The sequence below is a fragment of the Mesoplodon mirus genome (assembly GCF_964341445.2).
Source record: "Mesoplodon mirus genome assembly, chromosome: 4".
Classification (NCBI taxonomy): domain Eukaryota; kingdom Metazoa; phylum Chordata; class Mammalia; order Artiodactyla; family Ziphiidae; genus Mesoplodon; species Mesoplodon mirus.
In genome coordinates this window covers 82,417,651-82,561,829 of record NC_138979.1, presented here as the reverse complement: position 1 = coordinate 82,561,829, position 144,179 = coordinate 82,417,651, and the positions used below count along the sequence as shown (strand labels likewise).

Genomic DNA, 144,179 nt, shown 5'->3' with positions numbered 1-144,179 from the left:
TTGTTGAATTGGGTCTGGGCTCTATTTGTTGAATACTGAACGCTAGTGCCTCTGGGGAGATGTTAGGCCCTCAGGTTCTTAGAGCAGAGTAAATGCTTTGAGAATCCCAGCTGCAGGCCGTGGTGGTGCTTGTTTGTTTCCAAACCTGTCAGTGTTGAATCAGGACCACGAGCAATAAGAGATGAGAGGAACCACTGAGGCACCCAGGTTTCAGGGCCCAGGTGGGGCGATAGGTAAGCCAGGTAATGGAGCAGAGGCCCAGTCGAAGTTTCTGGACATTCACCATGGGGATGAGGGCTTGGCAGGTTACTCTGGGCTAAAGGCTATTAATTTCAAGCCTACTTGCTGATGGGGAAGCAGCTTTAAACTGCAAAGGAGGAAAACTTTTCTTTTCCTCTACCCATTTTAGGTTCATTGGCTGGGGTCCTGTCAATTAGACTGACAAAAGACAGATTAACAAGAGAAACAAACTGAAGTTTAGTAACATGTGCAGAGCACATATACATGGGAACCCTCAGAGATGAGAAACTCCAAGGGGTGGTTATAACTTGGGCTTCTATAGCAGTTCAACAAAAGAACAATACATTTTTAGAGAAGTGACAGGACAAAGGAAAAGGACTTTCAGTTTCAAGGGTGGCAAATCGTGGAAAGGCAAATATATGGGGGAGACTAATGGAAGTTAAGGGCTAGTTAGGAAGACTTGTTATGTAGGGTCCCCTGATCCTGCCTCTGTGCTCATAAGGGTCTAGAATTTGTCCTTCCTGGTAGAGAGGAGAGGGGGTCACCTTTACACATTTACGTCTTGCTTTCAGGGGAGGGCAGAGAGCTTTTCTTATATCTGCTTCTCAGTTGTCTTCAGCTCAAAATAATTAGTATGCCAAAGTGATATATTCTTCTACCCTTCAGAACACATTGCTGTCAGGACGGTGTAGCAGCTGGATGGCTAAGTTTGCTTCTCTCTGACTGGGAACTAGCTGGAGCTACGTCTGCAGGCCAAGGGGCTTCAGATGGGTGGCCTATCCAGAGAGGCAAGCTCTGACAGCTCAGAGTCTGGCTTTCTTCTTAACTATCTGTCATCACTCGTTAAGATTTTCCATATTTCTATATCTAAGGTGTATTAAAAAATCCAGGAAGTGCCTTGATCCTACACAAGTTCAAGCCTCTCTCCTGTTGCTTATGTTCTATTTGATCATTTACCAAGAGGAAAGGTTTCTGCTGAGGGAATCAGATGCCTTACTTCTGTGTCTGGTCTTTGTGGCCCATTTCACTGGGATCCAGACAGAACTGCTCTGCCCAAATCAAGCTTTTGACCTTAGAAATGCTATTTCTCCAGCAGGATTGATAGGAATGGTAAGGGACAGAGAGTTTTGGGATATTTACTGAGCCATATGGCCTTGAAATCTGTTCACATATAATTAGAAGAAAGGCAAATGCCAGCCCCTGTTGATTACTTTTTGAACACACTTGCCTGGGGGTTAAGGAAGGAAACTTCAGGGGTGTCGACAAGGGCCACTGGGTAGCTGTTGGAAGCTCTAACATGTCAACACAGGCTTTCACGTGGCCCGTGGTGCTAGCCCACCAATCAGCAAAGACCGGTGCACGAGAAGGTCAGAGGGACTGTACTAGAGTTTATTTATTTTGCATAAATAAACTGAAAGCCATTCTCATTCTCTTTAGACATAATTGTGGATTATACAGTGTCAGGGAGAAGGATTAACATAAGTGGCATAAGATAACCATTTCACATTTCACTTTTACTGCATATCGGCTATATTTTCAGGGAAATGGACATGCTGGCCCTTCTGTCTTGAATGCTCCCAGTCTTTCCACCCTTTGTCTCCCTGGCTACTTCCTATGCATTTTTCAAAGTCAAGCCCAGGCTTCACCTCCTCAGGGGAGCAAGTCTTCAGATACAGTGAATCACTCCTCCTGGGTACCAACATGTACCTGATGGGTTTCAGGACATGCTCCCCCCAAATATGGCACCTTGGCATGTTGAATATTTTAAGCTGAAGGAGTCTGAGTAAAATGGCAGAAGCAGGGAGGTGACTCTGACCATCTCCTGCCTTGCTCTTCTCCCCTGAAATGGGTGATAAAAAACTCTCATGTGAGAGATGTCCTCCCTATACCCAGAGGAAAGGATCATCCTTATCTCTTAAGGCAAAGGGACCCCGAGAACAATCCCAACAAGGAGGCCTTGCCGAGTTTCCCCCAGTTTACTGCACTCATCTCATACTCCTTAACCTGTCATATTCCTCCATGACCACATACTCTTCATCAAATCCAGTATAGGTATATGTAGGTCTAACTGTTTCTTTGGGTTTTCATTTCCTTACAAGGGCTCCTGTGTTACCTAAAACTTATATTAAATATATTTGCTTGCTTGTCTTCTGTTGATGTCTTTGTCATTTTAATTTTCAGACCCAGTCAGGGACCCTAAAAGGGTTGAGGACAACTTTTTTCTCCACTACATATTATATAATTCTCAAGTTTGACATTGATTGAAGGCCTAGTTTTTACTTTTAAACACTAATATGGTGTTTATTAGTCCTTAGCACTTGTACATATCTTTCCTCATTTAAGTCTCATAGCAGCCATATGAGGTAAATACAGATATTCTCCCTATATTACAGATAAGACTAATGATGCTCAGAGAAGTGCAGTTAAATACCCAAAGTCACACAGCTAATAGTAGAGCTAAGACTCAGCTCTGGGTAGTCTGGCTCTAGAATATGTGTTCATAACCAGTGTTGGGGAGGAAGACGTTTCCTTTCTTTTCTTCCAGGTTCTATGGCTGGTCTAATAATTAAATAGACATAAAACAGATTAACAGGAGAAAAATACATTTAATTTCATATGTACCGGAAACCATAAAAAAAAAAAAGAGAGAGAGAGAGACTCAAAGAAGTGGCCAAAACAGGCAGCTTTTATACCTTTTTAGACAAAGAAACAATAAATTTGTGAAGAATTGACAAGACAAAGGGATTTGGGGCAGGGTAGTAAATTAGTGAAGAAGTAGTAAGTTTTGTTTACACAGCCTTCTTGGCCTTGAATTCCCTATCTCTGGTGATAAGGATTTCTCTCTTCCTTCTGGTACAGGGAGGGTACCTTTCATGTGGGAGGTTTATTTCCTGCTTTCAGGGGGACAAAGGAGGGTCAGAGTGCTCTTTCTGTGCCAGCTGTTTCTTAAATAACATTAATTCAAAACAATCAGTATGCCAAAGTGCCATATTTTGGGGCAGCCTGCCCTGAATTCCATCACCAACATTCCATATTGTCTCTCCCTAAAGGCTTCTGCCTAATCATAGCTAACTTGCATCAATCCACATCTCCTGATCCTGCCCCATCTTCAGCTAAAGCTGCAACTCCTGCAGGTTTTTTTTTTCCACCTCAGTTCACGGCTACTCCATCCTTTCAGCTGCTCAGGCCCCAAATCTTGGAGTCATCTGACTCTTTTCTTGCTGTCACACCCCACATCTGATCCATCTGCAAATCCAGATGGCTCTACCTCCAGCATGGAGCCAGGTCTAACAGTTCCTACCGTTTCCATCATAACCATCTCAGCCTAAAGTACTGCTTCTGCTCTGGATTACGACAAGAGACCCCTTTGTGGCTTCCCTGCTCCCTTCCTTGTCTGCCCATCCCAAGTCTATTCTCAACACAGCAGCAGCCAGAGTGATCCTTTTAAAATCTGTCAGATCATGTCACACCTCTGCTCAGTATCTTTCACTGTTCCTGACTTTGCACTTGCCCTCTTTATTTGAAATACTTTTTGCAACTACAGTTGTTCCTCAAAATCTGCAGGGGATTGGTTCCAGGACCCTCTGTGGATATGAAAATCCGAGGATGCTCAAGTCCCTTATACTATAAAATGGTGTAGTATAGCCAGCCCTCCTATATCTGTGGGCTCTGCATCCATGGACGTGGACCCTCCGGATATGGGAGTGCTGACTGTATTTACACAGCTCACTCCTTTACTTCCTTCTATCCTTTACTCAAATGTCAACTTATCAATGAGTTCTTCCCTATTTCTCTACCTAAAATAGCCCATTTTCACTGCTGTAGTCTCCTGTTGCTTTTAACCTGCCTTGGTTTTTATACATGGCACTGTTAAATAACAAAAATTCAACTGAGTAAATGTGAAGACCTAATTGGCTTTATTAAAAACAATTCAATTGTTTTTTTTTTTTTGCGGTATGCGGGCTTCTCACTGTTGTGGCCTCTCCCGTTGTGGAGCACAGGCTCCGGACGCGCAGGCCCAACGGCCATGGCTCACGGGCCCAGCCGCTCCGCGCGGCATGTGGGATCTTCCCGGACCGGGGCACGAACCCGTGTCCCCTGCATCGGCAGGTGGACTCTCAACCACTGCGCCACCAGGGAAGCCCTCGATTGTTTTTTTTTTTACTGGTTATTTTTTAAAAAAATTCTGTCAGTGAGCAGCATTTCCCACTTCTACACTCCCTGCCCCCAAACTAAGTTCTTGGCAGCTCCATCAGGTGGATTGCAGGTTGCTTCTGTGATTAGGGTCCTTGCAGCATGGATATCAGTTGTGCACACTGGAGGGTCAGGAAGGCTGCGTCTGTCCAGTGTCTTGAAGCAGCTCTTGCAGGGGCTCTCCCAGCTAGCCCTGACAGCTTCAATATCACTCACCAGATTCCAGGCCAGGCACATTCCCCCAAATCTGTAGCAATGCAATACCTATGAAAGTACCAGCCATGCTGATCAAGTTATCCTGCAACCACGTCTCAAACTGGGCCGCACAGCCTTTCGTGTAGATTACAAACTGCTGATCGACTTCTGTTTTTTGCCTGGCATCATAGCCACACTGAGCGTTGATGACACCTTCTTTGGGGTCTTTAGTACAGCAGGAGGATGGCATGCTGCATCGCTCTCGACTTGCATTGGAATCTGTGCAGCTGAAGTAAATATTTAGGTTCCAATCATCAGCTCCAAAAGGCCCGCAGCACTGAATTGGGCAACATCTCATCGAGCGATAGAAAGGAGCTACACTGAGATGCAGAAAAGGAGAGGTTTATAAATGTAGAGAGGGAGGGTGTGGCGGGGTGGGGGGATAGAAATTAGCAAAGAATTAATTGTTTTAGGCAAGGTTGCCCTCCTAAGGGGGGTGGAGGGAGTCTATCAGAGGATTTCCTAGTGCTGATCAGGAAATTCCAGGTTGGCTGGTTAAGGGGCACGTTCCTGGGGAAGGTTGAAACTGTAATTAGGTTAGGTATTAACTCTTGGTGGGGTCTAGCATAAGTGACTCCATTTTGGGCTCTTTCTTTTTTAACAACACTCACATGACATTTACATTTACTTCTTTATTTGTATATTTCTTGCCCCTCCCACTAGAATGCTAGCTCTGTGAGGGCAGAGACTTGGACTCTTTTGCTCAATGGTGTATCTGTAGTGCCAAGAAGAGTACTTGGCATATAGTAGATGCTCAATAAATATTTACAGAATGAATGAAAAACAGTAATGAATGAAGTGAATACTCACTCCGTGCTAGTCACTATTATAAGCATGTTTACGTGCATCATTTCCTAATCTTCACAAGATCTCCCAAGGCTACCTGGGTGTCTTGGAAACATTACTTATCTCTGTTTAACTTCAGTTTCTTTATCTTTAAAAAGAGGATAATAACAGTGCTTACTTCTGAGAGTAAGTACATGTTAGTCCTGAGGACAGTGTTTGGCACACAGGACCTATTGCAGGGGGGTTTCCTGGGAAGTGGAGGGAGATTGGTATGCAGAATTAGTGCTCTTGGGAGCAGCACCTGAAGGAGTAAAAGAAGCAGGATTGGCCAGAGGGAGAAAGTGGGCTGCAGTCTCATCTCTCCAGGGAGTGCAGGAGCTGGAAAGACCCATAGAGTTGGCCTGCACTGCGGCAGGTGGGCCTGGCCTTTGTACGCCCAAGTCACTTGGTCATTGGCTTCAGATGTCTCTGGGAAAAGGGCATGGCCGTGGGTGAGGCCAGTCTCTAGGGAGAAGCGGGGAAATGAGGGCTGCAGACCAGTTGTGAGTGGAGGCTTGGGTGGAGCATGCCAGCACCCCTACAGTAAACTTCAGTAAATGCTGGGAATCACACCTTCCTACTGCACTGCCTTAACCCAGCAATCAGTTCCTTCTAAGCACCTCTAGCTATTCTAGTGCCCATTGAGAACAGAGCACATACCATTCTTTGAGAATCTTGGCTTGCTTGTAAAGATTCAAGATTGGATTTGGTCTATAAGCTTTTCTCCCTATGGATTTGGTGGTGGTGGTGGGGAGCCTTTACCCAGCTGCCCAGTTTGCTTAGACCATGGTTGAGGTGTCAGCAGGTTCTACCCTGTTTCCTGTGATCCAGGTGATTCAGAACAAAATAGGGCTATTTTTAGTTTTTGGAGAAACCTCCACACTGTTTCCCAAAAAACTAAAAATAGAACTACCATATGCCCCAGCAATTCCACTCCTGGGTTTATAGCTGAAAAAAACAACAATAGTAAATTCAAAAAGATACATGCATCTCAATGTTCATAGCAGCACAATTTACTATAGCCAAGATATGGAAGCAACCTAAGTGCCCATCAGCAGATGAAATGATAAAGATGTGGTATATATATATATATATATATATATATATATATATATACAATAGAAACCTACTCAGCCATAAAAAAGAACAAAATTTTGCCATCTGTAGCAACTTAGATGGACTTGGAGGGCATTATGCTCAAATGACAGACAGAGAAAGACGTATCGTATGGTATCACTTATACATGGAATCTAAAAAATACAACAAACTAGTGAATATAACAGAAAAGAAGCAGACTCACAGATACAGACAACAAACTAGTGGCCAGTTTGGGGGGGCGTGCATTATAAGGGTGGAGGAGTGGGAGGTTTAAACTATTGGGTATAAGATAGGCTACAAGGATGTATTTAATGTACAATACAAGGAATATAGCCAATATTTTGTAATAATTGTAAGTGGAGTGTAACCCTTAAAATATATAAAAAATGTATGTGGAAGAAAAATAAGGAAATAAATTAAAAAAAAAAAAGAACAAAATAGGGCTAGCCTTCTGAGTAGTCTAGGTCACCAGGCAAGTGCACAGTTCCACTTAAAGGAAATTCCGCCACCGCCTGGAATCCTACTGTTACAATTCCATTCTGTATTGAAGCATTTTGAAGAAGCGTTGAGAGTGTTCCGTTGAAATGCAAATAACTCTGTAAAAGTGAAAGACTTAAGCCTTTGTGATGAAATGCCTTTCTATCTTTATTCAAAAACACTATTAACTTTTTAATTTTAAAGTATCCTAAATGTGGTGATCCTGTTATGGTGCAACTTGGGTTTCACATGCCGTTCAGTGAAAACAGTCCAGACGTCTTCATTTTCTTTGAGAAGAGTTGAGATGCAGTAGAAGCAGGGCTTGGGTCTGGGGAGCTGGAGTCTAGTGTGAGGTCTCTTCTAACAAACCTGGAACGTCTGCCTAGTCCTCACTGTCTGGGAACTCATTACCCTCTTGGTGAAAGCGGGGTACCTCTAGATCTGCGCTGTCCAACACCAGCCAAATTTAATTCAGTTCCTCAGTCACACTAACCACATTGCCTGCTTTCAATAGCCATGGGTGGCTGGTGGCTATGTCGTGGGCAGCCCAGAAAGTTCTACTGGACAGCGCATGAAGGTTCTGCCTTCATTTCTTTTAAATTTCTAACTTTTTTTAGTTTTGAGTAGGGTTATTTGTTTCGAAGAAAAATTAACTCACATTTGTGATGTGTTGAGGGTTACGATAATAGATCAATCATAGTTATGGAGGTTTACACACATCTGCTGTGCTTATTTATCTATCCACTTACTTTCTTCTATTCCTCACTACCGCCCTATAAGGTAGGAAACACTGAGGTCGAGAGGGGTTAAATAAACTTGCAGGAGATCTGAACTTGGACTCAAACCCAAGTTGGCCTAAGGCTGAAGTATGGACCCCAGTTTTCGTTTTCTGGAAGAAGCATATGCTAAAATATTGCCAACTCACCATGCTTCAGAAAGAAGCTCATAAGTCCCTTATTGCTGCTGCTCCCTTTCCTCCTCTTCTTCTAGAAAGTTTCATTGTCTGGGTACAGTGTACGTGATTCCCCTTTCCCAGAGGTAACTACTGTTAATATTTTGTTAAGGAAGTTCACTCTTGCAGAAGGTTCCCCGTGCATAGAGCCATGTGTAGACTGTTTTCGTATATGGATGGTGCACTGATCCACATAGGGGTGCTCTCCGAAGGCCTCACTATGGTTGCTACTTTGAATTTCAGGTCAGTAAAAGTCAGAAACCCCCTCAGGAATTTCTGTGGATTAGAATCAGATGGAACACTCTCAGTTTGCTTGGGACTTGAGGAGAGCTGTCCATCTGGGGGTGTTGTGGGCAAGGCCTGCTTGAAAGCGAATAATCACACAATCATTTTGAGGTAGTGGGGGTGGGAGTGAGGGGCCCCATTCTCACCCCCATCTTCTGGTTTGCCAGCCGATGGGCTCATAAGGATATAAATGTTATCTTTCCTCTTGACTTGCTTGTATTATAGAGAGAGTGAGTTTAAAGTCAGGGGTGTCCAGAGGAGGGAAAATGGATCTTCTGATCCATTTAGAAGTTTGAAAGGCTAGTGTTCTGATGTTAGGATCTCTTATTTAACTACATCACCCCGAACAGGAAAGAAGGCTCTGATCCAGCCCTGGGTGTGTGCATCTTCCAGAGAGACCTGAGACAGTGAGAAGGGAGCATTTGGTGGAGGCCCAGGGCAAGATGCTAACTCTATAAAAGTTGTGAAATTGCACCACAAGCAGTTTTCTTTAAAACATTTTTCTGCTGAATATTTTACAAGGTGGGACTGAGGAATTCCTCTGTGGAAAGCATCCTGTGTCTAAAGCAAAGTATTGCTTCTGTAAGGAATCTTTTAGTCCCTGTCCCTGAAAATGGCCTGTGTGTACTGTGATGTGCTCACCAGGGAAGCGATTCATCCAGTTCATGCAAACTGAGAGCTAATTTTTTTTGCGGCATGTCCATCAAGTCTGTTTGGCCTGATTGGTATCACAGGAAGCAATGGCAACATTTCTGATGTAGTACAAACTGACTGGTGTCTGAACAGGTGGTTTCCAATACCCCAGCAGAGACCCCTCCCATTTTGCAAAAACCTTTGTATCTATACTTCTATTTATATGCACAACAGCTTGCAAATTACCTCTTTTTTTCCTTAGATCTCTAGGGCAAATCATGACTGTGTGGTTTATGAAGAAGAGGAAAGTATTTTTATTTTTCCTTCTGAAAAAAAACCAATACTGGGTTAGCTGATTTCAGAGGTGAAAGTTTCCAAAGATCGTTTTGCTAGGGACAGTCCCATATTCACGGAACACAGAAAGACATGGTGTCTTTGGTTTCAAGGCTCCCAAATGGCGGCAGCTGGCAGCTCTGGGGGTGGATCCCGGATGACACCTGAGCAGGAATTGTCCTTCACACAGCATGTTGCAGTGACGTGCCATCTGTTTCTAGGATGATTCCAATAGCTGTTGAGGAGTCCATGAAAATATCCCTGCCAGGTCTTCTTGAAATTCATCTTTTCCCTGTAGAGGGTATATGATAACCCTCTAAGTAATAAGGCAATTTAGAAACAGGAGGACAAGGAAGATACATCTTTAAAAAAAAATAAGCTTCCTGTTACCTAGTTTGGTTCCCTCCTACCCACCTCCTCCCTTCTTCCATCCTGCTCAGGACCCCAGGACATAGCTCTCTCAGAGTTCATTTTGGTATCCAAGGACAGATGAAAGGATGCTCCAATGGGTTATTTGGGTTTCCACTGCCCTGGGCTTCAGTGGGGCAGGAGTCCAATCTTCTCTTTATTTTTCTTTTGTAATAAAGTATTTATTAAGTGCCTTTAGTGCAAAGTCCTGCAACCTACCACCTGGGAGACAAATACAAGGTGGATCCTGCCCTCAAGGTGCTGACAGTCTAGGCAGTCAGCTGCAAGAGTGCGTGAGTGTGGCAACACTGCTTTGAATGGCTTGAGCAGAGTTCTTTAAGATGTTGACATCATTTGAAATCTCTCCTTACCAAATAGGTAAGAGTAATTTCAACAGGAAAGCCAAACGGTGGAGAGAGGCATGTGAAGGAATTTCATCACGCAAGTAGCCAGGCTTGTCAGGTATCAGACTGAGATAATGTTGACATTCAGTAATACTGTGGAGAAGCCCAAAGACCACAGCAGAGGCTGCCAGGGATAGACCTGGGTGTGAGTCTGACTCTGCCTCTCTCCAGGTTTGTGAACTTGGGCAATTCTCTTGGCCTCTCTGAGCTCCTGTTACCTAAACCCACCTCTTAGGTCTTTGAAAGGATTAAATGAGCTTGTGTGTGAGAAAGCTCCTGACATGTACTACAAGCTCGTTAAAGGGTCCCTTCCTTTCCCCTTTTCTTTCGCTGTTAACTCTAGGATTTGGAGTGCAGCCCAGAACTGTACAAAACTTTAGGCTCTAGCACTAAATGTGTTTGCATTCCTGGCAACATTTGAGCTCTTTCTAATTACAAAGTTTATACTTTGCCAAAGCTGAATTAGAGGCGAGGATGGGGAGAAGGAGGACACTAATTACAGAGATGTCATACATTGGAGTGGGGGGCAGAGGAGAACCATAGGGACAATCACACCCGGAGACTGAGTCACTCCAGGGTAATTAGGAGGCGAAGACAAGAATTAGAATGTACTGGGCTAAATTAAAAAACATGTATTATTTCAGGGAACTACAGGGGACTGGTAAGAGCAAGATAAGCTGGGAGGCCTCTACTTATCGTTTCTTCAAAGTGAGAAATGTGGGGAAGGTTTCCAGGGGCCGGGAGAGCAGCGGGCTGATGGGGTGCAGGGTGGAGCCATAACTGGGCAGCAGAAATCAGGGACCCCTAGCTGAGCAGCGTGTGGTAAGTCCATAGGCCTGAGCTGCAGAAGCTGCTACCTGCAGGCAACCCTAGAGGAGGGATGCTTCCATGGCTGGGTTATTGCAAGGCTGGAATGTGGCAAAGAGCAGGCTAGTTTTTTGGTTTTTTTTTAACTTGTTATTTTATATTGGAGCATAGTTGATTAACAATGTTGTGTTAGTTTCAGGTGCACAGCAAAGTGATTCAGTTATACATATACCTATATCTAATCTTTTTCAAATTCTTTTCCCATTTAGTTTGTTACAGAATATTGAGCAGAGTTCCCTGTGCTATACAGTAGGTCCTTGTTGGTTATCCATTTTAAATACAGCCGTGTGACCATGTCAGTCCCAAACTCCCTAACTATCCCTTCCCCACATCCTTCCCCCACTTCCCGTAACCTTAAGTTCTTTCTCTAAGTCTGTGAGTCTGTTTCTGTTTTGTAAATAAGTTCATTTGTATCATTTCTTTTTAGATTCTGCATATAAGCATAACATACAATATTTCTCTTTCTCTGTCTGACTTACTTCACTCAGTAGGTCAATCTCTGTGTCCATCCTTATTGCTGAAAATGGCATTATTTCATTCTTTTTAATGGCTGAGTAATATCCTATTGTGTATATGTGCCACATCTTCTTTATTCATTCATCTGTCAATGGACAGTTAGGTTGCTTCCATGTCCTGGCTATTGTAAACAGTACTGCACTGAACATTGGGGTGCATGTATCCTTTCAGACCATGTTTTTCTCTGGATATATGCCCTGGAGTGGGATTGCAGGATCATATGGTAGAAGAGCAGGCTCGTTTTAAGAAAAAAAATGGACGAGGGCTAAGATGAGAGAAGAGATAAGTAAAGACATGAAGAAGAATTCCTTCAGCCCTGCCAATGGTCCTCAGACTTGCCTTTGGGGCACGATGGGGAGGTCTTGGATCCTCCTGGATATCAACTCTATTAATCTGTCCATGCCACTCTTTATTTTCCTCATAGATCTGTATCCACAAAGTTTTTAGTCTTTTAGGAAGAGACCCAAAGTTTCAGCCAATGCCCCCTCCCCCAGTGGAGTATCAAACCATTTAAGCTTAATGCCATTTCTGTTTTTTTTTGGGGGGGGGGAATCTACTTCTAAAGATTGTAACACACCAGAAGACAGAGTATCTTATGTGTGAAGAAAGGACCCTCTTCTTACAGAAATCTGTTGTTCTTAGGTTTAATAAAATGTCTGTGAACTAGACTATAAGGGACATGAGGGCAGGAGCTTGTTATATTCCCCTTGGTGTCCCCAGCACCTGATACAGGACCTGCTGTGTAGTTGGTATGCCTCCCCCCAAAGTATTTATGGAATACATTAGTGACTATAATGATGACAATTCAGTAAGGCTAGTCCCCTAGGAGGAGTTATCAAAAAAGGAGAAAATACAGCTGGGGAGGTGGAGTGGGCATTGTTTAGCGAGGGTCCTTCAAGGCCAAATTTGAGGACAGTGGTTTGAAGAAACCACTAGGAGATGTTAGGCTGTGAGGAAGTGTGCTGACCATGTTGGGGTGATGCAGGTGAGGGATGCTCTGAGGCAGTGTCAGTTGGATGAAGGCTTGTCTCCAGACCTTATTTCTTTGGCATAGTGTCAAGATGTAAAATCTAATAGGCTCAGCGGGCAAAGTCCGTAAACCACACAAGAAGGAGGTCCTGGGTGTTTGGCTTTCTTGATGATGGCCACTGCAGTCTTCAAGCTTATATTCAATTCTGTTATTGGCATAGCGCTCTAAACGATTTGTTTCTTATCTTTAAGCTGTGCTTTCAACCAGTAGAAATATTTTTGAATCAAATCTATTTTGAGAAGGAAAATAAAGTGTATTTGAAATGCCCAGCAGGTTCTAATATCTCTTCTTGCTCTGGGAGATGGAAGTCCACCAGCAGTGGGACTGATCTTTAAGTGTTCCCTTAGATAAGCCTGTGCTGTGTTCTATGAGTTTCCAGGTAGATGTGGGCAGCACAGAGGGCTCCGTTTTAATACCTCTTACTTTTCGTTCCAAAGGAAATATTGCTTCTCAGAAAAAAACAAAACAAAAATTTTCCAGAAAGCAAAAAGCTTGACCCCATTCCTTTCCTTTCCTCTAGGTTAGTTTAAAATGTACCTGTGCTTCTTCACTCCTCAAACTTCAAGGTGTCAATGAGTTCAACACCCTCTGTTGTCACTCAAGGTCCTTCCTAATCTGGCTCCACCTTCCTTTCCACATATATCTCCAGCTATCCTCCCAAAGTCCCCCTTAACTTCCCCTGGACTCACTGGCCTCCATGGAGATCCCATCATTAGAAAATCTGACATTGCTGAAAGGAAGCAGAATATGCCACGCCAAAAGATGCCACTTTGGCATATTGATTATTTTGAATTAAAGTTACTTAAGAAACAGCCGGTACAAGAAGAACACTATGATCTTCCTTTTTCCCCTGAAAGCAGGAAATAAATCTCCCACATGAAAGGTACCTACCCTGTAACAGGAGGGTAGAGAGCATCCTTGTCACAAGAGATAGGGAATTTAGAGCCAAGAAGGCTGTATAAACAAACCTTGTTACTTCTTTACTAATTTACTACCCGAAGTCCAATCCCCTTTGTCTTGGCAATTCTTCATAAATTTGTTGTTTCTTTGTCTAAAAGGTATAAAAGCTGCCTGTGTTAGTCATCTCTTTGAGTCTCGTATTTTTTTGAGACTCCTGTATGTATAAAGTTAAATCTGTTTTTCTCCTGTTCACTTGTACTGTGGTAATTTAACTATTAGGCCAGCCAAAGAACCTAGGGAAGAAGAGAATATTTTTCTGCCCCTATGTTACCCAAATTTGCTGTGTAATTTTGTCAGTCTGTGAATTTACTTAGGGCACATCTGTTCCCAAGTGAACATACAGGGATGTTTTCAGTTGTTGCTTACAGTATACAGTCTTTGTTGAGTGTATTTGATTGTAAGGTAAAGTGGGATTGTGGAGGAATAGAGGATCCCAGGGCCTGGTTTGGAGGGTCTTTGTTATCTGGCAGGCAGGCCCTCTCAGTGGTAGTCAACATTTAATTTTTCTTCAAGCTAGCATTGGTTTCTGAGAGGTACCCATCTGGCAGCAAGAGAGGTAATAAGGGTGTGGGGGAGGAAGCTTAGTAGAGATGGAGAGTTTGAATCCTGACTCTCAAACTTACTAGCTGTGTGACCCTGGCAAGTGACTTGACCTCTCTGAGTCTGTTTTCTTATCTATGGAATAGAAAAACAAGCATAACTATAACCAAAAGTGGGATCCGGCTGCTCCCTGCTCAAAAGCCAATAAAGGGGCAAGGTTGGTGGAAAGGAAAGTTTGCTTTATTTTGGAGGCCGGCAAATGTGGGGGTGGGGAGGGCAGACTCCTGTCCAAAGGCTGACTACCCCCCTCCGTCCCCCGCTGACAACCAGGGCGCAAGAGCTTTTATAGGCAGAGGGAGGGGCTACATGTAGAAACAGCAGTTAGCTCTGACAGTCATCTTGAAATTGGTCATCAGTGGTCTGACCAGCGTCATCTTGATTGCTTTAGTCTTCAGTTCCAGGGTTGGTTTGTTCCATTTCTCTGAGCCCAGTTTTCGGAATTGTGGCAGCTTATGTCATGGCTACAGTCTGGTCATCGTGTAGCTAAGTTCTTCCACCTGGTGGGAGTTTCAGTATCTACAAGCACACAGGATATGGCTCAGAATATTATCTATAGCCCTTGAGGAGGAACTAAAGGTCCTCGAGTTTGCTTCATGACTAAACTATTATTTGGTCTCCTTCTACTGTTTTCCTTTGTTTCTGCATTTTCTCACTTCTCTGATTAAACTTATTCTTTGGCTAAAGTTTTTCCACAGGCAAAAGGCAGGTGGAGGACAGAGGGGAATGACTATAAGGTCCTGCTGTGTTCCATAACTACCTCATAGTGTGGTGAAGTTGAAATGAGATGATAAATCTGAAGTACTCAGATAAGAAAATGTTGCTTTCATTCTACCTTGAAGGCAATGTTTTCTGTCTGGGTGGTATTTGTCAAGCTTGCATCATTCATGCATGATCCTCAAGATTTTTACCATATCACTGGCAAAGATCATACTCTTAATTTTTAAAGAACAGTCAACTCACTCTTGTTAAAGGAATACACTTATTTAGGAAGGAAACTATACCACTCTTGTAAATATAAGGTAACTATAAAAACAAACACAGTGAAAGCAATACAATGTTATGTTGTTGATGTTTAGCCAGATACTGTGCCTTGCTAAAAGCTCTGAATCTAAGGCTTGTTTTCACTTTGTTAAAAAGGGCAGTTAGCAAGTTAGCAACTAGGAGGTAGAGCTGTGCTGGCCCCCCAAAGGAGGCTTTTCCTTTGACAATTGAAAGGGATTGAAAGAACATTAAAAATGCACTTTTTCTTTATGTGATTCAATGTTATTTAATGCGATGCTCGAACATATCTTGAAATCATGTCAGATACCAAGAAATATAGCATCACCCATTCTGGGAAATTGGCCTTGGGCATCAGTCATTTGGGAGTGTCGGGGAAGGGGAAATTTCCCGCTCAATCCCTCTTGAGTCCTTGTGGCTGGACTAACAATAAAAGTGACACACGACAGATGAACAGGAAAAAAAGAAACAAATTTTAATTTGTGCATAAGAGGGTCTGGTAGAAATGAGACCTAAGAAGTGGCCAAAAGCAGGTGGCCTTTATACTTTTTAGACAAGAAAACAATGCATTTGTGAGGAATTTACAGGACAAAAAGACTTAGGTTTTGGGCGCTGAATTAGTGAAGAATCTAGAGTTTGGGCTTGGGGTAGTAAATTAAAGAAGTGACAAGGTTTTTTTTACATAGGCTTCTCAGCCTGAATTCCCTCTCTGGCAATAAGGGTATTCTTCTACCTCCAGATAAAGGGAGTGTACCTTTTACATGAGAGATTTATTTCCTGTTTTCAGAGAGATAGAAAGGAGGGTCAGAGTGACCCTCCAGCATTGGCTGTTTCTTAAATAACTGTAATTCAAAGTAATCAATATGTCATTGTGATGTATTTTGGGGGGCCCGCCCTGAACCCCAACAGGAGCAAAATATCTGGTGATTACAGGGATGTTTGTCAGGGTCTGGGTCTCCAGAGAGAGGAGCTGGTACAGAGTGATGGGGAGAGGTGGTCAGGACACTGGCCCAGGGGTAGGGATTCAGGGCGGGGTTCCAGCAGATTGGGATGCTAAACATCTAGAGAACCGTACCTCAAAGGCTGCAGATTTGCTGCTTGTGGGATGAGGCGAAGGCTCTTATTGTCCTTCTGGCTCTGTTAGGCATTGCTACAGAGGTTAGTGAATATGTAGAAATGCATATCCTGTGTGTTATTCATTTATATAACAATGGCTATTTTTATTGAGCTCTTCCTTGGCGATAGGCACTGCACTGAGCTTTTTGAATGTATTAACTCATTTAATTATCATAACAACCCAATGAATAGGAACCCATATTCTCTTCATTTCACACATGAGGAAACCGAAGCTTGAAGGTTAAACAGCTTGCTCAGATTCTCAGAGTTTGTAAGGAGCGGAGCTGGAATCTGCAGATATACGCAGGGGGCAAGAATTTGCTTTTACAATATCACTGCTAGGCAAGAAATACCATTAAAAATGTTTTTCAGGGGCTTCCCTGGTGGCGCAGTGGTTGAGAGTCCGCCTGCCGATGCGGGGGACACGGGTTCGTGCCCCGGTCCGGGAGGATCCCACATGCCGTGGAGTGGCTGGGCCCATGAGCCATGGCCGCTGAGCCTGCGCGTCCGGAGCCTGTGCTCCACAACGGGAGAGGCCACAGCGGTGAGAGGCCCGCGTACCGCAAGCAAAAAAAAAAAAAATGTTTTTCATAATCAAATTACAGTAGGGTTGATAAGATGGCAATTAGTCTTTTTTTAGGGCTCCCTTCCCCACTCCACTGGACCACTTAAGTGGTCCCCCAAATGGCGGAGATGCTTGGCTCTTGGTCCATGGCTGTAGCCACAGTGGTTCTGGTTCTTTCTGCTACTCAGTGCTGCCTATGGGAACAGGCTTTCTGACACCTATGAGTCCCCCTCTCTCAGGGCTTGGGTACCTCCCCTAGAAGTCAAACACCAGCTCCTCTTCCCCTTCCCTTCTAGCTTAGCTCCTGGAAGGGTCTAATTGTCTGAAGACTTGGTTGAGGGCTTCTTTGGATTTGCCCTTGAATCACAAAGGAATTAACTGCTTTTCTTTTTCTTTTTTTTCCAAGCTAGAGAAGGGGGTTGTGAGTTCCCTGAGAGAAGACAGAGCCCTGTTCCTCCTGCAGGCAGCACTCTGGATGAAGTGCAGGCTGTGGGTGCCCATGGAGGCTATTAACCCTGCAGTCCCAGGAGCAGCAACAAGGATCTCATGCTAGCACATATATATGGAATCTTAAAAAAAAAAAAGGTTCTGAAGAACCTAGGAGCTGGACAGGAATAAAGAGGCAGATGTAGAGAATGGACTTGAGGACACGGGGAGGGGGAAGGGTAAGCTGGGACAAAGTGAGAGTGACATGGACCTATATACACTACCGAATGTAAAATGGATAGCTGGTGGGAAGCAGCCGTATAGCACAGGGAGATCAGCTCCGTGCTTTGTGACCACCTAGAGGGGTGGGATAAGGAGGGTGGGAGGGAGGGAGATGCAAGAGGGAGGGGATATGGGGATATATGTATACGTATAACTGATTCACTTTGTTTTAAAGCAGAAACTAACACACCATTGTAAAGCAATTATACTCCAATAAAGATGTTAAAAAAAAAAAGAAATTAACTGCTTCTTGGGGTAAGAAGAGCATCAACCAGAGGCTCTTGACTTTGAGTGATCACAAGAATTACCTGGAGAGCTTGCTAATAAAACAGATTTCTTTCCCCCTTCTGTGTCAGAAGGTTTGGAATGGGGTCCAAGAATCTGTGTTTAATTGGTACCGAGTGATTCTCCTGTAGGTGATTTGAGGACCACACTGTGAAAAACCCTGACCTGGCTTTAGAACACAGAGGAGCAGAGAGGGAGAGAATTAGCATTTCAGGGATTACTAGGTCAACATTAACATCTTAACAGATCATCCCACCATATACATTTGTGTAGTATAAATAAATATTTACAATATATAATATTACAGAAACTATTGGTATAATGATGTAATATATGATTTACCTATATTTTCACCTACTATTATAGTGTGATCATTTTTTTTCTTAATAAGTCCTTCAAAACCCATAATATTTAACTATATAAGTATGTATAAGCTGCATTTATCTAGCCCCTATTACTTAACATATGGGTTGTTTTCTGGGCTTGATGTTCTGAATGATGCTTTGATTGATGTACTTCTCCATAAATTGTTATTTTGCTTTTGTAGTTTAAAATAAAGAACCATTCTGAACAGTCAAATTAAGCCTGGCATTCCTTTAAAGTATTTGTTTTTTCCTCCAACAAAAAGATGTAGTTTCGTTCTTGTTTAGTAACCAATACACCTTGGAAACTGGCTTTCTGTTTTAACACAATAGAACAGCTGGGTGATTCAGCTAAGAAGAGAGAAGTACTTTTAATGTCACACTAATGACACTGTGTTAAGTGGGACATCTGAGGTTGGAAGCCTCAGAGAACACATCTTCCGATACTAACCAGATTAAGCCTTGTTATTTTCGGCTCACGGGTAGATGTAACCTACCCCAGAAACATCAAGCAGTGTATTTCAGGAAGCATAGCAGGTGGTTAAAACATATTTTATAGTCTGAAAGTTGATAACAAATAACTCAAGTAGTCCTTAGGACCATTGCACCAAGCCGGGACCTCAGTGTCAATGAAAGGCCAGTAGGGAAGTAAAAGAGTGAATGACTCCTTGTAAAAGGTGGCGTCTTCAGGAGGTCAGCTGATCCGACTTTTTTTTGGTAAATAAAGGTAAACCAATTGGTCTATTTATAGCCAGGGCAGCGGCACTCTGGCCCAGGTGCCATTTTGACTTGCTTTCAAGCAGGCACTGAATAACTATTAACCTCCTTTATTGAGCAAGCATTTTCAAGGACCTTCTATGTTTAAAGACTCTGTATTTGGTTCTAGAGATTAAAAAATTAGTAAAATCCCATGTTTTACCTATCCTAGAATTGCTCACAATCTCCTGGCAGAGAGACACATAAACAGTCACAGTATAATGTGATTATAGAGATATGTGCAGAATGCCATGGGACCTCTTGGAGTAATTCTAAATGTTTAAGAATAAAGAGTCATCACATTGCCAGAAAATGGTTAATCAGTTTGGAAATTGTTGCTCTTAGCTTAAAATGGACACTATCCCAGATATTAAAATAATAATAATAATGTTTTATATATTACTTAGATGGTTCAAAGCATTGTCACAGATATAGAAGAAAATATTGAATCAGAGAGCTGGAAAGGACCTTAAGAAGTCATCCAGTACAGCCTGTCATTTAGATGCATGGAACTGAGGGCTGCATCCAGGGTCCCACCCTGACTCGATGGCAGGCATAGGGCTATAGTTCACATCCTCTATCTAGTGGTCCAGCGGTCTTTCTCTTAAACAACTGACAATATTTTGTACTGAGCCCTCTTGTCCTATCTTTGGACTCATTATTGGCATGACCTGCACAGTTAGGATGGGAACTGAAGTAAGAGGTGTCTGCAAAGCTAACAGACACATTGGCTATCTCATTAGTGCCTCTCTGAATTTGCTGACCTTCCTGTCTCTTGTTCATGTGAAATAGAATTACACCAAGTTTCTAAATACGATTTTCTCAGGCTTTGCCCCTCTATGCCTCAGTTCCCCCTTAATTCCTGACAAATAGTTTCAGGAGTACCCAAGGCCATCTCCTGTGTTGGTGCACTAGTCTTTCGAAGTGTAGGTTATCTGCCATGTTCTTCTGCCCTGACTCTTGGGGTGAATGTCTCATCAAGGCCAATTGCAGCTGAAGGCACAGCTGCTACTGACTCCTGCCAAGGAGGCCAACGAGTGTGCTCAGCTTTCTAGGGGTGGGTGTGAGTCTACTGGCATCTTTGCTAAAGGGACCACCTTCCATTATTGTTTGCACCCAACTTGCCACATTCTGTGCTCTTGATATACCACCAAGATTTGATTGAATCTGGTGGAAAATCTCAGAATTATCTTTCCCTCCACCTGTGGCACATTGGGCTACGACCAGGCTGTTTTCCCTAATTCTCACTTCTAATGGGTCCTGCATGCAAATAGACTCCATGATGCTTGCCAAATTGGCTTTCAAGACATGACAAAATCCTAGGATGGATAAACTTAGGCTCTAAATCAGTACTTCACTATTTAGAAGAGTCTAATGTTAATACGGGTTCCAAGGAAAAAGAGGTCCATAATCATGGGTAACACTGGTTTCCACCAGTTAAATAGATTTTGGGGGGAAGAAAGAGGGGAAGAACAGCAGCCTTATTATGTAATACAAATTATAAAATTATTTAAAATAATAATTTATTATTAAAATATACATGGCATAAAATCCACTCATTAGAGTAAATGATTTTTAGTAAATTTATAGAGTTGTGCAACAACCATCACTATAATCCAGTTTTAGAACACTCACAACACTTCTCTGGCTCAACTTTCCTCAAATTTACTTATAGTCACTCCCCGCTCCCACCCTGGCCCCAGGCAACCACCTATCTGCTTTTGGTCTCTATGGATTTGCCTGTTATGGAGAATTTCATATAATGGAGTCGTACGCTACATGACCCTTTGTGTTTGCCTTCTTTTACTTGGTGTAATGGTTTTGAGGTTCCTCCATGTTGTAGTATGCACTGGTAGTTTGTTCCTTTTTCTTGCTGGTTATTCTTCCATTGCATGGATATACCACCTTTTGTTCATCCATTCATTAGTTGATGGACATTTGTATTGTTCTCAGTTTGGGGCTATTGTAAATTATGTTGTTATTTACGTTCACGTATTAGTCTTTGTGTGGGCATGTGTTTTTATTTCTCTTAGGTTGGAATTGTTCGGTAAGTGTATGTTTAACATTTTAAGAACGTGCCAAACTGTTTTCCAAAGTGGCTGAACCATTTCTTATTCCTACCAACAATGTATGAGGGTTCTAGTTCATAATATCCTGGTCAGCACTTGCTATCGTCTGTCTATTGATTGTAACTATTCTGATGGGTGTGTGGTGGTAGCTCATTGTGGTGTGAAATAGGTTTTTATTCAGGTCTTCTCACAGCTTTTAACATAGCCATGTGCATTATGAATCTCTGAAAGAAAATCTGAATAGAGTATGCAACATTTCCTAAACTTATTTGCTCTTGAAATACTTTTTTTCCCCTTAAATGAGCATATTAAAAGGCCTAACGTTCTGCAGAACACATTTTGGGAAGCATTACATCGTTTGATTATAACATTATTTTTAGCTTCGTTCTATGTGGTATTTAATCATGAACAAATGTTTACCACGCGATGATTTTGAATCAGATAGCATAGACGCAGAGTTTAACAGAATGTAAGAGTTAAAGGAGGATGCTTAAGAGATTTGTGCTGGGTTATTTTGGAGAAGCAGTGGTTTTCATGAATAACTAAATGTCAGTTTGTTTTTCTCTGTGTTTTGTTCCCCAGCCCAGTCCAGATGGGCCCCAGGTCTCAAGTGGAGTTAGGCAAGGCTCAAGCTGAGATCCTGGCTACATTTTCCTTATCAATCCTCAGATAATAATCATAACAACAACAACAATCATAATAAAACATCAAATTTATATTGATCACATCCGTGCCAGGCACTGTGCTAAGCACTCTTCATGGATTATCTTCCCAAATCCTCAAAGTAGGTACTAGTATTACAACCCGTTTACAGGTGAGGAAACTGAGGCATAGAGTCGCCAGTAGCTTGTGCACAGGTAGCAGGAAGTGGCAGAGTCAGGATTTGAACCTGGGGCCTTAACACTAGGGTTTGTGTTCTTGAACCATTCTGCTATATAGCCTACCACCCTCCAAAAAGGCAGATCAGCCTGAAAAAAGACTTGTCTGTCTGTCTTTCTTTTTTTAATTTATTTATTTTGGCTTTTAGTTGCAGCATGAGGCATCTTCGTTGCGGCATGCAATATCTTCAGTTACACACACACACACACACACACACACACACACACACACACACACACACTTCTACCTGGTTTCGTTGTCTCTAGGTTTTCACTTAAAAACCAGGACACACATTCCCACCAGGAAAATCTTTCCAGATCCCTGCTCTGCATGACACGCTACTTTACTCACTTCAGCAACAACTTCAGGGCTTCCCTTGCTCAAAGGAAAATTCTCAGTCCCTGAGCAGGGCATTCAGACTGATTGCTATTTCCCTCCCCAGTCTATCTCCCATAATCGCCCCTTCTTGAATCCTCTGCTGTGGGCAGATGCTTCATTGCTGCCAAAATATACCTTTTTTTAGGGGTCCCAACTTAACCCATAACAGATTAATAGCTGTACTCTCTAGAAAATACTTTGCTGAAAAAATGAGTTGGCATTTCTCAATGAAAGAGAAAAAAAACCCACAGCACTTGACAGTGAGTCTTCCCGACTCCGCGACACCTGACATTCACAGCAGTTCATTTAACTGGATCAGATGAGTGGAATTTGTTTTGACAAAGATCTGCTTCTTTCCACAAAGCAAGTCCCAGGACCTTTGCCCCGAGTGGTATTTCCCACATGTGCTTTTGGAATTGCAAGTCTATCATTTTTAGTTCATGACATTTTTGCAGAACCCCCAGGATGGAAATAACACACCAGATCTCAGACAGTTGGCGCGTTCTTTCTCCATTTTTTATAGCACTCTGCAAAGCTCTCATGCTGTTTACATGTGATTTATATTCCTCCTGTGGTCCTAAATGCATATAATAAAAACAGATTTAGAATATTAATTTGACATGGTTCAGGCCAGCATGGCCTAATACAAATTTATTTACTGGGGATGGTGAAAAATCTGAAAGGATGAAGTGAGAATCAGTTCTCAGTAAATATTTCTTGCTGATCTTTTACCTCACTGTTTTCTCAAAGTGTAGTCCACTGGATTCCTTATGACGTTTGAGGAAGTTGCAGATTTCCAGGCCCCATCCCAGCTCTAATGAGCCCCTCATGCCCTGACTGGCTCTGGCCCACCCTGCGTTTGAGAACCACTAGTGTCTGGCATCCCCTAGTAGATATCCCTTGTGTTTTCAGAGTCAAATGAGTTCCAGAGCTGGAGTCTGTCCAGGGCTGAGGGCGAGGAGAGCCAGGCAGACAGGTGTAGGGCAGGGGGTCCAGGGATACCCTGTGGGCACGGCGAGGGCAAGCGTGTCCAGTCCTCTGTGGGGTGATGTCAGCTGAGCTTGGTGAAAGGACAGTGTGGGTTTTGGGTGTGACAGGGAGGCCTGGAAAGGTTGAGGGAATGAGTATGTACTTGACAGCAGGTGGGTTGAGCTGGGGAGTGGATTTCTAGCAGCCCTGATGAAGAGATCTGAGCATCCATCTTAGTCCAAGGGTCTGGCAGTGAGGAGAGTTGAAGTGAGTTAAAGGTGTCTGGGAGGGGTCTGGCCTCCACCCGGGGGGGCAGCTCAGTGAGAAGCTGGGCCTCAGAGCCACTTGGGGAACCGTGTGAAAACTCAAATTTCTGAGCTTGAACCAGTCCCTCTGCATGCATTCTAGAATCTGTTCTCTAAACTCCCCCAGGGGATCTAGTGTGACAGGCCCTTGGAACAGCATTTGGGAAGCACGACAGCCATGGAAAGAACTGACTTTGGGGATCAGTGGACCTGTTTGAGTCCTGGTTCTGTGTCCGTGATCTAACCCCACCTGAGACACAGTTTCTTTATCTGTAAGATAAGGATGGAAACACATTTTCCTTCTTTTTCTGATTGTTTTAAGAATTAGGGATAAGGGATGTGACACCTTTAACACAGTTTCTGGTACCCAGGAGACATTGTTAAATGGTGACTCCAGACCTTGTGAGAACTGGGATTCTAGGGATGTAATTAGGACAGGGTCTGTTGGGCATGGAAATCAACAGATGGACCCACTGATTGGAATTGGGATATAAGGTAGGGTCTTGGCTCTGACAATACTGGGTCTTGGTTTCCAGAACTGGAGCTAGAAAAAAAAGAGCAAAATAACATCAATGCTTAAATAGTATTTACAAGCAGGTCAGGCACTGTTCTAAGTACTTTATGCACAGCCTTACGGGTTAAGTACTATTGTTATCTCCCTCTTACAGATGAGAAAATTGAGGCTCAGAAAAATATGTGCATGATCACATGGCCATTATGTGGCAGAATCAAACTTCAGGCACAAGCTCTCTGGCTCTGGGTCTTTAGCAGCTATTCTTGCCTATTTAAGACAAGTACAAGGTCGGAGTGGCCCTGGAACCACAATGCTGAGTTTCAAAAGTAAGCTGAGCCCTGGGAAAAATGGTCCTGGATATTTCTTTGCCATACATTTCTAGATGTAAAATTGTACAGCCACTTCATGCCAAAGTTAGGAAAGCTGGCCTCCTCATAACAGAAGCTGAGCTGTAATAAACCTGCCCTGTTGCCAAAAGCTTGATCTATTCTAACAGAAAACCCATAACACAAAATCATCTTGTATGGAAAATCTCTTGCTCGCTTTATATTTCATTCTTGTATAAGACTTGACCCCTTTCATGGGTTAATCAATGATTCCAAGGGCCTCTCTGACCACTGCTCTTTCTCACTGGTTTAAGGCTCATTCATTTGGTATGAATCTATTGTCTAACCAAGATTTCCTCCACATTACACATGAAGCACTGGCACTAATAAACATATTTGTTTAATTCTGAGAGTATTTTGTCAGAATTTCCACATTTCATAACATTCTTCTCTTTCCTTTCTCTGTACTCCAGGGTATAACCTTCAGTAGCAGAACAAACCAGGCCAGTCAGCAAGTTGCCAAGTCCTGCAGACTACTTGTCAAGGAGAACAGCTGGATCCATTTCTAATCAACATCTCCAACACAATACCCTTGGATTGCTGCAAGAGACCAGACCAGAATTTGAAACTTTCCAAAGACTTCCAATAGACATTGAATGCAAATGGATACTTAGGTTGCCTTTGAGACCAAGGGGAAGAATACAGGTGTCACGTTCACCCAAGAAGTATGCATTTAAACGTCTGTACATAGAATGGATGATGATTATTGAAACAGCCCAAACCTCTTTCACAGTGCAAGGGATATAGCTTGAGAGGCAAGCAGGCAGTCCCAGAACCAAGGAATGGATGACTACAAATATCATGACAACTATGAGGGCTATGCCCCCAGTGATGGCTATTATCGTGGTAATGAATCCAATCCAGAAGAAGATGCACAGAGTGATGTTACAGAAGGCCATGATGAGGAGGATGAGATCTATGAGGGCGAGTACCAGGGCATCCCTCACCCAGATGACATCAAGGCCAAACAGACCAAGTTGGCGCCCTCCAGGGTGGATGGTCTTTGGGGCCAGGCAGACCTGATGGCCGAGAGGATGGAAGAGGAAGAGCAGCTGGCCCACCAGTACGAGACCATCATTGATGAGTGTGGCCACGGACGCTTCCAGTGGACCCTCTTTTTTGTTTTGGGTTTGGCCCTGATGGCTGATGGCGTGGAAGTGTTTGTGGTGAGTTTTGCCCTGCCCAGTGCAGAGAAGGACATGTGTCTGTCTAGTTCCAAGAAAGGAATGCTTGGTAAGTAGAAATTTTCAAAGGTCATTCTCTTTGTGGCATTAAAATCTGAAGGGGAAAGAGCAGTAAAATTTGTATAGCACCTGTCACTGTTAGGTATCTTAAATCTATCATAGTGTCCTTGCAACACTATCATTTTACATCCATTTTGTCATTAAGGTATTTTTGTCTCAGAGAAATTAATAGGCACAGGTTTACAAAGCTAGTAAGTATTGGAGCTTGGGTGCCTACCCAGATCTGTCTGAGTCCCAAGCTCTTAGTTCTTCTTTCCAAGTCTTTTTTTTTAAATTGAAGTATAGTTGATGTACAATATTGTATGTTACGGGTGTACAACATAGTGATTCACAATTTTTAAAGGTTATATTCTTTTCTCCAAGTCTTGTTGCCTCCTTGAGAGTCTGATTTCTCTCTTTTTCATGTTAAACCACCTTCCATATCCAAATGACAAATTCATTTTGTGTGTGGCAGGCCAGAGGTCTCTTCCACTCAGTCCTTCTCTCTATGTCTTTCCAGAACCTGATAGCATCCGCTCCTGGTTTCTCTTGTATATAAGTGTTAGTGGGCTGAATGACTGTGTGCCTTGGCGATGAATACTGGACTGAGCCACCCACAGAGCCCCTTCAAGCTGTTGGGGAATCACACTGTGAAGCACAGATGGATTCCATGGGATTGAGGACCAGCTTTGCAAATCATTGATGAGACTAACACCATCAGAGCCAAACATCAGATATCAGGGCTTGCGGCACAGAGGATTCTGTGAAGTTAGAGAGAGGATGGGCATAAATTGTGTGGCATAGAAGAGATTCATCAAAATGTAGACAAAATAGTCTTGGTCATTAAATGTCCTGCAAAGAATATTCATTCTCTAAATTCAGAGTCCATGCAATTGATTGTTTAGCAAATATACAGTTACAGAGAACTTACTGTGAGTCAGGTTCTTACTCAAGACGGAGACATAGTTATGACCCACAAGAACTCAAAATCCATCTAGCATCTTAGTTCATTCACTCAAAAGATATTTCTTACTTGTGTACCATGTTTTAGTCTTTGTGCTCAGGCCCTGGGGAGAAAATATTGAACAAGGTAGATGTACTCCTTGACTCTCAAAGAACTTACATAAAGTAGGACAAACAGGCATTAACGAACATAGAGAATTATTTGATTATGGTAGGGATACCTGCTATGAAACACTTTGTGCCATTCTGGTCCGAATGCCTGCTTTAGAGCAGGGATTGACAAATATTTTCTCTAAAGCTCCAGATGGCCTCTGTCACCACTACTCAACTTTGCCTCTAGCACAAAAGCAGCCATAGACAATTTGTAAACTAATGGGCACAACTGGTTCCAATAAAACTTTATTTACAAGAAAAGGCAGTAGGCTGAATTTAGCTTATGGGCTACAGTTTGTTGGCCCCTGATTTTGAGCCACAATAAATAAGATTGGGGTATAATATAAAGAAAATATCTGCATAAAGAATTGTCCCTGGGGGCTCTTAAAAATGTTTTTACAGGCTCACAGATATAGAGAACAGACTTGTGGTTGCCAAGGAAGGGGAGTAGGGGAGGGAAGGAATGGGAGTTTGGGATTAGCAGAGGCAAACTATTACATATAGGATGGATAAACAGCAAGATCCTACTGTATAGCACAGGGAACAATATTCAATATCCTGTGACAAACCATAATGGAAAAGAATATATGTATAACTGAGTCACTTTCCTGTACAGAAGAAATTAACACAACACTACAAATCAACTATACTTCAATAAAATTTAAAAAAAAAGAAAAAAAAAATACGGGCCAATATCCCTAATGAATATAAACGCCCCCCAAAAAAATCAGCCTTAAAGAAGTAAATTCTGACACATGCTAAAACATGGATGAAACTTGAATTATGATAAGTGAAATACACTACTCACAAACACACACATAAATGGTTTTATCCATTCCTGCTTAATTAAAGAGACATTTAAAATGATGGGAACTCTGTCAGATATGGCCATCAGGAAACCAGAAGAGACCAAGTATATGCAAACAAAAGAAATGACTCAATAAGCAAGACGTCACCCAGAGTTTTTAAACACCAACAAAATTTTATTTTTTTAATTATTTTTATTATTTTTTTATCAACAAAATTCTGCTGTGTTTCTCTAAGTTTCAACAGATTTTTTGAAAAGGGCAAAACCCAAAACAAAACAAACCCCAACCTCCTGATCAAACCAAACCATCCCTAGTTGATCTAAATATTTCCAGGACCATTATTTTGTTTTGTGATATTCTCAACTGAAATCTTGGGTCCCTATTAGTCCAAATTGGTATGTCAGTAACGCTTTCACACCCTCTTGTTCTCTCTGCCACACTGGTGCCCAGTAACCTCATTAACAGCATGGTTACAGCTCCTGCTGGCTCCCAGGGCAAATGCTAGGAGTTGAGGGAACATGGTCCCAATCTGGAGAGCCCACATTTGTGCAATTTTACTTTCAGTGTTTTTCATGAAGATGCTATGACTCAGCCCAAGAGGGGCAGGCAGACCCCTGAGCAGAAATGGACTCCCGATGTACTTGTGGGGCCCCCTTTATGGATCCAGGGAGGTGGGTGATTGGAGGGTCTCGTGAGGCCGGCTTTTCCATGTGCTGTCTCAGGTCAGCTTCATAGTCACCATGGTGCTTATAGGATTTTTATCCCGTTTGTACACATCAGGAGACAGGCTCAGAGAGCTGTATTTAATGTCACATAGTAATTGCTGGAGCTGGGGTTTCAACCCAGATCTTTCTGATTTCAGGGTCTGTGTTCATTCTGCTATACCATACCGCCTTTCTTTCACACATGGTCTTTAGGAAGGAGGTCATGCCATGGGGCAGACTTCTTTCCAGTCATCAAGCGTCCCATAGATTACTTGAGCACCATGGATTGCTTCCAACAGAGACATAGCATGGTGTGGGGAATAGTGGTGTGGACACTGGTGTCTGGCTACTAGGATTTGGCAACTGGCTGTATCATTTATCTTCCAGTGACCTTGGGCAAGTCATCACTTCTTTAATTATCAGTTTTCCAATATATAGAATAGGGTAATGATACATCTGTTGTGAAGATTCAGTGAGATAAAGCTGGTAAAGCAATCAGCGCTCCATGCCCCTAAACTACAGTTTGCTCTTGTTACTTTGTATTATGACAGTCTCCCTTCAGCATTTACAGTGAATTATAGTTGCAGTGAGACAGTGGAGCAGCCTGGACCCTGCAGCCAGGTGGCCTGGGTATGAGCCCTTGCTCTGCCAATTCTTAGGAGGGTGACTTTGGGAATTACTTAGCTTCTCTGTGCCTTGGTTTCCTTCTCTGCAAAATGGAGATACTAATGGTATCTTACCTCATAGGGTTTTTGAGGACTAAATGGATTTAATGCATTTAACTTGCCTGAAACAGTGCCTGCCCATAATAGGTACTCATTTTAGTTATTATTGTTGAGGTTGTTATTATTACTAAGTTGATTGCTTGATAATGATGACTCATCCAAATTCTGGACTAGATTTTCTCAGGTGACATTGCATATTTCTTTAACCCAAAGTTATTTATAATAGGCTTTTAAGGTCAAGCTTCCCTGTCTTGGCTGGTGAAAAGGCCTTTTCTCTTCAAGTGCTAACCCAGTTCTTTCTTTCCCCTTCCTAGCTGTTTTTTTTTTTTTTTTTTTTTTTTAAGACAGTATTTTTTGAGCAGTTTTAGGTTCACAGACAAATTGAGAGGAAGGTACAGAGATTTTCTTTATGTCCCTTCCCCACACACATACATCATCTCTTCCTGTTATCAACATCCTCTAGCAGATGTACATTGTTACAGTTGATGAACCTACATTGACACATCATAATCACCCAAAGTCCATAGTTTATTTTTACTTTAGGGTTCAATCTTGGTGTTACACATTCAATGGGCCAGACAAATGTGTATTGACATATAGCCATCATTACAGTATCATACAGAGAATTTTCACTGCCCTAAAATTCTTTGTGCTCTGCCTGTTCATCTCTCCCCGCTTCCCCAACCCCTGGAAACAACTGATTTTTTTTTTTTAACTGTCTCCATAAGGTTTTGTCTTTTCCAGAATTTCATATAATTGGACTCATATAGTATGTAGCCTTTTCAAATTGCTTTCTTTTGCTTAGTAATGTGCATTTAAGTTTCCTCCATGTCTTTTCATGGATTAATAGCTCATGTCTTTTTAGAGTTGAATAATATTCCATTGTCTGGATGTACCACAGATTATTTGTCCCATCACCTACTGAAGGACATCTTGGTTGCTTCCAAGTTTTGACAATTATGAATAAAACTGCTATAAATGGCCACGCGCAGGTTTTTTTATGGACATAGTTTTCAGTTCCTTTGGGAAAGTATCAAAGAGTGTGATTGCTGGATTGCATGGTAAGAAAAAGTTTGGTTTTGTAAGAAACTGCCAAAGTCTCCTAAAGTGGCTGCACCATTTTGCATTCCCACCAGCAGTGTATGAGAGTTCCTGTTGCTCCACATCCTCGCCAGTGTTTGGTGTCTTCAGTGTTCTGGATTTGGTCATTCTGATAGGTGTGAAGTGATATCCCGTCGTTTTAATTTGCATTACTCTGATGACATATGGTGTGGAGCATCTTTCCATTTATTTATTTGCCATCTGTATACCTTCTTTGGTGAAGTGTTTATTAAGGTCTTTGACCCATTTTTCAAGAAGGTTTTTTGTTTTCTTATTGTTGAGTTTTAGAGTTCTTTGTAGGTTTTGGATAACAGCCCTTTATCAGATGTGTCTTTTGCAAACATTTTATACCAGTCTGTGACCTGTCTTCTCATTCTCTTAACTCTCTTTTATTTTAAAAAGAAAATGGGGGAGTTCCTTGGTAGTTTGGTTAAGACTTGGTGCTTTCACTGCCGTGGCCTGGTTTCAATCCCTTGTGGGGGAACTGAGATCCCTCAAGACCTGCAGCTCAGCAAAAAAAAAAAAAAAAAAAAAAAAAGGAAACAAAGTGATATGCCTCTGGACTGGACTCCTAGTTGATGTTCCAGGTAAAGAATTCAGAAGGAGGACTCTTCCTACCCCCAAATTCGGGCCTCAAATTATAGACTATTTTGTTATTTTCTCCCTGGAAATGGATGAACCATTCAGAAAATAAAAGAAGCATCCCCAGGCCAGTTAACAAAAATATCTGGGTGCCGCTGTGCCACTTTGCTGAGGTTTGAGAAAGATGAAAGTTTGCTTCCTTGAAGGGTTGTGTTTTAGTGAGTCACTTGTCTAGAACTGTCTCAGTTGGGGAAGAAAAAGTCCTGTGAAAATGTTGCTAGCAGTGAAGGGTCAGCCCTGCTTCTTATAAAGTGGTTGGTCCCCTTTAAGACAAAAAGAATGCATTCATTTGTTAATTAGACTCTTTATTCTTATTTTTAAAAGAATTGCTGGACATTTCCTCATGCCTGTATTCCCTGTATGGCAATGCAAGACAGGCAGGTCCCAGCACTCAGTGTGTTTTATTCTAATGGTGAAAATATAGTTCATACAAGAAATATAAAATACCAAACAGCACTATGCAATGCAATATTCAGTGTTATCCCTTTTATTCAAATATGAAGAAAACAGAGACAGTGTAAGGGATAGAACTTGAGGTTGGCAGGTTGTAGAGTTAAGTGGCTTGTTTTTATATCTGCTCTGCTGTTTAGTGGTTGTGTGACCTTGTGCTGATCTGAATTCTTCATCTCAAAGTCTTCCATGATTTTAGGTGGTTGGTGAATGAATCTATCAATATATTTCTTTTTAATCCCCTTCAGGTATCAATATTATTTATGTATTTTCTAGCTATATGTAGAAAAAATCATTTAAAATGACTTAAAAGATAGGAAGTTTAAGACTGTCTGGCATGACATTTGCTTTTTCAAGTGACATCAAATTGTTGGCATCTCTAATCATTGTTTCCTTATAGCTAGGATACCACTTAGTATTGATGACACATGGAACAAACCAACAGCATCCTTCTCTGCCTGCATTTGGTAAATTGCCACCAAAGTTTTCTCGTAATTGTAAAAATACCCCTTAGGCTGCAACTGTGGGTGATTCCTACCTTCATGCTGATCAAAAGAAAGAGAGCCTCATTTTTAGGTAAGAGTTCCACTTTTGCCTTCAGAATTTTGATTTCCTGGAAGGGTCTAGTTGCTCGGTGGGTATTTTATTGGCTGTTAGTTTTCTTGCTATCTGCAGTGGGAAGGCTCAGGGAGTCCTACACTTCAGATAGTGATTTAGAACGTATCAGGGGACCCCTGGGGCTTGGTGTCATTATGAGCTAAGGGAGGACATGGAGCAATGTCAGATGGAGTGGATTCATTAGAATAAATTGCGTGTTGAATTTCCATAGCAGCTCGGAGATGGATGTATTACTCTGCTGTCATGAAAGATTATCCTTTAATTGTTTTGTATGCAAGTTCGAAGTGAACATCAGGGCAGAGCACTTGATTTATGAGCCACTTTTTCTTTAGCCCTGAATTCAGAGTGTCAGTTCCTGAAAGGAGGGACCACCTGTACCCCAGAGCCTGGAACAAAATATGTGCTCAATAAATACTTACTTAGCCTCATGGAAACAAACACTCATGATGGTGAAATCCACCACTAGGAATTTTCATATAATCTTTTTGTGTTTGATTATATCAGTTGTCCTTATTTATATTTTTTAGATCATGGGATTCTTCAGAATAGAATGAAAGAAAGCCAAGGCCTTCCTTAATAGAGTCTACACTGATTGCCATATTTAGGAGCGTGGACTTGATTCCACAGGCGATGCAAGAGCTATTAAATGGGGAGCTATTAAATGGCTTTGAGGAAGGGAGTGACAAGGTGGTTTAGGATGATGACTCTGCTCCCATGATTTTGGTACTGGGAGTGGTTCTAGAGGAACAGAATCTTAAGGATGAGTTTACTGAATTGGTTCTGGAGCTTCTGGAATCAGTTCTGTAATCTGGTTAGATTTAAAGACACTATTACTCTATTTCCCATAGTAAAGAGAGCACTTCCTGTTCACAGCATGATGTGGCAATAGGGATACACAAAATATCATCATTGGATACTCCTATTCAAATACTTACAAGAGGCAAGGATCTAGGTGAGCATTTTTGTCAAACTAACTGCTGTCAAAGTAACGAGTATGAGATTGGCTGGTTGCTCCTAATATCATTGACAAAGTGGGAAAAGAAATGAATGAACTGAGGACTCGAATTCCCAGCACAAGCACTGCACAAATGACCCAAAATCTTCTATGTCTGCCCTGAAGGACACCTTTATCTCCTGAGATTGCTGACAACCAAACCCAGATTCTCATCCTCTGACTGGCTGAATTACAGTGCAGGTTGAACTCCCAGCCTCACAGCATGTCTACTGTTAAAGTAAAGGCATTGATAGGGAAGAAAAAGGATCCTGGAAGTTGGCATGGGGATGTGTGGGAAGACCCTGATGCAGCTGGGGACATTGAACTCCTAAATTTTGATCAGTCTTCTTTGCCAGTAGAAGCAGCCCCTCCACTCGTCTTTAGGGGATTAACCCTGCGTTGATGAGGAAGCTGTAATGGCCTCCCCTTAAGGCACCTACCTTGCAAGACATTGTTGATTCTCCTCAGGACCCCCACCCCTCTTTTCTTCTGGACTTATAACTAAACTCAAGTCCCTGCAGGTCCCTAAAAGTGAGGGTCAAAATGTGACCCATGAGGAGTTCTGCTACACTGCAAAAGAACTACTTGGCTTTTCTAATTTACACAGAAGTTCAGGGAATATGTGTGGGAATGGATATTAGGGGTGTGGGGTAATGGTGGAAGGAACATAAATTTGGATTGGGCCACATTAATTGATATGGACCCGATAAACAGAGATTTCTGCATTTAATGTTGAAGCCTTGGGGAGTTAGAAAGGGCTCTACTAGTTTGGTTGGTTGGTTGGCTAAAACATGGACCAAAAGTTGGCCCACAGTAAATGAACTTGAATGCCAGACCTGCCTTGGTTTAATGTAAAGGAAGAGATTCAAAGGCTTAGGGAGATTGGAATGTTAGGGTGAATTTGTCATTTAAAACCTACTCACCCGCCTTGGGAGGGTCCACAGGACACACCTTTCACCATGATTATGAGAAATAAATTTGTAAGGGGACCCCCAGCATCCTTGAAGAGCTCTGTGATCACTCTTAAATGTAAGCCAGACCTCGCAGTGGGGACTTCAGTCACTGAAGTGAGAAACCTAAATGCAGAGTAATTGGACCCTGGGTGGCAGGGGCCAAGTGACAGTGCTTAACCACCAAAGTCAAGGTGGGCGTGATTACTGTAATGGACAGCAGAGTCAAAGCAGTACCTGACTCTAAGAGACTGCGGTATTCCCAGAAGTGAAATACATAGGAAGTCTACTAAATTTTTATTTGATCTGAATGAGCAGAAAAATTCCAGGTCAAGTGAACAAAAGTCTAACCTGTCTCATAAAAACAGTCACTGCCCCTCAATTGATTCCCGGATTTGAGCCAGTTTATAGACCCAAAATCCGTGAGCAAAGGGGAGGCTGGGTCCCCTTGAGGAAGGATCCCAGGCCGCTGCCAAAAATTTATACTGGTTCATCTTTCTTCCAGTCTTCCCCAAGGGACCTTTGGCTTTTTACCAGGATGACTGTGCATTGGAGAAAAGGAAATAATCAGACCTTTTGAGGATTACCAGACACTGGATCTGGACTGGCACTAATTCCAGGAGATTCAAAACATCACTGTGTTCTATAAGTCAGATTAGGGACTAATGGAGGTCAGGTGATCAATGGAGTTTTGGCTCAGGCCCATCTCACAGAGGGCCTGGTAGGTCCCCAAATCCACCCTGTGGTTATTTCCCCAGTTCTGGAGTGCTTACCTGGAGTAGACATATTTAGCAACTGGCAAAATCCCCACATTGATGAAGAATGGATTGTCAGGGAGAGAGACTAAGGTAGGAGATATGACAGAAGTTTACTGGAGTAGTCCAAGGGAGAAATATGCAATTCCTGGACTAGTACATAGAGGAAACAATAGAAGCTGTTTGAGTGTTTTGAAAAATTGAGATTTTTTATATACAGCTTCAAAATATTTCTGCTATAAGCACCATTTTTTTCTTATTTAATATATGCAAGAAAGAAAACTGATGACTTATGCAAAGAAGACAACCCTTCCTAATTTCAAGAGATGGACATTTTTACACAGCTGGTTGTGTTTATTGTAATAAGATCAGTGAATTCATAGTCAGAGGGTTGACTATGACAAAGCTGATGAGTAAATTCAATTTTCTGTAACAAACATAAAGGAAGAAAAACAATTTCCTATAGAACCAACCAACCCACCAGCTAACCAACCAACCAGAAAACCAGCATCGTAATTTCAAGATTAAAAGTTATTTCACAATTAACCATTGGGGTTAAGAAAAATCTTGCAAGGAGACCTTCTTGAAACAAAACCCTCAGTTTTATGATGTGGGCTACATGTTAAGTACGGATTTAGCTTTGAGTGAGGCACTTTTCCCACTTGTCTACAGCTGTTTTGTTTTTTTGTGCCTTTCAACTTAGTCCTATATCAAAGGATAGAGCCTACCTCAGTCTGAAAGCATTTGTGTCAAAAACTAACTATTAACCACTTGTTCAAACTTATGGATCCTGGATTTTTACTCTTATTTTCATCAAGATTGAATCTAAGCTATTTGGAGCTCCATGTGTGTAGGTTTTAGTTTTACATGGACTAAATAGCATTGTCTGGAAAAAGAGGGGGATGGAGGAGGAGGAAGGGGAGGGGGAGGGGAGGGGGAGGGGAGGGGGAGGGGAGGGGGAGAGGAGTACTTAGCTGTCAGGGCTGTTGGGAGAATTGAATGAGATCACCGTTCTAACTATCCAGCTCAGGGTCTGCACACAGTATGTCCTCAGTTAATACTCACTCTGCTCTTCTGATCCATCTGATCCATCTGTTGGATCTTCTGATCCAACAACCTGATGATGTTCAGCTTCTAACTTGTTTGAACTTTCATTGTAGCAAAGATGTCTCTACATTCTGTCTACACTGCTTGCAGAACGTCTTTGGCCATGAGACCTTCAAAGACTTGAAGGTTTTTTGTTTTTGTTGTTGTTTTTCTCCATAGTTCTAAGCACACTCCTTGAGACCTAAATAAAAGATGTTTGGTAACTAATGATTTATTAATTTGGGGAATAAAAATGTGCTAGTTACTTATTTATATGGATTCCCCTATATTTGTCCCCACCATGGAAAACTTTAGTGAATTAGAAAAAGCTCATAGGGCTGTAAATCCACATATTTGAAAATATAATCTTCAGACTATGGAAAATACAGCAGGAATGAATGGGAGAAATCCTTAAGTAAACTGTTATATTTACTGGGAATGGAGGGGAAGTTGCAGGGTTGGGCATGTCTCCAGATATTGCAAAATATCCCCTGGAAGGACAAAATCACCTCCAGTTGAGAACCACTGCTCCAGGTGAGGGGTTCTCCCCTCTATCTGCCCATTTGAGTCACCTGAGGAGCTGTTAAAAAAAAAAAAAACAGGCCCTGGGACTTCCCTGATGGTCCAGTGGTTAAGACTCCTTACTCCCAATGCAGGGGGCCCGGGTTCAATCCCTGGTCAGGGAACTAGAGCCGAATGCTGCAACTAAAGATCTCGCATGCTGCAATGAAGATCCTGCACGAGGAAACAAAGATCCCACATGCCACAACTAAGACCCAGCTCAGCCAAATAAATAAATAAATAAATATTTAAAACAAAACAAAACAAAAACAGGCCTTGCTGTAGAATAATGCTGTCAGAGACTCTATGATTGAGGTATGGTATAGGCATTTTTTCACAGCCGCCTGGTGATTCTGTTGTGCAGCCAGACTAGAAAACTAGGTAGTTTACACAGAGACTCAGGGTCATTAGGAGCTACTGAGTTGTCAGGGTTTTTTTATTGTGCTACCTAGGAATTCTCCCCAGACAGCTTCCTTCTTGAGTTTGTGGTGATGGATGGGATATTTGCATACACCTTGACCAGTGTAAAGAAAATGGGGTTGTACCCAAAAATCTTGTTTACATTTGCAAACAAGATTATCAATGGATTTTGATATCCAAGAGATTATCAATGATTTTCAGAGATACTCACATTTGACCTTTAAATGAAACTGTGAGGTGGTTAGAGTGGTAATCCCAAGTTTACAGGATGAAGGAAGTGCTGCTCGAAGACTGTAAGTGATGCATATGGTTCCTAAGGTAGTTTTCTTGTCCTGCATTGTCACTCATTGCCACTCGTGTTCACTGTGGGTTACTTTATAGTAATGAGGTTGGAAGGTTTATTTTTGCATGTACGGATTTCTTCATAAAAAGCAAAGAACTAATGCTTAAGGGTCCATTATTTCCCAGGACTGGTACAACCTCTGTTACCTTTCTTTTAAGTTAAAAGCAAATTATAATAATTATATTACTACCACCACCAAAAATTAGTTTGATAAACTCTTTTATACTAAGCATTTTATATATGACATTTCTGCTCCTTATAACAACCTGCAAGGGAAGCATTATTTTCACTGTTTTACAAATGAGAAAACTTAGTCTCTAAGAGGTTAATGTAACTTGTCAAAACTAGTTAGTGATGGCTCTAGGAGTTGAAGCCAGTTATGTCTGCCTGCAAAGTCTACTGCTTCTCCTTTACCTTGCCGTCCCATCTATGGAAGATGTCTTTAGGTGACCGTTGCATACGTAACCTTGAGTAACCTTTACGCAAAATGCATGACTCTGATACCATACAGTTGCCAAGTAGGCACTGGGCCTCCATCAGAGTGCTAGAGTCAGTTACAGCTTATCTCTGTAGGTGAGAGCATGATGTAGTCCACGTCCCAGCCAGTTGGACCAGAAAGGCCAGGTGCCGATTTCACCAGGGACTTGCAGTGATCTGAGGCATAGATTGTGAGCCCAGAATAGGCTGTCATATTGCTGAAGAGCGACACTGCCATCTGCCCATGAAAAGGGTCCCAAGGAATGCTCCATCACCTTTTTAGACCAGAGCAGCAGAGGCACGAAGGACTTCCCCACCCTCCTTCTGCCAGGAACCACATCAGACAATGGAACACTCTTGTCCAATGTGGAGTTCATGACTATACAGCTATCATGGCCCTTTGCAGGCCCGCAGGTATAAAATCTCTCTGTATTTATAACTCTTATGCAGCACAAGCCCAGATGAGTTGGTTTTTTCTTTGGAAAGGATTGGTTTCGTTTCCAGAGAAGTCTCAGATATTAGCAGGGCAGGGAGGAGGGAAGGGAGAGTCAGATAGATGGTCTTGGAAATGTAATAGCCTTTGACATGCCCCCTGGGGTCCATTGAACAGATCGAATGTGAACACCCTTTTCTTCATTCGGACGGGCCCAGGCTGCTCAAATGTGCAGTCAGCATCATCTGTTTCAACACCGGAGATTTTGCTGACTCAGAGGCATATATCAGTCTCCACTGGGGATGTGCAGCAAATAGCCTAAAGAAGTCGCATTCTTTCCTTGGCCTCTCTGCCTCACCTCTCCTTGGGTCCTAGAAAGGAAAGTCTTATCCTTCGAAGGAGATGTGACAACAGATTATAAGGCGTAAGCCATTACTTACAACATTATAGAATCATCTAATATTAGAAGTGAAAGGGATAAAGGAGAACTCCTAACATGCCTTTCATTTCTTACTGGAGGAAACTGAGCCCCAAGGAGGAAGCGAGTTCTGCAAGGTCACAAGCTCTGAGAGCAGGACCTGGACCCCCGACAACTGGCACAGAGGTCTTTCCTCTACACAGTGTTGTCTTGCCTTTTGCTCTTAAGGAATGACTATGTAAATCAATCAGATGATCTTTCATCTGTATGTTTTCTTTTTTAGGAGGCGATATGTGTCTAGGATGTATTCAACTGCTGGTAACAATGACTTTGAATCGTGAAGATGTTTATTCTTTACTTATCAAGAATTCTTAAAGTAGATGGTTCCAGGGTTGGGTCAATGGCTTACTGATGTCAGGACATTAGGCAAGGACATTCTTCTGGCCTTTCCGTCATGGTCGTAAGCTGACCACCATAGCTCTATGCTCTACATCCTCCCATGATGGCTTTCCAAACAGGAAGTGAGAGCGATGGTGGCAAGAAAGTGCCTCTTCTGCAATGTTCTCTCTTTTATTGCACAAAAACATTGCCTAGTAGCCTTTGACAGACATCCCTGTATGTCTTATTGCTCTCCCTGAATTAAGAGTTGGATTCAGAGGACCATCTTAAATTAACTATGCTTCATCCCCTAGGGTTGTGTGTGTGTGTGTGTGTGTGTGAATTTCTCTGAACACATTTTAATATTAACAAAACCACGCTTCCTTTAACAAGGAAGAAGAGGGAAAAAGTTCTGTTGGGAATGTGACCAACAGAGTCTACCATATGTGTAAACACTTTAAAGGTGGGCAGTCTGACTTAATATTTTGGCTCTATCACTAACTACCTCTACCATCATAGACAAATCACTTAGCCTCCCTGAACTTTGGTTTCATTATCTATAAGATTAAGATATTATTAGTACCTACCTCACAGAACTATTGTGAGGGGTAAAAAGATAGTGTATATCAAGGGCTCATCAAAGTGCCCAATAAGGACCCAATAAATATGATCTTGCTTTGTATATATGTATATATATATATATATATATATATATATATATATATATATTATCTTATTGAATAACTCTTTAAGGAATCAATTATTTATTGAGTGGCTCATTGATGAATGACATACAAGTGCTTCCCTCATGGAGCTAACATTTTAAGGGGAAACAGAAAATAAATGAGATGATTCCCCCCCCTCACCTTCCTAAACTCCATTCTTCCATTGGCAGGAGCAGGGGGTGATCCAGAACTCAGGGTGCTCTAGGTACGTCCTTCAATACTTCTTTTCCCCCTAATACTACCAACCGTGCTACCAAAATTGGTTTTGAGACCTTCGGGAGCATGATTACACCCTTTGTCACTGTATGTGTTGGTCACCGTGAGAGGTCCACGTCTCCCAGGATGTTCATTATCACCCAGACTTTCATCCCCGTATGGCACTGTGCATCCTTTTTTTCCCCTATCTCATCTCCCACCTCTTCCCTTAATGTCATTTGCCTTTTTGCTACAACTGAAATGTATTCTCCTCTGAGGATGTTACTTAGCCCTGCAGTCTTAGTGGCTTTTGCTTTTTTTGTCATTTGCCTTTTTGCTACAACTGAAATGTATTCTCCTCTGAGGATGTTACTTAGCCCTGCAGTCTTAGTGGCTTTTGCTTTTTTTGTCATTTGCCTTTTTGCTACAACTGAAATGTATTCTCCTCTGAGGATGTTACTTAGCCCTGCAGTCTTAGTGGGTGGCTGTTTCCTTTTTCATATTCCACACCCCTGTACCATTGCTCCTCCTGGCTCCCCCATGACATTTCCAGACCATTCTCCCTTCCTCCTCCTTAAAACATTCCTCATTTGCATCTCCTGTCCTCAGAGGGTATCACGTAGCATGCATCCTTGTTGCAGTCATCTACTGGCCCCCTGTGTCATGCCCCCTCATTCCTTGAGGAATTTAGTGCCAGGTTTACTGTCACTATTTCCATTATAATTCTTGGTGATTTCAGTAAGCGCCTTCTAATATCCTAGTTTCTTTCCTTAAAGTCTTCTGCAATGATATCCCCCCTCCTAATCACCTACTGTCCTGGTCTTACCCTAGGTCCTATTTTTATCGATTACTCCAACCCCTCCACAATCCCAATGTCAAGTACCCCTTCTTCTGTCTTTCTAGCTCACTCTATCCAGTCCTCCAGCTCCCACAGTTGTTCAACCTCATGAGACCTACAGCCTTTTGGTCTGTCACTTACCACGCTCTTGTCCTCATCCCATTCTTCACTGAACTTAAATTCCATGAGCCAGAATCATAACCGCCATCAACTTCCTTGTGCCTCTCTTTTTTGTCGTGTCCCTCAGCTCTGGTTACACCTCACTCGTCATCAGTCTGTCCCTGTACCCTGTAGCTGAACACGGCTGGTGAGATACACACAATGTCGTCCCCTGGTCTCACTTTAAATTTATTGTCAATAACCTCAAGGGCGCCCTTGTACTGCCAGCCATCATCCTTAATTTCCCTGAATTATTCACTTTCCCACTCTCCTTGATGACAATTTCGTGCCTCATCCTCTGTTTTCCAGTTCCCAGCGCTTCCTCCCCATCTTTACCCTCAGCATAATGAACTCAGTTCCTCTTTCACTGAGAAAACAGAAACAACCAGAAAAGAACTCCCACAGTGCCTACCTCCACACTTATGTTCCTAACTGCCCCTGGGCTTACATCTTATTCCTGTTGCTGTGGAGGAGCTGTGAGGCTCACCTGTCTACTCTCAGGCTAGATTCTCATCCACTCTCACTTCCTCAGGGTACCACTTTCATAATTCTCACCTTCCTCTCCCTCATCTATTTTTCTGTCTATCTCAAGTCATTCCCATCAGCACACAAACATGATACAGTTTCTCTAATCCTGACTTCACACACATCTCTTCTGTTTTCAGTAAAACTCACTAAATCCAAGTCCTCACTTCCCATTTTTGCTCGACTTTGAGCAGAATTTAGTCCCCAACACTTCAGAAAACTGTTCTTGTCTAGATCACTAGTGAGCCCAACTTGGTCAATCGAGTGGTCCAATCTCAGTCCTCCACATTCTGGACCTGTCAGCAGCAACTGTAAGAGTTCAGCCCTCTCGCCTCCTTGAAACACTTTCTTTATTGGATGTCTAGGCTACCCCTGCCTCCAGTTTCCCTGCTGTTCCACTGGCCACTCCTTCTCATTCTCCATTGCTGGTTTCTCTTCATCTTCCTGACCCTTAAACATTGGAACATTTCAGTACTCAGCCAAGGAAGCTCCTCTCTATTGTCACTCACTTCTTTGGAGAGCTGATGCAATCTCTGCTTTATATACCATCTATTCTCTTGACTCTACCTTTAAAATACAACCAGAATCCAGCCACTTCTTACCATTTCCACTGCCACCAATCACTCCACTCCAAGCTGTCAATGTCACTCACTTGGGATATAATGGCCTTCTAACTGGGCTTTGTGATTCCACCTGTCAGAGGGAGAGACCACTGTGGATGTTGTGGATGGGTAGTCATGGAAGCTTTGGAAGGAGCCAGCCATGCAAAGATCTGAACAAAGAGCATGCCAGATAGGGAAACAAGCAATGTGAAGACAGATGGGAAAGAGCATAGAACATCACTATCCAGGGGGTATTCAATACCTGATACAAAGGTAAAGAGAAAGTTAAGAGTAATTGTCATAGGAATAAAAAAATTAAGAGATCTGACCCACGAGATACATTTTATTTCAACAAAAGTGTGAATACTCACTTTCCTAACATACTAATATTAAAACCTCTGCCGATCTCTGTCACATAGGGTTTGCAAACAATGGATGAAAATAATTGTTTGGTTAGTAGAGTGTTTTAAAAAGCAAGGAATTTTATTTAGAAATCAGATTTCAGGCTCTTTTTGAAACTCTAGGAATAGAGTGTATATTCGATAACACAACAACTGGCTGAAGTTAAGTATGGCTGCTCCCTTTAGATGGGCCCGTATTCCCCCATTCCTACCATTCCCCATTAAGTATGCCTGCTCAACTTCACTCATTTGCATTTACTGCTTGGCCCGTGTAGGCATCTGATTTTGAAATCCTTGGGCTAAGAGGTGAAAAGATTTCATCAGTTTGGATATTTGAGAGGACTCACAAGACTCCTCTGAGTATGGTCACATAGGCTCTTATTTAAAGGGAGAAAGAGAGAAAGAGAGTGTAGGCAAGAACTGGACATTCAAAAGACATCCAGGCACAGTCCCCAAGGTCCTTCTTATTCTCATATGGGCTTGTCTCCAGATAAAACCACCAAGATCTGTGCAAGAAATCTTCACTTTAGGAGACCTCAAGGCAGAAGTTCCCAGAGGGATTTTCTTGTCCCTCTGATTGTGTGGTAGAGCCAGGTTGACTAACCAGTTATGATACTGAAAACCATGAGTAAACAAATTGGCTCTAGGGATCACCAGGGGAGTTTCAGACTTCAAACAGCACATCACAAATCTCATTGCCCTTATCTTAGCCATGAGTCAGAGCCAGATGTCTAGGTGTCCCAGGGAGAAAGACAGATCTTTTCCAGTCTGGCTTTAAATCAACTCTATGCTAATATAGAAGATAATGTTCTTTGAAGACAAGGTAGCCTGTTCAGAGTCATTGTACCAAAAGACATCCAAGTTTTGTAAGGTCGTGATTTTGACCTCTGCCAATAACCAGCCTCATCACCTTCTGATCCCTGTGTGATGCTCAGTCCTGCTGTCCCCATCCAACCATTCCTTTACCACCCCCAACCATCTGCTTATTCTAAGATAGCAAAGCTTGGCCCCCACCCTCTTTCTAGTCATCAGCTTGCCAGAGTTCTTACTGTGGCCTTTCTCTGGCCCCTGCCCTGCTCTACCACTTCACTTGTTTCCACCTATTTATTTCTGTTATATTGTGAGTGTTTTTGAAAGCAGAGGACTGGGCTGGACTTATTTAATCTCTATGCCCCTTTCCCACACTCGCTGATACATAGAGAATGGGGCTGAGCAAATTTCCTTGTAAAGATTTTGGTTTCCATTTTTGATTTTATGTCAACTACTCCTGTCTCAGCTATTAACTCTGAGCCATACTCTGCAATTAATTAGCACTACTGTGATTCTCCTGGACTGGTCCTAGATGTCATTAGATACATGGTTCCATCCTCTAGAAATGACCACAATGGCAGTCTCAACTTGGGCTTTAGTGGAATGGTTGAGGGATTGCCGAGGCTCACTGGGTAATGGTCATATCTGAGATGCCCACGGTGTCCAGGAGAGCTATCAGAGATGTCACACCTCTACTGGTTTTAGTCCAGGTGACACCTCTTCTTACCTGCACTGAGAGGTACCAAAAGGCAATCTCTGCTTTTCTAAGATGGCTCTAGTGTGGTGGTATGTGGACAAGGCAATTTCAGGGTTCTCACAACATCCTCAAGGAATATTTCTTAGTGCCTCTTCTTGATAAGAAGAGGCACTAAGAAATATTCCTTGAGGATGTTGTGAGAACAATATCCTGAGAGGAGATTAAGGGACATGCCAGATACCCCTTTGCCCCAGGGCTAGCCCAGGGCAGAAACCTCACTAGTGTCCTGAAAGTTTTCTGTTACAGTTGCTTCCACAATGACTGTAGGCCTATCTTCTACTCACCAAAGACATGGCTAGAGATCTGGGATCTGGGTATACTTACAGGCTCATTGCTTGGCTCAGAATATTGCCTTGTGGCTTGAGCTTGGTTATGCATCACCTGGGTTGATAAAGTCTCTGGGCTGCCTTGCAGGGTCTTTAATTTCCTTTAAGTATTGCTGGAGAAAGAACCTCTTCCTGGTTGAAGACCCTATCCTTACACTATGTTGCTGAAGCAAGTGGCTCTGTCTCTCAGATTCCCCAATCCCTCTGCAGACCCCTACCTCTGGATCTATTGGCCACATGCCGAACCTAGACCTTCCAGGAGGGATGATTCTGCTCTTCCATAGCGTTGTGGCTTCTCTCGAGCTGAAGGACCAAGCATGAGTGAATGTATTGTATCCTCAGGCAGAGTGACAAATACCTCCAACCCTGGTGTCCTTGAATAGTATTAGTGCACCTTTTCTCATGAGCTACTCCATAATTTGGGGCATTGATGAATCACCCACTGTAAACCTGGATTTCTTCTATCAGATATTAGAACAATTTACTCAGCTATTTCAATAATTGTGGTCAGAGAGGAAAGCTCCTAACCTCATCTATTAAATGAAAACATTAATACTTCCCTCACAGGGTTGGAATGACAAATTGAAATTATTCTGTATATCACCTAGCATAGTATCTAGCACATGGTAGGGTCTTAAAAGATGCTAATTCCTTTGTCCCTTCCTTTATCTTCTCCACACTTGTTTCCAAATATCTTATGTGACCTTTTGGAGAGTTCCAACTTTCAGTAGACTGGGAAAGTTAACCTACTTCCAAAGATTCATTCACTTGAGTTTATCGGACACATAAAGTACTAGAAGTGTCCAATACAGTGATTGCCATGTTGGTTTCCACTAGACAAACTGTTAAAACCAAACCTTTTCTGTGCTAAACACTTTAGACCCAAAAGAAAGTATTTACTTATCCCAGAAGTTTCCTAGCATCCAGATGTTATATAAACAAAGCACTTGGCCAAACTACCCAAGGCATCTGATTTCATAAGGGTATGCAGATAGATACCCTGATGTTCTTCCATGACTTAGTACCAAAGTGAGACTTCTCCCAGGGGTTCACTCATGTGTTCAACCTTTATCACGTTTACCACATGATAAAGTGGTAAACTTTATAGATCTGTGACTCCCAGACCCTAGTCCAAGAGAACATTACCCTTCAAGAAAGTATATTTGGATTTATAATAAAGAAGTGGAATAGAAATGGTTCCATCTGGAGATGCTGATTTTTATTCTTGCAAGGCATATGCATGCAGTCAAATAAATACTGGAGTGGCTGCAGAAAAAGGGAGCTCAGAAGTTTCCTAGGATATTAATGCATTTAATTTCTATGTATTCAAGTGAAAAAAATGTGAGAAATGCTTTCTTTGTCCTTGGTTAATTGCTAAATAAAGAAGATTATCCTGCAGGAGCCTCTTCTTTCCCATCACATATAAGCCAGCACATTCTGATTGTTTATCTCCTCAACGGGCTGCCCCTGGTGCTGCGGGTATATTCTGTCTGTGTGAAGAGCATCTCTAGAGATGGCAAGAGGTTTGTGTTACATACCAGCTCTCTGGAAGGAAATTCAGTGCTGGGTCTCAAGAAGCCCTTTGACCTCATAATTTCATTTCTAGGAATCAATTCTGAGCAAATAACTAGCAACGCAGACAAGGACATATGCACAAAGATGTTCTTTGCTGAGTTACTTATCAAGTGGAAAAAATAGGTTATGGAACTTCCAAGACAGAATGGTCTCCACCATGTAATTGTATGTGTACAATTACAAATACAAAGAATAAAGTACGCTAATAACAGCTGTCTTTGAGTGGTGGTATGATAGTTTTGACTTTACCTTTTATACATTTTTAATGTATTTTTCAGAGTTTTCTACAGTGGGTGTGAATTATTTTAATATTATTTTGTTTATTTCTTTCTTTTTTTTTTTTTTTTTTTTTTTGCGGTACGCGGGCCTCTCACTGCTGTGGCCTCTCCCGTTGCGGAGCACAGGCTCCAGACGCGCAGGCTCAGCGGCCATGGCTCACGGGCCCAGCCGCTCCACAGCATGTGGGATCTTCCCGGACCAGGGCACGAACCCGTGTCCCCTGCATCGGCAGGCAGACTTTCAACCACTGTGCCACCAGGGAAGCCCTATTTTGTTTATTTCTTGAAAAAATATTAATGGAGTGCTTACAAGGTGTCATTCTCTGTGCTGGGTGCTAGAGACACAGTGGGAACTCCACTCGGACAGAACTGACAGGTCCCCTCCTCCCCCTCCTCTGGGACATGGCAGTCAAAGGCATCTGACAAACGTTGAGCCAATAAATACATAACAGCAAATAGACATATGTTATATGAAGGAATGGTAGTATGGTGCCGAAAGACCAGCAGAGATGACAGAATTTCATTTGGAATAGGACAGGAGTCAGCAAACTATGGTCTACAGGTCTGTGGCCTACAGTAAGTCCCCCACATATGTACGTTCAAGTTCGAACGAGTGTGAAGTTGCAGCTTGCCCTCCGTCTCCTGTTGCTGACGATCCTTCAGCTCTACCATCTCCCACCTCCTCCCCCTCCTCCAGTCAGCAACTCTTCTTGCCAGTTCACTCGATGCCAGCCCCTGGATGCCAACTGTTGTACTGTACTACTGTACATTTCAAGGTACTGTACTATAAGATTAAAACTGTTATCTTTATTTTTGTGTTTGTTTTTTATGAATTATTTGTGTGAAAAGTATTACTATAAACCTATTACAGTACAGTACTTTATAGCTGATTGTGTTAGTTGGGTACCTAGGCTAACTTAGTTGGACTTATGAACAAATTGGACTTACAAACACGCTTTTGGAATGGAACTTGTTTGTATGGAGGGGACTTACCGTATTTTTGTTTTACATTTTTAAAGGATTATAAAGAAAAAAAGGAAGAAGAATATGTCATAGAGACCACAAGACTTCTGCAGGGTAAATTATTTGCAAGTAAAATATTTATTCTCTGGCCCTTTACAGAAAAAGTTTGTTGAGTCCTAGTTTGGGACATCAGGGGTGCCTCTCTCAGGAGATGACATTTAATCTGGGAACTTAAGAAACAGAAGAGTTAGGGGGAAAAAGTACCCCCCCCCCCAAAGTCTTGTTAGAAGAAACTTGAAAAAATTTTAGTCCAAAAAAGCTTTTTGTTGGAAGTTGGCTTCCTTTTCAGGTAAGGATAGAGGGAGGTACATTTAAAGGGAATACTCATAAATAAGTTTCTTATGCTTGTCTTGATCCCCTTTTCTCAAATTCTAATATATGGTTGATTTGATTTTAAAATACCACCAACTTATTGTCATTTTTCCAATCCTGTGGCTTTCTCAGGTACCAGCCCATTCTAAGCTGCATTGCTCATAACAACAGTAGCAACTTTGATTAGTTATGTATTTACTTTCGAGCCAGGCATCCTGCTACGTACTTTCAACCCAATGTCCTACATAATCCTAACAACTCTGCAAGATGATCACTAGTATCTGAATTTTACAAAGAAGGAGCAATGATCAGAGAAGCTGAGTGGGGAGCCCATGGTCATGCTGCTGGTAACCCATGGAGCCAGGACTATGACCATGACCAGCTCAAGTCTTGTGTCTCAAGACTGGGCTCTTCTTTTTATGGGCACCTATCAGTGTGGGTTCCTCCCTCTTTTCCATTTTATTTGCGGTGTTACCACCAGTTGAAAGCCCTTCTCACCCCACCACATCCCCCTCCTTTCACCTCCATGCCCCCTGCTCTGCAAGTAGCAGAGTGCTTTTGCTACCAAACTTCACCGTCCAAGGCAAAAGAGGAACTAGATAGAACAAGAAGAGCTTTTCAAAATGCCATCATAGGGGGTCAGAATATGTGGCCTCCATATGTGCCACTTTGATATAAGGATTATTTTGAGCTGAAGACAGTTGAGAAAGAGCAGCCTTAAAAAAAAAAAAAAAGAGCTCTCTGCCCTACCCAACATTTGCCTAAAAGCAGGCTTAGACTCTAAATCATGGTTTTTAATTACCTCAGAAACCTCAGTGTTATTAGGGGGGACATTGCCTCAAGATGCCACTGAGCTTGTTGAATAGCATTGAAGGAGGGTAGACTTCCTAGCTTTCTAACTAGCCCCTTATCAGCTTCATGCTAAAGTAATTTTTGATGACTCCAGTGCACTCTAATTTTCCAAATTTATAGTCTTAATTTCTGCTGTGAAAGACAGATTTTAAATGAGTTTAATAGCACAGCCATTTCAGAGGCATTGTTAATTATCTATTTCTCTTCTCCTTGGATAGGCTCATCTTTCTTCCATTCTTCCTTTTCATGGCGTCCCAAAACAGTACAGGGGAGGAAAAACTTTTTCCCTCTATCCTCCTAGGTTTGGTGGCTGGGGACCCTGTGAATTAAACTGACAAATGATAGATGAACAAGAGAAAAACAAACAGACTTTATTGCCATGCACAGTGCATATACTTGTGAGTAACTCTAGGGATGGTTAGAATCTGGGCTTAGATAGCATCTTCACAAAGAACAATACATTTGTAGAGAAGTGACAAGGCAAACAAATAGGGTTTTAGGCTTCCTAGAGTGGCAAAGTGGGGGAAGGCAAATCAGTCTGTGGGGCAAACTAATATAGAGTTGCTTTAGTGAGGTTTGTTATGTAGATTCTTCTTTGTGCTGCTTCTATGTTGATAAGAGTCTCTGGTGATTTAGAGTCTAAGCCTGCTTTTAGGCAAATGTGAGGGAGGGCAGAGCTTTGTTTTGGAGTCTGCTCTTTCTCAACTGTCTTCAGCTCAAAATAATCCTTATATCAAAGTGGCACATTTGGAGACCGCATATTCTGATCCCCCTACGACAGCATTTTGAGAAGCCCTTCTTGTTCTTGCTAGTTCTTCCTTTGCCTTGGACACTGAGGTTTGGTAGCAAAAGCACCCGGCCTGGAGCTAGGAGACCAGAGTGTAGTGCCAGCAGATCCCAGGCCAGCAGAGAGCTTCTGAGAGGGTTCCTGACCTTCTCTGGTATTCAGCCTCCTCATCCAGTACAGCTAAGGGATTGAACTCAATGTCTAATCTCTAAGATTCATCCATTTGCTTATGTGTCCGGATCAGTCAGGGTGTAGTCAGGAGACAGAAATCATGACAATTATTGAAACAGAGAATTTAATGTAAAAAATTATTAACTGGGTAAGTGAAATGTTTGTAAAAAGTATACTGAGGTAGTGAAGGCAAGGAGTAGCTGCCACCCTTAGGACCTGGGGGAATAAGTTGGAATTATGATAACTTAGACGCTCAGGGAAAGGGGGCCCTATGGAGCTAGCTCAGATCTCTAGAGAGAGGGCCCTGGCTGGCTGGTGCTGCTCTGGAAGGGGAGGGGAGGAGAGGCGGGATGTGTCTGGTTCTGCTTTTTGGATTCAGCTGCTGCTGCTGTGGAAGGGAATTGCGGCCAGAGAGAAAAAGTGTTGTGCAGGTGAAAGGACAGGAGCGAAAAGCAGAGGTCCCCTCCTTGAAGCCTCCCTCTAGTGCCCCCTACTGGCAGGGCCTAGCAGGGAGCAGCCTGCAAAGTACTTGTATTAGTTTGTGGACAAAGTAGGGGCTAGAAGGATGGCTTTGGAGCTGAGAGATAACAGCTCAATAACTGGCACAATGTTCACTGCTGAGATTGCAAACTGGTGGCCCAGAAGCCACTTAGGGCCGCATCTGATCCATAAACATGTCTTGTGTGACTATCACAAAAGTTTAATCAAGCATCTGTGTCTGGGTTTGTTTTTTTAGTCTGACAATCTTCTTCCTGAGAAATCCACAGAATTTCATCCTTCATGATTTATACGTTTTAGAAACAAACAAATGGGAAGGCAGCTTGGAGATTAGCTATCTCAATAGTCAGTTTACAGATGTGAAGGTCAGGCCCTTACAGGGTAGAGGATTTTCTCCCAAATTACACAACCAGTGAATGAGATCTTTGGGTTCCAAAGTCAGGATTCTTACCACTTCCCCTCCCTGTCTTGTCCTGAAGCTGGGTGTGCTCTAGCCTCTTGCCACTCAGAGTATGGTCTGTGGACCAGCAGCACAAGTCTTGTTAGAAATACGGACTCTCAGGCCCCAACTCAGACCTACCAAACTGGAGAATCAGAATCTGATTTTAAAAAGATACCTCCATGATTGATTTTTGTACATAGTGAAATTCGAGAAGTGCTGAAGATAGCTTTATTGAAGTAAGAAAAAAATAGAACATTTATTGGATGCTAGTGTTTTTCTCTGGGGTGGGACCAGGGTATGGGGTGTACAGATTGGCTCTTAGCAAATGTCCTGACCATTCCTCTGATTCTTATCTTCCCTTCCCCCCATTTGTAGGCCCACATATAGGCATGCAAACACCACATGTGCACGCACTCATACATATGCATGCATGTGCTCCCTCTCTCTCACACACACACACATACATACATGCACACACACCCTCTGAGCCATTTATGATCTGGCCTCTGTCCTAACCTCCAGCCCCAATCCCTCACCAGCTGTCCCACGAGTACTGTGTTCTACTCACACTGAACTACTTACAGGTAGTTGCCCAAACACAACAGTTGTTCTTTCAGCCTCCCTGTCTTTGCACGTGCTGTCTGCTGCTGCCTGCAATACACCCCCGTCACCAAGATGGAGACCTGACTGACTTCTATGTGTCCTTCAACAACAGCTCAATGTCTTTCTCTTGGAAGCCTTCCCATGTTGCGTGAGGTGTATCCAGGCTGTGCTCCCCCTCTGTGATTTTAAAATACCTGACATATACCTTTATTGGAACACTGTTTCTCACCAGGAGATAATCACAGATTTTGTGGTTTATCTCCTTGAATGGAAAGAACCATGCCCCACTGAGCAAGCCATCCTGGGGACGAGCCAAAGAAGAAAGAATGAACTGATGGAGAGCTACAAAGTCTGACCAGTGCTTATCCATAAAGAGCAGTGAAATACAGTAGTTGAAGCAGGGACTCTGAGGTCAGAAGTACTGGTCCCAAATCTTGATATTTCCATCAGTTGTTGACACTGGGGAGCTACTTTATCTCTCTGTGGATCAGTTTCCTCCTGTATAAAATGAGGATAATAACAGTATCTCCCTCACTGGATTGTTGTAAACGTGAAAGGGGATCAACAATGCCTGTGAAATGCTTATCACAGAGCCTGTCTAGTGGCTAGTGCTCACCCCATGTTTGCCGTTTTGCTGCTATTATATGATATATTAGGCTCTTAAGTTTGTTTGGCACTTACTGTCCCATTATTTATTGCTGTATAACTCAGTGGCTTAAAGCAACCATAGCATCTGTTTTGCTCATGGAGCTGCAATTTGGGTGGGACTTCCCTCCTCCCTCCCTTTCCCCCCTTCTTCCTTCTTCCCTTTCAATATTTTTTTTTTTTTTATTCCAAAGTTTACTGACCAAGTATCATGAGAGAAACACAAGTTTTCTGTTGGCTGAATGGGATGTTGGAAATTCTTGGCAGGGAATTGCACTAAACTGAGGCCAAAAAAAGTTGGAAGCCTAACAGACCTAACTGGGGAAAAAAGTTCCCTCTCTGCTCTGGTCTAGAAGTCTGAATTACCAAGTATAAGGAATGGTGTGAAACTCCAGTGTGAACTGGACTGGTGGTGAGCTCCCAGGGGTCTAACTGGGAGTGGGGAGGAAGGGCAGGGTATCTCAGATGTGGGGCTCTTGGCTGTGGTCACGGTGTTAGGTGGGTTGTCTAAGTCTGAGGAAGTAGAACCCAGTTCTTTCCTGGGGAAAGCCTGGGTGGACACACACAGGGTTTGGGACTTTTCCAATTGGTTGGGGCATCAGGTGCTGGTAGGAAACTAGCATGGGGACCAAATACAAAGCCAGTCTTGCAGACTAGTACTACTTAGTGAGAATAATAGGGAAGCTACAGCCTGAGGCTCACCCAAGCACCTGACCGAATTCATTCTTGCTGGAGATAGGTCATGGCAACAGAAGATGGTTTTAAGACTCCCTCATCAGTGAGTAAGGCAATCCCACTTAACACCCGATGGCTAAGAACCGGGCAAGATTAAGTCTGCTGGGAACCAGATGCTGAAAGCCCTTGGCCAGTCAGGGCTGGATCAGGCAGATAAACTCACGGTCTAGCAGCAAGACTAACCCAGACATTATTACAGTACAGCATGACCCAGGCCTGAGTTGGGTTTGCAATCTTGACTCATTTTCTCAAACACAAGTGTCAGTGACCTAATATAGTGGGAAATTGCTCACTAAATTTTCTGAGCTATGGGCTGAGAAACTGGTAAAATTGTAGTGGAGAGAAACCTTGGGTCCAGGAGCACAGGTCCAGCAATTTCCCCGAGACATCCCCATGTTTGACTCTCTGCAGATCTTTGCCCAAATGTTCCGTTTCCCTGAGGGCTTCCTGAACCATCTTATTTAGAACTGTCACCTCCCACCCTGACTCTCCTTTTCCCTGTCTCTGTGTTATTTTTCTCTATAACACTTATCAGCAACCCGCTTACTGTATATTTTACTCACTCATTTATAATCTCTTTTCCCCAACTAGAATGTAAGCACCATGAAGGCAGGGATTTTCATGTGTTTGTACCCTGCTGTATCCCCATTAACAAAAATAGCACTTACCTAATAAGAGGTATTTAATGAATGCTTATAGACTCAGGCGTATTTCATGAAGTGACATATATGGAAAAGAAAAAGGAAATAATATATTTCATGACTTTGAGGGATGTAGAGGTGAAAAGTTACATCTCACATGAGGGAAGGGAATCCTAGTTAGTGAAAACCATTGACAGCACCAAAGTTCTTTTCATCTCATGGAATAAAAATAATAAAAGAAGGAAATCTGCCACTGGGAAGATAAAGCAGAGCATAGTTGAATTGCTCCTTTTGGGGACCTACCTTCCAGTTGATTAAGCAGCTAATGAAGCTCTTTGCTTTATGTGGGCCCTTCCCAGCACACATCTGCATAAATAAAGCATCCGCAGGTCAGGAGAAGCTTCCTTTCTGTGAAAGACACATGATGTTCTTCGTCTGATTTACAGTCAAGGCTTAGCAAAAGAACACTTTCCTAATTCGTATTCAGTATTTCCACCACATGAAAGACATCCTCCAAACATTTCTTCTTGGGTTTAGTACATGGTGCACTAGCACAGTCGTTGATAATTGGTCAGTCCTCAGTATGTAGTAGGAAAGGATGATCCATGTGCTTCTGGAGATTGGCCACCTCTATGAGGGTGCTTGCTGGCTTCATTAGAATTCCATAAATATGTGTACAACAATGTATTTAAATGATATCATAAAGTAACTGATTCTGTTACAAGGCACATAGTAGTTACATGTGTTGAAGAAAGGATAGCTCATTGCTACTCTCTTCCACATTCCCCTAAGAAATCTGAACATTGGCTGAGGCTTGGAAAAGGTCCTTCTTGGGTGTTTAATAAAATAAGCTGTCTTGTTGGGAATTGCTGTTTTCACTCGCACCATGTTTTTCCTTCCCATTGTTCCCCATACCTGCTTGGCCACAATTTTCCCTGGAAAATTTCTCTAAACATAACCCCACAAGGACTTCTGTAGCACCAACACTTTTTAAAAAAAAACTTTAATTAATTAATTAATTAATTAATCTATTTATTTATTTATTTATGTTTGTGTTGGGTCTTCGTTTCTGTGTGAGGGCTTTCTCTAGTTGCGGTGACCGGGGGCCACTCTTCATCGCGGTGCGTGGGCCTCTCACTGTTGTGGCGTCTCTTGTTGCGGAGCACAAGCTCCAGACCTGCAGGCTCAGTAGTTGTGGCACACGGGCCCAGTTGCTCTGCGGCACGTGGGATCTTCTCAGACCAGGGCTCGAACCCGTGTCCCCTGCATTGGCAGGCAGATTCTCAACTACTGCGCCACCAAGAAGCCCACCAACACTTTTTTTGCTTAAAGATAAAATGACAAAATTTCCCTCATCTGCAGATTATGCATCTGAAAAAAGATACATCAAACTCAGCTATGGTTGATCTATTTTAGTATGTATACATATATGTAAACCTGGTGAGATTATTATTTTTTGAATACCATTCCTAAGAAGTCACATTTGTCCAACATTTCTAATTGGCCACCAACATCTGTCACATTCCACCTTTTATGTCTGTGACACAGAATTTCTAGGATGCATTAAAATGGGCATCAGATTTTCTAAAATGTTGCATGGTCTCTAATCTCTTGTATTCTCTCTCCACCCTCTCCTCTCTCTTTCTTTCTCCTCCTCACAGGGGTGATAGTCTACCTAGGAATGATGGGGGGAGCCTTCATCCTGGGGGGCCTGGCTGATAAGCTGGGGAGGAAGCGAGTCCTCAGCATGTCCCTGGCCGTCAACGCCTCCTTCGCCTCCCTCTCTTCCTTCGTACAGGGATATGGAGCCTTCCTCTTCTGCAGACTCATCTCAGGCATAGGGTGCGTAATTACAGAGGTTCAGCTGGACCCCTCCCCCCAACCCCATCCATCCTGATGCCCTGACTCTGAGTGGTACCTCCAGAAAACTTTGAACTGAGTTTTTGTTTGACTTCCAAGATACTGTGTTAAAGTTGAACCTTAGAAAGGGGTTAGACTGTAAAGTCAGTCATAACGTCAAAATAATCCAACACTGCCTTGGCCAGTCTTTTGAATTCACTGGGTTATTTCACCACTGAGCCTAAGGGTGGGACAAGGCAATTTGGTTCCGGCTATGACCATTTTTAGTGTCTGACTTGGTTCTTACTTTCTGGCATTTTCTCTCTGCAGTATTGGGGGTGCACTGCCCATTGTTTTTGCCTATTTTTCTGAATTCTTGTCCCGGGAGAAACGAGGAGAGCATCTCAGTTGGTTAGGCATCTTCTGGATGACTGGAGGCATCTATGCGTCTGCCATGGCCTGGAGCATCATTCCACACTATGGTGAGTGCACTGGCTTAAAAGAACCCAGGGGCCCTTGTTACTATGACATCTGCATCCGAACAACATTCCCTGTCCTCAGCCTTATTCCCACACTCACTCACAGTTCCTGTGTACGACCTTGATCTTTCTAAAGAAATTCCAACACTGGAGACACATGGCTAATTTCAGTACACATGTCTTTCTGGAAATAATACAGTCTACCCTCCCTCACTTCCTCCCTCCTTCTCTCCTTTCCTTCCTTTTTTTTGAAAGGACTTCAACCTTCGTCTCCTCCACCTCTCCTCCTCACAGCAAGTTAGGGTCAGTAACCCCATTTTATAGATGTTGTAACAGAAGCCAAAAAGTTGGTGACTTGGCCAAATTGATGACTTGGCCTTGGCCTGACCTTGGATCATGATGCCCCCTCCCCCTCAGTGTGGTGCTCTCGTATACCTTCCATTTTAGTGCCTGCTCTCACTCTTTCAGCTGCAAACGTGGAGCAGCCCTTACAGACAAGGTCTTGGTTTCAGCGGAGACAATTTTATTATCTTGGATAATTGCAAAAACTGGATTTTCTGGGCAGAGACTTGGCAACATTAACTTTCACTATTGGATTTTATTAAGAGTAAAGTAGGGAGAAGGCAGCAGTTTTGAATTTGATTATACCTTTTGAGTATCCTGGGTAATATTATCATTACCCTTCAAAATTACGTTTGGTGAACCACTGATCATGGGTGTAGGCTTTGCCATCATCCAGAATCCTGAAGACCATAGGGAGGAACAGAAACTGCCCCTGAAACTGACCAACAATTCTCTACCCATTCCCTTCCTTGGTGTGTGTGTATTTATTGAAGTGTAGTTGACTTACAATGTTGTGTTAGTTTCAGATGTACAGAAAAGAGATCCAGTTGTTCTTATTTATTTATTTATTGGAGTAAAATTGCCTTACAATGTTGTGTTAGTTTCTGCTGTACAACGAAGTGAATCACCTATATGTATACCTATATGCCCTCCCTCTTGGACCTCCCTCCCACCCTCCCTATCCCACCCATCTAGGTTGTCACAGAACACTGAGCTGAGCTCCCTGTGCTATACAGCAGGTTCCCACTAGCTAGCTATTTTACACATGGTAGTGTATTTATGTCAAACCTAATCTCCCAATTTGTCCCACCCTCCTCTTCCCCCTCTGTGTCCACATGTCTGTTCTCTACATCTACGTCTCAATCCCTACCCTACAAATAATTTCATCTCTAACATTTTTCTAGATTCCACATATATGCGTTAATATATGATATTTGTTTTTCTCTTTCTGGCTTATTTCACTCTGTATGACAGACTCTAGGTCCATCCACATCTCTACAAATGATCCAATCGCTTTCCTTTTTTATGGCTGAGTAATATTTCATTGTATATATGTACCACATCTTCTTTATCCATTCATCTGTCGTTGGACATTTAGGTTGTTTCCATGTCCTGGCTATTGTAAATGGTGCTGCAATGAACATTGGGGTACGTGTGTCCTTTTGAATTATGGTTTTCTCAGGGTATATGCCCAGTAGTGGGATTGCTGGGTCATATGGTAGTTCTATTTTTAGTTTTTTAAGGAACTGCCATACTGTTCTCCATAGTGGCTCTATCAACTTACATTCCTACCAACAGTGCAAGAGGGTTCCCTTTTCTCCACACCCTCTCCAGCGTTTACTGTTTGTAGATTTTTTGATGATGGCCATTCTGACCAGTGTGAGGTGATATTTCATTGTAGTTTTGAATTGCATTTCTCTAATAAGTAGCAATATTGAGCATCTTTGCATGTGCCTCTTGGCCATCTGTATGTCTTCTTTGGTGAAATGTCTATTTTGGTCTTCCACCCATTTTTTAATTGGGTTGTTTGTTTTTTTGATATTGAGCTGCATGAGCTGTTTGTATATTTTGGAGATTAAACATTTGTCCATTGCTTCATTTGCAAATATTTTCTCACATTCTAGGGTTATCTTTTCCTCTTGTTTATGGTTTCCTTTGCTGTGCAAAAGCTTTTAATTTTAATTAGGTCCATTTGTTTATTTTTGTTTTTATTTTCATTACTCTAGGAGGTGGGTCAAGAAAGATCTTGCTGTGGTTTATGTCAAAGAGTGTTTTTCCTATGTTTTCCTCTAAGAGTTTTATAGTGTCCAGTCTTACATTTAGGTCTCTAATCCATTTTGAGAGTATTTTTGTGTATGGTGTTAGGGAGTGTTCTAATTTCATTCTTTTACATGTAGCTGTCCAGTTTTTCCAGCACCACTTGTTGAAGAGGCTGTCTTTTCTCCATGTGTAGTTTTGCTTCCTTTGTCATAGATTAGGTGACCACAGGTGAGTGGGTTTATCTCTGGGCTTTCTATCCTGTACCATTGATCTATATTTCTGTTTTTGTGCCAGTATCATACTGTCTTGATTACTGTAGCTTTGTAGTATAGTTTGAAGTTGGGGAGCCTGATTCCTCCACCTCCATTTTTCTTTCTCAGGATTGCTTTGGCTATTCGGGGTCTTTTGTGTTTCCATACAAATTGTAAAGTTTTTTGTTCTAATTCTGTGAAGGATGACATTGGTAGTTTGATAGGGATTGCACTGAATCTGCAGATTGCTTTGGGTAGTATAGTCATTTTCACAATATTGATTCTTCCAATCCACATACATGGTATATTTCTCCATTTGTTTATGTTATCTTTGATTTCTTTCATCAGTGTTTTATAGTTTTCTGAGTATAAGTCTTTTTCCTTCTTAGGTAGGTTTATTCCTAGGTATTTTATTCTTTTCATTGCCATGGTAAATGGGATTGTTTCCTTAATTTCTCTGATTTTTCATTGTTAGTGTATAGGAATGCCAGAGATTTCTATGCATTAATTTTGTATCCTGCAACCTTACCAAATTCACTGATTAGCTCTGGTAGTTTTCTAGTAGCATCTTTAGGAATTTCTGTGTATAGTATCATGTCATCTGCAAACAGTGACAGTTTTACTTATTCTTTTCCAATTCGTATTCTTTTTATTTCTTATTCTTCTCTGATTACCATGGCTAGGCCATCCAAAACTATGTTGAATAAGAGTGCTGAGAGTGGACATCCTTGTCTTGTTCCTGATCTTAGTGGAAATGCTTTCAGTTTTTCACCATTGAGAATGATGTTTGCTGTGGGTTTGTCATATATGGCCTTTTTTATGTTGAGGTAGGTTCTGTCTATGCCCATTTCCTGGAGAGTTTTTATCATAAATTGGTGTTGGATTTTGTCCAAAGCTTTTACTGCATCTATTGAGATGATCATACAGTTTTTATTCCTTAATTTGTCAATATGGAGTATCACATTGATTGATTTGCATATATTGAAGAATCCTTGCATCCCTGGGATAAATCCCACTTGATCATGGTGTATGATCCTTTTAATGTGTTGTTGGATTTTGTTTGTCAGTATTTTGTTCAGATTTTTGCATCTATGTTCATCAGTGATATTGGTCTGTGATATTTTTGTCTGGTTTTGGTATCAGAGTGATGGTGGCTTCATAGAATGAATTAGGGAGTGTTCCTCCCTCTGCAGTTTTTTGGAAGAGTTTGAGAAGGGTAGGTGTTAGCTCTTCTCTAAATGTTTGATAGAATTCACCTGTGAAGCCATCTGGTCCTGGACTTTTGTTTGTTGGAAGATTTTAAATTACAGTTTCAATTTCATTACTTGTGATAGGTCTGTTTATATTTTCTAATTCTTCCTGGTTCAGTCTTGGGAAATTTTACCTTTCCAAGAATTTGTCCATTTCTTTGTGGTTGTCTGTTTTATTGGCATATAGTTGTTTGTAGTAGTCTCTTATAATCCTTTGTATTTCTGCGGTGTCAGTTGTGATTTCTCCTTTTTCATTTCTAATTTTATTGATTTTCACCCTCTCCCTTTTTTTCTTGTTGAGTCTGACTAAAGGTTTATCAATTTTGTTTATCTTCTCAAAGAACGAACTTTTAGTTTTATTGATCTTTGCTATTGTTTTCTTCATTTCTATTTCACTCATTTCTGCTCTGATCTTTATGATTTCTTTCCTTCTACTGACTTTGGGTTTTCTTTGTTCATTTTTCTCTTGTTGCTTTAGGTGTAAGGTTAGATTGTTTATTTGAGTTTTTCTTGTTTCTTGAGGTGAGATTTAATTGCTATAAACTTCCCTCTTAGAACTGCTTTTGCGGCATCCCATAGGTTTTGGGTTGTCATGTTTTCATTGTCACTTGTTTCTATGTATTTTAAAATTTCTTCTTTGATTTTTTCAGTGATCTCTTGGTTATTTAGTAGTGCACTGTTTAGTCTCCATGTATTTGTGTTTTTTACAGATTTTTGTCCTGTAATTGATTTCCAATCTCATAGCGTTGTGGTCAGAAAAGATGCTTGATATGATTTCAATTTTCTTAAATTTTCCAAGGCTTGATTTGTGACCCAAGATGTGATCTATCCTGGAACATGTTCCATGTGCACTTGAGAAGAAAGTGTATTCTGCCACTTATGGGTGGAATGTCCTATAAATATCAATTAAATCTATCTGGTCTATTGTGTCATTTAAAGCTTGTGTTTCCTTATTTATTTTCTGTTTGGATGATCTATCCATTGGTGTAAGTGGGGTGTTAAAGTCGCCTACTATTATTGTGTTACTGTCAATTTCCCCTTTTATGGTTGTTAGCATTTGCCTTATATATTGGGGTGCCCCTAAGTTGGGTGCATAAATATTTATAATTGTTATATCTTCTGGGAGTGATCCCTTGATCATTATGTAGTATCCTCCTTATCTCTTGTAGCACTCTTTATTTTAAAGTTTGTTTTATCTGATACCAGTATTGCTATTCCAGCTTTCTTTTTTTTTTTTTTTTTTTGCGGTACGTGGGCCTCTCACTGTTGTGGCCTCTCCCGTTGCGGAGCAAGGCTCCGGACGTGCAGGCTCAGCAGCCATGGCTCACAGGCCCAGCTGCTCCACAGCATGTGGGATCCTCCTGGACTGGGGCATGAACCCGCGTCCCCTGCATCGGCAGGCGGACTCTCAACCACTGTGCCACCAGGGAAGCCCCAGCTTTCTTTGATTTACATTTGCATAGAATATCTTTTTCTATCCCCTCACTTTCGGTGTATGTGTCCCTAGGTCTGAAGTGGGTCTCTCGTAGACAGCATATATATGGGTCTTGTTTTTGTATCCAGTCAGCCAGCCTGTGTCTTTTGGTTGGAACATTTAATCCACTTACATTCAAGGTTATTATCAATATGTATGTTCCTATTACCATTTTCTTAATTGTTTTGGGTTTGTTTTTGCGGATCCTTTTCTTCTCTTGTGTTTCCCACTTAGAGAAGTTCCTTTAGCGTTTGTTGTAAAACTGGTTTGATGGTGCTGAATTCTCTTAGCTTTTGCTTGTCTGAAAAGCTTTTGATTTCTCCATCGAATCTGAATGTGATCCTTGCTGGGTAGAGTAATCTTGGTTGTAGGTTTTTCTCTTTCATCACTAGGTATATCCTCCCACTCCTTTCTGGCCTGCAGTTTCTGTTGAAAAATCAGTTGATAACCTTATGGGGATTCCTTTGTATGTTATTTTTTGCTTTTCCCTTGCTGCTTTTAATATTTTTTCTTTGAATTTAATTTTTGTTAGTTTGATTAATATGTGTCTTGGTGTGTTTCTCCTAGGATTTATCCTGTATGGGACTCTCTGCACTTCCTGGACTGGGTGACTATTTCCTTTCCCATGTTAGGGAAGTTTTCCACTGTAATCTCTTCAAATGTTTTCTCAGACCCTTTCTTTTTCTCTTCTTCTTCTGGGAGCCCTATAATTGAAATGTTGGTACGTTTCGTGTTGTCCCAGAGGTCTCTTAAGCTGTCTTCATTTCTTTTCATCCTTTTTTCTTTATTCTGTTTTGGGCAGTGAATTCCACCATTCTGTCTTCCAGCTCACTTATTCGTTCTTCTGCCTCAGTTATGCTGTTATTGAGTCCTTCTAGTGTATTTTTGATTTCAGTATTGTGTTGTTCATCTCTGTTTGTTTGTTCTTTAGTTCTTCTAGATCTTTGTTAAACATTTCTTGTATTTTCTCAATCTGTGCCTCCATTCTATTTCTGAGATTTTGATCATCTTTACTATCATTACTCTGAATCCTTTTTTCAGGTAGGTTTCCTATTTCTTCTTCATTTATATACTCTTGTAGGTTTTATCCTACAAGACTTGCTTCTTTATCTGTGACATATTTTTTTTGTCGTTTAATTTTTTTTTTTTTTTGATGGGTGGGTTTGTGTTCCTGTCTTTCTGGTTGTTTCACCTGAGGCTTCCAGCACTGGAGTTTGTAGGCTGTTGGGTAGAGCTGGGTTTTGGTACCAAGATGAGGACTTCCTGGAGACCTCACTCCAATGAATATTCTCTGGGGTCTGAGGTTCTCTGTTAGTCCAGTGGTTTAGACTCAGAGTTCCCACCACAGGAGCTCTGGCCCAGCCCCCAGCTTGTGACCCAAGATCCTGCAAGCCATGCGGGGAGGCAAAATAGAAAGAAAAAAAAAAGAAAGAAGGAAAAAGAAAAAAGAAAAAAATGAGCAGAACAATAGCAAAGAGTAAAAAATAAAATAAGATTAGAAAACTAACATATGTTAGAAAGAAAAAAATATATATAGATGAAGCAACAACTGGAAGGTAAAACAGAACCTAAACAGTAAAAAAGAGGAGGAAAAAAAAAAAGCCAGTAAAGGCCTTGGCTGTGGGGGGTGGGGCTTAGGCAGGGGTGGGATTTAGGTGGTGGGCGTGGCCTATGCTTAGGACTGGAAAAGGCCCTGGGGGGTGGGGGTGGGGCTTAGGCTCAACCCAGCAGGAGGGGCCCAGGAGTGCCGCTGGCCTTGGAGGTCTGCGGACCAGGTCCAGGACCCCAGCAGGCTCACTGGGCCCGAGTGGGTGGGGGAAACGCTAGACTCATTCTCCCCATCCTCTGATCCTTGAGGACCCCACCCCATTGGCCTCTCTTCTTCTTCCCCCACTCCTTCCCTCCTATGCCCCTAGGACCCCCACAGCCAGAGGGGGCCTCAGAGAATGGAGGACCAGACCTGGGAGCCCAGCAGGCATCCCAGGGCTTGAGGGAAACAGCTGCCATGCCTCCCCTAATCCTCCAGTCCTGGAGGGTTCCCCCTCCGTCCGCCTCTCCTCTTTTGCACCCCAACCCCCCCACCTCCCTCCTATGCCCCTAGGACCAATGCGGCCTAGAGGGGGCCTTGGAGGGTGGAGTAACTAGTTTGGGAGCCCTGCAGGCTTCCCTGGGCCCGATTGGGCAGGGGAAATGCTAGGCATGCTTCCCCTGATCCTCCAAGCCCTCAAGGGTCCCTCCAGGCATGGGAACCCCTACCCCCTCCCAGCCACCCCTCAGGGGCACAGGTCCTGTCTGGCCTCCACTTCTCCCTCCCCCTCACTCCCCCCACATCCTACCCAGTCACTCAGGGGTTCCTCCCATCTCCTTAGGCATTGAGGTCCCCCATCAGCGTCTGGCAGGCTCCCTAGTTGTGGGAAGATGTGAACTCTGTGTCTTCCCACACCGCCATCTCCCACTATGCAGCTCAATTCTTCTGTTCGGATTCTTTTCCCTTATAGGTTATTACAAAATATTGGGTGGCCAAAAAGTTCGTTGAGGTTTTTCCATAACATTTTACAGAAAACCCCAAATGAACTTTTTGGCCAACCCAATATTGAATATAGTTCCTGTGCTATACAGTGGGTCCTTATTGGTTATCTATTTTATATTCAGTAGTGTGTATATGTTAATCCCAAACTTCTAATTATCCCTCCCCCATCTTCCCCCTTTGGTAACCATAAGTTTTTTCTATGTCTGTGGGTTTATTTCTGTTTTGGAAGTTCATTTGTGTCATTTTTTAGATTCCACATATAAGTGATATTATATGATAATTGTCTTTGTCTGTCTTACTTCACTTAGTATGATAATCTCTGGGTCCATCCGTGTTGCTGCAAATGGCAGTATTTCATTCTTTTTAATGGCTGGGTAATATTCCATCTTATATATGTACCACATCTTCTTCATCCATTCATCTGTCCATGGACGTTTAGGTTGCTTCCATGTCTTGGCTGTTGTAAATAGGGCTGCTATGAACATAGGGGTGCATGCATCTTTTTGAATTAGAGTTTTGTCCAGATATATGCCCACAGGTGGGATTGCTGGATCATATGGCAACTCTATTTTTAGTTCTTTAAGGAGCCTCCATAATGTTCTCCATAGTGACTTCACCAATTTACATACCCACCAACAGTGTAGGAGGGTTCCTTTTTCTCCTGGTGTGCTTGTTTTAAATCTGACCCTCTCTGATGTGTGTTCTGGGCTAATGGAGGCTTCTGTATTATCTTTTTAAGAAGAAGCTTTGGTGTAGACAATCCCTATTTTATTAGTTAAGGGGATGCTGGGTGTATTACCCTGAGAACCTGATAAACCCTGAAATCTTAGTGGTTTAATACCAAAGAAGTTTTCCCCTCCTGCAAAGCCCGGCTGGTGTTTCTGATCTGCAGGCAGCTCTGCTCCATCAGTAATCCCAGGGCTCAGGTTCCCTCCAGCATGTGATCTACACTCTTCAACAGGTAACCTACATGTTGGTTCGGTGAAAGAGCACAGTTGTATGTGGGTGCTTTTGAAGGGCAGGCTAGGAATTGGATCACATCTTCTTTGCTCACATCCCATTGGTCCCAAATTTGTAATATGACCACACACTACAGCAAAGGACACTGGGAAATGTGACCTAGCTGTGTGCCCACAAGGTAGAGGAAATGGGTTTGGGACCATCGTGTTACCTTTGCCATATCCCACTGGATTTTTGTATCAGAAACAGAGAAGAAATACGAACAAGAATAATGAAATAAAGAGTTGAAGGGTTTTCCAGATAATTCTGTTACCATAGGTAATTCTACATAATTTTAGATACAAAATTGTATTACTCCTGATATCAGGCTCTGCATTCTACCCTTCCCCAAAATGCATACTTTAATTATCCAGGCTGTTGGTTATATGGGTCCAAGGAATTGCTTTTGTCCCCACAATTCTTGCTATAATATCATTTCCCCTGTTAATTGATCCGAACGTGTTAACACTAAGAAACTATTTCTACATATAAATTGAGTTAGAAAATTTTGTGTGTGGGGGAAACAAATAGACTCTGGATAAAAGCTGAGTCAAAATAGTGGTTCTATGTAATTTGGGACAGGTCACTCTAGCTTGTCCAGCCTTGGTTCCTTTATCTATAAAATGGAGAGAAGGAAGCAAAGAGAATAGACTGTGGAGATCCGATCTGTGCCAGCCCTAACATCCAGCAGTTCTTGGGAGGCAAATAATGTTGAGAAAATTTTGGAGACGATTCTAGTATTTGGGCTGGTTTCCCTCCAAGCTGCATTAGCAATTCTAGCCCTATTTGCAGACTGCTTGTTCCACAAGGGAACTGCCCTCACAACCAGCCAATGAGCAGAGGTCCTTGGCTTCCCTCTGATTGGATCAACTTAAGTCATGTGCTCACCTCAGCCAATCACTAAACCCCAGAGGATGCCAGGTCCTGGGCATTTCATATACTTTCTTCTCCAACCCTGGCACTGGGGATGGGGTCAGTCCCACCCAAGCCACAAGTCTGCAACCCAGTGGAGAGGAAGGATGGGAAGGATGTTGTGAGGGGAGCAACCCACAATAGTCACTACAAACTGCATCATTTTTTCACTTCACTTTGAACACACAAACACACAATGTCTGGGTGTCTGGTTTCTATAAAAGCAATAAAAGAATTCAGGCTGGGGACACATTGACCAAGACTAAGTGGGATGCCCATGACAGAGGGACCACATAGCTCCTGGCTGATAGCAGGGCTTGTGGTTAAGTATCTTACTCCAACTGGATAGGATATTTTCCTATTTGTATGCCTGTAAAAAATCTATGGCTTTTACATTCCATTTAAAAATACCAGCCTCTTGGATGATTAGGCTTAATTGAAACAGGCATTAACTTGAGGGCAACCCATCCTAGAAATATGGTGGACTAGAATCACTGTGCAACAGGAGTGATTATTTATTTTAAACCTCATTTTACCGGGACCAGATGTTCTGTGCACAGTGAACAGAGACATTTGATGATATTTCCCAACAGACCTAAGACATTAATCCTCTAAAACCCCTTCCACTCAGCAGGGACAAATGCAAGGGTGATCTGGAAAGGAGACTTGATGTTTGTACGTAGCTTGTGCAAACCATTTAACTGGTTTTGCAGGAATGAAGTGATGGGAGGTCTTGGCACCAGGAATTTGGGTGACTGAGTCACTGAGAAAGAAAATTACAAACCTCAGAATGTTTTTCTGGGAACTCATGGGCATAGTCCCCCCAGAATGGATATATTATGGAAGATTAATTCACACTGTAGTCAGCAGCACCAGCTGTTTGAGAAATCCTGATGGAGAAAAGTAGGGCAAGCTAAAAGATCATTGACCAGAACAATCCCTGTCTCCAAATTAATAGTAGTCCTATATATTTGAAAGCAGTTCACTGTTTAATTTTAATTGATTTAAGGCCCCAAAGGTGTGCCTAATGAATGTGATAAGTGCAGATTACTAAAATCACCGTAAAAAACAGAAAGGCATGAGGGAATAATGGATTTTGGATAATTTGCATATATTGTCATTAAGAAAAAAAATCTCTCTGAGGCAGAATACTTTCTAAACATACCTGCTTCTGCCCTTCTTCTCTTGTTACCCACCTGAGTTTGACTGCTATGTAGTTTTGGTCAGCTTTATTTCTGATTACGCCAGAGTGGTTTTTGGACATGAGCTGAGAATGTGGAAATCTTACTATGGTTTTGCCTTCTTCTTTCTGTTGTCACTCCCAAGAGAGGAAAGACTTCTTAATTAAAATTAAAATGAACAAACAGGGACTTCCCTGGTGGAGCAGTGGTTAAGAATCCGCCTGCCAATTCAGGGGACACGGGTTCGAGATCTGGTCCAGGAAGATCCCACATGCCTCGGAACAGCTAAACCCGTGCATCACAACTACTGAGCCCACAACGCTGCAACTACTGAAGCCCATGCGCCTAGAGCCCCTTCTTCACAACAAGAGTAGCCACCACAATGAGAAGCCCGTGCGCAGCAACGAAGACCCAAAGCAGCCAAAAATAAATAAATAAATAAATAAATTTTTTTAAAAAATGAACAAACTCCAGTGAGATGGAAGGAGAACAGGCCAGGCTGTGCAAAAAAGAGATTTGATTGTGATTGAGAATGTTGGATGTATTATGTGTATTATGTTCTGTGGCCATTGTGTAAAAGCAGCCACAGCCCCATGTTTTTTCACCTGGGATTCCCTCCGGCCAGTCACTCCATTGTGCAAATAGAGTAAGAAATATCTGCAGAAACAGCAGATATCGGTTAGGAGTCCCCTGCAAGTAGAACAAATTGAACCGTGATGGTAAGAGAGAATTCAAGACATAAACTGCCCACCTCTGGAGTTGGCCATATAGTATATTTTTAAGTAAATGGAATAGAGATTTTACAGCCGAATAATGTTCACCGTTTGAACTTTAGAAATCAATATAATTTATTTATAAAGTTTGGTCTTTTTAAGAAATGCTGTTGGAATTGTCTTCAGAGATCATTTTGAGTGGCATGAGAGAACCAGTCTATTTCATAATCTTGGCTTTAAAAGAAAACAATCCTTTTGCTGATATTCATCTATTTTACTCAACATCTTTGGCACTAACTGTCATGTAACTATTTCTAAACAAATCAAATCTACCCTCAAAGCAGGTGAATTATTTTTGGTTGCCGGGAGCTTTCACACACAGCAAATCTGTGGAAGTACCATTACCTGCCTTCTACAGCTGTGAAAACCCACCAACATAACAATAACGATGTGAGAAAGCCAGGATTTGAACTCTGATCTATGTGACTGCAAAAGTCCAGGCACTTTTCACTGTGTTATCGTTCCTTGAAAGAGGGAAATTTGCTACTTACGAAGATATTTGAAGGAATGTTTTGTAGATCCTGAAGGCAATTTCTGAAAATGAATTTTAGAAATGTTTTGAATAATGAAAGCTGAGTAGGAGCTATTCACCTCTCCATTTCAATGATGGTAGAATTCATTTGAATGTAGAAGCTCAGTTTCTTTAAAAAAAAATTAGTATTATCACTGACAGTGTTTTTTCAAAGTGTGGTCCTGAACCCTGTGCACTGGAATCACCTAGAGCTGGTATTGCCCTTTGACTTAGGTAAGACTAATCCCCCATCAAAACCCTGGGTCACATAAGGCCCTGCTCTGGCTTTCCTCCAGCTGTACCTCTTCCCATGAGGCAACGTGCGTCCCTAAGGCCACAACCCCACTCCATCCAGATCATTCTCTGGCTACTCAGGGCCTAGGACTCCCCACTAAACTCAAGGGATCATGACAAGGACACCCACTCTTACCACGGTGGTGTGTGTGGTGTGACCACACGTGTTGGCATGAGGCCCCTCATTCTACAGGAGAGGCTGGTCGGGGACAGAAGGGGGTCCTGTAAAAGTGGGTCTTGGGCAGGTCAGGGCTTGGCCTTCCAGCTGCTTATTTGTTGAGCAGGAGGATGGAATATCTATTATCTAACAGTTTAACTGAAATTTTAATGAATACATAGAAATATGGGATGGTGCCTCTATTTGTACTCCTACCCAAGGCCCCGTAAGTGTCAAGCCAGGCCTGCCTATGGGGTTGAAAAGATGCAGATTCCCAGCACCTTTCAGAATCAGAGGCTTTGGGGACACAGCCAGAGAGTTTGCATGTTAACCTGCTCCCCAGGTGATGCTCTTTTGCCCCATGGTTTGAAAGCCATTTCTTGAAGGTCACTCTAAGACCGTGTGTCAGAGATCCTCTGACTGCTTCTTCACAGGCTGGGGCTTCAGCATGGGCACCAGTTACCACTTCCACAGCTGGAGAGTGTTTGTCATCGTCTGCGCTCTGCCCTGCACTGTGTCCATGGTGGCCCTGAAGTTCATGCCAGAGAGCCCGAGGTTTCTGCTAGAGGTGAGTCAGCGCCCCCAACCTGTGTGAGAGCAATGGAACAGCGACAGGAGCTAGCCCTGCTGCTCCAGCCCCTTGGTCCCATGTTGGCTGACCTGGCCCATCATTAAATCCATCATGATGGTTGCACGCCTGGGATTCAAGGACTGCCAGAGCTGGAGGGACTCAGGAGCTCACTGAGCACAGAGCAGCAGCACTGCTCCCTGAGGCTGGGTGGAGCTGGAAGGGGCTCTGCTTAGGATGCTTCTGGCACCCACTCTCCCCAGAGGTCCTGATTATGAGGCTCTTCAAAGCTGCATGCAGTTTTTCCATGTTATGGCTGTGAGCTGGGTTGTAAATCTGTCACTGCTCCCAAGCCCTTCAAGACTCTTGGCTTTGTAGGACCTCTCTCCTCCAGAAAGCTGCTCCCGGAGTCCTGTGAGGTTTCCAGCTTGGTGGTGGTGGTGGTGAGGCTCTCGTGCTTGCGGTAGTCAGACAGGCAGGGCTGGTGGAGGGGCGATAGGACTTGAAGGCTCTTACAGCCCCAATTCTCAGAGTCTACTTATAAGCCTCCTTCTAGCTTTCTGCAGACTGACCCTCCTTGTTGAATTTCTTCTTTCATCCCATTGATCAGGTTCCAGATGCAGCAAAAAGTTTTTTATCTATGCTTATCTCAAAAGTTACCCTTCATTGTGTATGAGTTTCCTAGGGCTGCTCTAACAAAGGCACACAAACCAAGGGGCTCATAGTAACAGAAATTTATTGTTTCACAGGTCTGTTGGCTAAAAGTCCCCAACCAAGGTGTTGGCAGGGCCACACTCCCTTGGAAGCCCTTAGGGCAATCTTTACTTGCCTCTTTCAACTTCTGGTGGGTTGCTTGCATTTGTTGGCATTCCTTGGCTTGCAGCTGTTTCACTCCAGTCTCTGCCTTTGTCACCACATGGTGTTCTCTCTATGTGTCTCTGGGTCTTCACATGGGCTTCTTCTTATAAGGACACCAGTCATGTTGGATTAGGGGTGCACCCTACCCCAGTATGACCTCACCTTAATTAATTACATCTGCAGCAACCCTGCTTCCAAATAAGGTCACATTCTGGGGTACTGGCAGCTAGAACTTCAACATATTTTTAGGGTTGGGGACAGAGTTCAACCCATCACATCTTGTGTCTTTGCTTTGTCCTGCCAGGGAGGAACATGGCTCCCACCCTGCAGTCTATTCAACTGTAAACTACGAGTAGTTACTCATAGCCTATAATGATAATAATACCCAGCATTTACACCTTGAAGGTACAACCTTACTATCCTTCCAAGATGGGCTGTGACAGAAACTTGTCCTAGTCTTTCACAAGCCCTAGACAATAACACATCCATGGCCAATCGCCTCAGACTTGGGTATCAGCACCTGTTGGGCTTGTAGGGTTTTCCACCCCTAATCAGCAAAAGACTGTTCATGTCTCTCTCCTTGGTTTTACCAGATGGGCAAACACGATGAAGCCTGGATGATTCTCAAGCACGTTCACGACACCAACATGAGGGCTAAGGGGACCCCAGAGAAGGTGTTTACGGTGAGTGCATGGTCACCTATGCCAACAGGAGGGGGCCTCTCCTCTTCACTGCTTTGGTTTGCTAAAAAATAGTTTTATTATATAAGCACATCCCAGAAAATTTGTCAAAAGGGGAATAAAGCCCCTGACATTCCTATTACTGCATCATAATTATTCTTTGCATTTTGATGGATACCTTCTTGGTACTGCTAATTGTTCAAATATGGCAAAGGGAAAAACTAGCTGTATTCATATGGGGATAACCATATGTACATATATTTACATATATCAATGCATAAAGATTATTTAGGAGTACTTATAGGCATTCTATATGTGTCTCATAGTATTCAGAATCATCCTTTTAATGGACATTAATATTAGAGACATTAACACAGTTTTCGTAAACATGTTCCCAATGTTAGAGATTCATATGCCCTGTTTTATTACCTTGTTCCTGCAAATATTGCTGCAATGAACCTTTTCCTGCACATAGTTCCTTTCCTTTCATGTTCTGGGTTTGTTTTCTAAGAGTAGACTCCTAGAAATAAAATGAGTGACTCAAACAGCATGAGTATTTTTATAGCTCTTGAGATGCATTGCAGATTACATTTCAGTAGGGTTGCAATGATCTGTGATACCACCAATGATAGGATACCTGTTTCTCAGCATCCTCACCAGCATTGGCTATTAGCCTGGATTTTCTTTCTCACTAGTTTAAAAAGTGAAAAACTAGCCAATGGCAGTTTCCACGGGGAGGTCCTGTTAGTTACCATGAACTGTGCTCTTCCCACCAAGCTGTGGCCAACCACGAGGAATACCCACGGCAGGGTCCTTGTGCACCTGTCTGCATGACCCCCTTTTAGACCAACTCCAAATCCATTTCTTCAAGGAAGCCTTCCTGAGTTAACTCCCACCTACTCCAACTCACTGCTTTTGCTTCTTTGGCTTCCATAATTTGAGTCTGTGGTAAAACACTTTTTCTTGTTAACCTGTTACTTGAAACCCCTGATTCTCAAGCAGGACCCCATAGCAGCTAAGAATCTACAACCTGAAGCCAGACCAGTCTGGGTCCAAATCCTGGTTTTAACATGTTCTAGCTGTGTGGCCTTAGGCAAGGTACTGTCTGTGCCTTATTTTCTTCATTGGGAAAAGAGAGATAACAATGTCTATAAATACAGTTATGGTAAGGATTAAAATCAAGCACCTAAACTGTGCCAGGCTTAGAGTAAATACTACATAGATGTTAACTATTAACCAAATATTTTATGTCATATTTTTTAATAAATAAACTCAAATAATAGATTTTATAGAAAGTTGTCCGGTGGCATATTTCCCCAATTCCAATGCTCCTAAAATTATCTAAAACATGGGACCAGTCCTTTTATCACAAACATTTATTAAGAAGCACCATTAACAATATTTATAGACTTTCTGGTTGGATAAACGAAATGTAATTGAAAATAGAACTTTTAGCTAGTTCAGTTTCTTAATCCTTCCTCAATTAACTTTCTTATTAAAAATTTCCCACACTTAAGAAAAAAAGGAAGAAGAAGCACAATTAGCAGAGCTACTCAAAATGAAAGATGATAAGGGAACTGATGGTTCTCCCAACCTCCCATCCCTGCCGCTCCCTGTGATGGATTTTCATGCTGCAGCTGGACCGCAGGTCTGGACCCCAGATGTTAGCAGGAGAGCCCTGTCCCCTGGGGTCTGGGTATGCTTGGTTCAGTCCTGCCTCCCACCCCCACCCATTCTATAGCCTTCCCTCCAAGCTCCTGCTTATTCCTAGGAGATGTTACTGAGTCTTTGGGTATAACCTCTGCTTTTAGTAGATTTCACCCTTTCTCAGGAAAAGGGAATTAAAAAGGTCACGGGCTCAGTATTTCCATACTGACTTGATGATCATAGTAATTTTGTAGAGGAAGATGACTGGATGGGCCGGGAAAAAAAAAAGAAAAGATAAACAGCCTGAAAGTGTTCCTGACCTCAGACAGCTGGGCAGTGGCTGGAGTCAGGAGTGATACTCAGCCCTGCCGAATGGGGTCATCTGCTATGATCCTGTGTGCTCCCCTCTGTAGACGGTACTCACAGTAAATATGCTCAGGGGCCTGGAGGAAGAGCTTAGGGTAGGCCAGGCTCTTAGTGTTCATGGTGAGCCCTGGATGTGGCCCTCCTCACATACACCTTGGAGCTGATGGGGTTCAGGACATGATACCCCAAAATGTGGCACGTCGGCATATTGAATATCATAAGCTGAAGGAGTTTGAGAAAACAGCAGAAGTAGAAATGTCACTCTGACCTCCCCCTGCTCCCCCTTGTTCCCTGAAACAGGCCATAAATCTCCCACATGGAAGGTACTCTCCCTGCACCAGAAGGAAAGAAGACATTGTTCTCAGCAGAGATGGGGAACTTAGGGCCAAGAAGGCTGTATCAACAAACCTTGTTAAACTAACCCTTATCGTCCTAATTACTTCTTCACCATTTATTCACCCTAGCCCAAATATCTTTGTCTTGTCAGTTCTTCACAAATCTACTGTTTCTACAAGGTATAAAAACTTCCTGGGCTGGTCACTTCTTCGGGGCTTCATTCTCTTGTGAAGGCTCCCACGGACATGTAAAAATTCAGTAAGGGCTTCCCTGGTGGCACAGTGGTTGAGAGTCCGCCTGCTGATGCAGGGGACGCGGGTTCCTGCCCCGGTCTGGGAAGATCCCACATGCCGCGAAGTGGCTGGGCCTGTGAGCCATGGCCGCTGAGCTTGCGCGTCCGGAGCCTGTGCTCTGCAACGGGAGAGGCCACGACAGTGAGAGGTCCACATACCGCAAAAAAAAAAAAAAAAAAAAAATTCAGTAAAATGTGGATGCTTTACTCCTGTTAATCTCTCTTTGCCAGTTTAACTTCCAGACCCAGCCAGGGAGCCTAAGAGGGTAGAGGAATACTTTCCCCTCCCCTACAGAGCCCTGGCTTTCACCAGCCCCATTCGCTACCTCACAAGCTTCTGAACAGCCCCCTGGCAGGTGTCCACTGAAACACCTTTGGAAAGGGGGTGGGTTGAAGTATTCCCCTGAGAACCCATGCTCTGCAAGGCTGGGGTGAGCACAGACCACACAGATCGTATTCTACTTTAGACTGAAGCAAAGCCAAGTATCCTAGTTAGTTGTAAATTAGAGTAATTATGCTTGCAAGTTGTCAACACACCCACTCCCAGATCCCTAGGGAATAGGGTGTTATTTTTTTCCCCAGGAGCAAAGCAAAGATAAAATTTGCATTTCCTTCCCCCCTCTCCCACCCGCACCTCAGGCACGTTCCCTGACCAGATATTGAACCCGAGCCCCCTGCGGTGCAAGCACAGAGTCTTAACCACTGGACCTCCTGGAAGTCCCATTTAGTGAGATTCTTAATGTGCTTCCTGACTTGGGGTCAACCTTCTCCTCGGCCTCTTTCGGCTGCAGCTGGGCTCTTGGTCTCCCTGGGGTACCTAATAACACAAAGACCAGTTCCAGCCAAGAGTCCCACTGGAGGGCCTGCTGCGTTCTCTCTCCTGTGTCCCTTTGTGGGCCTGGGCAGAAGAGCATTTGCAGAGGCCACACACCCAGGAATGGCAGGACCAGCCCAGGAGGCTCTGGCATGCTCATATACCTGTGATTTTTAGGAAGAGCACCTGTGCTTTTACCAGGTTCTCAAAAGGGTATCCGGCCCTCCCAAGAGAAGAACCACTGTTTTCAGGGTTTAGAAAAACAAAGCCAAGCCATCCTAGGCTCAGGGCTTGGGAATTAAAGAAGCAATTGTCCCTAATTCAGGGACTGTATTTTCCCCTGTGGATATCCAGCCTCATCTCTCTCTCTGTCTCCTCACATTCTCAGTCCCTTGGCTGAAGAAAGAGATGGAGACACTTACGACTAAAGCCTTTTCTCCCTAGAAAGAAAGGTTTGTTGGACGAGGTGATAGAAACTGGTTTTGAATTTTTTGAGTACACTCTTCTGTTTTCCTCTGAATTGGTCTGCATGCACGGACCTTGATAACTTGGCTAAGAGTTTGTGTGCTCAGGAATCTCCTTAACATGATGGTTAGTTATAGAATGCAATGGTTGTCTTAAACATTGATTAAACTGAAAATCGCTGTCTTAATGAGTCAGGATTGCTCCCTGGGGCTACCTGCTGACATTGGACAAATTAACACTTTCCGGGGCCCTTGGGGGAGCCCTGAGATATACAGCCTTATTCCCATTCCCTATCTCTTTGATTTCTTCCAGGAAAACCAGGGGTAGCAAGGAGGACATAATTTCTCTCTCTTTTTAAAAATTAAAGTATAATTGACGGATTACATTGTATTAGTCGCAGGTGCACCACATAATGATTCAGTTACTTGTACACATTGCAAAATGATCACCACAATAAGTCTCGTTACCATCTGTCACCACACATTTACAAAAATTTTTTCTTGTGATGAGGACTTTTAAGATTTACTTTCTTAGCAACTTTCAAGTAATGAATACTGTATTATTAACTATAGTCACCATGCTCTACGTTACATCCCCATGACTTATTTTATAACTGAAAATTTGTACCTTTGATGCCTTTCTCCTATTTTATCCACCCTCACCCCCTCTCCCCTCTGGGAACCACCAGTCTGTTCTCTGTATCTATGAGCTTGGTTTTCTGTTTCTGTTTTGTTTTGTTTGTTTGTTTGATTCTGAATATAAGTGGGATCATAGGGTATTTGTCTTTCTCTGTCTGACTTATTTCACTTACATAATGCCCTTGATGTCCATCCATGTTGTTGCAAATGGCAAGATTTTTTTAAAAAATTTTTTGTGGCTGGGTAGTATTCCATTGTGTGTGTATTTGCATGGGTGGGTGTGTATCACATCATTATCCATTCACCTGTTGATGGCCACTTAGGTTGTCTCCATATCTTCACTTTTATAAATAATACTGCAGTGAACATGGGAATGTAGATATCTTTTCGAGTTAGTGTTTTCATTTCCTTCGGATAAATACCCGGAAGTGGAATTGCTGGATCATATGGTAGTTCTATTTTTAATTTTGGGGGGAACCTCTATACTACTTCCCATAGTGGCTGCACCAATTTACATCCCCACCAACAATGCAGAAGGATTTCCTTTTCCCCACATCCTTGTCAACACTTGTTATTTCTTGTCTTTTTGATAATAACCATTCTAGCAGGTGTGAGGTGATATCTCATTGTAGTTTTGATTTGCATTTCCCTGATGATTAGTGATGTTGAGCATTTTTTTCACGTACCTGTTGGCCATCTGTACGTCTTCTTTGGAAAACTGTCTATTCAGATCCTCTGTCCATTTTTAATTGGATTTTTTTTTTTTTTTTTTTGCTGTTGAGTTGCATGAGTTCTTTTTATATTTTGGATATTAGTCTCTTATCAGATATATGATTTGCAAGTATTTTCTCCCATTCAGTATGTTGCCTTTTCATTTTGTTGATGATTTCCTTTGCTGTGCAGAAGGAGGACATAATGTCTTTTATTCTGCTGTGTTTTAAAAATGTCTTGTATAGCAAACCCCCTTTCCTAACACACACACACAAACACACACACACACATTATTGCCTATATGGGTTCTAGACTTCTGTGATGTTAATATCCATTAAGGATAGACTTGTCAATTTTAAGGTGGAGTCGACTCTACTATGGGCAAATCAGATATAAACACGAATTCAGTGTATTTCCCAAAGCCATAATTGAGTGAAAGAACTCTGATTCATTTTGTCTGCAGTGGGACATAGCCACCTGAGAAAGATCCCTAAGAGATGCTATGTACAATTTTGGCTAAGAATTACTGAACTGTAGGGTCACCGAAAGCTCCTCTAGCCCTAAGTAAGTTAATAAAGTCAGTTACATTAAACTAAAAATTGAAAAGTCAAAGTGGGGTTAAGACTCTCTAGCCCATCTTTGCTTTACAGGTTTCCAACATTAAAACTCCCAAGCAAATGGATGAATTCATTGAGATACAAAGTTCAACAGGGACTTGGTACCAGCGCTGGCTAGTCAGATTCAAGACCACTTTCAAGCAGGTACAGCTGGGGACCTGGGGTTGTTGAGAGGGAGGCTCTATGGAAATCTGTAACATCAGTGGATGAAGAATAGAGATCCTGAACACCCCCATCAACCCAAGACAGTGTGGTGGGCAGAAAGTTACCTTGGATAGGGACTTTCGGGTCCAAGCCCATGCTTACCTGTGAGCCCTTGAGCCACAAACTATAAACCTTTGTTTCTTTTCTTTGTTCTTCCTTTCCAAGGCAGAGATTTTGAATGTAGGTGCAAAGTCTAGTCTGAGTAAAAACCTTTCTCTCTAGCACCTTCTCATTAAATAATCCATAGGAAGAAAGGAGTGGGTTAAAGAAATGACCCCTTTGAGATTTGTTGGTGATTTCTGAGAAAGTCTTCTTGAAGGGCAAGGCTCCTGTGAAGTGAATCAACTGTTGAACACTGAGGCAGTGAATGGCCAGAGTCTCCTGAGCCTGGATGACCTTCTTGGTGTAGGGTGGTTCAATGTTTGGAATATCACCCATTCCCACTGGCCGGGAGCAGAACTCACTACTCAAGGCTATTCACTGCCTTGACACCTCCACTCCGTGTGCTTTTTGTCACATGCATGGAGCATTGTTGTGTTCCCAGATGCTACAGGACTGTTAGAAGTTGAGACCAGCCAGTAAGAAGAGAAGAGGCTTTCCTTGTTATTTGAGCAGAATTGCTGCCTCTGGAAGATAATGGGTTCCTAGGCAATTTAATAGAAAATATTAAAAATGAGCTCTTCCAAGTCACAAGTTTTTGCCTTTAACAACCCATCTCTTCTGTGTGTAATAGGTCTGGGAAAATGCTCTGTACTGTGTGATGGGGCCCTACAGGATGAACACACTGATTCTGGCCGTGGTTTGGTTCACCATGGCTTTAAGGTAAGCTCTGTTTTCCTTAAGTTCATTAATTTCCTTGTGCTTCAGGTACCTCATCTATACACTGAGGGTTACAGTTGGTTCTAACTTACAGAGTCTGTGTCAGATTGGATGATTTTGGCTCTAAGTAACAGGCAACCAACGCTAGTGGCTTCTACAACTAGGAAATTTCTGATCGCTTTTTAAGAAATTTTTGTTTTATTAAAAACAATTTTTTAATTATTTTTTTTACATCTTTATTGGAGTATAATTGCTTTACATTGTTGTGTTAGTTGCTGCTGTATAACAAAGTGAATCAACTATACATATATCCCCATATCTCCTCCCTCTTGCGTCTCCCTCCCAACACTCCCTATCCCACCCCTCTAGGTGGTCACAAAACACCGAGATGATCTCCCTGTGCTATGCAGCTGCTTCCCACTAGCTATTTATTTTACATTTGGTAGGGTATACATGTCAATGCTACTCTCTCACTTCATCCCAGCTTACCCTTCCCCCTCTCCATGTCCTCAAGTACATTCCCTACATCTGTGTCTTTATTCCTATCATGCCTCTAGGTTCTTCAGAACCATTTTTTTTTTTTTAGATTCCATATATATGTGTTAGCATGTGGTATTTGTTTTTCTCTTTCTGACTTACTTTACTCTGTAGGACAGACTCTAGGTCCATCCACTTCACTATAAATAACTCAATTTTGTTTCTTTTTATGGCTGAGTAATATTCCATTGTATACATGTGCCACATCTTCTTTATCCATTCATCTGTCGATGGACACTTAGGTTGCTTCCATGTCCTGGCTATTGTAAATAGTGCTGCAATGAACATTGTGGTACCTGACACTTCTTGAATTGTGGTTTTCTCTGGGTATATGCCCAGGAGTGGGATTGCTGGGTCATATGGTAATTCTATTTTTAGTTTTTTAAGGGACCTCCATACTGTTCTCCATAGTGGCTGCATCAATTTCCATTCCCACCAACAGTGCAAGAGGGTTCCCTTTTATCCACACCCTCTCCAGCATTTATTGTTTGTAAAATTTTTGATGATGGCCATTCTAACTGGTGTGAAGTGATACCTCATTGTGGTTTTGATTTGCATTTCTCTAATGATTAGTGATGTTGAGCAGATTTTCATGTGTTTGTTGGCAATCTGTATATCTTCTTTGGAGAAATGTCTATTTAGGTCTTCTGACGATTTTTGGATTGGGTTGTTAGTTTTTTTGATATTGAGCTATAAGAGCTGCTTGTATATTTTGAAGATTAATCCTTTGTCAGTTGCTTCATTTGCAAATACTTTCTACCATTCTGAGGGTTGTCTTAAGTTTCATTAGGTACCATTTGTTTATTTTTGTTTTTATTTCCATTTCTCCAGGAGGTGGGTCACAAAGGATCTTGCTGTGATTTATGTCACAGAGTGTTCTGCCTATGTTTTCCTCTAAGAGTTTTATAGTGTCTGGTCTTACATTTAGGTCTTTAATCCATTTTGAGTTTATTTTTGTGCATTGTGTTAGGAAGTGTTCTAATTTCATTCTTTTACATGTAGCTGTCCAGTTTCCCCAGCACCACTTATTGAAGAGGCTGTCTTTTCTCTACTGTATATTCTTGCCTCCTTTATCAAAGATAAGGTGACCATATATGCGTGGGTTTATCTCTGGGCTTTCTATCCTGTTCCATTGATCTATATTTTTGTTTTTATAGCAGTACCATACTGTCTTGTAGCTTTGTAATATAGTCTGAAGTCTGGGATTCTGATTCCTCCAGCTCCATTTCTGTTTCTCAAGATTGCTTTGCCTCTTCAGAGTCTTTTGTGTTTCCATACAAATTGTGAAATTTTTTGTTCTAGTTCTGTGAAAAATGCCGTTGGTAGTTTGATAGGGATTGCATTGAATCTGTATATTGTTTTGGGTAGTATAGTCATTTTAACAATGTTATTTCTTCCAATCCAGGAACATGTCTCTCCATCTGTTGATACCATCTTTAATTTCTTTCATCATTGTCTTATAGTTTCCTGCATAGAGGTCTTTTGTCTCCTTAGGTAGGTTTATTCCTAGGTATTTTTTTCTTTTTGTTGCAGTGGTAAATGGGAGTGATTCCTTAATTTCTCTTTCAGATTTTTCATCATTAGTGTATAGGAATGCAAGAGATTTCTGTGCATTAATTTTGTATCCTGCTACTTTACCAAATTCACTGATTAGCTCTAGTAGTTTTCTGGTAGCATCTTTAGAATTCTGTGTGTATAGTATCGTGTCATCTGCAAAGTGACAGTTTTACTTTTTCTTTTCCAATTTGGATTCCTTTTATTTCTTTTTCATCTCTGATTGCTGTGGCTAAAACTTCCAAAACTATGTTGAATAATAGTGGTGAGAGTGGGCAAACTTGTTTTGTTCCTGATCTTAGTGGAAATGGTTTCAGTTTTTCACCATTGAGAACGATGTTGGCTGTGGTTTTGTCATATATATGGCCTTTATTATGTTGAGGTAATTTCCCTCTATGCTTACTTTCTGGAGAGTTTTTATCATAAATGGGTGTTGACTTTTTTCAAAAGCTTTTTTTGCATCCACTGAGATGATCATATGGTTTTTATCCTTCAATTTTGTTAATATGGTGTATCACGTTGATTGATTTACGTATATTGAAGAATCCTTGCATTCCTGGGATAAACCCCACTTGATCACGGTGTATGATCCTTTTAATGTGCTGTTGGATTCTGTTTGCTGGTATTTTGTTGAGGATTTTTGCATCTATATTCATCAGTGATATTGGTCTGTAATTTTCTTTTTTTGTAGTATATTTGTCTGGTTTTGGTATCAGGGTGGTGGTGGACGTATAGAATGAGTTTTGGGGTGTTCCTTCATCCGCAATTTTTTGGAAGAGTTTGAGAAGGATGGGTGTTAGCTCTTGTCTAAATGTTTGATAGAATTTGCCTGTGAAGCTATCTGATCCCTGACTTTTGTTTGTTGGAAAATTTTTAATCACAGCTTCAATTTCATTACTTCTGATTGGTCTGTTCATATTTTCTATTTCTTCCTGGTTCAGTCTTGGAAGGTTATACCTTTCTAAGAATTTGTCCATTTCTTCCTGGTTGCCCATTTTATTGGCATAGAGTTGCTTGTAGTAGTCTCTTAGGATGCTTTGTATTTCTATGGCGTCCGTTGTAACTTTTCCTTTTTCATTTGTAATTTTATTGATTTGAGTCCTCTCCCTCTGTTTCTTGATGAGTCTGGCTAATGGTTTATCAATTTTGTTTACCTTCTCAAAGAACCAGCTTTTAGTTTTATTGATCTCTGCTATTGTTTGCTTTGTTTCTATTTAATTTATTTCTGCTCTGATCTTTATGATTTCTTTCCTTCTGCTAAAATTGGGTTTTGTTTGTTCTTCTTTCTCTAGTTCCTTTAGGTGTAAGGTTAGATTGTTTCTTTGAGATTTTTCTTGTTTCTTGAGGTAGGCTTGTATAGCTATAAACTTCCCTCTTCATCTTGTCTATCTTCCTTCCCTTTTCATCTTGTCTTTCTTTGAATGTGGTTTTTGTTCCACAGGCTACAGGATTGTAGTTCTTCTTGCTTCTGCTGTCTGCCTTCCCGCATCCCATAGGTTTTGGATTGTCGAGTTTTCATTGTCATTTGTCTCTAGGTAGTTTGTGATTTCCTCTTTGATTTCTTCAGTGATCTCTTATTATTTTTAGTTATTTAGTAATGTATTGTTTAGCCTCCATATGTTTGTGTTTTTTACGTTTTTTTTCCCTGTAATTCATTTCTAATCTCAGAGCATTGTGATCAGAAAAGATGCTTGATATGATTTCAATTTTCTTAATTTACTGAGGCTTGATTTGTGACCCACGATGTGATCTATCCTGGAGAATGTTCCATGTGCACTTGAGAAGAAAGTGTAATCTGCTGTTTTGGGATGGAATGTCCTATAAATATCAATTAAATCTATCTAGTGTATTGTGTCATTTAAAGCTTCTGTTTCCTGGGCTTCCCTGGTGGCACAGTGGTTGAGAGTCCGCCTGCCGATGCAGCGGACACGGGTTCGTGCCCCGGTCTGGGAGGATCCCACATGCCGCGGAGCGGCTGGGCCCGTGAGCCATGGCCGCTGAGCCTGTGCATCCAGAGCCTGTGCTCCGCAATGGGAGAGGCCACAACAGTGAGAGGCCCACATACCGCGAAAAAAAAAAAAAAAAGCTTCTGTTTCCTTATTTATTTTCATTTTTGATTATCTGTCCATTGGTGTAAGTGAAGTGTTAAAGTCCCCAACTATTATTGTTTTATTGTCGATTTTCTGTTTTATAGCTGTTAGCAGTTGCCTTATGTATTGAGGTGCTCCTATGTTCAGTGCATATATACTTATAATTGTTATATCTTCTTCTTGGATTGATCCCTTGATCAAGGACACATAGTGTCCTTCCTTGTCTCTTGTAACATTCTTTATTTTAAAGTCTATTTTATCTGATATGAGTATTGCTACTCCAGCTTTCTTTTGATTTCCTTTTGCATGGAATATCTTTTTCCATCCCCTCACTTTCAGTCTGTATGTGTCCCTAGGTCTGAAGTGGGTCTCCTGTAGACAGCATATAGATGGGTCTTGTTTTTGTATCCATACAGCAAGCCTGTGTCTTTTGGTTGGAGCATTTAATCCATTCACATTTAAGGTAGTTATCGATATGTATGTTCCTATGACCATTTTCTTAATTGTTTTGAGTTTGTTTTTGTAGGGCCTTTTCTTCTCTTGTGTTTCCCACTTAGAGAATTTCCTTTAGCATTTGTTGTAAAGCTGGTTTGGTGGTGCTGAATTCTCTTAGCTTTTGCTTGTCTGTAAAGCTTTTGATTTCTCCATGAAATCTGAATGAGATCCTTGCTGGGTAGAGTAATCTTGGTTGTAGCTTCTTCCCTTTCATCACTTTAAGTATATCATGTCACTCCCTTCTGGCTTGTAGAGTTTCTCCTGAGAAATCAGCTGTTAACTTTATGGGAGTTCCCTTGTATGTTATTTGTTGTTTTTCCCTTGGTGCTTTCAATAATTTTTCTTTGTCTTTAATTTTTGCCAATTTAATTACTATGTGTCTCGGCCTGTTTCTCCTTGGGTTTATCCTGTATGGACCTCTCTCCACTTCCTGGACTTGGGTGGCTATTTCTTTTCCCATGTTAGGGAAGTTTTCAAATATAATCTCTTCAAATATTTTCTCGGGTCCTTTCTCTCTCTCTTCTCCTTCTGGGACCCCTATAATGCGAATGTTGTTGTATTTAATGTTGTTCCAGAGGTCTCTTAGGCTGTCTTCATTTCTTTTCATTCTTTTTTCTTTATTCTCTTCCGCAGCAGTGAATTCCCCCCTTCTGTCTTCCAGGTCATTTATCCATTCTTATGCCTCAGTTATTCTCCTATTGATTCCTTCTAGCTTATTTTTCATTTCAGTTATTGTATTGTTCATCTCTGTTTGTTCTTTAATTCTTCTAAGTCTTTGTTAAACATTTCTTGCATCTTCTTGATCTTTGCCTCCATTCTTTTTCTGAGGTCCTGGATCATCTTTACTATCATTATTGTGAATTCTTTTTCTGGAAGATTGCCTATCTCCATTTCATTTAGTTGTTTTTCTGGGGTTTTATCTTGTTTCTTCTTTTGGTACATAGCCCTCTGCCTTTTCATCTTGTATATCTTTCTGTGAATGTGGTTTTTGTTCCACAGGCTGTAGGATTGTAGTTCTTCTTGCCTCTGCTGTCTGCCCTCCAGATCATTTTACCTCTTGCTTTGCAACTTTATATTCCTATGTTCTTTCTCATGAGTAGCTGAGTTAGCTAAGACCTGCAACATAGTATTAAACGGTAGTGCTGATAATGTGTATCCTGGTCTTGTTTCTTATGTTAGTGGTAATGACTGCAGTGTTTCCTCATTAAGAAAAATCCTGACTTTTGAGCTGAGATATATATATTTTTACATGCTAAGGAAGCGTCCATGAATTCCTGATCTATTGTTGTTTTTATCGGGAATGAATGTCGTTTTTTATCAAATACCTTTTTGACACCTATGGATGTAGTCATGATTTTTTCCCCTTAGATCTATTAATATGATGAGTTATATTATTAGATATTTCTAATGAACCATACTGATACATTTAAAATGGGCTTGATTTACATCAAGTCGTGAATGCAGTCTCGGATGGTGTTGCTGCTCAAATATTCTGTCTTCTGTATTACAGTTACTATGGACTGACAGTTTGGTTCCCTGATATGATCCGGTATTTTCAAGATGAAGCATACAAGTCCAAAATGAAGGTATTTCACAATGAGCACGTGTATGGTGTCACAATCAACTTCACAATGGAAAATCAGATTCACCAACATGGGAAACTTGTGAATGACAAGTAAGTGGGAGACCACGGGCTTTCCTCAGATCAAGGGGACTGTGTGTGGGGACAGTCTTGGGGAGAGAGCCATTGGGAAGATAAGCATTCAATATGGCGAGGATTGAGCTCCAAGGCTGGTGGAGCATCACAGCTTACCATGGCTGCCAGAGACTCGACAGTGCCCCTGGTGGCTCTGTCTGTACTGTGCCGTCCCCTGTCATCCTGGCTAAGGTTGATTCATCCAAGGAGGGTCAACCAAATCATCTCTCCTGAGACCTCGCATCTTTAATGGTGATGCGCAGAGAGCCCCTCAATGATGCCTGCCTAGAGAGAGGTCCCAGAGCTCTCACCAGTGAGGTCCTGTACCAACTCATAGCCTGACTGTTGAGCTTTTTCTTTGATTCTGGATGCTTCTTCAGAAGCAAATCCAGAGGCCAATATAACACTATCTTTTGTTATTCTTTCGCCTAACATTACCTCCAAGTGTCAATTGGCATGGCCCACTGTCATCAAGAATGTTGTGCTTTGGGGCAAAAATGAGTGGAGTGTTAGAAAAGTCCTGCCCACATCCTCCTCAATCTGTTTGACTCCTCCTCTTTCTACTCCTGGGACACTGAGGTGGATAGTCCAGCCTGTTGGGCTTTAAGAACACCTCTTTGAGGTTGCCCTCTGAAGGCCCCAAATGGGTCAGGGCAGGACAGAGTTTCCTCCAGGCCACATGCTCCACTAAACTCAGCATTTTCACCTCTGCTGTTTCCCTTCTTGAATTATCCTTAGCAAGTTCACTGGGTCAGGCGAGGGCATGATACACCAGAAACACCACAGCCCAGTGTCAGTGGTATAAACTGCCCCCAAGTTAATGTGTCTGTGTAAGAATTATCACCATGAATATTCTCCTCTGACTTGGTTCTACTTCCCCAGCCTGCACCACCAGTGTGTCTAAGTGGCCATGCCCATGACTGTGAGAAAGAAGTGTATGTCTGGGTGAAGTTCAAGGAAGGTGGCTTGGGCAGTCTAGTCCATATGTTCTTACCGGCCAGACCTTAGCAAATGTTCACTGTTATTTAGGATGAGAAAGAAAGTGTGACACGAAAAGGGGAATGTTATTTCTACAAATATAAGTCCTTTGGGGCAGGAAACTTAGGACCGACTATCCGTGGACATGGAATTCAGATTTTCAGATGATTTTTTAAAATGCCAAGGCTCAGTCACAAACATCTCCACCTTCACATGCCCATGTATGCACATGCTCTCTTTGGGGACACTTTGGTTCCTGGAATCTGCTGAGAGTGGCCACTCCAGGGATGGCAGCTCGAAGGCTAGTGGTTGGTGGATGGCAATTCTCCCCAGGATTTCTCACCATCAGGGCTCTTCAATATAAGCCCAGAGATCTTGCGTTGGCATTGCCAAGGAAGAAATATTGCCCTTCTTTATTAGAACACTTTGGAAATGTTGAAAACTAAGGGACATTATGGATGGCTAGATGTCACCCATGATATGTTGTTATTCCCTGCAGAGACGAAGTCACTAAAAGAGACCTCATCTATGAAGTTTCCAATGTTCAGTGATACTCTGTTGTGGTGTTAGTAATAATAATGATGGTAATGACCCTTCTGTGTGCCAGATGCTTCCTTAAGTGCCTTTAAGAGATTATCTTGTTTAATCCTCACAAAAACTCCAGGAGGCAAGAAATGTGCTTTCTCTTTTACAGGTCGGGAAACAAGCTTAGAGAGGTTGAGTTGCTTGCCCAAATCACACAGCTAACGTAAATAGATTAGAAATATCTCTCACCAATTCATGCATTCGGACTCCAATCCCGTACCCTTGACAACTACAAATATCGTCTCACTGGGAAACTCTGCATTCCTACAAAGGCCCTGTTTTACATGGTGTTTTCTGCATTAAAAAGCTAATTGCAATGCCAGAGCTGTTATGATTTTTAAAAGTAGGTTTTGGAGTTCTAAGACTTAGCTACACAGAAAATGGGAACTTCTGCTCCACTCTGTCCTTTTAAAAGATCCGAGCCTCCCAAAGCTTAAGGCTTGAGGAAGGCGGTGGTCTCATCTGTGGAAACAGGACCCCAGGGAACAATAGTTATTGTTAAGGGTCTGCGAGTGCATAAGCAGGCCAATGATTGTCTGGGAGTGGATATAAATATTCTGCACACACAGATGTTCTACCATGTTTCTGTGTTTCAAATTCATACAAATGTTTTTGTGTGATTATTAAAGTATAAATTCCTTCAGAAGTTGCAATGAGTTCATTTTAACTTGTCATATATATGTCATTCAATTTTTTAACCAGGGGATACCACAGTCACTTGAAGCTCATAATTTTTACCCCAGCAATTTATTTGAATGAAAATGGTGTTTTTCTCCTTGGAAAAAGATTAGGAACTTTTGAAACCAATCTAAGGAATTGAACCTGGTTTCTTTTCTTGAGTTATGCTGCCATCTGCTGGTCATAAACTAGAAAACATGCCGCCTTTGGAAACCTTGAGCCTCTTTAATTCTTTAAGAGAGAGTTAAAGGAGAGTTAAATTCTTTACGTTCTTTAACTTGGATGGGGCATTGTCCCCATTCGTACCAGTATTCCCCCTTAGACTTTATCCACACTTTGCTGATTAAAAATTTAAATAAAATTATTTACCTTATTGACTATCACACATGCGGGAAGATTACTTTTAGCTGGGAGAGCAGAGAGAAAGAAAGCAAATGCGTATCTAGAAGAGAGAAGGTTGATTTCACACATCACAATGAAATGCTACCCACACTGTTAAAAGCATTTTTTAGTGGAGCATCAGTAGGAATTTTCTTCATCTGCAGTGGGTGTGTTTCAGGACAGTAAATCTCTGTGAAGCTGGCAAGGGTGGGAAATGTTTTAAATGTACCTTCTGGCTTCAGGTCTGAGGAAGGAGACAAGGTTTGAGGGAATTGGGTTCCAAGCCTTGATGGGTCAGTAAATAGCTGAGCCACCTCTGACCGACCTGTTTAAGCCTCTAATTCCACATCTGAAAGTCATAATATTGATATGTATGTCCATTAGGCTTCAGAGTTAATAAAATATCTCAGCAAAATTTTGTAATTTAATCTAGATCCTGCATAGTTCTTATAGAGCCTCTTCCTGAATATTTTACAACTAATTGGCTACTGAAAATGGGATTGCTGTTCCTCCATCAGACATTTACCCAGGTTATTGCAGATCAGTAGAAATCCTGTTGATTTGGGGATGTTTGTTTTGTCTCTAACCGAGCTCTTTTATTAGTTCTAATAGTTTCCCCTTGTTATTGTTATACCAGCCTATCACCTGCCCATAACAATTGTTTTGTCTCCTTTCTTTTCCTTTTTATTCCATCATGAAATATATCAAATATGTGGAGAATAGAGAATAGCACCAACAACCCTATTCAGAGCACCTAGCTTTGTAAAATCATAAACTATGCTACACTGACTTCAGATTTTAATATAGATTAAACATCACTCACTCAGTTCCCCTTCTTGGTGCTATTCTTCTTCCTCCTGAGGAGTGATGATCACCATGGTCATAAATTTGGTGTTTTACATTCATGTGTGTTTTTATACTTTTCCAATATATTTATGTATCTGTAAACATTGTACAGCATTCTTTTGTGTGCTTTAAATTTTAGGTAAATATCATACTAGGTTATAGATGTGCATGTATAATTCTCATACCCTACATGTTTCAACTAGTTTTGTTATTTTTAGGCTATTTACTTCTTTTATTTTAAATATTTTTAATTCAGGTGTAGCTGATATACAATATTGTGCTGATTATGACATCCGGTTTGGTGATGGATAGAAGCCATGCTAATGGGTATCCTGACTTCAGTGGGGGCATTTTGGGTGTCTTCCTTTTAAGTATGATATTTGCTGTATGTTTTTGATTGGCCTCCTTTATAAAGTTAAGGAAATTCTTTATTGTTTTAAGTATGCTGAGAGTTTTTATCATGAAAGTGTATTGAATCTGTCAAACGTTTTTCTGCATCTATTATGATAATCATATTATTTTCTCCTTGGACCTATTAATATAATATATTTAAATAATATTTTTTTCAGTATTCAACCATACTTGATTCCTGGGATATATCTTAATCATTCAGTGTGAATTTTTTTAAAAAAATTAATTAATTAATTAATTAATTAACTTTTGGGTGTGTTGGGTCTTCATTTCTGTGCGAGGGCTTTCTCTAGTTGCAGCGAGCGGGGGCCACTCTTCATCGCGGTGCACGGGCCTCTCACTGTCGCGGCCTCTCTTGTTGCGGAGCACAGGCTCCAGATGCGCAGGCTCAGTAGTTGTGGCTCACGGGCTTAGTTGCTCCGCAGCATGTGGGATCTTTCCAAACCAGGGCTCGAACCCGTGTCCCCTGCATTGGCAGGCAGATTCTCAACCACTGCGCCACCAGGGAAGGCCCCAGTGTAAATTTTTAAAAATGGCAATCAATACATTGACAAATTTGATTTACTAATTTTTTGTTTGTTTGTTTAGATGTTTATAGCAGTTTTATTCATAATTGCCAAAACTTGGAGGCAACGTACATGTCCTTTATTTTTTATTTTTTACACAAAACTTGTGCAAATATTTCAAATTGGGTTTCAACTTATTATTTTGTTAAGACTATTTTTAGAACAGTTTAGGTTCACAGCAAAATTGGGAGGAAGACACAGAGATTTCCCATATACCCTCTGCCAGAACTACCATATTATCCAGTGATGATCCAAGATGTCCTTGAGTAGGTGAATGGATAAATAAACTGTGGTACATACTGACCATGGAGTATTATTCAGGGCCAAAGAAGTAAGCTATCAGGCCATAAAAAGACATTGAGGAACCTGAAATGCACATTCCTAAGTGAAAGAAGCCACTCTGAAAAAGGCTACATCTGTATAATTTCAACTATATGACATTCTGGAAAAGGCAAAACTATGAAGATCAGTGGCTGTCAGAGGTTAGGGGAGAGGGATGGATAAATAAGCAGAGCATAGAGGATTTTTAGGGCAGTGAAAGTAGTCTGCATGAGACCATAACGATGGATACATCTCATCATACTTTGCTAAAATCCATAGAACTACTAATGTTTTATTTAGGATTTTTGCATCTACATGAGATTGGTGTATATTTCCCGTATACTGTTCTTGTTCAACTTTGGTATCAATCTTATATTCTGAGGCACAAGAACATATGTCCTTAGAGAGTCTGTTTGGTTGACATTAGCACCAGTATTTCCCATCCTATAAATCTGCTTCTCCATGAAATAACATTTCAACCGTTTGGAAATACAAGATGGCCTTGTCCTAAGTCCACTCTTTTATTTCTTTCGCCAATAGCTTCTGCTTCCTTAAAGGAAAAGTTCCACAAGATACTTTTGTTAACTTTTCTTTCAGCCTTTGAAATCTCCTGAATGAAGAATCTTGGACCAGTTTAGTATATAAATTAGAGATTGGAGGAGATGATTTATATAAAAGACTCATAAAATATGCCTTGGCCCTTTCTCCTTTTATCTCTTCCTTTATAATTTTGGCTTTTTATAACTTAGGCTTTTTATAACTTACTTGGAGATACATTTTAAGGTCTGTCTGTGTCAGACCTATTATGATTTATGGCTCTGCTCTCTCACCCACTTTTGGTAGAACATTAAAATACCACCGAAGGCCACATCACCAGCCTATTACTGTATTAAAGAGAAGGATATATTAAGAAGGGCAAAGACCTGAGACAGTCTCCAGGAATAGCTTTCCTGAGTAAATACATTCAGCATACAAATTACATTAATTTTGACAGCACAGCCATCTTCCTGTAACAAAGGCTTACTGATTAGTTTTTCCATGGAAATATGAAGAGTCCAGTGATAACTTTTGGAGGCTGCTGTTTAAAAGTCTGCAGCAAATTTAACCCTAAGAAAAAATGTTGAAAACAATTTGGCTTCCTAGATTAGTGACTCTCACATTTTCTAAAGTATAATAACCTGGCATCTTCCTCTGGTGATCATAGTTCAAGAGGTCCAGGATGGAATGTAGAAAACTGTATCTTTCACAATATCCTCCCATTTTATTCTGATGCAAGGGGTCTGGGGACTTCTCTTTGAGAAGCACTGGTCCAGGCTTTCTTATTGGGTGGGAGGTCTTTTTGCAGAAGCTAATGAGAGGTGGCTCTAGGTTAGGGTTCTCAGCAGAACACAACAGAGCATAAAGGGTAAGGGGCACTGCCCTTTGCATGTGGTCATAGATTGAATGATCTGGTGGCTGTAAAGAGGAACAATGACTCTCAGCACCCTGTGCTACCTTTGTCACTGTGATTCCCACTGAATTGTAGTTGTCTGTTTGCTTATTTTTTTCCCATTAGATTTGAGGGCAGGGACCATGTCTTTCCTCTCTGTACTCATAACACCTAAAGCTATGTAAGTATTTGCTGAAGACTGAATATCTAAATAAATGAATAGACAGATGAATGAATGGGTTGTAATTCTTCATAAATGAAGACATAACCAAAGGTTTCTTGCTTAAAAGTTTAACCAAGCTTGGTAAATATAACCAATAGAGGATGATGTTAATATATGTCAGTATATGTTTTTAAATATAATATTGTTCTTTTCTTTTAAGTTTATGTAGGAATTGGAGTCTTGCAGTAGCTCCTAAATGCGGCTACACCTCATAATCATCTAGGGGTTTTACCTCTTACTGACTTTTATTTTTAAGTAAAAAAGTATATGTACACTTGATATAAAGAAAAAAATTACATTTGTCTCATGCCCAACCCCCATTGTACTTCCTCAGGGCCAACCACATCTGCCAGTGTCTTGCGTCACTCTCCAGGTATATGCTATGCATTTACAGGCATATGTGCCATATCCTTTCTTACATGAATGGTCACATGCAATAAACACCATATTGTATTTAATTTTTTCAGTTAACAATATATCTTGAAGATGGTTCCATATTAAGACATATAGATCTACCTAATAATTATAATGGCTATGTGGTATTCCACTGTATGGTATCTATCTATCTATCATCTATCTATCTGTTATCTATCTATCTATCTAGTAATCCATTGCTGTTATCAGCAATGTTGCAATGAAGATCAGTGAATGTGTCTCTTTGAATGCATGAGCAAGTATGTGTACGATGAATTGTTAGAGGTGGTATTCCTAGGTCAAAGGGATTATACATTTTAAATTTTGCAAAACTGCTCTCCAAAGAGGCTGCACCAATTATGTTCTACCAACAATGTGGATGAAAGTGCCCATTTCCCCACTTTTTTTGGTTCAACAAAGATTCTGAGGCCCTCACACATCTACTGCCTTTAAACCTTCTACGACCATCTGAGGGATATTCATGTTTTTAAAACTCCTAAAGTGAGATGTTATTAACATTTTCATTTCACACTATTTCACATTTCTGTGATTCTGATGTAGGAGGTCCATGAACCTGCATATGGGAACCACGGGCTGTGTACCTGGACTAGACATCAGCTTCCACCGTCCTGAGGCCCCTCCCCATTTATAAACACACAGTGAAGAAATGGGAAACTAGTCTGGGTTGAAAATAACGTTCCAGCACCTTTGGGTTTGCAGTTCTCCTTTTTTCTGCCTTTCTGTGTTTTCCATCTGAGTCTCAAGTCTCTTTTTTTTTTTCCTGGATGAATCATTCAGGGGCTAATTTTTTCCCACAGGTTCACAAAGATGTACTTTAAACATGTACTCTTTGAGGACACTTTATTTGACGAGTGCTATTTTGAAGACGTTACATCGACTGATACCTATTTCAAAAACTGCACCATTGAATCGACCATCTTTTATAACACAGGTAAGGGCACGAACAGGGTGGGCTTATTGTCTAGAATCAAACTGCTCAGTCATAAGCTTTAGGAGTAATAAAGTATTCACAGATATGCATGCTGAGTCTTCATGTGGAGAAATGGGTTCCAGCCCCACGTTGGGGCTTCTTTGTGCAACAAAGAAGTTGCACAGCCTTTACCAAGGCATTTAGTTTATCTGTGTCTCAGTTTGATCACATGTAAAATGGAAACAAAAGTACTGGACAAGTGTTCTGATCTCAACGAGACTGATGCTATATACTAAGGATCTTTGGTGGGAACAAAGTATGACCCAGATTTGAAAAAAACAGCATTCCAGGAGGGCTGCATTTTATACCTGGAGTGCATTCTTGAAGACCTAGCATAATTTGAAACAAAATTCAAGACATATGTTCTCACAATAATAAATGAAAAGGGAAAACTGCATCTTTCCAAGCTTCGTGCGTGAAGTGAGATGATAAGAATATTTTAAAATTACACCATTTCAGATTTCCATGATTAAAAAAAATCACAAAATTCCACCACTCTCTCCTCATTATTTTTACTGCTCTCATTATAAATTAATACCAAGTGGAGTTGGGTTATAAGGAAACTAATTGAGTTTTACCAGGGGCTTCACCAATATTGCCTCAAGTAAGAAATGTACTATCATTCCCATCTTACAACTAAGGAAACAGGGGCTTAAGCAACTTGTCCAAAGCCACAGCTAGCAAGTTGGAGGAACTTTGATTCATCTCTTAATTTGTTTAGCTCTGAAGTCTGTGAGCTTTCCACTGAGATACTTGCATTATGTCCAGAGCAATGCTTTCTCCCTGGCATTGGCACCAAGGCACAGTTTATGCAAGAACATCTTTTTCCTCCATGATATCAGCCTCGAAAGGTTCAATATCTGGTCTCTAAATATCCCTTGGTCTTTAAATAGTCAATTATGGGATTTATCTTCCTAATTTATGTTTAGCCTGAACTTAAAAAAATATTAGTGAGTTCTATACATTTACTCTTTGGCATATCTTTTATTTTCTTTTTCAAGTTTCATTGATGCCTCTTTGCTTGAACACTCTTTTTATTTTATTTTATTTGAGTAAAATTGCTTTACAATGTTGTGTTAGTTTCTGCTGTACAATGAAGTGAATCAGCTATATGCATACCTATATCCACTCCCTCTTGGACCTTCCCCCCATCTAGGTCATCACAGAGCACTGAGCTGAGCTCCCTGTGTTCTACAGCAGGTTCCCACTAGCTATCTATTTTACACATGGTAGTGTATTTATGTCAAACCCAATCTCCCAATTTGTCCCACCCTCCCCTTCCCCCCTGTGTCCACATGTCTGTCCTCTACATCTACGCTCTACAAATAAGTTCATCTGTACCATTTTTTTAAGATTCCATGTATATGCATTAACATACGATATTTGTTTTTCTCTTTATGGCTTACTTCACTCTGTATGACAGTCTCTAGAACCATCCACATCTCAACAAATGACCCAATTTCGTTCCTTTTTATGGCTGAGTAATATTCCATTGTATATATGTGCCACATCTTCTTTATCCATTCATCTGTCAATGGACACTTAGGTTGCTTCCATGTCCTGGCTATTGTAAATAGAGCTGCAGTGAACATTGTGGTACATGACACTTTTTGAATTGTGGTTTTCTCTGGGTATATGCCCAGGAGTGGGATTGCTGGGTCATATGGTAGTTCTATTTTTAGTTTTTAAAGGAACCTCCATACTGTTTTCCATAGTGGCTGCATCAATTTCCATTCCCACCAACAGTGCAAGAGGGTTCCCTTTTCTCCACACCCTCTCCAGCGTTTGTTGTTTGTAGATTTTTTGATGATGCCCATTCTAACTGGTGTGAGGTGATACCTCATTGTGGTTTTGATTTGCATTTCTCTAATGATTAGTGATGTTGAGCATCCTTTCGTGTGTTTGTTGGCAATCTGTATATCTTCTTTGGAGAAATGTCTATTGAGGTCTTTTGCAAACACTTGCAGTCATGAAGTGTCAGAGCTGGGAAGCAGTGGAGATCATTAGGTGTTTTCCTCTAACTTCATAGGTAGAAGCTCAGGGAGGTTAAAGCGGGTCAGCCACAGAGCCAGTTCCCAAACCTAGGTTTCCTGAGAGCCTATATAGTGACCTTTTTGCTAGAATAGCTGATGTTAGAAGGTATCAAAAAACATGGAACTGGTTCCGAAGCAAATGGTTATTATTATTTTTTAAGACTTTATTTTCTTAGAGTAGTTTTAGGTTCACAACAAAATTGGAAGAAAGATACAGGGATTTCCATATGCCTCCTGCTCCCATGCCATAGCCTCCCCCATTATCATCATCCCCCACCAGAGCGGTACATTTGTTATAATTAATGAACCTACGCATCATCATTACCCAAACTAGCTTTCTCTAGTTGCTGCGAGTGGAGGCTAGTCTTCGTTGAGGTGCGCAAGCTTCTCATTGCGGTGGCTTCTCTTTGTTGTGGAGCACAGGCTCTAGGCGCGCGGGCTTCAGTAATTGTGGCACATGGGCTCAGTAGTTGTGGCTTGCAGGCTCTAGGTGTGGCGCACGGGCTTAGTTGCTCCGTGACATGTGGGATCTTCCCAGACCAGGGCTCGAACCCATGTCCCCTGCCTTGGCAGGTGGATTCGTAACCACTGCACCACCAGGGAAGTCCTAAGCTTTATTCTTGCTGTTGTACATTCTATGGGCTTGGACACATGGATAAGAGCCATCATCATAATATCATATAGAGTGTTTTTACTGCCCTAAAAATCCACTGTACTCTACTTAGTCATCTCTTTCCCTCCTCCACAACCAAGGAGCAAATGGTTTTTATTCTGAAGCATGTTCAGGTTTCTGCATGGGCTTTGGAGTGATTGACTCAATCTGGGTCTGATTCTCTGGTCATTTCCCTCGTATACACTGGGTAGCCTCAGAGGAGTAGCCCAGGTACGGTGGCCCTCAATGTCATCTTGTTGATACAAACAGAACTATTATCTGGCTTGAAAGATGCTGAACTTAAACATGTCCCTCAGTGAATGTTCATTTCCCCTTGCTTATAGAAACTTGAACAGGTCATTACATTTTTAAAGGTTTCCTACTTCATCCATACCCGGCCACGCGTCACCTGGATTTTGAGACTGTCTGATTGCCAGGGGGCGGTGCCATCTGCCCAAGGAAGGGGCATAACTTTATCCCTGTTTCTGCCCCAAATCTCCCCAGCCTACCTCCATTTCATGTGAACCAAATGTTTCCTTCTCTATCCAGACCTCTACCAGCATAAGTTCATCAACTGTCATTTTATCAACGTCACCTTTCTGGAGCAGAAGGAGGGCTGCCACATGGACTTAGAGCAAGATAATGACTTCTTGATTTACCTCGTCAGCTTCCTTGGCAGTCTGTCTGTCTTGCCTGGGAACATCATATCTGCCCTTCTCATGGATAGAGTCGGAAGGCTCAAGATGATCGGTGAGTTGTTAGGGATGCCACGTTCGTGCTCTAGTGGGCTAAGGCAGTGGCTTAAAGTGTATGAAAGCAGTGGAATTTTTCTTAAATCTCACACAGGAAACCACACAGGTAAGATGGAATTTGCTGGTGTAGAACCAAGGAGGCACATCTGCAAAACCCCAGGGCCCCGTGGAGGTCTGGTCCATGCCAGGGACACATCTTCATTTCCTGACTCAGCAATTCTGTGATAGTTACTTATTTTATTAGCACTTCAATAGGATATTAAATACATCCGCTCTACCCACTCTGTAAAATGCTCTTAAATGAACATTGGTTTCACTTGGTGATTTAAAATAAATCCTATTACTTATTATTATTTAATATTGATAACATTTTGGGCTTTGGAGTTGGATAGGCTCATGTTGGAATCCTATCACCTAAAGGCTGTTTGACTTTGGACACGTTCCTTTACGTCTCTGGGACTTATCTTATAGATAAGGAGACCTATAATGAGCTGGTAGGGGTTTGTGAAGATTGAGCATAATGTACCCAAAGCATCTCATAGTGCTTGGTGCATTGCAGGTTCTCATGTCTGCCTTGCTTCATTCAGCAGTTTGTTACTGAAACACATGCCAGGCATAGTGAACAAGAAACAAAATATATACACCCAGGGCCAGGGAAAATGTACACCCATTAGAATATGAGTCAAGGCCAAGAAAAGGGAAGCAGACAGTATGCTAATAAACATGCCATGAGTTCTGCCCCAGGGATATAGCTGATCAGGAAAAATCAATTCCAAGATCCTAGCAGCAAAGCTCAAAGGAAACAAGATAAATCACATAATCATTTTGTCAATAAGTAGTAGCATGAAGATTTAGAGTGATGAGCCCAAGACATGCCTGTGATTTCTGCTTTTTAATCATGTGGTGAGGACGGTCATCTCTCAGGCATGGCATATTGAGCTGTGGCCCCTGTTAGCGGCAATGCCCTGGTTAGACCTGAAACCTGATGACGGAAGACGGTGGCTTATTAACTTCTGTGACACTCGTGCCCAGCACGGTGCCTGCCACTGAGTTGCCACTTAGTAATGCTGTGGGACTGACCTGAGCCAACGAAGATGACCTCTTTCCTAGATGAGTTGGAAGCACGATGGTTAAAATAATACCTCTGTTTGCTCCAGTGAGACAAAGAGTGTGAGAGTAGATGTGTGACACTTCTGCCATTCTGTCACTGGCCCTTTTTTTGTTTTTTGTTTTTACTTTGGAAATATTAATATGTAATGAGCTAGACAAATAGTGTGTTTGGAGCAGTCTCTCCAACCTGTCTAATCAACGTAGAGAAGAAAAGCAGGTGACCGAACCCAAACATTTTTACTTGGCACTTGAACTAAATCACTTGGAGCAGCTCTGACGAGCCTATGTTTATGGGAAAAAAACACAACAATTTTGGAGGAGAAAAGAGCAATCTTCATAGCAGAAAGTAAATTCCTGTCTCTGGTCTTTTAAGTCCCAGGGTTGAACAGTGAATTCTGTGGTCAAGTCCTGGAGTAGCTGAGGAAGTTCTTGGGAGATGAGGGTCGATGAAGGGTGGGGTGGGTGCATCTGTGAAGAAGAATGGATGCCCCCCCTCGACCAGGGACAGAGGGAGGGCGGGGTGCAGGGAGCAGGCAGGGCAGGGAGAGAGTGGACATCCTCTTCTTTGCCATTGAAGCCCTTCTTGTCATCATGAATGTATCCCAGATAAAAATTGATTTCTCTAATGCTAAATAGAGCCGTAACCCCCAAACTGGATATCTGGAACTAATATTTACTATTCTTTATATCTTACTTTTTTTATTAATGCCCGTATTTTGTTTCTGAGCCAGATTGTTAAAAGCTCGGACAGTGCCCCCTTTGTATCTTTAGTAAAAGGTCTGGCATACAGTGCATCAACTGCGATATTCTCAGGGCTCAGTAAATACTAGGTGCTCAATAAATGTCACGATGAGATGTGGGTGACCTGTTTTGAAACTGCCTCTCCCATGACCCTTAGACAAATCCCCTATCGAGTCTGCTGGATAATCATTTGTCCTGCTTTCTCTGCTGCTGTGCCCTTTCCTGGGCAGAAGTGGTGCCTTGTTAACAGCAGAGAAGAAAGTTTTGCTGATGAGCCTGTTACTCCTCATTTATTCATTCAATAAACATTAATTTATGCAGCATAATTCTCCGCCAGGCTGTATGGTTGGCAATGGGAATACAGCAATAATTGACACAGACAGCATCCTTGTGCTTAAGGAAAAAATGATCTATTGGGAGAGACAGATGTAAACTAGAAATTTCATTTAACTAACACTTAGGAAGTGCTTATTATAGGTCAGGTTTTTTCCCAAGCGTTTTGTAAACATTAGCATATTTAACCCTCACCATAGCCCTGTGATGGGGAGAGTGAGACAGCCCAGGGAGGTTAATTGACTCACTCAAGATCACACAGGGGGAGCTGGGATTTGACCTCAGGCCTCTCCATCACAAGGGGAATAAGAACTAATGATGAGAGTGGAAGAACTGGGCACCAGAGGGACCTATAATGGGAAGACCTAACATAGTTAAGGGGTCAGTTCCCTATCACTGAATTTATTTGATGATAATATTTTGTATTCAACAAACATTGTACGCCAAGCCCCATGGCTGGCCACTTTGAGGGATGCATGCATGTTGATGATACAGTTCTCAGGGCACTTGTGGTCCAGTAGATGCCAGTCTCCTCCCATTCTAGTTCTCTCCTTGCTGTTGGAAAGAGGCTACCAGGCTACCCAGTCACAGCCCTAGCCCTTCTCAGAATCAATAGAAATAAAGCAGACAGTTACCATTCCCCAGCTCTTCAGCAGGCAACTCCAGGTCTGAGGGTGAGATTGCAGGTGGAGGCCCCCCAGGGAGGCACTTGTGGGTGAGGCCAGAACAGCCTTCTGGTTTCTTGGCAACCTGAAGACCTCCCTCCTCCAGGGTTCTGATGCCTGGGTGGGACTCTTGCTCTGTTTCCTAGCTGGTTGTTTGGGACCTGCTTTCTTCCTTCCTTTCTGCTAACTAGTCCCACCGCATTTCCAGACATCCTCTTGATCTGTGCCCTGCACTCACTCCAGGCTTCCCAAGCTCTTCTGGGCTGGACGTATTGGATTTCAGTAGGATTTGACATAGCTTTCTTTCAGTGGGATCTCTTATCATTAGCTGTATCACCCAGGGCCCTGGTGGGAAAAGGAATTTACCCCCTGAGAGTTCTAGGGAGGAGACTGTATGATGGGGCAGGTTTTAGAGGTGTGGGCAGGGTTATGGGAACAAATGAGGCAGATGAGACACGCAGATACTAGCAAAAGTGGGCAGCAGGCTCTGCCTCCAGGGCTGCAGGGACAAAGGGAGAAAACAGTAGTAACCGAGCCCAGGGAGAGCTGGAACCAAGGAGCAGGCGGTGTCCGGGAGGAACTGTCATCCTGGGGGGAAGCAGCCTTTGCCAATAAAGGGCTTATAAAGCAGGATGGGAATTAGGAAGAAGTATTCCAAGCCCTTTCTCCTCACAACTGACAAGGAAACTCCAGGTATGCAGTCCACGGGGGTTAGCTTCCCGGGCACAGAGCAGAGCTGAGAAGGGCAACTTAGATATCTGGGGTGGAGATGGGCATACATGAAAATAAGCAGCATGGCCCTTGATCGGGTGTTCTGTTGCCCGTTTGCAGCTGTGTTCTCAGTGGAACATGAGCTCCATGAGAGTAGAGTCTTTTGATAATGATGTATCTCGGGCACCTTAGAACAATGTCTGGAGCATAATAAATTCTCTACTAATACTCACACCCTCCGCCTTGTTCTCAGTTATTCTGGGCTGGACAGCACCACAGGGTGAGGTTTTCGAAATGCTTCCTTGAGGCTAATTCTGGTGATATAACCCACATAGAAGTCTCTAATCCCATGGCTGGGGTACCATGTATGGGGTCCACATCTTTCTTTGTGTAGAGATGAATCTGTTTTTTCAGGTGTTGTCTGCCACGGGCTTCATGTTTCTTTGTGCCCTGATCTCCCTCTGCAGGTGGCTCCATGCTCATCTCAGCTGTCTGCTGCTTCTTCCTATTTTTTGGCAACAGTGAGTCGGCGATGATTGGCTGGCAGTGCCTGTTCTGTGGGACAAGCATTGCTGCCTGGAATGCTCTGGATGTGATCACGGTGGAGCTGTATCCCACCAACCAGAGGTCAGTTCCTCTCTGGGCTTTCCTCTGGGACTTTCTTGGACTTCTTTGGCCAGAAGTCCATCTGTCCCAAGATCCTCCACTACGGTCATCTTGGTTTTCTTCTTCTTCTTTTTTTTTTTTTTTCTATTTTTTTAAGTAAACATTTTATTTTGGAATAATTTTAAGCTTACAGAAAGGTTCCAAATATAGTACAGAACGTTTCTGCATACACTTCACCTAGCTTCCCCTAATATTAACATCTTACATAACTATGGTACATTTGTCAAAACTAAGAGGTTAACATTGGTACATTATTAGACTCTAACTTTATTTGGTTTTCACCAGTTCTTCCACTAATGTTCTTTTTTTCTCTGTTTCAGGATCCAACCCAATATACCACATTGCATTTAGGGTGTTTGTTTTTTGTTTTCTTTTTTTAACATCTTTATTGGAGTATAATTGCTTTACAATGGTGTGTTAGTTTCTGCTGTATAACAAAGTGAATTAGCTGCATGCATAGGTATATCCCCATATCCCCTCCCTCTTGCGTCCCCCTCCCATCTTCCTTATCCCACCCCTCTAGATGGTTGGAAAGCACCGAGCTGATCTCCCTGTGCTATGCGGCTGCTTCCCACTAGCTATCTGTTTTACATTTGGTAGTGTATATATGTCCATGCGACCCTCTCACTTCATCCCAGCTTATCCTTTCCCCTTCCCATGTCCTCAAATCCATTCTCTACGTCTGCATCTTTATTCCTGTCCTGCCCCTAGGTGCATCAGGACCATGTTTTTTTTTTAGATTCCATATATATGTGTTAGCATATGGTATTTGTTTTTCTCTTTCTGACTTCACTCTGTATGACAGACTCTAGGTCCATCCACCTCACTACAAATAAATCAATTTCATTTCTTTTTATGGCTGAGGAATATTCCATTGTATATATGAGCCACGTCTTCTTTATCCATTCATCTGTCGACGGACACTTAGGTTGCTTCCATGTCCTGGCTATTGTAAATAGTGCTGCAATGAATATTTTGGTACATGACTCTTTTTGAATTATGGTTTTCTCAGGGTATATGCCCAGTAGTGGGATTGCTGGGTCATATGGTAGTTCTATTTTTAGTTTTTTAAGGAACCTCCATACTGTTCTCCATAGTGGCTGTATCAATTTACATTCCCACTAACAGTGCAAGAGGGTTCCCTTTTCCCCACACCCACTCCAGCATTTATTGTTTGTAGATTTTTTGATGATGGCCACATCTTGGTCTTCTTGGTGTTCCATGGACTAAATGTCTTTTAGGTTATTGAGTTTATCCTGCCTGGGGGCTGGCATAGGCCGGAAGTGGGAAGGCTAAGGCTTGATACGTTGGGGTGGATGGCAAGATGCAAAGGATAAGGGCAGTCCTTGTCCAGGAGAGAAGAACTGGAGCTAAACCACATGTATTGTGCGATCCAAAGGGAGGTGAGAACAGGCCTGCCAATGGGAAATGAAGTGAAAAGGTGCAGAACTAGACAAACAAAGGGTGGGGCAGAAATAAAGGTGGGTATGAGGCATGATGGTCTAGGGCATTTGTGGAGAATGGGGCAGGGATGCCCAGGGTTTCCTTTTATTTTGTGCGTGCCCTATGGGAAGAGGCCTGGTTTAAAGGCATAGGGTCAAGGCCATTGCTTAGCAGTTATTTCTCCTCTTGGAGGGGGACTTTTCAGGACAGCAGGTAAGTGGCTCTTTGGCCAGAAAGGAATGGGAAGTGGTGTGGAAGCCAGGTAAATGCAATTCTGCATCAAATCTTAATGATATTCCCAAGATTGATGACAGAGGTATTGGGATAGAGGTAACTATGGAAAAGCACAGAATAGTGAATTTGGAGCCTTTTCTGTGAATCAAAGAACTTCTAAGTTTTACAAAAAATAAGAGGAGGAAAAGTTATCATTATTTCATGGTATGTGATTTTAAATCCAGGAAACCTAAGAGAATTAAAGAGACTACCAGAAACAATAAAATAATTTGGTAAGGTTGTCAATAATAAAACTAATTTAATAATTTATAGATTTTAAAATATATCAAAAAATTAAAATTGAAATCCATCTAATAATAGAAGAAATCATAAAATATATAGGAATCAATTTGATGAGAAAAGTGAAACACTTATGTGAAGAAAACCATAAAGCTTTACTGAGAGATATAAAAGAAGACTCAACAATATGTCAAGATATAGCTTACTGAATTCTACGAAGGTTTAATCTTACAAAAATGTCAAGTATTCTTTAGTTTTTAGAGAGTCCATTCAAAACTCCATGAGATTTTTCCACACTCTGGGAACTTGAAAAAATTAGTCTAAAGTTTATTTGGAAAAATACACATGTGAAAATATCTAAGAAAATTCAGAAAACAAAAGGATTGGGATTGGAGCTGGTGAAAATGGATAAAGGTATAGTGTAGTATAGTTATAGAAAAAAATGTAAAAAGAATTTAAAGTACAAAAATATAGCCATATTCTTCATAAACTAGTGGTGTTAAATAGAGATATTTTGCTTAATCTGAGGAGGACTAGTGCTGGGAATATTGTCTCTTTATATAGATGGAGTCAGAAAAGGATTGATGGTTAACAGTAGTTATCACTGGGAAGTGTGATTAATAACAATTAAGATTAGCTTCTGCCATGGGTGACACAGACCCCAAATAACTGCACACTTAGGAGATAGGCACTAAAGGCTCTTTTTATCTTCTTTTTCCTCTTTCATGACCTCAGCCATGGTCCAAGATGAGACCATTTATATTCCAGGAAGCAGGATGGGAGGAAAAAGGATAAAAGAAGAGAGCAAAAGGACCACTCTTGACATCTCTAAGGGAGTTTCTCAGGAGCTGCTGGGAGTACTTACATCCCATTGGCCTAAACTTAGTCACATGGCCAGACTCAGAAACAAGGAAATCTGGGAAATGTAGTCTTACATTTGGAGAAATGCTATTTAGGGAGAACTAACAATCTCTGCCACAAGAGGGTCGAAGTGTTATTAATGGGGAACACTTGCACTTTCTGCTTCATCCTTCTTCATTCTTTCAAGTTGGGGAAGGAGATACTCCAAAATGTTAATAATGGTGATTACTTTCAGTGGTGAAGTTATATATTCTTGCATCTTTATGTTATTCTGTACTTCCAAATTTCTAAAATAAGAATGTGTTACTTTTACATTTAGGAAAAAAAATTCCCTCCCACACCTTCACCATACTTCTTTAACAAGGGAAAGAAAGAACCCAGTCCCACATATCTAAGGAGGTCTAGTTTGCATCTCCCAGAATGATTTACTTTCTTCTTTTACAGGGCAACAGCCTTTGGCATCCTCAATGGATTATGCAAATTTGGCGCCATCTTGGGAAACACCATCTTTGCTTCTTTTGTTGGGATCTCCAAAGTGGTCCCCATCCTTCTGGCTGCTACTTCTCTTGTTGGGGGTGGCCTGATTGCTCTTCGACTGCCAGAGACTCGAGAACAGGTCCTGATGTGAACAACATATGGGGAAAGGAAATATTGGAAGAACCTCGTCCAGGAACCTTAACTGCACCTACACTTCCTGTCCATCACTGTCCAGAGGACACCTGGATAGCACAGGAGGAGAAGTTGAATTTGTGACCCCTAGTCTAGCACCCATTTCAGCTGTCCATATGTTTGTAACTCAGGTGACTGATTTGAGGGTGTCCTGAGCTGTCCTCCCTTAGAGTCCCAGAACTGTGTGCTTGGCTAATGGTGTCCCCAGCCCAAGGTGAGGGAGGAGGGATCATGCCCTCCAAACTAAGTAAGGGGTATTTCCACAAGTGAGGTGCAAGGACTTTTTTCATTCATTTCAAAATGAATTTGAGAAACACTCAATGTCCTCCATAAAGTTCCTTGGAGCCCAAGGACCTGACAAATTGACTTGGCGGGGAAGTTGAGTCATCATATGAATACTGAAGTACAGGATACATATATTTTTGCATTTAAAGTATTACTTATCATAGTTTCCAGTTGAAAATTGGCACAATAGCATTGAAAATACTCTGATATAGAAAACCAAATATGTGAGCAATATCTGTAGAAATCTACTTTACCCCCTCCAAGGGTCCTAAGTTTTCCTAATGATGATTAGGTGGTGAATTTAAGAATTATATTTATTCCTATTTTGATCTCGTCAAAGAAACTTAATGGGATAGGTATTCTGTAAACTAACTTTGTACATAACTGTCTTTGGGTTTCATTTGCAGAAATGATATCTGCAAATATTTGCTAGCATTTAGCCATATTTTGAGAGGACTTGGTGTTTGAGTTTCCAGGAAATTGGGGCTGATGGAATGAAGTGCAAGCACAACTTCTTACAGCCATTTAACTTGCTGTTGAGAGGATGCACTTAGCAAACTCATGTTGTACAGTTCCTTTCATCCAGGCAGTTTTCTTCATGTGGGGGGAGGAGTTACTTTCCTTTCTTACACAGATCACTGGTGAAACGCAAACTCACCATCTTCCATCCTGGCATTTGACGTTGCTGCTCACCCAGAAGAAATACAGGAAGTCTTCCGTGACCTCTGGCACCCTCTTTGTAGGCGAGAATAAAACACGGTGGACCACATGGGGGATTGAGGGAGGGATGGGGAAGTGTAGCCACTGATCTTCAAAGTGTAAACTTAGCAGTAAAACACAATCCGTATTTGTTATAATGGTCAGGTCCAATGAAAAATCTACCTGATATATCTCGGTTCAGGGTTTTTGAAGCAGTCATTGGCATGGGAGTTAGGGAGTGTAGTGGATGTCACATATGTTTACCTTCAGTGTTCCAAGAGAACACTTTCCTGAGATCCAGTTTGAAACATGAATGGGGGTAGGGGTGGAGGTGGGGTGAGGAACCCAGGACAAACTGTTTGGCAAAGGTCAGTAATAGACTGAAGTCTTGACTCCATAGAAAAAGAACCCATCAGAACTGTCCTGCATGGAAGGAACAGTGAGCTGTAAACCCCTGCCACCAGAGGTGAACTTGCTGAGGCCAGGTGAACACCAGTCACCAAGAACTAGTTCTTTGATTTGCGATGCTCTCAATTCTGTAAAGTGCCACACTTTCTCTACCAGAAACTTCAAAAATTTAAAGAAAATGATGGCTGCATTGAGTGTATTTTCTGTTTTGGAGAAACACCAAGTCCCGTGATAACTTCAGGCCATCTTTTGGTTATTCTCTGGAGTAGAAGAAGGTAGACAGGAGGAAAGAGTATATTCTATAACACATTTCTACCCTGGATTTGAGATCAATTTTAATGGTTAAAAGGTTTTCTCTGCTTCTCATGTTCCCCACCTCTTTACTGGCCGTTTTTTTTCTGTGCAGGGAAGGAAGACACATTAACTCTGATTTGACATCCTGATTCCCCCCAATATATAAATATACCATTGTGTGTTAGTGTTTCTCTCGGTGTTTTACAGGAGTTACCTAACATCAGTGCTACATCAGTAATGAGAGAGCCAATGTAATATAGCTGTAATATACTTGCTTGTGATACGAAATACACTGGCTAGGTTCATAAAACAGAATTGTGTAAACTGGGATTACCACATCCCTTATAACATTATTCTTCAATGGGATAATACAATTCGATGAGCCGTTACTGCTTAAGAAATTTACAAGGCAGTGAGGGTCTGCATGTCTAGTTATGATGGATCTTGCAAATCTAAAACCTGATTAATTTTTGAGCATTGGAATGGCTGCAACGACTTGGGGTAAACTCCATTTGATTCCTAAGTTCTAACTTCTGCATTATCTTTATGGCTCCTTTATACCAACAACCTAACCAACCAAGGGCAATTCCCATCCCATCAATCATTCAGGCTTTTGTAAAGGTCCAGCCATGCTCGCAGCCTTTTCCCACGAAGGATTGTCTGGCACTGGGACCTGGCTACTTCTTAAATGCTGTCACTCTTGCTGAGATAAATGCTTCTTTAAAAATAGTCTCTGTGGCAGGTCATTGGGGGATAATGTACAACATTCCTGGCCAGGAGCTTCTTTTTCATTTCATGTTCTACCCTGAGAAACTCCCTATGGCATCCGTGGAGAATTTAAGGGATGTGGCTCTCCCTCATTGAGTAAATCTGTTTGCAGTTCATGATGTCTTTTATGATGCCCAGTTTGGGAGTAGTTACTTCTAATGGTCTCAGCTGTATTGTGTCATCCCTTGATGCTGATTTTTTGATCTTTTGTTTTACTGGAAATAAATAGTGAAAGGGGTGTGCCTATTTGTGACGTTTATAGCACACAACCCAGAGGTCATGTAAAAAATAACCCCATTCCCAGGCTTCCCTGGCACCTTGTATTAGTTCATTAAAAATAATAATAAAAATAATTGTAAGCAAACCTTAAAGAACTGAGACTAGAGATTATTTCCAGATGCTACAGTCTCTTCTGGGTTCTTAGATTGATTGGATCAGCTGGGAGGAATGCTGACAACCATTTCCTTCAACTTCCTTATTTTGCATAGGGGGACCTTGAGAGGTTAAATGATGTGACCAAGGTGACATGTAGTTCTTGGAGTGGGTTACAAGTCCTATGATGATGCTGTCTGTCTAGTTCTGGACTAATCTCTCAGTCACTGATATGTTACTACAAGGTCTCCCATAGTCTTTGAGGAAAGGGAAAATGTGACCAACCATTCATTGAAAGCTCACATGATTGTTTTACATAGAGTAAGATGAAGGTCCAGTATAAACATGAAAGGATTAGTATGTATGCATCCATTCAGTCAGCCACTCATTTGTTTATTCAACAAATCCTGATGGGAGGAAGATGGTGGAAGAGTAAGACGTGGAGATCACCTTCCTCCCCACAAACACATCAGAAATACATCTACACGTGGAAGAGCTCCTACAGAACACCTACTGAACGCTGGCAGAAGACCTCAGACCGCCCAAAAGGCAAGAAACTCCCCACGTACCTGGGTAGGGCAAAAGAAAACAGAAAAAACAGAGACAAAAGAATAGGGACGGGACCTGCACCAGTGGGAGGGAGCTGTGAAGGAGGAAAGGTTCCCACACACTAGAAGACCCTTCGCGGGCGGAGACTGCGGGTGGCGGAGGGGGGAAGCCTCGGAGCCGCGGAGGAGAGCACAGCAACTGGGGTGCGGAGGGCAAAGCAGAGAGATTCCCGCACAGAGGATCGGTGCCAACCGGCACTCACCAGCCTGAGAGGCTTGTCTGCTCACCGGCCGGGGCGGGTGGGGGCTGGGAGCTGAGGCTCGGGCTTCGGTCGGATCCCAGGGAGAGGACTGGGGTTGGCGGCGTGAACACAGCCTGAAGGGGGTTAGTGCACCACGGCTGGCCGGGAGGGAGTCCGGGAAAAGGTCTGGAGCTGCCGAAGAGGCAAGAGACTTTTTCTTGCCTCTTTGTTTCCTGGTGCACGAGGAGAGGGGATTAAGAGGGCCGCTTAAAGGAGCTCCAGAGACGGGCACGAGACGCTAAGGCTGCTGCTGCCGCCACCAAGAAGCCTGTGTGCGAGCACAGGTCACTATCCACACCTCCCTTCAGGGGAGCCTGTGCAGCCCGCCACTGCCAGGGTCCCGTGATCCAGGGACAACTTCCCCGGGAGAACGCACGGCGCGCCTCAGGCTGGTGCAACGTTTCGGCGGCCTCTGCCGCCGCAGGCTCGCCCCGCACTCCATACCCCTCCGTCTCCCCGGCCTGGGTGAGCCAGAGCCCCCGAAGCAGCTGCTTCTTTAACGCCATCCTGTCTGAGCGAAGAACAGATGCCCTCAGGTGACCTACACACAGAGGCAGGGTCGAATCCAAAGATGAACCCCGGGAGCTGTGCCAACACAGAAGAGAAAGGGAAATTTCTCCCAGCAGCCTCAGGAGCAGCAGATTAAATCTCCACAATCAACTTGATGTACCTGCATCTGTGGAATACCTGAAGAGACAACGAATCATCCCAAATTGAGGAGGTGGACTTTGGGAGCAAGATAGATTATTTTTTCCCCTTTCCTCTTTTTGTAAGTGTGTATGTGCATGCTTCTGTGTGAGATTTTGTCTGTATAGCTTTGCTTTCACCATTTGTCCTAGGGTTCTGTCCGTCTATCCGTTTTTTTTTTTTTTTACTTAAAAAAATGTTTCTTAATTATTTTTTATTTTAATAAATTTATTTCATTTTATTTTATCCTCTTTCTTTCTTTCTACTTTTTCTCCCTTTTATTCTGAGCCTTATGGAGGACAGTCTCTTGGTGCTCCAGCCAGGAGTCAGTGCTGTGCCTCTGAGGTGGGAGAGCCAACTTCAGGACACTGGGCCACAAGAGACCTCCCAGCTCCACGTAATATCAAATGGCGAAAATCTCCCAGAGATCTCCATCTCAACACCGAGACCCAGCTTCACTCAACGACCAGCAAGCTAGAGTGCTGGACACCCTATGCCAAACAACTAGCAAGACAGGAACACAACCCCACCCATTAGCAGAGAGGTGGCCTAAAATCATAATAAGGCCACAGACCCCAAAACACACCACCAGACGTGGACCTGCCCAGCAGAAAGACAAGATCCAGCCTCATACACCAGAACACAGGCACTAGTCCCCTCCACCAGGAAGCCTACACAACCCACTGAACCAACCTTAGCCCCTGGGGACAGACACCAAAAACAATGGGAACTACAAAGCTGCAGCCTGCAAAAAGGAGACCCCAAACACAGTAAGATAAGCAAAATGAGAATACAGAAAAACACACAGCAGATGAAGGAGCAATGTAAAAACCCACCAGACCTAACAAATGAAGAGGAAATAGGCAACCTACCTGAAAAAGAATTCAGAATAATGACAGTAAAGATGATCCAAAATCTTGGAAACAGAATAGAGAAAATGCAAGAAACATTTAACAAGGACCTAGAAGAACTACAGAGGAAAAAAGCAATGATGAGCAACACAATAAATGAAATTAAAAATTCTGTAGAAGGAATCAATAGCAGAATAACTGAGGCAGAAGAACGGATAAGTGACCTGGAAGATAAAATAGTGGAAATAACTACTGCAGAACAGAATAAAGAAAAAAGAATGAAAAGAACTGAGGAGAGTCTCAGAGACCTCTGGGACAACATTAAACTCACCAACATTCGAATTATAGGGGTCCCAGAAGAGGAAGAGAAAAAGAAAGGGACCAAGAAAATATTTGAAGAGATTATAGTTGAAAACTTCCCTAATATGGGAAAGGCAATATTTAATCAAGTCCAGGAAGCACAGAGAGTCCCATACAGGATAAATCCATGGAGAAACACGCCAAGACACATATTAATCAAACTATCAAAAATTAAATACAAAGAAAACATATTAAAAGCAGCAAGGGAAAAACAACAAATAACACACAAGGGAATCCCAAAAAGGTTAACAGCTGATCTTTCAGCAGAAACTCTGCAAGCCAGAAGGGAGTGGCAGGATATATTTAAAGTGATGAAGGAGAAAAACCTACAACCAAGATTACTCTACCCAGCAAGAATCTCATTCAGTTTTGATGGAGAAATTAAAACCTTTACAGACAAGCAACAGCTGAGAGAGATCAGCATCAATAAACCAACTTTACAACAAATGCTAAGGGCACTTCTCTAGGCAAGAAACACAAGAGAAGGAAAAGACCTACAATAACAAACCCAAAACAATTAAGAAAATGGTAATAGGAACATACATATCGATAATTACCTTAAATATAAATGGATTAAATGCTCCCACCAAAAGACACAGACTGGCTGAATGGATACAAAAACAAGACCCATATATATATACTGTCTACAAGAGACCCACTTCAGACCTAGGGACACATACAGACTGAAAGTGGGGGGGATGGAAAAAGATATTCCATGCAAAAGGAAATCAAAAGAAAGCTGGAGTAGCAATACTCATATCAGACAAGATAGACTTTAAAGTAAAGACTATTACAAGAGAGAAAGAAGGACACTACATAATGATCAAGGGATCGATCCAAGAAGAAGATATAACAATTGTAAATATTTATGCACCCAACATAGGAGCACCTCAATACATAAGGCAAATACTAACAGCCATAAAAGGGGAAATCAACAGTAACACACTCAAAGTAGGGGACTTTAACACCCCACTTACACCAATGGACAGATCATCCAAAATGAAAATAAATAAGGAAACACAATCTTTAAATGATACATTAAACAAGATGGACTTAATTGATATTTATAGGACATTCCATCCCAAAACAACAGAATACACATTTTTCTCAAGTGTTCATGGAACATTCTCCAGGATAGATCATATCTTGGGTCACAAATCAAGCCTTCGTAAATGGAAGAAAATTGAAATTGTATCAAGTATCATTTCCGACCACAATGCTATGAGACTAGATATCAATTACAGGAAAAGATCTGTAAAAAATACAAACACATGGAGGCTAAACAATACACTACTTAAAAACCAAGAGATCACTGAAGAAATCAAAGAGGAAATAAAAAAATACCTAGAAACAAATGACAATGGAGACACGACGACCCAAAACCTATGGGATGCAGCAAAAGCAGTTCTAAGAGGGAAGTTTATAGCAATACATTCCTACCTTAAGAAACAGGAAACATCTCAAATAAACAACCTAACCTAGCACCTAAAGCAATTAGAGAAAGAAGAACAAAAAACCCCCAAAGTTAGCAGAAGGAAAGAAATCATAAAGATCAGATCAGAAATAAATGAAAAAGAAATGAAGGAAATGATAGAAAAGACCAATAAAACTAAAAGCTGGTTCTTTGAGAAGATAAGCAAAATTGATAAACCATTAGCCAGACTCATCAAGAAGAAAAGGGAGAAGACTCAAATCAATAGAATTAGAAATGAAGAAGGAGAAATAACAACTGACACTGCAGAAATACAAAGGATCATGAGAGATTACTACTAGCAACTCTATGCCAATAAAATGGACAACCTGGAAGAAATGGACAAATTCTTAGAAATGCACAACCTGTTGAGACTGAACCAGGAAGAAATAGAAAATATGAACAGACCAATCACAAGCACTGAAATTGAAACTGTGATTAAAAATCTTCCAACAAACAAAAACCCAGGACCAGATGGCTTCACAGGCAAATTCTATCAAACATTTAGAGAAGAGCTAACACCTATCCTTCTCAAACTCTTCCAAAATATAGCAGAGGAACACTCCCAAACTCATTCTATGAGGCCACCATCACCCTGATACCAAAACCAGACAAAGATGTCACAAAGAAAGAAAACTACAGGCCAATATCACTGATGAACATAGATGCAAAAATCCTCAACAAAATACTACTAAACAGAATCCAACAGCACATTAAAAGGATCATACACCATGATCAAGTGGGGTTTATTCCAGGAATGCAAGGATTCTTCAATATATGCAAATCAATCAATGTGATACACCATATTAACAAACTGAAGGAGAAAAACCACATGATCATCGCAATAGATGCAGAGAAAGCTTTCAACACAATTCAACACCCATTTATGATAAAAACCCTGCAGAAAGTAGGCATAGAGGGAACTTTCCTCAACATAATAAAGGCCATATATGACAAACCCACAGCCAACATCATCCTCAATGGTGAAAAACTGAAACCATTTCCACTAATATCAGGAACAAGACAAGGTTGCCCACTTCCACCACTATTATTCAACATAGTTTTGGAAGTTTTAGCCACAGCAATCAGAGAAGACAAAGAAATAAAGGGCATCCAAATCGGAAAAGAAGAAATAAAGCTGTCACTGTTTGTAGATGACATGATACTCTACGTAGAGAATCCTAAAGATGCTACCAGAAAACTACTAGAGCTAATCAATGAATTTGGTAAAGTAGCAGGATACAACATTAATGCACAGAAATCTCTGGCATTCCTATACACTAATGATGAAGAATCTGAAAGTGAAATCAAGAAAACACTCCCATTTACCATTGCAGCAAAAAGAATAAAATATCTAGGAATAAACCTACCTAAGGAGACAAAAGACCTGTATGCAGAAAATTATAAGACACTGATGAAAGAAATTAAAGATGATACAAATAGATGGAGAGATATACCATGTTCTTGGATTGGAAGAATCAACATTGTGAAAATGACTATACTACCCAAAGCAATCTACAGATTCAATGCAATCCCTATGAAACTACCACTGGCATTTTTCACAAAACTAGCACAAAAACTTTCACAATTTGTGTGGGAAACACAAAAGACTCCGAGTAGCCAAAGCAATCTTGAGAATGAAAAATGGAGCTGGAGGAATCAGGCTCGCTGACTTCAGACCATACTACAAAGCTACAGTAATCAAGACAGTATGGTACTGGCACAAAAACAGAAATATAGATCAGAGGAACAAGATAGAAAGCCCAGAGATAAACCCACACACATATGGTCACCTTATCTTTGATAAAGGAGGCAAGAATATGCAGTGGAGAAAAGACAGCCTCTTCAATAAATGGTGCTGGGAAAGCTGGACAGGGACATGTAAAAGTATGAAATTAGAACACACCCTAACACCATACACAAAAATAAACTCAAAATGGATTAAAGACCTAAATGTAAGGCCAGACACTATCAAACTCTTAGAGGAAAACACAGGCGGAACATTCTATGGCATAAATCACAGCAAGATCCTTTTTGACCCACCTCCTAGAGAAATGGAAATAAAAACAAAAATAAACAAATGGGACCTAAGGGAAAGGAAACCATAAACAAGATGAAAAGACAACCCTCAGAATGGGAGAAAATATTTGCAAAGGAAGCAACTGACAAAGGATTAATCTCCAAAATTTACAAGCAGCTCATGCAGCTCAATAACAAAAAAACAAACAACCCAATCCAAAAATGGGCAGAAGACCTAAATAGACATTTCTCCAAAGAAGATATACAGAATGCCAACAAACACATGAAAGGATGTTCAACATCACTAATCATTAGAGAAATGCAAATCAAAACTACAATGAGGTATCACCTCACACCAGTCAGAATGGCCATCATAAAAATATCTAGAAACAATAAATGCTGGAGAGGGTGTGGAGAAAAGGGAATACTCTTGCACTGTTGGTGGGAATGTAAATTGATACAGCCACTATGGAGAACAGTATGGAGGTTCCTTAAAAACCTAAAACTAGAACTACTATACGACCCAGGAATCCCACTACTGGGCATATACCCTGAGAAAACCATGATTCAAAAAGACACATGCACCCCAATGTTCATTGCAGCAGTATTTACAATAGCCAGGACATGGAAGCAACATAAGTGTCCATCGACAGATGAATCGATAAAGAAGATGTGCCTCATATATACAATGGAATATTCCTCAGCCATAAAAAGAAATGAAATTGATTTATTTGTAGTGAGGTGGATGGACCTAGAGTTTGTCATACAGAGTGAAGTAAGTCAGAAAGAGTAAAACAAATACCATATGCTAACACATATATATGGAATCTAAGAAAAAAAAAAAAGGTCATGAAGAACCTAAGGGTAAGACGGGAATAAAGACACAGACCTACTAGAGAATGGACTTGAGGATATGGAGAGGGGGAAGGGTAAGCTTTGACGAAATGAGAGCGTGACATGGACATATATACACTACCAAATGTAAAATAGATAGTTAGTGGGAAGCAGCCGCATAGCACAGGGAGATCAGCTCGGTGCTTTGTGACCACCTAGAGGGGTGGGATAGGGAGGGTGGGAGGGAGGGAGGGAAGCAAGAGGGAAGAGATATGGGAACCTATGTATATGTATAACTGATTCACTTTGCTATAAAGCAGAAACTAATGCACCATTGTAAAGCAATTATACTCCAATAAAGATGTTAAATAAAACAAAACAAACAAACAAAACAAACAAATCCTTACTGAGCCCCTGTTGTGTTCCAGTCTCTACACTCAGATCTGGGGATACAGAGGTGAAAAAAGTTTCTGCCTCCTGCTTTGTTCTGCTTGCAGCGAGTGGGCAAGATGGATATTAAAGTGGCAAAAACAAACCCCCCTCCAAAAAACAAATCCAAAGTGCAATGATCTTACAATCGGTAAAATGCACCTTTTGTTTGTAAGAGGATTCTTCTTTACCAGTCAAGTGTTGTCCTGTCCACCTTTTCTTTTCCTCAAAGAATGTGCCAATCTGTTCTCTTTATAAAGCAGGTAAGGGAAAAGGCACACTTACTCATTTTCTATAGAACTTAATCAGTTTTTACTTAATCAACTTGCAAGAACGTTTTAGATGGAAGAGGGATGGGGGCAAGGAATTCAACCAAGAAATTTGTTAGTGGGACGATGCTCCCAGTAGTCCTGGGAAAGGCATTTCTACCTCCATGTTTGGCTTTTCTAGGGGGCAGCTGAGTAACACTCTCTCAACATTTGGGATTTAGTTAGTATTAGGTTGGGTGACGTATAACTGAAAATTAAAACAAGCAGGTTTAGAATATGTTTATAATTAGTTAACGTTTACTTCTCTCTCATATGAAGGGAATCTGGAGGAAAGAAAGCCATGGCCAGTGTGGCTGATTTGTCATCTGATTATTGGGAACATAATCCTGCCTTTTGGCTCCTCAGTTTTTAGTGCCGTTTCCATGTTCAAGGCTGCCTCATGGACTGAAACGGCTGCTGGAGCACCAGTCCTCACATCCACAGTTCAGCAGGAAGGGCAAGAGGCAAAGGGGCTGCATCTCCCAGCTTAGCCAGCCTCCCTTGAAACTGCTCACTTGGATGCCCCTTCTGGTTGCTTCCACATGTATATCATCGACCTCCCTTTGTTGCAGCAGAGGCTGGGATTACCTGGGAGCATTGTCAGCCTTCCTCCAGATTGAGGATCTTGGCGCTAATGGAGAAAGGGAGAAAGGAGAGGTGGACCATGCTTCTTAAACCTTAGCGTGTGTCAGAATCACCTGGGAGGGTGTGTGAAAAACCCACACTGCTGGGCCACATCCCATCTGGGGTGGGATCTGAGAATCTGCATTTTTAACAAGCTCCCGGGTAGCGTGATGATGTCAGTTCTTGGGTCATATTTTGAGCAGCACCAACAATCTGCCAATTTGACTTGTTGGAGAAGTTCTATTGCTTGGATAATTTCAAACTTGCCCTATCAGAAAGAAACTCACAAAAAAGAGCAGTCCATGAAAAACAATCACCATCTTCCTCAAGTTCAGAGACAATCAACTAGGGGCAGGGCATCAGTAACTAAAGAGTGTCAACGAAGATATGGCTAGGTGTGAATGTGATCTGCTGAGAGGCAACTTGAACTTGGCATGGAAATGTCTTTTGAAAAGGGTGAAAAGATGTTTTCCTTTGAAAAGAGAAAGGCGGAGTACAAAAATTCCTCCACTTAGATCTCATTCAACACGTATTTACAGAATGGCTACTTGTGTCCCATGCTGTACAAGGTCCCCACCTCTATGTGATTGTCCCCCTGTTCGAAGTTTGGGTTTTTGTGGGTAGCTGAGTCATGCTTCGGCTCAGCCCTAAAAACAGTGTGGAAATAAATCACACGGAGCCTTTGCATTTGAGGCAAGCTTAAAGCACATTTTATTTAATTTGCAGAAGCATGGTGGGGAGATTTATATGCATGGCTCTTGTGACAGCACTGACACAATTTTTGATTTCCAAAAAGATTAATGATGAACTGAAACAGAGACAAGAGCTATCCACAAAGGTAAATGGAGAAATAAAATTTGCTATATAGTTGTTGCTAATTACAGGAAGAACAGGGGATCTGCTTAGCAAGACCATACTACACCCTCCAGAAGGTTCAAGCCATGAGCTGAGGAATAAGGAGTTCTTGTCATGTCACCTGACAACACATACTTTAGCTGTGCATTCACTTCTGGTCCTGCTGGCTTCAAATGTCTTCAAATTTCAGAGGCCATAAATACGTATTCCTCTAGAAAGCAAAGGTCTTTCAGGAGCTGTCCCCTACCCCAAGTTAATGTGGTCTCCACATTTGGTCTTTTCATTAGGGAGATCTGTTTAATCCCAGTGACTGTTGCCCAAGAGAGCAAACTACTCAAAACCAACTGTCTTCTTTACGTCTCACCTACAATATATAATCTCCGTAATTCAGATTTCTCTACATCAGCATGTGTGACTTCAATAGGGTGTGAACAAAAGGCCAACAAAAATGGCTTTCCAGGAAAATTAGACCTTGAACTGTCTCACAAAGGATTACTTTAAAAAAGCTCAGAAAAAAATTGGTAAGCAATTGATGAACAAAATTATAAATGCCTCTTATTTATAAAAGAGTTTCTCCCAAAGAATCAGAAAGCACATTTTTTCCAACCTCAAAAATTTTTGGAAGTGACAAAACTCTACTTATTTAAAGTGTGTTTTATAATAACGGCTTTCTTTCCAATTTGAAGTTTGTCTGGATGAGTCAAGAAAACTCAGCAAGTGTTTGGAGTGGATTGCAAATAGCTAATTTGCTAGTATTTGTACTAATGATTTTTAATAAGGATAATTTCAGAAACCTGTATTCTACATATTTTACAGTTGAAATATCAAATGATAGGCTGAAGACTTGCTATCAGAATATAGGTGGTACATTGCTGAGATGTATGTTAGAACCTAGGCTGTAACAAGTGAGGCAGGAAAAGAGCATTTTATTGGTAGTCCTGAATAGACATATGCGTATCTAGTAACTTAAATTGATGATTTTGAAAGGTAGCTCAAGTTTTATTATATACATAAAAAAATACGCCCCACAATATATAGATAGTAAAATGATTTTATTGTTTAATGCACACACCATGAATTAGTCAGTTTTGATTCAGGCTATTTTTACTTTATGTGATAAAACCCAAAAGATATTTTGAAATTTAAAAGTGTGAAATAGGGATTCCCTGGTGGCGCAGTGGTTGAGAGTCCGCCTGCCGATGCAGGGGACACGGGTTCGTGCCCCGGTCTGGGAGGATCCCACGTGCCGCGGAGTGGCTGGGCCCGTGAGCCATGGCCACTGAGCCTGCGCGTCTGGAGCCTGTGCTCCACAAGGGGAGAGGCCACAACAGTGAGAGGCCTGCGTACCGCAAAAAAAAAAAAAAGTGTGAAATATTATGTAGTTAAACACAGATTTGTCAGTTCTGCTGCATTTTGAATAGGGCAAACATTAAAACAGCTGATCTGTGCATTTACATTTGGTCCCAACTTTTTGGTCTGTCTGACTCCTAGAGGTCCCCAGCCCTAACAGACTAAGAGAGTATATCTTTTGTTATTACTTCTCTTTTCTTGACACAATAGGTTAAGTATATAAAGCAGGTTGTGTTGTTAGGAAGAGAACAAGTTTTTTTGGTCCATCTTTCCATCTGACTTATGCTTATGAACCTTTAAAAAAAAATTCCAAAGTAGTAGGTTAAATTTAGAAAGTCCAAACTAAGCCTCTGGGCTCCAATAAGCAATGCTGGGGGATTAAGAGGTTTTATTCCCTCTGGTGGGAGGGAGCCTAATAAGGGGCCATTTTGGGAGGGGGAGGTCAAAAGTATCCAGATGTGAGTGAATACTCACAGTCTTCCTTGAATATTTGACCAGTAGTTTTGAACATTTTTTATAGTCACTGCTACAAACATTGGCTATCTCAGTCCTTTGATTGGATGGGGGCACTTCTAGCTTTTCAAATGTGAGAAGTTGCATAGTAATGTCCACTATGGCATTTGCTCCTGAATGGGTGTCTGGGAACAAAGTTAATAAAGACAATCTTGCCAAGTCTCTGTTGTGGGCCTGTGAAGTGCTTTAAGATTTGTAAAGAATTCTTTGTAGGTATAGAAGGAATTTATAGAAAGGCATATATAGAAAGCAGTACTATTGCATAAGGCAATACTAATACATACATAGAAAACAGCGCCATTGCATAAAGCTATACTAATACATACATGGAAAGCAGCACTGTTACATAAAGCTATACTAATACATACATAGGAAGCAGTACTATTGCATAAAGCTATACTAATACATACATAGGAAACAGTACTATTGTAATTGATGAAATGTGCTGATAGACAGCCCGGGGAGGAAGGAGCTGTTTCTTCAGAAACCTGCCATCTTTCCTTGGAAGCACCTGCAAGTGGAGATGACGAAAAGTCAGTTTGTTTCACGGTCGTGAATTACACTGACCAGTCCTTGGTCCCATAGCCACGAGGAGGACACAGAGCCACATACCATGAGCTATGAAAAGGAAGTCTGCAGATGATGGGCAAAGGGACTCATTGCCTGGTTTACTATGACTTGTCAGCTGGCTGGATAAAGCTTTACTGTATGTCCATTTGGAGCTGTCTGGATAAGTCTGTAAATAATACCATATATAGTGAATGCACCTACAGAATGATTAAACCGATGCGGTGAATGTGAAATGACCAAAGTCAGTTTTGTTTTCTCTTCATATTTTTCATGCTGTAGTTTCCCTTTTCCTTTAAGTGTTTTTCCATCTCACTGTCCCTGGAAAGTAGAATTGCTCTGATGACCTAAGCTTTTTTGTTCTTTAGTGTATTAAAGTAGTAGAAACACTTGATTTGGCTAATAGATTTTTAACCGTTAATATTTTGTGAACCAAATATTAGCAAACACATATGGAAAGCTTATTCTATGACACAAGCCATGTTAAATACTATCTCCCTTAATACTTACAATAGTCTAGTGATCTAAGTGTTGTTTTCTTCCCTTTAGAGATGAGGAACCTGAAATCTAGAAAGATAAAGAGCTATTAAGAGGTGCGACCAAAGTCTGGCCCCTCATCACCTGACATATACTATAGTGTAATCATCCAAAGAAGCCTGGATGTAGATTAGTAATTGGCTGCAGAGGTTTCCAGGCCACTAGGACGATATTATCCAAATTAGATGTCTTTTTTAAGTTCAGAGGATTCCACAGGACTGCAATCTAATAGAATCTTCCTTTTCCCCCCATGCATTGTGATTAAAATGGTGTCTGGGACATAGTAGGTGTCAATAAATGATGAATGGATGGATGAATGAACATGCTAGTTGAATGGAGAGGAGCAATTAAGTGTCACATTCAAAATGTTTCATCACTGGATTGATTCGAATGCTGACCTAACACTGCAGCCATGTCTCTGGATCAGGATCTTGGAGGTACTTGCTTGGCCAAGCAGTAAAGCTTTAGTTATTGGATGGTGGAGAACCCTGGGGAGTGCAGGGGAAGGTTCTGGTTCTGGAGCAACGGTGTGGGTGCTCAGGGGATTTAGGATAGTGGCTTTCTGCCTAGTGGTAAGGAAGCATTTCAGTATTTTAACAAGCATGGAAGTACCACTGTGAATTGGCTGAATAGAAACCTTGGGAGCCACACCTGGTCAATCCCAATGCAGCATCCTTGTTTTCTAAGGACCTACTAAGGTGACTGGTGACTGAGACATATCATTAATTGAAAAACTTTGTGAGGTTGGCTTAGATTCTACCAGGTATACTTTTTGCTGTACTCCCAGAACACTAGAGGGCAGTAGCTACCTTGAAGATGTAAAACAGGTTTGTACTCGGAGGGTGTTAGCCTTTGGTCCTGCTCTGTCAAGTGGAATGAGACAGCTTTTGCAAAATGATGAACATTTCCCTCTGTTCTTCAGGATGTATCTGAATATGGAGATGATTCCAGAATAGTTTCTCAAGGGCCCAGAGTGTTCTTCAATCATCTGTAATATGCTCAGGCCTGAAATAGGACTTGCTTAATTGTTGGGGGCAATTGTCTAGATTCAGATCGAGCAAACATTTATTAAATGTTCATGTGGAAACACCCAGCATCATTCTAGCAGACGACTGACATTTACTCCATGCTTATTTAAGCAGTCCTGCACCATTTACTGTTGCTGGGCAGTTTCATACAGGCGAAACCTCTGGGGGTGTCTGGGAATTTGTGAAGATGAAACATTATAAATGAGAATGCAGGAGTGTTGTTTGTATATTTATAATGTGTCTCTTTAAAAATTTAAATCTTCCAAGTATGGGAGGCCGCTCCTGACATTAACGATGTTTAAACACAGGTAGCCACTGTTCTAGCTGAGCTTATGGGAGCAAATCTTTTCAGCATATCTGATCACTGTAAAGGCAGTTGGATATCCTAGGAGAAGCTCAGTTTGGGAGCCCAGAGTTTCTTTGCTCCACTCCTAAACTTGTGTGATCTAGGAAGGGGCTGGGAGGTCTTGGGCTGGTTGCTTAACACCAATTTCTTCATCTTTAAGATAGAAGAGGTGGACAAATAGCTGTAAGGTTCCTCCAAGTTCTAATTTTCTACAATGCAAACAATGTCCACCAGGGAATGCTCACAAAACAAAACACAGAAATAGAACCTTCTGCGTCTGAATCTTGGTAGGATGCAAGGAAGAGAATGCTTGCAAGGTTAGATATGCTTCATTTGGAGACACTTGACAGGATGGACTTTGCTTATTCCTTACGGGTGGCTTCCGCTGAAGGAAAAAGCGGCAGATGATCTGTAAACATAATATGGAGGGAAATCTGGGCTCAGGGCTAACTTAAAGAAAAAAGAAAAAGGAAGTAGCCACAGAGAAAATGGAATCTACTTTTATAGTCAGATATCAACTAAGATACACACAAAGTGGTGACAGGAAACTTCATTCAGTCACGTCTATGAAAACTATGAATGAAAGTCATCAGGGGAAGAGAGAGGAGACAGAGAGGGAAAGAGATATTGATGGAAACAAATCCTGGTTCTATCATTTATTAGATGGGTAAGCGTGGCAAGTGGGGGACTTCTCTGAGCCTCCTTTTTCTCATCTGATGTCGTAAATGTTAGTTGTCTCACCCTCTTTGCCTTTACTGTACTTGAATCTGTAGTTCTAAGGAAAAAAATGTGTTGTATGTTTCATCTATTCAGTACAAATAACTCTCCCTGAAGCCAAATGGATAGAAAGGGTACCAGCAAGTATAGTAGGAAAATCAGAGTACATTAAGTCTGGCCTGAAGGAACTGTGCTTTTCCAGAAGGTTCCCCAGAAAAGACAGATGGGTGAAGGATGTGGAAATGTATCTGAGTGTGAGGTCTGGTGTGTTTCATGAAACGGACCTTTCTGGCATTGGTATGCATGGCAGAATTCTTTTTGTCTGGAGAGGAGGAGAGATCAGTTGTGTGCACTGGGCCCAGGGCAAAGAAGGGCAGGAAGACAATGTCAGCTCAGAGATCGGTCACTGGCCACCTCCCTGGACTTGCACGGGAGCCCCATGGGAGAGGAGGCTGCGGGACAGACTGGGCACAGCAGCCTCGTTGATGTTGACAGTGGGGAAAGGCTTTGTGGGGGGCACTAAACATCAAATGGGGGAACCAGAACAGGCAGAAGAACATGAGGAAAACACATATGCAAATGTGTGGCACCCCTTGTGAGTTTCTTGAAATAATCAGGAGAAATGCTTTTTTTTTTCTTTTCCATTATGGTTTATTACAGGATATTGAATATAGTTTCCTGTGCTATACAGTAGGACCTTGTTGTTTATCTGTTTTGTATATAATAGTTTGCATCTGCTAACCCCAAACTCCCAATCCATCCCTCCCCCCACTCGGCAACCACAAGTCTGTTCTCTATGTCTGTGAGTCTGTCTGTTTTGTAAATAAGTTCATTTGTGTCATATTTTAGATTCCACGTATAGGAGATACCATATGGTATTTGTCTTTCTCTTTCCGACTTACTTCATTTAGTATGATGATCTCTAGGTCCATCCATGTAGCTGCAAATGGCATTATTTCATTCTTTTTTGTGGCTGAATAAATTCCATCATGTGTGTATATATATATACACACACACACACACACATATATTTTATTATATGTGAATGTATATTTCATTTTTCCACTTGGAATATATATATACCAAACCCTCTTTATCCATTCATCTGTTAATGGACATTTAGGTTGTTTCCACATCTTGACTATTTTAAGTAGTGCTGTTCATGTATCTTTTTGAATTATAGTTTTCCAGGAGAAACTCTTTTTTTTTTTTTTTTTTTTTTTAGAATTTGAGGGAATTCCTATCAGACATTCTTTTTTTTTTTTTTTTTTCTTTTGGCGGTATGCGGGCCTCTCACTGTTGTGGCCTCCCCCGTTGCGGACCACAGGCTCCGGATGCGCAGGCCCAGCGGCCATGGCTCACGGGCCCAGCTGCTCCGCGGCATATGGGATCCCCCCAGACCGGGGCACGAACCCGTATCCCCTGCATCGGCAGGCGGACTCTCAACCACTGCGCCACCAGGGAGGCCCCTCTTTTTTTTTTTTTAATATTTATTTATTTATTTTTGGCAGTGTTGGGTCTTCGTTTCTGTGCGAGGGCTTTCTCTAGTTGCGGCAAGTGGGGACCACTCTTCATTGCGGTGCGTGGGCCTCTCACTATTCCGGCCTCTCTTGTTGCAGAGCACAGGCTCCAGACGCGCAGGCTCAGTAGTTGTGACTCACAGGCCTAGTTGCTCTGCGGTATGTGGGATCTTCCCGGACCAGGGCTCGAACCCGAGTCCCCTGCATTGGCAGGCGGACTCTCAACCACTGCACCACCAGGGAAGCCCCCAGGAGAAACTCTTAATGTGTTTGGAAATTCTATATTAAAAGCCTAAAGAAAATCCTAAGAAACATGGGTGGTTACTGTAAATGAGACCCAGTTTATAAGAAGCTTGATGTAAGCCATGCATCCTAGAAAGAATGGTTGAGGGAGTTTCAGGATTCTTACATGGAAAAGAAGTGTAAAAGGACTGGGTGAAGTTCAGTAGAATTATGTCTCTTCCAAAATTCTGGTGTTAGGGTTTCCTTGAGTCAGGATGCTATGTCTGTGATACCAACAGACTGCTTCAGTATCACGTTTTCATGATTTGATCATTATGTATTTACTTTTTTTGGCCTGACTCATATTAAAGAACTTCAACTTCATAATTTTAAATTTCAGCAAGCAAACTAATAGACTACCCACAATTTACATAATCTTGCTTAAAAAAATAGCTGTTGCATTTGCATCGAGCTCTCAAATGTAATTTACACTGTATATAAGATTTTCTCTGGGGAAACCTAGCCTGAATAAAAGAGGATGAAGAGGAGAGAGAGAGAGAATGCATCAGATGATGGGGACAGACGAGCACAGAAGGTGAGGGGGAGGCCAGGCTGTGGAACGAGGCCAGGTCACAAGGGGACAGCAGGTGGTGCCTCCAGAAGCAAGAAAAAGGTCATCATGAGAAGTTCTAGTAATACAGACGGAGAGTGTGTTCAGAGATCCTGAGTCCTCCAACGGGGGAAACTGAAAAGGTGCCAAATTGTAGGTTCATCTTTAGGTGGGGACCATTCTGGAGAAGCATGGTTCCTTCAGGCCAGACTTAAGGTACCCTGATTTTCCTACTATACTTGGTGGTATCCTATCTATTCATTTGCTTTCAGAGAGTTATTTGTACTGAATAGAGGAAACATGTAACACTTTTTTTTCCTTAGCAGAATCTTAGATTATAGGCTTGGGTCAGCTCCTTGCATTCCAACTGGTCAGGGGGAGACAGGATTCCTGTCTGAGGACACAGGCCGTTTCAGATGGATGTAAATCAAACATGGTATATTCTTCTCTCCATCTTGTTGGAGAAGATGCTAGAGAAGGAAATGGGAAACTGCATCCCTGGGTCAGAAATGGACAGTCAAGTCTTTACCACTTCACACCCAGAGAATGACTGAGGAATCCGGGGCCTTGTCCACCTGCCCTCCGCCCTGACTGTCACCCTTCTGAAGGGTGGGTTGAATACCTTGAGGCATCACCTCGAATCCTCTTGGCCTGGCCTCCTATTTCCATCATGGCTGCTGGGTAGTCAATCCACACAGGCTTTGACAAGTTTTCCTCAGCCCTCACTTGCTGCTTTGACTCCACAGCAGGGCACACCTGAAGAACTTCCCAGGACCCACAAATGCTCAGCTCTGACGTGGAGGGAGTTTGTACCTTGTGGGGAAGCCCTGGACCCACTGGGGAAGGAGCCCAGGGTAAATGTCTTCCCCTGTCTTACCCAGATACCTTGGAGACACATTCCATGTTTTCTCAGGTGATCCTATGCCAGTAAGGGGCTCAAGAGCAAGGACCAGTTAGACAACACAAGTGCATCTTTGCATTGTTTTTCCTTCTTTATTTCCTTTTCACTCTTCCTGTCCTTCAGTCTTGCTCCCTGGAATCACCCTCCTAAATAAACTACTCTCACATACACCTTTATCTCAGGCTCTACCGTGGGGTAACACGGGCTAGGGAAATAACAGACTGAGAGTGAGAAGGAGATGGGAATCACTCCCCTGGATTGTGCTTCTTGCACATAACACATCACCATAGAGAGCAGGGGCAGAAGGGAGCCCCAGCACAAATAGTGAGGGCACTTCCCCCATCGTTTGCTTTGGAGACGTGGCAAATGCATGGGGCATGTTTCTCTCTGGTTAATGATATTCCTTTTTCAGGAGCAGTTCCTCTGCTCTTTAGAGATGATTTTACCTAAAACACAGACTTTGGGATTTCAAATCCCACACATTTCTCTAGACCAAAGACTCTGTTTCTCCAGGGCTCAATTTTAAGACATGGTTGACAGACCTGCTCACTGACTTGGTCTCCTGCCCCTGAATACAGACCTATTCATCAGTGTTCTCCTGAGCTCTGGACATCCCACCAAGTGTGGCCTGACTAAAGCAAATGCAGGGGAATTCTTGCCTCTTGTCACTGAGATTCAGTTCTTGGTCAAATAATTGGGTCCTGGATTGTAGAATGCAGGCCTTTGCTTTCAGGAAATTCAATTACAGTGTTGGAAGCACTAATTACCTGCTTTAAAAACCAACATTATTAGCCAAGAATAATTATGACTGCAAGGAAAGTGAAAACAATAAGGAAGGAGCACGTCTTAAAGTCATCTTCAATTTCAGCTTTCCTCTTAGAGCAGGGAATGTACAACTCCTCCATTCTCCTCTCTATTAAGGAGGAAGTCCTCAGCTACAAGCAATCTGCTCCTGAATCCCATTTATATTTTTTACCTATGGTGTGAATAGTAATTAGACAGAGTGACAAAAACACAAAATGTGGCGGTTCATACAACTTTGGGATTTGTTATTTTAAACTCATTTTCAGGCTATAAATGATTTTTGGAGTTTGAGCAAGTTATGGTTGGTGGGTAAAGTGTGTGAAGTGTGTGTGTGTGTGTGTGTTTGTTTGTGTGTGTGTGTGTGTGTGTGTGTGTAGAGGGTGGGTAGCATAATGAGGCTTCATGGTTACCATGACTACACCAGAAAACTCCCCTGGCAACTTGAACAGTATATGGGCAAAAAGGGGGGTTTGGAAAATCATACAAATAAAATCAGAGGGGGTTACGAATTCTCAAATTGGAAACCTATATTTCCTTAAATACCGCTACCATCTGGGCATATCCTCTTTTAAGATTCTGTAATCCAGATGCATTTTTGTCAAACAAAGCAGAGTTATTTTAGTAACATAAGATTAAAGGAGCAAAGACTGAATGTAATAATTCGAAGGAAACCTGGGTATTGGCTGTACAGTGCTGTTTGATGTGGCTGGCCTCGTTGGGGTCTCTGTGTCACGTGAATAAAATCTCCCCTTCATGGGAGCCACCTTGTTGAACCAGAGAGGATGAGCTGGACATCATGAAGATTCCCATCATCCTCCCTTAATCTGTCTCCAGGACTGCACCTGCCACAGCTCTTGTGGGTCTGCCTGGGCTCCCAAGCTCATCCCAGCTGTGGGGAGAGATAATGAAAAGAAGGATGAGTAGGATGAACCACTGACTTTGGGCCTCAGCTTCTACATAAATAGATGGTCAGGTTTGGAGTAAAACCTCTTCCCGATCTTTCGCTTTTCACTTTACATCTTCATTAATTACAAATGTTATCTAAGGTCCATCGATTGGACAGAGACTTTGGACACAACAGCACAAGGGGCTCCACTGATCCACTCACCCGTGAAACTGGTGAAAATTACTTAAAAAACCCCAACCATGTAAAACCTCTGGAAATGGTCCTATAAGCAAACTATAAGCGAAAAAAACAGCATTACAAGAAAATCTATGAAAATTTGATTTAAAAAGGGAGTTCATAGTATTTGAACCAAGACTACTCCCTTTCTCATGACTCCTGCTCAGCCAAATGGAGACTCCACTCCAGATGCTGCAGCCAGGAACACAGGCTTCCTTTCCCCCTGCTTCCAGTTGGAGGGCTTTCTTCCCAGGAAAAGAAGGTCTTCTATATTTCACATCTAGCTTCCCAACTACCTGATGCTGAGGCTAAGTCCCAGTCCCCACTTGTGGGAAAATGTCCTACATTTGGCATGCTATGCTGTGAATACTGGGGCTTTGTTGCCTTTGCCAGGGTTTGTGAGTGGTGGTCCCGTACCAGGAGAGGCAAGCCGAGAGGACTTTAGGTTATAGCTCCCTCTCAACCCCCAACCATGTGGTCAGCAAATAGAGCAGGTTATCACTCAGAGTAAAGCTTTGCTCTGCTATTTTCCTCACCTCCAGCTGCAGAGAGGTGGCGCTAAGATTTTTCCTGGGGGAGAAGTAAGCCATAAAACAGATAGCTTCTAATCTCTTCCCCAAAGAACTGACTTCAATTGCAATGGAGTGTGGAGAAGTTCAAACCTAAGGACACTCTCAAGAATAGTGAAGGTTGTGGTAAAAGGAAATTGGGTGGAGATTCACGGTTTTAATGAAGACACATTTAGGTTATAGGCAGGCTACTTTGCAGTAGAGAACTGGGGAATAAGACAGCTGGTAGGAGCCTTCCTGGGGTCAGAACAAATATCAAGCATGTATATCAGAAACTGTTCCTCCAGAGGAGTCACAGTGTGATTGGATTAGTTCATAGAGCAATTTATGCCCCAGGGCATTGTTGAAAGCAATAGAGCAATCAGTAGGCAATTAGTAGAGTTTAACAGCTGGGTGAGGTCAGGGAAAGACAAGTGAGACCTGCCAACACCATTGTCATCTTAGGGTGTTGTGGGAATCCCCAAAACTGCACCTCCCTGAGAACAACACCAAAGGCTTAACACTCTGTGTTTGTGGGGGAGATGGACTTCACTAAAATCTAATCAGTCACTAAAAAATACAGAGTTGATGAACATTTCATCAGTTGGTCTAAGAAAGAAATGGAAAATTTTATTTGAGCCAAATTTGAGAATTATAACCCAGGAAGAACATCTCAGAAAAATTTTAACCCAGGAAGAGCATCTCAGAAAGATCTGAGAACCGTTAGAAGTAAAGGCACAGTTATATAAGGTTTTTGAGACAGAGGGCTGTACATTAAATTATGTATTATTGACAGTTTACACAATCCAGATCTAAGCTGCCCCTTGCGAGATCAAGACGGAATGTTATCTTTTAAGGAGTTGTCTTGTTGATGTTAGAAGAATGTTACTCTTTATGGCTGAGCAGGTATTTCTGCTGATGGGGGAGGTTTGGTCGATGCATAATGCGGATACAGAATGCACAGTGAAGGGAGAGAGGAGGCCAAAGGGCCAAGAAAAATTTTTATGCTTAAATTCTTCTTGTCTTGCCATAAAATATGAATTTATTTCACATGAGTAAATAATGAAAACAAGACTTGGAGGGGGATACCAGTATCCAGAGTTGCTACAATATATAATCTGAAATGTCTAATTACCAACAAAAAATTATGAGGCATATAAAGAAATAGGAAAGTACGACCCATACATATGGAAAAAAAAAAAGACAAATAGAAACTGCTTGTGAGAGTGACCAGATGTCAGCTTTAACAGCAACCATTGTCAAAATAGCTGTCATAAATATGATCCCAGACCTAAAGGAAACCATGAGTTAAGAAGTAAAGGAAGGTATCAAATACAGAATATTAATAAATAAATAGAAGTTATAACTCAGTATCAAGTGACAATTCTGGAGTTAAAAAATACATAGCTGAAATAAAAATTTTTCCTACAGGGGCTCAAGAGTTGAAGTGGCAGAAAAAAGAATTAATGAACTTTAAGATAGATCAATAGATACTATGCAAGATGAAGAATAGAGAGAAAAAAGAATGAATAAAAATGCCCCCCCCAAGAAATGTGGGAGACCATCAAGCACAGCGTCATATACATAATGGGAGTACCAGGAGAGGAGGGAAAAGAGGAGAAAATATTTTCAAAGAAATAATGGCTTGAAAGTTATGTAAGATTGTTGTAACAAGCAAAACAATATAAAGATGTGTAAACTAAATGCTGATAATCTTTCACTGACACCTGTGCTCCCCACCCACCCAGAGGTAACCAATGTAACAGTTTGGTATGTATCTTTCCATACTTTTATCTATGCTCATGCAAAATTCAGCAAATACACATATACATATTTAGCTTTTTAATATATAAGACAGAGGGATAATAATCCATTGTTTGGATGTACCACAATTTATTTAGCTATTTCTCAGTTCAACCATTTCTCTGCTATGATTCTGTTTACCTAGTAGCAGACATTACTATGTAAAATTTCTTTGCAAACAAGTCTAGCCCAGTTTTAGGATTTCAGGTCAATACTTGCATTGGAATAGGCTTGATAGAATTCATAGTCATTTGTAGGATGCGCACCAGCCCGATTTGGGTACTAGGTGTGAGAGGTCATAGTGGGAAAAGAGAAAGGATGACAAAGATGAACTTGTTTAAATCTCATTCGGTTCAGCCCAATTTCCCATATATTGAGTGTGGTTTTATTAAAAGTTTAAACTATGTGGTAATATGGCACCAAAAAGACTGTGGATTTGGAGTGAGAGGTCTGAGTTTGAATTCTGACTTAGTCGCAGATTCATTTAAACATGGCCACAATAATGCTAAGTAACAACCAATTGCAAAATCTCAGTAGCATACAAAAATAAGGATTCATTTAGCTCGTGTGTCTGTGGGACAGTGTGGGAGTTGGGTGGGTAGCTGGTAGACTGATTTGGGCTTTGTTCAGTTGGGGTAGCTCTGCTTCTTGTGTCTTCTTGGAACCAGAAGACTTGGCTGGTGATGGCAGAGGTGGAAGAGAACATGTCCAAATGCAAAAGTGCTTTCAAAGTCTCTGTGTGCATCCTATGGGCTAAGATGCCGTCAGCCAAAACAAGTCATGTAGGCTGAACTCAGAGTCCAAGGGGCGATGAAAGTTTACATGGTGAAGGATATGCCTGTATGATCCTATTGTTGGAGATGGAGTAAAGATTTGGAGCCGTAATTCTGTCTGTTATTGTCATTTACCAGCAAGTTACTTTATGCTATCTGAAATAAGGAGATAATACTCCCCACCTTGTAATTTTGTCTCAAGGGTTAATTGCAATATTGTATGTACATCCCTTGGCATGCAGTACATAATCAATGGCTATTAACTTCCTTGCTTTACAAAAGCTCTTGTGGAATATGTGATTCTTTTATGTTCAAAATCTTACACAACGTTGGTCAAATTGATCAAATAAAAAAAGCGTATGCAATAATTTTAAAAAATGCTTTTTCCAACACTTGAATACAAGAATGGCTTTCACATAGCCTATTACATACCACTTGCATAAACACTTCTGCACAGCTGGATCCAGAGCATATGGGCCAGTCTGAATTTTGCCATTTAAAATTTTCTTACATCAGAATTTTGTCTTATACTTCTACATTGTTTCTCTAGTAATTTTTGTGTATGTATGTGTTTGTGTGTCTGTGTGTGGTTGTGTGATAGTTTATCATTTGACTGAACCATAGGAGGTAAATTATTTAATGGAGAGGTTTTGAGGCCTCCAGCCTGAGCATCAGTTACCTGGGCTGGTGTCCTGTTGGTTTCAGAGCACTGGCACCTGCTGAGTGATGGTGGGGCGGATCTCAGGGCCTGAGGGGTCCTGGAGCTCCCATAAATCCTCTCTTCCCTTAGAAGATGAACAAGTGTGCTGGAAAAGTAATAAAGTCCTCGATATTCTATTAGCGTGACTGTGCCTGGGGGGAGGAAAACAAAGCCATCTGCAGGTGCTGTCAATGACAATGGCACAGGGTACCCAGCTCCAGCCCCACCGAGTTGATTGTGTGGTCTAAAGTATTTTAGCCAGACATAGGGCTGAATCTGCAGCTTTGTAAATTCAACGGAGGAGCCATATCGGCTCATCTGTTAAATTGAAAAGCGGTAAGTGAAGCGGAACTAGAATGGATTTAACGAGGATGTGGCTAAACCACAGCAGGGAGCAGCAGGTGGACCCTGCTACCTGAGCAGGTTTTGTCCAATAAGGGAAGTTTTGGGCCGCAAGCCACTGGTCTGTTTGGGGCCCATGCATCAAGCCATATTGCTGAGACTAGTACCATGACTAGACTTCAGAAGATCCATGTCCAACTAGGCAGGAAAAGGGACTTCTTTTGTTGAGGGTTGTCTGCTAAACACTTTTTTTGTGAATTGCCAGGGGTCCAGTGGAGGTGAGACTGGCTCCTTGTGTGTCCCAAACTCTCTACTGCATCATAACCAACTCTCCAGAAATAATTACATCTCCTCTTAGCTTTGCCCAGGAGCTTCAGAGGATGATCTGAGTATCCATCATGGTTCTCATGAGCATCTTTTGATTTCCCTAGAAGTGTCTCTTCTATTTCTGTGCCTCAGTTCACACGTCTAGCAATGGATCCCTGAATTGATGGATACATGATGCAGTGGTTAAGAGCATGGACTCCGGAGCCAGATTGCCTAGGTTTGATTCCTGGTTCAGCTCCTCAGAAGTTGTCACCTTGGGCAAATCGCTTAATCTCTCTGCACATTAATTTTCTCACCTGTAAAATGGAGATGCTAATGATACTTTCCACATAGGGTTATTTCAAGAATTGAACAATTATTAAAATGCTTGGAGTTCCTGTCACAGAGTGCTGTATAAGTGTGTCTATTATTGTCTTAAGACTTTAATGGACATTAATTGAATGAGATAACGCATGTAACATTCTAAGCGTATAGAAGACACTGAATTATGGATATTATCACTACTACTACTGTAAGTTGTTCAGGTTTTATCTCCTCTTGGATAAGATGTCTGCATGTTATCAAGCTCTAACCTGTCTTTTCTCCAACTGAGTTCGGCCCTACAGAGGCATGTGTTCTGTGGTCACAGAAGTTTGGGAAATGCTGTATGGCTGTGTTTGTGTGCAAGTGTGCGCACGTGCGTGTGTGTGTTTCTAATACATATTCAGACCATAGAACTACTTTGCCTGAAAAACACACTTTGGAGAAGTTTTTCCATGATCCATTGAATGATTGAGGGTGGAAATTTTCAGATGAGAATTGGTGGGAGAAGTGGAATTCTGACCCCTTTTCAAATAAGGCTAATCAAGAAACTGCTCTTCCCACCTCCAAGAGTAATGAAAGGGATTTATTAACATCTCCTCTCTGGCAAGCATTGATCTTGGCACTTCAGATACATTATTGCCAATAAAAATATGCTAATAGCTACCATTTATTGACCACTTAGAATGTGCCAGGCATTTTATGTAAATGATTCCTACCGTCCATAACAGTTTTGCAGAGTAGGCGTTATCAAACCCAGCTTAAAGATGGGGAAATTGAGGTTTACGGCAGCATGTATACAGAGCCCAGTTTCAAGCTCAAGTCTGAAGGTTTCAAAGCTTCTCTCTGTGAAAAACTGATGGGAGAATTTGGCATTCTCTGCAGTACTTAAGGAGATTAGGGAAGGAAAGAGGAAAAGAAGTAATCATAATAGCAGACGTTTATGTTCATTTTGCCATTTAGAAAGTGTTTCCCAATGCAGTTTGCCATTTGATTTTAAGGCTGCGTAATCTGGCCCCAGCCTCCCTTTCCAGCCTCTGTTCCCACAGTTCCCCCGCCATGGGAGGCTCCATTCACAGAGCCCCGGACTTATTTTCTCAACCCGCAAAGTTCTTTTGTCTTCCCACCTTTTCTCACATGGATCCCTAGGCATGGATGACATGATGAATCTTCCAAGCTCCAACTTGCCTTCCCTGAGCACCCTGTCCCAACATCTCTGGATGCAATCGATTGTTTCTTCTTCTTTGTGCCCCAGGATTTTATACAAACCCATCTATTGTAGTTATCACCTTGAATTACAATTGCTAGTTGAAGGAATGAATGGATGAGTACTTAGCAGCCCATCTTGCAGGTAGGCATTGGTTCTTTCTTGTTTTTTTGTTTTGTGTTTTTAAATGAGATAGTAAAGCTTAGAGAGATTTGGTGACTTGTTCAAGGTCATATTAGTGGTTGCTGGTGGAGCCGTGGCTTCAGCCTTGATTTTAGGAAGCAGGGTTAAGAGTTAAGTTTTCATAGACTTCTTCCCCAGTCTCTTCCCTGAAGGAGCATCACTTTTAAGGCAGAATTGATAAGGTCAGTAAGAGAACTCTTATGAAAAGAGTAGCTATGACCTCCTACTGATATGCATCTTAGGGTTTACAAACCACCTGATATTCTAGCCACTTCAGCAGTTATATAAAGAGGGTCACACTGTGATGATTTTTTTTTTTTTTGCGGTACGCGGGCCTCTCACTGTTGTGGCCCCTCCCATTGCGGAGCACAGGCTCCGGACGCACAGGCTCAGCGGCCATGGCTCACGGGCCCAGCGGTCATGGCTCACGGGCCCAGCAGCTCCGTGGCATGTGGGATCTTCCCGGACCGCGGCACGAACCCGTGTCCCCTGAATCGGCAGGCGGACTCTCAACAACTGCGCCACCAAGGAAGCCCCTTTTTTTTTTTTTTTTAACTAACTGATATAAGACAGTATATTTTCTGGGGGTCTTAAATTAAAGGAAAGCTCCAACTACAACCCTGTCATGATCCCTGTCTTTCTCTCTCCATTAGAATGCTTTCCTGGGACAGACTACTCTCTCTCTTAATCAGTGGGAAATTTTGCACTTTCACATCCTACAGAGGCCAATTAAAAGGATCAATTAAAGTCCAACTTGTGAAGGCAGAGATCCAACAAAGAGGGAATAAGTGAACAAAGGATATTAATCATAATGGAAGCTGAAAGGTTAATATTGCCTAAATACTCATTTATAGGCCTCGGGACTGACAGCAAGGTCCCAACCTAGGAGGCCTTGATTAAGCAAAAGCTTCACACTCCTGTATTTTCTTGAAATTTTTCCTCTGCAGCCTCTTCTGGGGTTCAGGTTTTCAGTCAGCCGGGGCAGTGAGATAGAACATATCAGTGAGAGCAGATAGGTGGCCCTCTTTTCCCTTTGAAAATTGGAGTCTAAAGCCATATTAGTTCCAGCCATAATATCAATTATAGCATGACTTGCATGGTAAGCCTTCCTGATTATTTTTGGTAAATTTTCTTTGGAGATAAGGAAGAAACCATTAAATCCAGATTACAGTTTGTTAGTTCTAGGAAGTGCGTGTTAGGGCAGCTTCTAACACTATTCTAGACAATGAGGAAAGTACCACAGCCTTGGGCCTGTAAAACGATGACACACTACCATTCTCGGGAGCAGCTCCAAGACTGACCAGCAGATCTTTCTCATCCATCACTGTCTAACCCTGGAAGCTTGTCTTCTGATTGCTTTGTTGAGAGAGTAGAAATCTGGCTTAAGACTTTTCAAGAAGATGCAAAAAGAAGCCTTTATCTTTTATATTCTTCTTCTTCTTTTTTTTAACCTTAGAGTTTTTTTCTCTCTCTCTCAGATCAAGGTTGTCTATTACAGTCTGGCTCCTTCATGTGATAAGGCAGGCCTTGAATTTGCAGAACTCATTGAAGGCTGAGAAATTTTTTTTTTTATTTCCTGAAGCCAGAATCTCAGGGCTGAACTGGAGTATGAGCCTAGTTATGCCTGGGTTAAACCTGTTTCTTTCATGAATTCTTCTTCTACTGACTGTGACCTTATGTAAGATTCAGACTTTGACCTCCTGCAATTTCACTAAATCTTTTTTTTTTTTTTTCATTTCTGAGAACTGAGCATCTTGGGTATTACCTTGTAGAGGAATACTTTTATGCCTGTAGTTTTTACTGTCATTTAAAAACCCAAGTTTACTGGAGAGTTCTGGGTGTAGCCTCAATTACATCTAAATGAATGGTGACCTTCAGAGGTCACCTTGGGAGGACGTATTATTGTATAGGATCATTTAAGTGCAAGTGGAAGAAAATCACACCAGCTGAATCAAGCAGAAACGGGATTTCTTTTTTTTTTTTTTTGGTGGTACGCGGACCTCTCACTGTTGTGGCCTCTCCCGTTGCGGAGCACAGACTCTGGACGCGAAGGCTCAGCGGCCATGGCTCACGGGCCCAGCCGCTCCGCGGCATGTGGGATCTCCCCGGACTGGGGCACGAACCCGTGTCCCCTACATCGGCAGGCGGACTCTCAACCACTGCGCCACCAGGGAAGCCCTATGTGGTGTTTTTAAAGCCCTTAAGTTTATAGATTACAAAATTGAGGTTCAGCGATCATGAGTTGGAATCAGAACGTGGGTCTCTGTTGACTCAATTCAGTGACAGAGAAGAGACTGGTGTGCACTTTATTGATTGTTAGGGGCCATGAAGAGTATCCAAGTAAGTGACTTCTAGGCCATTTCCACACACATCGAAGTTTTCTGAGCTATATAAGGTGACCATTGATTGGGGAAAGGCTATTTTCATAATCAGGACCTTGTCTACTTACTAGAATGTGAATTTGTTGTAGTCATAAAATAAAAGAGTCATAGATATCATCTAGTCTGGTTCAGCCTCTCATTTTACAGATGAGAATAAAAAAGAAACAAAACACCCAAACCTTGAGAACCAGAATGCTCAAGAGTCCACAGCTGTATAATGCCAGATCCTACATTTTCAGAAGACACTGAAATTTTTTTTTTTTTTTTTTTTTCGGTATGCGGGCCTCTCACTGTTGTGGCCTCCCCCGTTGCGGAGCACAGGCTCCGGACGCGCAGGCCCAGCGGCCATGGCTCACGGGCCCAGCCGCTCCGCGGCATATGGGATCCTCCCAGACCGGGGCACGAACCCGTATCCCCTGCATCGGCAGGCGGACTCTCAACCACTGCGCCACCAGGGAGGCCCGACACTGAAATTTTTTGATGTCTATTGCATTATGTCAATATTTGTTTCAATTTTCTCATTTCCAAGATAGGTGTAATGATATATCTATTTCTACTTAAAAGAGAGGTTGTTGAGGATAAAATGAACATAGATTGAAAAGTATTGCTATAGATTAAAATATTATAGAATATTCAATGCTACTATCTTCAGCATTGATTTTATCATAAGACATGTCCTCCTGCATGTTGGATAGACTCAGTCATAACATTTTAGTACTAGCAGGTCCTTAGAGGTCATTTCTTCCAAGCCTTCATTTTACAGATGAGGACATTGAGGTCCAGGGAGGCTTATATGACTTGCATAAGTTCACATACAATCATATGTTGGACTTATCTAAGGATAAACATCTTGTGAGTGGCTCCCTTGAAATGCCTGCCCAAAATCAAGCTTAGGCTGTTGTCTATTTCACTTATAATTTCCCCTGTGGTATTTGACATCACAAATGAAAGCACCAGGCCAGATGTTTAAATTGCTTCTAAATGGAAGCTGTGAAATGGTAAGAAGTTTTTTTTGCCATCTTTTCTGTGGGTCATTGTGTTTTCTCCAAAGTCATTGTAGTTTTGTTATTTGTGAGCCTATTTCCAAACTGGGAATTATGAAAATGATCTTTTTTTTTTTTTTTTTTTTTTTTTTTTTTTTGCTGTACGCGGGCCTCTCACTGCTGTGGCCTCTCCCGTTGCGGAGCACAGGCTCCGGACACACAGGCTCCGCGGCCATGGCTCGCGGGCCCAGCCGCTCCGCGGCATGTGGGATCTTCCGGGATCGGGGCACGAACCCGTGTCCCCTGCATCGGCAGGCGGACTCTCAACCACTGCGCCACCAGGGAAGCCCTGATCTTTTTTTTTTTTGAAAATGATCTTTTAAATCATTAGAATGACTTATGGAAAACTATATTATAGCAGTTCTAGATTCTTTGTGCATTATACTCTACCTTACGTTTCCATTTGGCATGCAATTAGATGACCTTAACTGGTATATTTCTAGTCAACTTTTAGCACAACATAAAGCTGTAAATGGAAAGAAAAAGGCTATTTCTGGCCAGATGCTCTTTAACAGTCTGCTTTTCTTTCCTTCTTTAATAAGTAGAGTTTACTTTTCTCACATAATGAATAGCATTCATGTGCACTGCAAAAAAATTAGAAAATATTTTTAAATGTAGGAAAGAGAAAAAGTATCCATAATCTCACCACGCAGAGAAAATCTCCTTTGTTATTGTAGTGTATTTCTGCTTTAAAAATATTTTTATGGTGATAAACGTACATAAAATGTACATGTATATGCTAACATATAGTAATAAAGCTTAATGAATATTACTAAACCAAACATCTCTTTTAATGCACACTTACCCCTTATTCAATAAGGTCAGGAAATACAGCATTATAGGCATCCCAGAAAATACGTACATGGCCCTTGTGATCACAACCTCTAATCTTCCCTTTAAGTAATCACTATATATTTTTAGCTTATCTGTATAGTTTTACAATTTTACATGTATCTCTAAACTATACATTAATTGTAACATCCATTACAATGAACAAACAAATATTGAAACATTATTATTAACTAAAGTCTATAGTTTACAGACTATAAATTATATAAAGGGTATTAAGATCTGCCTATGGCAGAAGCTGGGCTTTGGTTTCTAGACCATTCCTTTCTGTTCCAGCTCAGGACTTATACTTACTTTCTCTTGCAGGCTGAAAGCTAGCTGCCATCAGGGAATTATTCCTGCTCCAATATGAAACATAAAAGTCCCCTGGCTGACCCTCCTTCACTTCTGGAAGGAATGTAAATTGCTATAGCTATTCTGAAGACCAATGCAACAATATTTAGTGCAATTAAGTATTCATATGCCTTGCAACACAGAAATTTCACTTCTGAGTAGTGTGTCCACAGAAATTCTCACACAGGCAGATAATGAGACATCTCCAAGAATGTGTGTGGAGTAAAAAATTGGAGGCAGCTCAACTGTTCCTCCCTAGAAGAATGGATATGTAAAATATGACATGTGCATATGACAGAATGCCACATAGCAGCCAGAAGGAGTGAAACAGATCTACAAATAGCAACATCTCAAATACATAATGTTAAATGAAAAAAAGTAAGAAATAGAATGAGATCCATAGCTGCTATGAGATCTGTTGCTGCTTAATAAACCATCTCAAACTTATTGGCTTATAACCACTATTTATTAGCTCAGGAGGCTATGAGTCAACATTTGGGGTTGGGATGAGCAGGGCAGTTTTGCTGGTCTCTTCTGGGCTCACTCATTCCCCTGCAGTTGGTTGGCAATTGGAAGAATTGTTACTAGGTTGTCTGTGATGGCTTTACCTGCCCATCTAGCCACCGATGTTGGCTCCTTATGTCTGGGAGGGCCTCCTGTCAGCAACAACTTGTGGGCTGGCTTGGCTTTCTCACATGGTAGCAGAGGACTTGCCAGCAGCAAGAGAAGGCAAGCCCTAATGCACAAACAGTTATCAAGCCTTTGTTTGATCATGTTGGCTAATGTCCCATTAGCCAGAGTAAGTTATGTGCCAAGTCTGGAGTCAGAGCATGGTTCCAAGGAGGTGTGTGGCTCATTGGGTGCCAGGACTGCAAAAATCTACTATAATAAAACAATAATTATTATGGACTGATAACAAACTGAATTTGTTTGTCCTCCCAAATTCATGTATTGAAGCCCTAACCTCCAGGATCTCAGAAAGTAACCATATTTAAAGACAAGGTCTTAAAAGAGGTAAGTTAAAATGAGATTTTTAGGTTAGGCCCCAATATAATCTGACTGGTGTCCTTTTATGAAGAGGAAGTTTAGATACCAGATATGTACTCACACAGAGGAAAGACCTTGTGAGGACACAGTGAGAGGCAGCCATTTGTAAGCCAAAGAGAGAGACCTCCGAAGAAACCAGCCCTGTTGATACCTTGATCTTGGACTTCTCGCCTCCAGAACTGTGAGAAATGTCTGTTGTTTTGTTGTTTAAGCCACCGCATCTGTGGTATTTTGTTACGGCACCCCAAGAAAACTACTATGATACTACTTATGTAAATTTAAAGGGTTCACTCATAAGCTATAATTTCTATAGATAGAAAGGGAACACAACAAACATAGGTGTAGATTAGAAGTATGTATACTAAATACTGGAGGGAAGGTGCTTATGAGGGTAAGAGAATGGGATTAGAACAAGAAATAAAGTGAAAAACAAATTAAAAAGAGACCCACAGAAGGACTGATGATAAAAGTGTGCCATGTATTTAAGTGGGTGATCAAATCTGTGTACCTGAGCTCGAAAAATAGGATAAAGTAAAATTTAAAAAGTCTTTTCTGGTTGAGCCAGAGTTAGCTTCCATTATATGAAGATACCATCACTCCCATTCATAGGAGAGGAAACTGAGGCAAAGAGAATTTAAATGAGCTGCCCACAGGTACACTGTGAGTAGTGGCTGGGCAGAGGGTAGAACCAATTGTTGTGATTCCCACCCTGAGCCTTGGCAACTCCCATTTGATCATCTGTTACTTAGCTTCTGTGTCCCTTCAGTTCCTTAGGTCCCCTTCTTGGTTTGGAATTGGACTTCTCCTTTGCTCTCGGCTGCCAGTCTTGTTTCTGAGTCATTGCTTGTGTTATACTGCCTTATTCCCTGCTGTTTGCTGGCTCTGATTTACAGTCTGGCTCTGCTCTGGTCTGGGCTTGGCCCCTCTAACACACTCTGCCTCTCCAAGGTAGGCTCCAAGGTTGCACCCACAAGGTCTGAGAAAGTCAGGAGCCTGAGAGCAAAAGAGCACAGCCAGCAATAGGCAGAAAGAGGCTCAGGATCAAGCTTTAACTTCCCTTGGTTGTGGGCACTTTGCCCTATCATCTCCAGAGATTTTGATAGAATTAGGCCAGGGTATAGCCTAGGCAATCAAGACTTTGAAAAAGCTTGTCAGGTGACTACAATGTAGAGTCAAGGATGAGAACCACTAGTCTGAAGTTTTATTTTAGTGCTAAGTAGATATGGATATATACACACACACAAATTTAATAATATTTAATTATTACCCCACTTTTTTTTAGCTTTATTGAGGTATAGTTTTATTTGTTTGTTTTGTTTTGTTTTGTTTTGCGGTATGCGGGCCTCTCACTGTTGTGGCCTCTTCCGTTGCAGAGCACAGGCTCCGGACGCGCAGGCCCAGTGGCCATGGCTCACGGACCTAGCCGCTCCACGGCATGTGGGATCCTCCCAGACTGGGACACGAACCCGTGTCCCCTGCATCGGCAGGTGGACTTTCAACCACTGCGCCACCAGGGAAGCGCTGAGGTACAGTTTTTAAAAATTTTTATTGGAGTATAGTTGATTTACAATGTTGTGTTAGTTTCAGGTGTACAGCAAAGTGAATCAGTTATATGTATGTCCACTCTTTTTTCACTCCTACATAGGTCATTACAGAGTATTGAGTAGAGTTCCCTGTGCTATATGTTAGGTCCTTATGAGGTATAGCTGACAATTAAAATTGTAAGATATTTAAAGTGTACATCGTGATGATTTGATATATGTATACATTGCAAGAGGATTCCCTCCATCAAGTTAATTAACACATTCATCACTTCACATATTTACCCCCTCCTTTTTTTGTGGGAATATTTAAATCCTACTCTCTTAGCATATTTCAATTATACAACACAGTGTTAACAATTATAGTCACCATATTATATATCAGCTCCTCAGACCTTATTTGTCTTATAACTGAAAGTTTGTACCTTATTTGTCTTACAACTGAAAGTTTGTATCCTTTTACCAGCCTCTCCCTATTCCTGTCTACTCCCCTCTCCCCAGCCCCTGGAAACCGCTTTTTCAACTCTCTGTTTCTATGAGTTTTATATAAAAGAATAAGGTCAATTTGGGGCTGGAGCTGGCTTATAATGGCTAGTAAGAGCAGATTGTTAAGTATAGAAGATTTTTCCAAGCTTGTTGTTGACATTGGCCATAGTGGAAGTATTTACACCACAGAAATTGGCAAATGTGATAAAACAGGGCTTGGTTTTGGGAGAACTGGCTTATCAAAACACGAATGGATATGGGTTATAAAAATTCATGTATGCAAAAAGTCATAACAATGTAATGTATAATATAGTGTAAGTGTCCATGCTGTGGAGTCAGAAGACCTGAGCTCAAGTCAAACACCTTTATAGTCAAGTGATGAACAGCACATTATTTTATCTTACCTGAGCATTGATTTTCTTAGCTTTTAAGTAGGAATAATAATGCATACCTCACTGAAGTGCTATGAGGAATAAAAAGCATATATGAAAGCATTGTGTATAAAATAGGTGCTTGAAAATTATTAGTTGATTTTGCCCAAGGAGCAGAGTCTAGCTAATAAACCCACCCACACTGCTTTCAGAAAATGCAAATAATATTGATATTTACAAACGTTCACTGTGTGCCAGATGTTATATTTTTCATGCATTTGTCTCCCTCACCCACAACAACCTTTTGAGGAAGGTACTGGTTTTTTTGGTCACTATTTTAAAGATGATTAAACTCACAGAGCTAATTTTTTGATAGGGGTTGTGTCTCTCAGATCTTAGAATCAGCCCTCTTAACTGTTACAGCCTACTGGTAAAGGGTGATAAATGCTAAATGATGATAATGCATGCAATAAACATGATCACATGTGGTAAGTGTGTCTGCCGTATTCAATTAGGTGTGAGGTCATCTGGAAAGCAGTGCCTTTTCTATCAATTAATGTGGAATCACAGCTCTGTCAATTCCTCAGAGGCTGCCTGAGATCTTTGCAAGAAAGTGTGTCATAAACCATGGTCATGTTTTATGCAGTGCAGTCACTTTCTTCAGTCCTGTGGGGATTAGAGTCTTACTGGAAGACGTTCTTAACGGTCTTCAGCTAAACCAACTCACAGCCCAATTCTCATTCCAAGATCCCATTAACAGACCTTTGATATGGTACCGATAACTGCCCATCACTCTGCGATTAGTCTCTCTCCCTTCTTCTGGGTCAGTTCCTTTAAATAATATAAAGTGGAGTTACTCATTTCATCCCAGGATCCTTGCTTAATCAGTTATGCTATTTCTGAGCCATTAGAAGATCTCAATTTCTTCATCTATCCATGCTGCATTTCAAATAAGAGCAAAGATATTTTTTCTCCTCCAGAATTTCCCCTCCTGCCTGGTGTACTGCAGAACAGAGGCAATGGAAGAAGCTTCCTGTTTTCTTTTCTTTTTTTTTTTTGAGGTTCGTGGGCCTCTCACTGCTGTGGCCTCTCCCGTTGCGGAGCACAGGCTCCGGACGCGCAGGCTCAGCAGCCATGGATCACGGGCCTAGCCGCTCCATGGCATGTGGGATCTTCCCGGACCGGGGAATGAACCCGTGTCCCCTGCATCGGCAGGCGGACTCTCAACCACTGTGCCACCAGGGAAGCACCCTGTTTTCTTTTAATGGAAAAGAAACCTGGAAAGTGGATTTTATTTCCCTACCATTTATTTTTCTTTATTCAGCAGCTACACTTATTCCCATTAGAAGAAAAGTAGCTTCCTCTCCTCTCCTTCCCCTTCCCTTTCCCCCTTTCCTCCTTCTGTCCATTTCTGTCCCTCCCTCCCTTCCGCCCTCCCTTCCTCCCTCCCTCCCTCCCTTCCTTCCTCCCTCCCTCCCTCCCTTCCTTCCTTCCTTTCTTCCTTCTTTCCTTCCTCTTTCTCTCTCTCTTTCTTTCTTTCTTTCTTTCTTTCTTTCTTCTTTCTTTCTTTCTTCTTCTCCCTTTCTTTCTTTCCCACTTTTATGAAATGACTTCTATAATAGATCATGTTAAGCATATTTCACCTGTACAAATTTACCAAAACAGTACTATGACTCTACTGAGAATGAAAGCGCTGAAATAATTTGTTTCTACAGCAGAGTTGATCACATTTTGAGAGGAAATTTGAAGTCTTGAGAGTTTAGCCTTAAAATTTTAGCATTATCTCCTAATTACTGAGTAATATCCTAAAATCACCCTTATGTATATACTTCAGGTGATCGTTGGTGATCTTTCTTTGGCACATGTGTGTGTGTGTCAGAGAGAGAGAGAGAGAGAGAGAGACAGATGTGCACAGATGCACCTTTTGGGAGGTTCTGAGGATTGATTTAAAATGATTGAGAAGTGCTTGAAGAAATAACAAGTGATTCCAAGTAGAATCATATATATATATATACATATATATATATATATATGTGTGTGTGTGTGTGTGTGTGTGTGTGTGTATACATTTTTTTTTCAAGAAAAGTTGAATCAAAGGAGGGAGAGGAAAGAGGCTGGCACATACCATTCTAACTAGATAGGGAGGCAGAACCTGTAACTCTTCAACTGCAGAAGGATAAACGTGAGCTTTGGTGTGGAGCGAGCATGTGGCTGAGGCTATGTGGGGGTATGTGGTAGTGTTTGTCATCCTTCAAAAATGACATCATACCCCTTTTCCCTGAGGCTTTGTTTGTTTATTTGTTTGTTTTTTCCCATGCCTGGATTCACATGAAAGTCCTTGGTACATAGGGAATAACCCATCTTTTGACTTTTATCCCACTAGAGTAGCAAATTTTATTGGGTGAGTTCCTTTGTTCTGTCTTCAAGTTCACTGATCCTTTCTTCTGCTCCCTCTAATCTGCTCTTGGATCCTTTTAGTTTAGTTTTCAGTTCGATTATTGCATTATTCAGCTCTGTAACTTCCATTTGGTACTTTCTTATATTTTCCATCTCTTTTGAAGATGTTCACCATTCACTGTGTTCACCATTCTTCTACCAAATTCAGTGAGCATCTTTATGACCATTATTTTGAACTCTTTATTAGATAAATTACTAATTTCTGTTTCCTTTAAAGTTTTTTTTCTGAGGTTTTATGTTGCTTTTTCTTTTGGAACATATTCCTTTGTTCCTTTATTTTGCTTGATTCTCTGTATTGATTTCTATACATTAGATAAGACAGCCACTTCTCCCTGTCTTGAAAGAGTGGCCTCATGTAGGAGATGAAACATCATTCAACTCTGCACTAGGTCTTGGTTGTCTCTCAAACCTTTGTGATTATCCAAGCAGCCTATTTCATTTTTAATGGCTCAGAGTAGTTGATGGTGTGCCAAGACCTGGCAGTGTCCCAAAGGGTGGGAGCTCAGTCAACACCTAGATTCATGCTGCCTTGAAGCCAGAGCCTTAGGTAGCAGCTTTCAAAGTATGCAATATATACAGTCTTGTGGGACTACAAGCATAAGCTCCACTGCCCACCAGAGCCAAGTGATCTTGAGGTATCCCCTGGGTAGCAGTAGCAAAAGTTGGGGCTCCAGATGACTGTATAAGCAACATTCTGATAGAGCCCAAAGATGGCATCCCCAGCCTGTGTTCTCTGAGAGCACGTCTCTAGCCCCTAGATGTCTGCCAAACCTGAAGCCTGTTCCTTAGGCTGAAGCTCCAGGACAAGCAAATATTCTTCCTTCACAGAAAGACTGGGGGTGTTTCAGTCTGCTGTCTGTGCAGTGCCCTGAAGGTGGTGGCCTGCCAAGAACTATCTCTCTGATTGTTGCAGTCCTGTAGGACCCAGGAACACAAGTTCCCCTGGCCACCAGAGCTGGATGATCAAGGAGCATCCCCTGAGCAGCAGCCTCAAAGACCAGGGCACTAGAGTAAAAACCAGGGCACCAGATGCATGTAAAACCTGACTTTGAGAGATTCTCATGCTCTGGAGCATGGCAGAGGGAGAGCATAAAGATAATGCTCACCATCCAAAGTCTCTGGAAGGGATTACAGTAAGCCTTTAGATGTGTGTTTAATTAGAAGCCTGCCCCTCAGGCTGCAGCTATGATGATTAGCTAATAAGCTTTTTCCATAGAAAGACCAAACTCCTAGGTCTGTTGCCTCTTGCTGTGCCCTGGGGGTGGTAGCCATTTAAGAACTCTTTCTCCATTGGTTACAGTCTTGTGGAGCCCATGGGCATAAGCCCTACTGGCTACTAGAGCCAGGTGATGTAAAAGTGTCCCCTGGCATCAGCCACAAAAACCCAGTCACCAGATGTAAAACTAGGGAACCAGATGTGTGTAAAAGCTCCTTTCCTAGAGATACTGGTAGTCTGGAGAATGGCAGAGGGAGTGTGAGGTAGAAGGAGAGCATAGAAATGGCTCCCACTGGGACAGAAGAAAGGAAAAAGAAAGGAAGAAAGAAATAAAGAAAAAAAAGATGTCTAGAATTTAAAAGAAGAAAAAGAAATGGCATCCACTGGCTGGAGCAAGGCAGAGTGAGGACAGGAATATAAACGGTGCTTGCTGGGGGTAAAAAGAGAAAGAGCAAGAGAGAAAGAAGTCTTCGAGTTATTAAAAAGAAGATGATTCTCTCCAGTAGGAGCAAGGCAGAGAGAGAGCATAGAGATGGCACCTGTCAGTCTCTGTCTGAAGAGCATGCCCCCAAATGTGTGTCCAATCAGATGCCTGTCCCCTATCCAGAGCTCTAAGACAAGCCAGTGAGCCTCTCTCACAGAAATTTGGGTGCCCTGTATCAACCACTTCTGCAGTAGGCCCTGAGGTGGGTGAGTCTGAGCATTTGAGTCCTTTAAGAGCTGTTTCTCAGATCGCTGTAGCCATGTGGGTCTCATGGATGCAAGCCCTGTTGGTTTTCAAAGCTAGATGTTTTGGGGGCTCATCTCTAAGGTGCAGGTCTTAAATGTTGGTGGTGTCCTATGTGAGGTTAAAATTCTGCTCCTCAGGTAGAAACTCCAGGCTTTGGGTTCTCTCCCAACTGTAGGTGGAAGCACTGGGGTTGGGGTTTATGATAAGATTGTGTCCCAGCCTCTTCTACCTGCTTCAATGTGGGTCTTCTTTCATTCACCTGAGGTGTAGGAGTTGCTCAGTCAGTTTTTAGTTTTGTTTTTTTTTCTCCAGAGAAAGTTGTTTCATATGAGGCTGTAGACTCAGTGTGTTTATGGAAGGAGATGAGTTCAGGATCCTCTTATAGCACCATCTTGAACTGTAACCTCCCGAGTAGCAAGTTTTGTTATAATAAATGTTGGACATTAAATAAACCAGAATCCTGACTTTACCTTTTGCTATTTGTGCAAATTGAGACAAATTCTTAACCTCACAAACCCCAGTCTCTTTAATTGGGAAATGGAACTGTTCAATATTTATCTCTGGAGGTTAAGTGAGATACTGCCAGAAAAACCCTTTGTACAAGTAGCAGGTACCAAATAAAGGCTCAACACTTATAAGTCATTTTATTTTAATTGCCTTTATTAATTTAACAAAGACACACCAAGTTTCTCCAAGTCCTTGCTCAAATATCTTTCTGAGAGCCTTTCTCTGTCTTTCAAGGTAGAGCTTAAGCAATCCTTCTTTCATATCTCCACTGGAGAGCAAAACATGTTGCTTAGCAATTTATCTGTTTACACATTCCAGTGCACTGAATCCTCTTGACCAAAGGGAATGTATATGACTGTCTATTACTTTGTCCAGTACCTACACATTATTGTCTCTATTTATCCATCAGATATTTACTGAGTGCCTACTATGTGCCAGATATTGTGCTAGGGATTAGGCATGCAATTGTATACAGTCTCTATCTGCAAGAAGCTCACTGTCTAGTGAGGGATATGGAAAAATAAATAGCTAATTAAAATATGGTGTGATAAAAGGGAAGTTTAGCTATGCTTTTTTTTTTAATACTTAGAAGAAATCAGGGAAGGCTTCTTAGAGGAGGAGGTTATATCTAAAATGATACATAGATATATGTGAGAATTTGGGTTTTTTTTTTTAGGTACCCTCAAAAGCAGAACCTGAGAAAAGGACTTGAGTGTAAGTAGTTTATTTGGGAGGTGCTCCAGGGAGGGGGGATGGGGACAGTAGGGAGAATGAGAGAGGGAAGGAAGGAAATCCAAGAGAGAGAGCATTCATTATTGAATCAAATACCGCTATGGGTAAATGGGATGTAGAATATGCTTTAGAATTTCATTTCGTAGGACCAGAGATGGGACATTTACTTACTGATTTTATCTCCTATTGAGTGAGTTAATCTCCATTAACTCCTCTGGAGTTAATGCCTCCAGAGGCATTAACTCTCTTGAATTTCTGGCTCTGTACAAAGACTGAACAAGCTTCCTTGACTTCAAAAGAAACTGAAGGCAGAAAGTGGAAAAGTGCTTGTGGGAAGTGGGAGGATGCAGTGGGAACTGTCCAGCAGA

At 41.8% G+C, this 144,179-nt stretch overlaps 1 protein-coding gene across 3 annotated transcripts; it reads left to right on the top strand.

Moving 5' to 3' along the window:
• Positions 1–25,135: 25,135 nt before the first annotated feature.
• On the top strand, positions 25,136–101,542 carry SV2B (synaptic vesicle glycoprotein 2B; the record flags this gene model as incomplete). 3 transcript variants are annotated; one of them, XM_082619045.1, is made up of 12 exons in its annotated part: positions 25,136–25,601; positions 54,133–54,313; positions 54,641–54,792; positions 67,659–67,792; positions 69,244–69,333; positions 75,250–75,360; positions 76,154–76,242; positions 82,426–82,590; positions 90,262–90,395; positions 93,669–93,869; positions 97,899–98,058; positions 101,359–101,542. In XM_082619045.1, the coding sequence occupies 12 exons, from the start codon at positions 25,151–25,153 to the stop codon at positions 101,540–101,542; spliced, it is 2,052 nt and encodes a 683-aa protein (XP_082475171.1). The 3 variants fall into 3 exon arrangements, with proteins under 3 accessions (XP_082475171.1, XP_082475172.1, XP_082475173.1); XM_082619046.1 differs by lacking the exon at positions 93,669–93,869 and having other exon boundaries at positions 25,151–25,601; XM_082619047.1 differs by lacking the exons at positions 54,133–54,313; positions 54,641–54,792 and having other exon boundaries at positions 25,151–25,601.
• Between the last annotated feature and the right edge of the window lie 42,637 nt (positions 101,543–144,179).